This window comes from Notolepis coatsorum, assembly GCF_963971535.1.
Source record: "Notolepis coatsorum genome assembly, chromosome: 5".
NCBI classification, from domain to species: domain Eukaryota; kingdom Metazoa; phylum Chordata; class Actinopteri; order Aulopiformes; family Paralepididae; genus Notolepis; species Notolepis coatsorum.
Window position 1 is genome coordinate 136,554,455 of NC_140169.1, and position 144,179 is coordinate 136,698,633.

At 46.1% G+C, this 144,179-nt stretch overlaps 6 protein-coding genes across 6 annotated transcripts; 3 read left to right on the top strand and 3 right to left on the bottom strand.

Annotated features, from left to right (window-relative positions):
• Positions 1-21,145: 21,145 nt before the first annotated feature.
• On the bottom strand, positions 21,146-31,924 carry sod2 (superoxide dismutase 2, mitochondrial). Its single transcript, XM_084314450.1, has 5 exons — positions 31,865-31,924; positions 24,294-24,496; positions 22,966-23,082; positions 22,413-22,592; positions 21,146-21,565 (listed from the first exon to the last, which is right to left on the bottom strand). Exons 1-5 carry the CDS (start codon positions 31,897-31,899, stop codon positions 21,420-21,422), a joined length of 681 nt encoding a protein of 226 aa, XP_084170576.1. The 5' UTR covers positions 31,900-31,924; the 3' UTR covers positions 21,146-21,419.
• A 2,683-nt stretch (positions 31,925-34,607) lies between these two features.
• Positions 34,608-38,646, top strand: LOC311228036 (pre-mRNA-splicing regulator WTAP-like). Its single transcript, XM_084313932.1, has 6 exons — positions 34,608-34,786; positions 35,203-35,240; positions 35,361-35,416; positions 36,849-36,907; positions 37,061-37,188; positions 38,460-38,646. The coding sequence occupies exons 1-6, from the start codon at positions 34,735-34,737 to the stop codon at positions 38,640-38,642; spliced, it is 516 nt and encodes a 171-aa protein (XP_084170058.1). The 5' UTR covers positions 34,608-34,734; the 3' UTR covers positions 38,643-38,646.
• A 661-nt stretch (positions 38,647-39,307) lies between these two features.
• LOC311228035 (pre-mRNA-splicing regulator WTAP-like) lies at positions 39,308-43,136 on the top strand. The gene is made up of 3 exons (XM_084313931.1): positions 39,308-39,448; positions 41,265-41,419; positions 41,973-43,136. The coding sequence occupies exons 2-3, from the start codon at positions 41,284-41,286 to the stop codon at positions 42,638-42,640; spliced, it is 804 nt and encodes a 267-aa protein (XP_084170057.1). The 5' UTR covers positions 39,308-39,448; positions 41,265-41,283; the 3' UTR covers positions 42,641-43,136.
• A 356-nt stretch (positions 43,137-43,492) lies between these two features.
• Positions 43,493-51,888, top strand: acat2 (acetyl-CoA acetyltransferase 2). Its single transcript, XM_084315395.1, has 9 exons — positions 43,493-43,633; positions 44,382-44,516; positions 44,995-45,176; positions 46,343-46,460; positions 48,488-48,631; positions 49,141-49,263; positions 49,913-50,067; positions 50,206-50,316; positions 50,929-51,888. The coding sequence occupies exons 1-9, from the start codon at positions 43,585-43,587 to the stop codon at positions 51,097-51,099; spliced, it is 1,188 nt and encodes a 395-aa protein (XP_084171521.1). The 5' UTR covers positions 43,493-43,584; the 3' UTR covers positions 51,100-51,888.
• A 64-nt stretch (positions 51,889-51,952) lies between these two features.
• Positions 51,953-67,648, bottom strand: tcp1 (t-complex 1). Its single transcript, XM_084315394.1, has 12 exons — positions 67,511-67,648; positions 66,909-66,994; positions 66,638-66,766; positions 65,996-66,093; positions 65,166-65,276; positions 64,047-64,228; positions 61,867-61,993; positions 59,894-60,069; positions 59,502-59,625; positions 55,685-55,877; positions 55,004-55,167; positions 51,953-52,381 (listed from the first exon to the last, which is right to left on the bottom strand). The coding sequence occupies exons 1-12, from the start codon at positions 67,581-67,583 to the stop codon at positions 52,168-52,170; spliced, it is 1,677 nt and encodes a 558-aa protein (XP_084171520.1). The 5' UTR covers positions 67,584-67,648; the 3' UTR covers positions 51,953-52,167.
• A 4,786-nt stretch (positions 67,649-72,434) lies between these two features.
• Positions 72,435-74,206, bottom strand: LOC311228373 (piggyBac transposable element-derived protein 4-like; the record flags this gene model as incomplete). Its single annotated transcript, XM_084314281.1, has 4 exons — positions 72,435-73,013; positions 73,192-73,795; positions 73,892-74,067; positions 74,159-74,206. 4 exons carry the CDS (start codon positions 74,204-74,206, stop codon positions 72,435-72,437), a joined length of 1,407 nt encoding a protein of 468 aa, XP_084170407.1.
• Positions 74,207-144,179: the final 69,973 nt, after the last annotated feature.

The window sequence follows — 144,179 nt, forward strand, 5'->3', positions numbered from 1 at the left end:
GCTTTGCACCATATGCGCCGTCCTGGGGAACCCTTATAGTATCCTGTCTCCAAGACTGTCCTCGGCTTCTCCAGGTTCTCTGGGCTCTCTCGTCCTCTCGTTCCCCTCTCTGACATCCCGGGGGTCCAGCCAAGCTGGATCTGCTGACTCTCACCGGGAGGACCGGAGAAAGCGGCCAAGATCCCACCGGGAAAACATACACATCCTCTTGATTAAATCCAAGGGGATTGTTTCTCAAAGAATCCCCGACGATCCATTGGGCTCAATTGCCAACATGAATAATAGGTTGCAGAGTTCGGCTCCAGAAAGGATGTCCAAAATGAGAGCGATTGATGGAGAGAGGGAGAGAGAGAGAGAGAAGAGAGAGAGAGAGAGAGAGAGAGAGAGAGAGAGAGAGAGAGAGAGAGAGAGAGAGAGAGAGAGAGAGAGAGAGAGAGAGAGAGAGAGATAGAGAGAGAGAGAGAGAGAGAGAGAGGGAGAGAGAGAGAGAGAGGGAGAGAGAGAGAGAGAGAGAGGGAGAGAGAGAGAGAGAGAGAGGGGGGGGAGAGGGAGAGACAGATAGATAGGGGGTGAAGAAAGAGGGAGAGACAGATAGATAGGGGTGAAGAAAGAGGGAGAGACTCAGATAGATAGGGGTGGGGAAAGAGAGAGAGAGGAAGAGAGAGAGTGAGAGAGGGGAGAGATTGGGAGAGGGAGAGAGACTCAGATATATAGGGGTGAAGAAAAGAGAGAGAGAGGGGGGAGAGAGGAGAGAGACTACAGAGTTGCTCCACGGCAGGTGATGTAAGAGGCAGAGTCACACGAGAGAGAGAGAGAGAGAGAGAGAGAGAGAGAGAGAGAGAGAGAGAGAGAGAGAGAGAGAGGAGAAAGAGAGGGAGGGAGAGGAGAGAGAGCAAAGACACACAGACACGTGCTTGTCAGTTTATACAGTACATGATCAAGTACAAACAATTACACACGCATACATAATACACACACATACACACACGCACACCACACACGCACGCACACACACACACGCACACACACGTGTTTTTATGGATTACAGGATCTGGGGTCAGTGATCCGTATCCTCATTAGAACAACTCGGCACGGGCGTATTTCTCATCTCTTTTAGGGCCGACGTGGGAGAAGGGGACATTCGGACACGTCATTCTGACAATTTTATTGGGAGAGCACGTGATGTGAGCGCGGACGTGTCGGGCTTGGAGACGTCTCAACGTAAACCCAGCGACCCTGGGAGCCTCGGCAGCCATTCATCACACTTCTGCTGTCGGAGCGATGACCTCTCGGATTCATTCTGCCGCTGAGCTCGTGTGACTCTGCCTCTTACATCACCTGCCGTGGAGCAACTCTGTAGTCTCTCTCCCTCTCTCCCCCCTCTCTCTCTCTTTCTTCACCCCTATATATCTGAGTCTCTCTCTCCCTCTCTCTCCCTCTCTCTCTTCCTCTCTCTCTCTCTCTTTCCCCACCCCTATCTATCTGAGTCTCCCTCTCCCCCCCCCCCTCTCTCTCTCTCTCTCTCTTTCTTCACCCCTACTGTATCTATCTGAGTCTCTCTCTCCCTCTCTCTCTTCCTCTCTTTATTCACCCCTATCTATATGAGTCTCTCCCTCTCTCTCTCTCTCTCTCTCTCTCTCTCTCTCTCTCTCTCTCTCTCTCTTCCTCTCTCTCTCTCTCTCTTTCCCCACCCCTATCTATCTGTGAGTCTCTCTCTCTCGGTTTCTTCACCCCTATCTATCTGTGAGTCTCTCTCTCTCCCTCTCTCTCTTTCTTCGCCCCTACTGTATCTATCCGAGTCTCTCTCTCCTTCTCTTCCCCCCCTCTCTCTCTCTTTCTTCACCCCTATCTATCTGAGTCTCTTTCTCCCTCTCTTTCTTCACCCCTATCTATCTGAGTCTCTCCCTCTCCCCATCTATCTCTCTCTCTCTCCCTCTCTCTCTTTCTCCCTCTCTTTCTTCACCCCTATCTATCTGAGTCTCTCCCTCTCCCCCCCCCTCTCTCTCTTTCTCCTCTCTTTCTTCACCCCTATCTATCCGAGTATCTCTCTCTTTACCCCTATCTATCTGAGTCTCTCTCTCTCTCTCTCTCTCTCTCTCTCTCTCATCTCCTACATTCTTTTAAATAAACACACATGCTTGCACAAACAGACAAATGCCAGCCAGTGATGATATCAGGTTATGATTGATGGTGTAGCGGTGACCGACCATGTTAATCATGAAAATAATTATTATGGGGCGTGGACTATCCGCTCTACTTAAAAAAGAATCATAATAAAAAGAAAAGAAGAAAGTCAAACGCAAGCAGGTTTTTTCAGGTGCAAATATTGCTCAAGACATGGGACGTTGAAAGAGGAAAACACATGATTACATAACAGCATAATTCTCCCCAGGTCCTCTGATCTCTTGGATTCCTGCCCAACCATAATAAATGAAAACCACCCTGCATGGTCTAGTGACAGGAGAATTCATCTGGCCGGTCCTCCAAGGCCCACTTGAAATGTCCGGTCCCTAGCCGTCAGTTCCCAGCAGAGAACCACACCCACTCCCAATCCCACCTTGCCAGGAACAATGGAGGACCAGAGCCAGACAATAATATTACCAGAGCCAGTCTGGTCTTACCTTCCCTGTACCTGGTGGTACACTCCCACCGGTTTCCCACTCCTGAGGGGATGATGGCAGTCCTGAGGGGATGATGGCACTCATGATGAGGGGATGATGGTTTAAATATGTAGAGGGCAAGGAGCACAATAGGGTGAAACGGGGGCAGTTCTGAGGGCCTCGTGGCAGTTCTGGAGGGGCTGATGGCAGTTCTGGAGGGGCTGATGGCAGTTTTGAGCGGCTGATGGCAGCCACTGACCCTTTGCTGCCAGAGGTTTACCCTTCCTGCTGACATGTTGTTCACAATTCTGTCGCTTCGGTCAATCCTCCTTCCAATTTGCCAGCAATCCCAGCAATTGGAACGAGATGCAAACAGTACTCCCCTCACTACTTTTAAAGACTCCATCGCAGAGTTGTTTACTCACACCTGCAATTGTCACCCAGCCTTTTAACTGTCATTTGACTGTTCTGCTTCATGTATTCCATACCTTGTAATTTTATTTGGTTGTTTGTTTGATGTGTGTTTTAATTATTTCCCTTACCTCTGTGATGTACAGTATGTATCATGTGTCTCTTTTCAATTTTATTTCATTTAGGGTTTTTTTTTGGTCCCCTTTCCCTGTTACACTTGGAGAGGACCTTTTGTCCTCTCGCCAGGCCGTCATTGTAAAAAAGGAATTTGTTCTTATTTGACCTGCCTGGATAAAGGTTAAATAAAATGAATAAATGTATCAAATTAAACATCTTATAACCAACAACGACAATACCGTGAGCACTCAGGTATCGGTCACTCTGTGTTACTCTGGTAACAACCTCCACCTCAATGCGTCTAAAACACATGATAACTCATTATAGATTTCAGGCACAACACTGACTCATTCAGATTTCTTCACACCCTCATGAGTAACACACTCACATGGAACATCAATACAGACCACATTACCATAAAAGGCCAGCAGGGACTGTTTTTCCTAAAACAGCTCAAACTATTCGGAGTAAAAACAAATAATCTCAGACCGCTCTCACCCTGCTCACCACCTCTTCCAGCACCGGCTTCCACCCACTTCAATAAGGACTCTGATCAGAATTCCCACTAACCCTGACAGATGTGGCTGCACTTACAAACTCTTGTGACAATCTTGTAAATATTGTCAGTGAATTTTGTCTTGTGGCAATCTGTGAATATTGTCTGTTGTGCTAGTCACTGTGTCTAAGGTGATTGACACGGTTGAATTGAGCTCACGCGCACCATGCTATACCAAAAGCAAATTCCACCAACCTCGGTCATGTGGTCGTTAATAAATGATTGATTGATTCATATGAATAACGTTGGAATTGTATTTTCTGGGAGCTACAGTGTGTGGCAACTATCAATCTTCCACCTCTGGCACTTCTTGCTGTGTAGAATGATTGATCATTCTGTGAGCTGCAGACTTGACCTCAATGTACGCATGCCCTCTTCTGCTGACGCAGGGCCATTTCTTGCTATACGTGAACCATACAGAAGTCACAAGGAAGGCACACTCTCATTGTTTTTTTGCATCTCGTGTACACCTATACATAGCTAATGTTAAGACAATGCACTTACATTTACATTTTGTCATTTAGCTGACGCTTTTATCCAAAGCGACTTACAAGTTCTGTACAACAGGTCAGCAGGAAGCGTACAACTCTTTCAGCTGAGTAACAATGTTCATCAAACAGTGTTGAAACGTTGGTGCTACAGTGTTGAGTGCATAGTAGTAAAGACATTAGTATACTAGGTAGTAGTATAGGCAAGGAAGATTGTTTAGTGGAAAAGTGCATGTTAGTATTATTTTTTTCTTTCTCTCCTTCATTTCAGATATTGATTGAAGAAGTGTGTTTTTAGTCGGCGGCGAAAGATTGGTCGGGTTTTGGCTGTCCTAACTGTGGTGGGAAGTTCATTCCACCATTGTGGAGCGAGGACCGAGAATAGCCGGCTTCTCTTTGATGACCCTCCCGGAGCTCGGATAGTAGCGGGTCTGAGGCGGCCAGAAGATGCAGAGCGTAGGGGTCAGGATGTGTAGTTAGAGACAATTGACCGGAGGTAGGCGGGAGCCTTTCCCTTCACTGCGCGATATGCCAGGACTTATTGTTGACTAGAAAAGATCCAAGAACTGGTTTTCTTAATGATTACAAAAATCATTAAGATAGGGAACTGGTGGTGTGTGGGAAAAAAATCAACTTGTAAGTAATCATCAGACTATCATGCAATGACGTACCGACATTGTTGACAGATGAAAGTTTCTTGAGATAGGGAGGCCTCTGAACAAGATTTTGCATAGGGCCCCAAAAGATCTCAAAACGGCCCTGTGTTGAGGGTGAACACACGTTTGCCAACTGGCAAGGCGAACTTGAATCAACTGAACTGACTGATGAAATGTTAGAAACCAAGGAAATTAGGGCGGTTAGGTGGCCGAGCGGAGATTGCGTTCGTCACCAACCCCGGAGCTGTGAGCTGGATTCGCCTGTTCGAATCCAGCTCACAGCTCCGGGGTTGTCACCAGCTTGGCTGGCCGTTCACACTAATACAATTGGCTGTATTAGAGGGTGGGAGAAGCTGGCGGAGTGGGTCCGGGTCGTTGTAAACAGCGACTCCTACAGTTCGGTCGGGGCGCCTGCTAAGCGCGGATAGGACTTGAGGGGGATAGTGTGATCCTCCCACACGCTACGCCCTCTCGATGAGAATCCGCGCTGCCAGGTGAAAAGAAGCGGTGATTGGCTGGACGTGTGTCGGAGGAAGCACGTGGTAGCCTCCACTCTCCCAGATGATCTGACTGTGGGGGGTAAGTGCGCAGCGACCAGGAAGGGACTGGGAATTGGCATACGACTAACATTGGGATGGGAGAAAAATCGGAGGAAAATGGAGGGGGAAAAAGATAAAAAAAAAAAAAAAAAAAAAAGGGAAATTATACATATAACTTAGTAGGTTAAAGTTCAGTATCCTCATATCCACTCCAATGTCAACTGAGAAAAACATTCAAAGAATGCAGCACTTTGCACAATTTGAATGACTGAAACATGAGATTATTTTTGAGAGTTGGTATGTTTTTCCTTTCTTTCAGTCTCCCCATATTCACATTCAGAGAGGCAGAAGCAGGAAAAGGTTTGAAACTGACCAAACCAGACCAATCCGGTCCTGGGCGACAGTGGCAGGAGGTAGAGCAGTCGTCTGGTAATCTGGAGGTTCACAGTTTGGGGGACAGTGGCAGGAGGTAGAGCAGTCGTCTGGTGATCTGGAGGTTCGCGGTTTGATTCCCGCTCCTCCCGGGCAGCGAAGGTGTCCTTGAGCAAGACACTTAACCCCTAATTGCTCCCAATGAGCAGGTTGCCACCTTGCACGGTCGCCTCTGCCATCGGTGTGTGAATGGGTAAAATGTGCGAAAGAAATTGTAAAGCACTTTGGATAAAAGCTGCTATATAAATGCACCATTTCTTATTAACTCAGAGAGTACCTACAAACACAAAATGGAACTCAACACACACACACACACACACAGGTCTTTTTCAACCCGAATCCTCCTCCTTCTGAACCAAACCCAAAAACGTAAAGCCGTCCTGAGCCAGTAGAGTAGACCTGCATGGGACAGCTCTTCGTTGATGAGGCGCCCCGAGTCTGGCCAATGCCTCGTCAACTCATTTGGCCCCGGGAGTCACTTGTCTCACTGGCTGAGGTTGCTGAGACGAGTGTCTCTCCGCTGGCTCTCCGCTGGCTCTCCCACAGACAGGAACAGCGTTATACAGAGGAAACATGAACGAGTGCCGGGTCCGAGCCATGATTTAGACACGCAGAAGAATTATGCCTTGACAACGTGTGCGTCCGCTGAAAGGTTCTCGTTTCCTTGCCTTTTCTCGTTGTTTTTTTTATCGTTTTTATAATAAAGAAATATATATACATAAACACAATAGTGGGTGGTTATTCAAAGAACATTGCAGGAATTCTGACATTTCAATGACACGTCATTAGATTAATGAAATGTTGCCGTATTTTCTAAAAGCTTTCCTCTCTAGTTGACAATGTATCTAACTTTCTCCAGGTGTTATACGTTCCCTAGCTCCCTTAGCCACATTTCAAATGTAGGAACCTTTTCAGGTTCCCAGGATTGCAGCGCATAACTTTCTGGCTAACAGCGTTGAAAGGGATTTATTCTGAGCCTCGGGAGATGTCCTGAGCCTCACAGACCTGCTTTTTCAATCCAATACTGGGTTACTCCTTTTCCTTCCCTTTCATAATGTTTTACACCTGAATTTGTTTGAAATTTTCCAAGTCAGATGTGTCATTGTTACTTTTGCGGTATCCTTTTGTTGGTTTTGGTTTCCTTTCCCAAGCCAAATCAAACAAATTTCATAAAGAAAGCCATACGCTACCATGTGGGTCAGGGCCTTTCTCTGAATGTTCAGAATCCCCATTTGTCTTCCATGTTGGAAGAGAAAACAATTGCTATGTGTTGATATATGATATATAATGTATTACTGGAGCTTGTAAACAAGTCAGAGTGGGACAGTAATATTGTGCTTTTCGAATGTTTTATCTCTTTCTACCACTTCACAGACATTGGGCATTTTATGTTGGTTAGGCAGCCATGTTGGAAGAAAGAGAACTACACAAACATTCTATGCAAGAATCCGAATAATGTGAACAGACACAGAACAGTCTTCAATGGCCTTCAATCCAATTAATTAATAATAAAAACACAAGATACTTGTGCCCTAAGTGCTCAATGAAGAAACCCAATCCCATTGGCAAAAGAAAGTCCGACATGCCTATAAATACTTACCAGGGTTAACAATTGGGCACCTCCATTCACCAGTGTTTCGTCAAGTTAGGCCTGCAACACCTCGGGAAGATTTGACAGTTAGTTCCAGCATCCCAGAACCACCCTCCTCCATGCTAGCTCTCATTGTCCATGATACACACAAGCAGAACTTCCTTGTGTTATCCTAAGTCGAAAATAGAACAATTCCTGATAACAATATCACACATGAAACAGAAACAACAGAGAAGAAAAGGAATTATCTTATCCTGTGTTTTCTTTGGCCCCCAGCTGACATTATTTCTCCTCAACCAAATCCACTGACTTCCTTTCAATGCTTCTTCCGACATCTCATTTACCGCCATTCGCAAACTCCACGTACGAATCCCAATAATGATGGTCGATCGCGCTATAAATCCTCTGCATCCTACTTCTTCCAGACAAGCCATAGCTTTCCATCCTCGCTGTTCAGTTTCTGCTGCCAAATGTGCATATCTAAGCTTTTTCCTCTTCATAAGCCTCCTCCACTGGATCCTCCAGGGAACTGTCAATTCTATAGAATAAACTATCCACTGACACGCAGAGCATAACATAGGTCAGGTCTCTTGTTAGTGCTAACCATCTCTCGTGGTCGTTTCCCTCCCAAATCTACCTGCACCTCCCAATCATTAGCTCCCTTTAGGTGGCCTGACTCATGCCTGCCTAAAAACCTACCTCCCCTACATTTCTCTCCCTCACGGACAAATGTAATGCCTGCACTCTCTACCTGATTACATCCTGAATTCACCTGTACTCTTCTGCTTTCAATACCTGCCGCTAAGCTTTCAAAACCGGCTTATGTCGCCATGTACACCGACCTTAAAATAAAAAGAATTATATTAAAATGTCCATATTATAAGAATGTATACATTTCTGTGGATTCATACTGGTATAAGTGGAAATACAGTATATCTATGTATATTGGCTGTCTCATTTCCTTCCAAAAAGGCTGGCAAAATAAAAAATACAGTCAGTGTTTCCTTCAGATTTCATGGATTTGCCGAAAGCAGTATCCTGGGTTTTGGATAGGCATTTTACAGCTTGGAATCATCCATGCAGGCTCTCTGGGGAACATCGTCAATGGTACCGCAAGAAGCTCTGATGCTGTGATGGGTCTTTCCTGTTTACTAACTGGCAGCTGACTTGTATCAAATGTGAAATTTCCCACATAATCACATCACATACCGTGAGCTACATGTGATCACATGTAATAATATCTGAGGGTTTCATAATATGTGAGTAAATGTGAAATCATGTAAATCAGTGTTCCAGAAACACACTTGAAGCATGTAACCTAACATGACTTTTCACTTATGTGAAACATGTATTTTATGTGACTTTTTTGGGTCACGCCAACAATGGACCACTTATTTCCTATGAGGTGTGAGTGAGTGAGTGAGTGAGTGAGTGAGTGAGTGAGTGAGTGAGTGAGTGAGTGAGTGAGTGAGTGAGTGAGTGAGTGAGTGAGTGAGTGTGCGTGTGGGTGTGTGTGCGTGCGTGCGTGCAGTCTCAAGCTCTCCAAAAGCAACAGAATTGAACATTTGCCGTCATTGAAAGTCAACTTTAATAATGAACGTTAGGAACATGTGTTACAGCAGCAACAACACACAGGCTATCTCTCCCTCTAGGTTTGCTTTGGATGTGATACTCTATCATCTGCAATAACGTGTTTTATATAATGACTGTGATGAAGACTCCTGCTTACAGAAATGGAAATGGAATGACTGACGATATTAGACGTGTGTGTGTGTGTGTGTGTGTGTGTGTGTGTGTGTGTGTGTGTGTGTGTGTGTGTGTGTGTGTGTGTGTGTGTGTGTGTGTGTGTGTGTGTGTGTGTGTGTGTGTGTGTGTGTGTGTGTGTGTGTGTGTGTGTGTGTGTGTGTGTGTGTGTGTGTGTGTGTGTGTGTGTGTGTGTGTGTGAGAGAGAGAGAGGAAGAGAGAGAGAGAAAGAATGAGAGTAAGAGTGTGTGTGTGCGTGTGCGTGTGGGAAAACAGAGAGACAGACAGATACAGACAGATGGAGAGAGACAGACAGACGAGCCAGACAGGAAGGGACAGTGGAGTGCCCAATCTCGCCAAAACATTCTCTCTCCTGTGCCTCCCCAACTCTATCCCTCTCAGCCTTCCTACTGTCTCAATAAAGAACCTTCTCTCCCATGTCTCTACTCTGTCTCCCTCTCAGCCTTCCTACTGTCTCAATAAAGAACCTTATCTCCCATGTCTCTACTCTGTCTCCCTCTCAGCCTTCCTACTGTCTCAATAAAGAACCCTCTCTCCTGTGTCTCCTCTACTATGTCTCCCTCTCAGCCTTCCTACTGTCTCAATAAAGAACCTTTTCTCCTGTGTCTCTACTCTGTCTCCCTCGCAGCCTTCCTACTGTCTCAATAAAGAACCTTCTCTCCTGTGTCTCCTCTACTCTGTCTCCCTCGCAGCCTTTCTACTGTCTCAATAAAGAACCTTCTCTCCTGTGTCTCTACTCTGTCTCCCTCACAGCCTTCCTGTCTCAATAGAGAAAGAAATACAAAGGGGACCTCCACTTTCCCCCTTTATAACGAAATTTTATTGTTTTTACAACATTAATTATAATATTATTATTTTGTGGTAGAGGCCTGAGCTTGAGAAAATAATGACAAATTAATATTAAGTAAATAAGAATAAATAAATAATGGTGGGGGGCATTGTAATGATTCCATTAGAATCATAAACACACACGTTAATCATAGAAAGATACATTTTACGCACACTGTTCCCAACATATTATTGTTTACGTGCAAATCACTCAGAGTGCTTTTTCAGTCCATTGTGCCGCTTCCTCTTTGACTTAAAGTCACTGCATGGGCAAGTGAGTTATCAGTGCCGGCCATACTGCTCTCATTTCCTTTTATTATGGCTTTCCAAAATCAAGTCTTTCCATGGGAAGAGTTCTCTATGCCACGGGAAGCACTCTGAAGAGTTCTCTATGTCATGGGAAGCATTCTGAAGAGTTCTCTATGTCATGGGAAGCATTCTGAAGAGTTCTCTATGTCATGGGAAGCCGCTATAGACGCTCACAAAGGGCTGTGACTTTGTGCGTTCCGCCCACCACGTTGGCCCGAATACGGACCGTTGCATGTTTTAAGAGGTTCTAAAGTATTCTACGTGATGTTTGTGTATTCCAGTGCTTGGGAGCATTCAATCCTCAATCCATTGACCGCTAAAGGTCATCTTAAAGTGGTAAGTGGTCCAGTTATGCTGCTCCGATTACATCCTCTTGAAGTTGATGGGCTTCAAATATAAAAGTACATAATCTTCATAAATTTTTGCCCCAATTCCTATGCAAAATATTATTCTTTAAGTTTAAAGTAACAAGTAACTGATGGGTTCAGATAAATGTAGGAGTAAAAAGTACAATATTTCCCTAAAATGAAAATACTCACGTAAAGTACAAGTAGCTAAAAATTTTACTTGAGTAAAAATACTTTCCACTACTGCTTTACAGATATTACATTTCAAAATTGTACTCAACTCCAACATGACCAGAACAGATTTTCTTTAGAACAGCCCCAAAAACAATGCATGTTCGTGTCAGTTGACAGTTTACATTTAGTAGACAGAGGAAATCAGCTGGGGTCAATTTTGTTTAAAGTTTGAGGTGTTCTGTGTAGTCTGGATATTGCATTTCCTTAAATCTATTACAAAGAAAAATGGAGGGGGAGGCTTGGATACAGTCTTGCCAGATATCCTTTTCATAAACAGTTTGAAGATCCTTTTCATAAACAGTTTGAAGATCCTTTTCCCATCGTTCCTCCACTATATTTAGTTCTCTATAGCTCAGAGAGTTGTGGTAAAACAAATATGAAATAAAAACCACTTGCTTCTCGTGTAGTGAATAATACGATTCCTGGATTGGCCCAAGAAGGATCTTGTCCTGAGGGCGACTTGGTATCTGTGCTGATGAAGAGGGGAGCCTGAACTGAAGACTTGTCCTGAGGGCGACTTGGTATCTGTGCTGATGAAGAGGTGAGCCTGAACTGAAGACTTGTCCTGAGGGCGACTTGGTATCTGTGCTGATGAAGAGGTGAGCCTGAACTGAAGACTTGTCCTGAGGCGACTTAGGAGGACTGTAAAAGGGCGTAACTCAACAACTCTTTCTGTCCAGAGGTTAAAGAAACTGTGTACTGAGCGAGTCCAGTTTCCCCTCTTTTTTTTACGAGTTGCGGTAGAAGGAAATAATTTTTGCCTCACTTTACAGAGGAAAAGTATAGGCCACATTTAGACACGCACCATCATTTTCTCTGGGGAGGGGGGGGGGGGACTTCTGTTAGCTGTTTTTCAAAGGCTGGCAGGAGAAAGAAAACTTCTCACGGTTAAAGTTGTTCAAGCTAGTGCTCACGTTGAAAAGAAATATGGAAATGATAAACGAGCTTTGATACTGTATACAGGTCCAAGACAGAAGACAGAAGGCCACAACACATTGAAGTTGGTGGTGCACGTCCAAGTAACACTTTAAAGGATCACGCGAACATTATGAAGACAGATACCAGTTACCTCTCTGTGGGTTCAGTAGACAGCTATCTGGCTCCATGTTAGCCTAGCTTAGCACAATGAATGGAAGTGGACAGTACCGGTAGCCTAGCTTAAACCCCCGGGAGAGGCGTTAGTTGGCTAACGCCTGGACTAACAGGTAGGCCTACTGTCCGCTGCCCTTCATTGTGCTAAGCTAGGCTAACGTGGAGCCGGATAGCTTTCTACTGAATGCACAGAGAGGAAACTGGCATCATCTTCTTGTCTGACTTGATTGTAAGATTGAGGGGATTGTGTGGCTAAGTAAAAGAGTTCTCAAAGAGTTCGGATACAGTATCCATGCTAAGGCACACTCATGTAATCACAATGTCCTGTGTTTGAAAAAGGCCTGGGACCTTTGTTGCCCGACATCCTCCTTCCGTCTTCCGTGGTCCGCATTATGCCACTAGGCCCTATAGTGACTAGGGGGACCTGTGAGTGACAAAGAAGTGCTATGGGCCCCCTGACACTCAGAGGACCAACATAACTGGGGGATCTGGGGATTGATCGATTGAAAACTTTATTAACAGATTGCAGAATGGGTACAAATACAATACAGTATAGCTCAATACAACAACTGCTAAGAGGATGAAGACCAGAAAAAAACGTTCGTCTTGTTTACATAAGGGTCCTCCATTTTCAATTCATCCCCAGAGAAGGTTTATAATATATATATATATATATATATATATATATATATATATATATATATATATATATATATATATATATATATATATATATATATATATATATATATAGATATTTTTTTTTATTTTAAATACTAATTTCTAGTTCCTAATTCCTAAATGGTGCATTTAGATAGCTCTTTTATCCAAAGCGCTTTACAATCTGTTCCTCACATTTGACCCATTCACTCACACATTCACACGCCGATGGCAGAGGCAACCATGCGAGGTGCCAACCTGCTCACCGGGAGGAGACGACTGCTCTACCTCCAGAGTCACTGTGGAGTCTGTGGCCACTGTACTAACAACAGTATATTTGGCCCTTTCAATTAAATACTTGCAAGGGCGCATATTCCAATTTAAATTTGTGAAATTATGCAATTCATATACAGAGGAATACTGTGACTCTCTGGGCCTTTGGTGGTCTGGGGGCCCCAGATGGTCCAGGGCCCAGGGTAATTTGCCCGGTAGGTAATCCAGGCATGGTGGTCACCATCCTCCAGAAGAAAGGAGAAATCTCCAGAGTCTGACTTTCCTAGTGGCCAGCTGGTTGGTCCCGAGTGTTGACAAGGGGAGGGACATCTGAAGTCTGACTTTCCTAGTGGCCAGCTGGTTGGTCCTGAGTGTTGACAAGGGGAGGGACATCTGAAGTCTGACTTTCCTAGTGGCCAGCTGGCGTGATTACGAAACAAAGCCGCATTTCTCGGAGACGCTCTCTGATTGGCCGACGCCTGTTTCTACACTGGTTAAGCTTAGGCACTCTTCGAAGTTTGTTAAGGTTAGAGTTTGTCTTAGAGGGTGACGGCAAGTTCTTTCGACGGTTAAGCTTAGTCACTCTTTCAAAGTTGGTTAAGGTTAGAGTTTGTCTTAGAGCATGGCGATAGAACGCCAGGTAGTTTGCAGGCTGTTTGGCGTGGAAATGGGCAAAGACACAGCTCGTCACGGATTGGGCAAACACGTCAGTGGCCAATCAGAGAGCGTCTCCGAGAAATGCGGCTTGGTTTCGTAAGCACGCGGCCAGCTGGTTGGTGCTGAGTGTTGACAAAATGGGCCGGTTGGCTGACAGGAGATGCCATGAAACAGCTGGGAGCGATTTAGATCAACACCGTAAACTTGTCCTTGATACATTTTTGTAGGGATATTTTTCACTCTTGAACACATACACACGATTAAACACTGCATGTGTACACACACGTAGACACGTACGCACACACACAGGCTCAAAACCATGATTGTGTTTGGTAACGTTTTATGATCAAAGTAGGGCATCCTGTATCTCTGACTTTGGTTGAGCCAAGTGCACCACGACTGAATGATGAAGGATTTGAACGCAGAGGTTTGTCAGAAAAACAAGTCGGAAAACAAAGTTGCTGAAGCAGAAAATGGGGCAACGTAGTCCCTATAAAATGTATTTAAAATGACTGTAATTTGAGTTTCAAATTACAAGTGGCAAAATAATAGTGTCTATGAGAACGAGTGGATATTGTCTGAGTGAAGGGACAAAGCTAGATCTCAACAATTCTCAAATGATGAGTTAAAAAAACTAAGATGAATGAAAAATATTTAATGTTTTATTATAGTTTCCTTTTGTCCAAACATATACAGATGCATATGTACAATGAGGTACAAAGGAAGCCAATTAGTGCAGTAGGACAAATTAAATCATGATAATTGGTTGCTATATGATCACACGCCACATTATAAACCCCTTTGATTTTTGTCATCCATTATACAAAGGACATTTTCCAAAGAGTCTTGGAAAGAAAAAGGAGGGCATTCAGCTCTGGTCAATGATCATCTATAGCAGAAACCCTTGGCAAACACTGCCACCTCTTGGTTCTAAGCTAGAAACGTTTCCCAGTTAGTTGTAACCTCTGACTGTATAGTGTTCACTAAAACCTTCAAAAACTGAAATAAACCTACCACTACTGCCATAATATATTTAGTTCCATGACCTCTTCTCAGATGTCTATGAACAATAGTATAAGTTATGATTAAAAGTTAATAGCATCGGTTACTAGAAGCAGGATTGCTATAGTTCTACATATTGATGTTCGACTAGCCCAGTGATTGATTGCAGAATGGAAAACATTAACACTACAGATTGCAGAATGGGTACAATACAGTACAGCTCAATAACTGCTAAGAGGATGCAGACTAGAAAAATACTTTAGTCTCGTTTACATCAGGGTCCTCCATTTTAAATGCATCAAGACATTTATGACACAAACACACAGGCCTACTGTGTAAGAAAAAGAAAAAAATATATCATACAAATATATGCTGACCGCATGCTCACCTCCACCCGTCGCTCTGATCACATCACCCCCGTCCTCGACACGACCTCCATTGGCTTCCGATCAAATACAGGATACAATTTAACACACTTAAAAATCACATTTAAAGCCCTCAACCTTGCCCCTCCGTACCTGTCCGATCTCCTCCAGTCACACGCCCACCCGTCGCCTTAGGTCTGCTGATGCCAACCTCCTAACACCTCCCACGACCAAGCTCCGGACCTGGGGCGACAGGGCCTTTGCTGCTGCCGTCCTGGAATGCCCTCCCCAGCCATATCAGTGATGCATACACAGACATCTTTTAAACCAGCCCTCAAAACCCACCTTTTCAATCTTGCTTTTGACATCTAATTCTGTCAGTTTTATTTTATTTTGTCATGCATTATTTTTGTTCCATTTTGCTATAGTTTCTCTTCTACCCATGTAAAGAGTCTTTGAGCACCTGGAAAAGCACTATAAAATAGATATTATTTTATAGTGCTTTTCCAAAAAAATAGATATTATATCACCCTATATATTTTAAATATAATTTAACTTACATTGTTCTTTTCCAATGTTCTTCACATTAAGGTGTCAATATTACTATATATTTTTTAAATATATTGTAACTTACATTATTCTTTTCCAATGTTCTTCACATTAAGTGTCAATACTGATCTACAATCTTTTCCTTTTTTTTTTTCCCCACACGTTGGTGGAGGGTTCAAAGGAATATGTCGATAAAGGTTTATTCTCTTTTTATTTTATTTTTTATTTTTATCTTTAGGTTATTTATCACAATACTTCATTACAGTAAGGGAAGGTGCAAGACCAAAAGCGACATTCTATTGCAATAGAATGGAAATGTTAGATCCTATGGCAAATAGCATAGGAAAATTAGGATTACAATGCTCAGGTTGGGCAATCCGGTGGACCATGGGAGAAAGTCAATCGCGGAGGATGTGTTCTTGGAACACAGGCATGTTCGACTTTCTGGGAGAGGGGAAAATAGGGGATTTTTATTTGTATATATATATGTTTTTAAGCTCAGCTCTCAACGGGACCTCATTAATTGGATGTGCATCTATTGTAGCTTCATACTCCAGAAACATTACCAAAAACTACACGAAAACATGCATAGACTATGGCTAGTTTGAATATAATGGTATGGAACACCGGTGGGATAAACAAACAACACAAGCGCAAAAGCGTGCTTACACTGATGAAAAAAGAACATGTGGACGTGGCACTATTAAGCGAAACGCACATTTTAGAGGGAGACATAAATACGTTAGCGGATAACATATACCATAATATTGGTCACTCTTCTTTTGCTACGAGAACTAGAGGGGTAGCCATAGTCGTCAGACGCAAATTAAATATCGAATTGAAAGGGGTATGGTCGGATGCTGAAGGGCGCATAACTATAGCTAGGATTATACACAATAACAGGAAAATTGCATTGGCAGCGGTATATGCCCCGAATTTGTACGAAGTGGGTTTCTTCACTTCACTAACAGGAGAAATGTTAAACCATCCCGAGTACTCATACATAATAGGTGCGGATTTTAATGCCATTTGGAACCCAAGGATGGACAAAACTTACCTTTCCTTCTCCAGCGAACAAAAGAATTCATCTAAAGCATTAAAAGATTGGTCGAAATCAACAGGAGTAACTGATTTATGGCGTTCACTTAACCCCATGACCCGCAAGTACTCCTGTCGTTCGGCGAGACACAACACACTATCCAGAATTGATTACGTCTTTGCATCCCCGAGAATATTTGATAAATACGAAGTGGAAATGACACCCAATGCGCTATCAGATCATTGCTACTTAATCCTGAAAGCAACATTTGGTACATTATCTACCCGGGCCCCAATATGGCGTTTTAATTCGATGCTGCTTAACAACAAGGAATTCATTACACAAATTAAAGAAGCTCTCACAGTATTCCTACAAGTTAATGCTAACTCGGTGCAAGATCCCAGAATATTATGGATGTCGGTAAAGAGTATGATCAAGGATTTCTCGGATAGATTTACCTCCATATTGCGCAAAAATCAAAACACAAAACTGTCTGAAATGGAAACGCTTTACTCAACGCTTTTTAATTCTTTAAAATACAACAACTCTACTAGACTAGATAACCAAGTTAACATTCTAAAGACCGAGATCAAAGCAATGTACAGACAAAAATCGGAATTGCAAATACGCAGCACTAGACAACAGCAGTACTTCCAAGGTTCTAAACCTAGTCACCTATTAGCCATGCGACTAAGAATTAATGCAAAATTTGCAGATATAACTGCCATTAGGAAACAACAAGCTCTTTGATTGATTGATTGAAAAGTTTATTAACAGATTGCAGAATGGGTACAGTACAGTACATCTCAATACATACAATTGTTAAGGGGATGCAGACCAGAGAAAGACTTTCGTCTTGTTTCCACCAGGGTCCCCCATTTTCAATTCATCATAACATATATGACATACATGACATACAGATAGACAGTACTGCTACATCTATACATTTATGACATATCAGATTTGCAAATACAGTACTGTTTGTGATACAAAAGTGTCCAGAAAAGGAGTGTATATACATTTGGCGTAGAAACTGTACATTGGAGGAGGTTGGTGGGGTGGGGTTGGGTGAGGGCTGTACATTGGAGGTGGGGGGGGGGGGGGGGGGGGGGGGTTGGGTAGGGGACACACACACATTTTACACTGTACATTGGAATGTTGACAAAGCCTTACTTGGTCATTTAAGTAACAGTAACAGAACCCAAAATAATAAACGATACATTCAAAGAATTCTACTCCGATTTATATAACTCAGAAACGACCTTTGATCAAGACAAATTAGACACATATCTTAATCAAATTACTCTCCCTAAACTTACGGATGAAGACGCTAAACAGTTAGAAGTACCGATCACATTAGAAGAACTCAAGAAGGCCATATCCGGAATGAAAAACGGCAAAGCTCCAGGAATTGACGGTATCCCATCAGAAATGTACATTTCTTGCTGGGACATATTTGGACCCTTATTACTAAATATGATCTTATACTCAGTCAAAGAGGGAAGCTTCATCGAACACCAAAATACCGCACTCATTTCAGTTCTTCACAAAAAAGACAAAGACCCCACTGAATGCGGTAGTTACCGTCCTTTAAGCCTCCTCGGGACCGATGTCAAACTGTACTCTAAGATATTAGCCATCAGATTGCAAAAGCATATGACGTCTTTAGTTCATACGGACCAAACAGGCTTCATAAAAGGTCGCCTGATCAATGATAACATAAGGCGAATACTGCACGTACTAGATACAGACAAAGAGGACATCACACCTAAGGCGATACTATCCCTGGATGCTATGAAAGCATTTGACAGGTTGGAATGGTCGTTTCTATGGGCAGTATTGGAAAGGATGGGGTTAGGAAAAGGTTTCATTGATATGATTAAAGTACTATACAAAGACCCATCGGCCATGATTACAACAGGCACAATCATCTCCAAAATCTTTCCGGTATCACGCTCTGCCAGACAGGGTTGCCCTCTTAGTCCCGGACTATTCAATTTATCATTAGAGCCTTTAGCACAATATATAAGACAATCCCAATCCATAGAACCAATCGTAATCAAGGGCACACAACAAAAAATTAGTTTATATGCGGACGACGTAATATTGTTCATGCAAAACCCCAACACCACATTGCCTCATCTGCTCAAGTTGATTGAGAACTTTGGTGATTTATCGGGATTTAAGATAAATTGGCCGAAGTCGGCTTTCCTTCCACTTAACACCCCTGCAAAAAAAGATATAACCCTCCCAGGTGCGATACCGATGGTAAAACATTTCAGATGCTTGGGAGTGGAAATATTCCCCACCATAAGACAAACGGTGAAGCACAATTACACAAAAATACAGAACAAAATCAAGGACGACCTGGACAGGTGGGCAAAACTTAAAAACTCAGTACAGGCAAGGGTATCAATAGTTAAGATGGATGTATTACCAAGAATCAATTTCTTCAGCTCAATGCTTCCGTTACCTCCTCCAGAGGGCTACTGGAAAAGATTACAAACCTCCACATACAAATTTATTTGGAATAACAAACCACCTCGCATAAAAAGATCCACCGCACAGAGAACTAAAGCAGACGGTGGCATGGCAGTCCCAGATTTTTTACAATATTTTAATGCCTTCACATTAAGACCATTGAAGAAGATATGGTTTGACCCCGAGGCTTTGGTATCTTGGAGAGAATTAGAAGAAAACATAGTAGCCCCACAGAGATTGAAAGACATAGCATACACTAAACTTTCAATCAAGCATTGTGAGCGAGAATTTGGCCCAATAATAACCCATGCAATCAGGACATGGCGGGAAACTCAAAGGAAATTTCCTAACAATCAAGTATGGCATAATCACACTCCCATATTCAATAACAATGCTCTCTTAATGGGAAAACGACCTATAAGATTCCCTGTATGGGAAGAAAGAGGCATACACTCATTAGGGGATATTTTTAATAACAAAGGCCTCTGTAGTTATGTCGAAATATGCATAAAGTTTAACCTCACCGAGTCCACATGGCTCTTTTACATACAGTTACGACTTTGTATGAGATCTCACGGTGTTCCATTACACATACCAATTGAACACCACAGATACCACAAATTTTTCTATGACAGAGATACATTGGGAGGTTTTGTATCAGGTTTTTATTATCAATTACTAACGTCCTCGTACGAAACCCTTCAACTAGACAATGTCTGGAGGAGGGATATACCAGACCTGGAAAATGACTTTGATTGGCAAGGAGCCTGGGCAAATGTCCGACTTACATCAAGGAACCCGGATCATCAACAAATCAATCTGAACTATATTCACAGGACATACTTGACTCCTATAAGGCTGTGCAAAATGGGGCTTATACAAGACTCCAAATGCTCTCAATGTACAAATGGGGACGAAGGAACTTTTATGCACATGTATTGGGACTGCCCACCAGTTAAGGCATTCTGGGAAGATGTGTCCCAACAATTATCAATACTCGTATTTTGGAATATACCTGTACACCCCGCGGTATTGCTATTGAATGATGTTTTTGAGTTTGCAGTGAACCCACAACTAAAAAGATTGGTTTTATCGGGTATCACAGTAGCTAAAAAACTGATTGCATCACGTTGGTTTCAACCGGAAAAAATGTGCCGGAAAGTGTGGTTTCTTACATATCTTGATGTGATATATCAAGAAATAACAGCAAGAATTCTAGGTCTCAATGAATCCAAAATGTTAATGTGGTTAGAAGTGGTGGAGAGAATAAAAGCTAGCCTATAATGGTGATGTCTGGTTAGGAGTGAGGGATAATGGAGGTACTATCCAAGAGGGGGTCCGGGAGGGGGGGATTTGAGCTGGAGCATATGTGTGTAGGGTTTTAGAAAATAGGTATTCGGGGTATATTATATACTAACATTTATATAATTGTAACTTCGCTAGATATACACGGTATACGGTTAAAATGTTATTATTGACTATTTTTGTTTTATCCTGTTTCTGTACTTGCATATATTTTAACCACCTTTACTGAAAGTTTCATTATACATTGTGTGTTGAGTACTGACTTTTAATAAGTTTTGTTTTGCAATAATAAAAAAAAAAAAAATAGATATTATATACATGCGAAGGGGAAGAAACTGCACATTGGTGATAATCATACCGTTTGGATTAAGTAACCAAAAGTTGTTTTTCCAAATACTGAGGTCAATTAAGGGGAATTCCAGCTAAATAAACTTTGAGGTTGGCCCATAGAAGTTCAGCCGTTTCAGGCAATGCAATTTGATTTTATCACAATGCATTCTATATACACTTGAGCTCATAACTAGAAAAGAATGACAAATGTTGACCGCAAAAACGGCCCAACTCGCTGCCACTGTGGCTAGACACATATTATGAAAATGTCTCCTCTAGCAGAACTCTAATGTCTACTTTAGCAGAAAACGTTTGTGAACTGGCCTATTGTTTGAAGACACCATAACTTTCAATGCTTTGCACCGTTCCCTTTGCTGAAATACAACCATCAGCGCTAAATGTCGAGGACCGCTCTATGGCGTTCCTCCCATTTACCAACAGGGAATGTACACATAAAGCCGGTTAACATGCACATTCACCATAACATACATCTCAAAACAACAAGCATGAACCACATATATATATTTCAAATATTATATTTTATTATTTATAATACATAACATACATTTCCATCACCGAAATCTGATCTCGGTGTGTGGAATATTGACAAACAAGACGGCTCGGCAGACGTATTCTGGACATGTGAAACCAGCTCTATGTACAGCAGTAATTTTCATTAGGGTGTCGAGTGTCAACACAGCCAGTCTCGCTGCGAGGGAAGACGGACATCTTTGTGCGCTTTGAAGCAGTTAAGGTCAGGGGTCAAGTGGGAGACGTTGAGGGTGACAGTCTCTTTACTTCTTGGCACTCTGGAGGCGCTCGCTCACATTCTCCCAGTTGACCACGTTCCAGATAGCTTTAACGTAGTCGGGACGAACATTCTTGTACTGCAGATAGTAGGCATGCTCCCATACATCAATACCCAGGAGAGGGATGAGACCTGAGGAGAGGACGGAAGAACACTTCTTTAAACTCAAAGCTTTTCATATCAAGGATGTCCAAATGGATCCATTTTAGGCCACAGATCCCCAATTTACATTTAGATTAAGCTTTTATCCAGAGACTTACATATTTTGAACAAAAAGTCAGCAAGTGAGACGAGGTACCTCTAGCAGCTAAGAGTCAGCGGCATTGTTAGTCAAAATAATAGTAACAAGCTTGAGAGTTAGACTCAGAGTGCCTAGCATAGACATAATATAGCAGGATAAGTAGTATTATAAGTATAGTAGCAGGATACATAGTAATAAAAAAAGTAAGGTTAAGTTATTTTTTTTGGTGACCCAACATAAGAAACTAAATACATCCCAGAGAACCCCTTCTTTATTTTGTCAAGATTTCCATAACTATCTATATTGCAGTTAAGGAAACAGTGGAGAGATTGAAATCAGAACTCATTATTTCATTGGGCTAGTCAGAGTAGTGGATGAAATAAGTGACAAAAAACGTTTGTTTTGCTGGCGACCTCCTAGAAACCCAACAACTAACCCTTGGATTAATGTCGATACCCTCATGTTCAGTACTTAAGAGACGCCGTGAATTGTGCGCCGTCATTTATGTTTAATGTAGACCTTTTTTATTTGTACGTCAGCTCTTCGACTGCCAGAGTGGAGTGGACTCAACCTCTGGCTCTTTGGTGACTGGGACACAGGGGACACGAGACTCTACCACGAGATTTAGTGACTCTACTACAACAGTGCTATCGTCATATGCGGCCAAACTGTTACAACCGGTATCCACACACCATCCTTGTGGTCCTCGTCGGGGACACAGGAGATAAAGTAACTGACCTGTGCTCCCCTGCAGGGGGTCCTGGTTTGGGCAGGCAGCGATGCGCAGTCTGCCGCTCTCCCTGTCTAAGCCCAGCCAGCCCCAGCCCGAGCCCTGCACCGCCACCGTGGCTGCGGACATCTTCTCCTTCATCGTCTGGAAGGAGCCAAAGTCCCGCTTAATGGCCTCCAGCAGGTCCCCTGCAGAGTGAGACAGATAAATTAGTAACTGGGGAAAAGCAAGAGTAGCATCAACAGCTCTATGATTGCAATGGATCACTTGAATGGACCATTTTGATTAATGGATCGCCATCAATGTGGACAAACTCAAAATTCTAATTGAAATTGCATTAGTCTATTTTTATAGAAGTAATTGCTGTGAGCTAGTACCTTGGTGTACAATTTGTCATATTGAATTACTGCAGACTGAAATCAGTCCCATCACATTTATATACCCCATTTTTTAAGGGAAGTCTTGATATTCCTCTCTTCATGAGTACATTTCTCATTGTAAACTATTAACTTCAGATAGAACCCCCACACCAACAAAATGTCTGCTGCATTTTGGACTCACCCTGTGGCTCTCCTCCACCGTTTGGCGAGAGGTTTGACCAGAAGATGCTGTGGTTGATGTGGCCTCCTCCGTTGAACCTAAGAGCAGGCTGAAGGGCAACCTGTGCCGTCACATCACCTGCGATAACAAAGATGAATCACATTAGCTGTAATAATCAAAACACAGTACATACAGGTGAATCACATTAGCTGTAAGACAAAACAGGCTTAATATTGAAAAGAAACGTTAGCTTTATAGAGGCTACGAGTGGGACAATCACATAAAAAAAACAAGCTCCACAACAGAAGACAAGGACTGACTTGGTAAACTGTTGAACTTTTGACTACGAACCCTGCACACCATTCATGATCTTCAATCATATTTTTATATGCACATTATATCTATTGATAATTGTTTATTTATACCAGGGTAGACTTAAGACTTAGGAGTATTGTATATTTGTACACTGTAGACTTGTATTACACACATCTGAAATGAAGAAAATAAACATGTATACATTAGGGCTGCAACTAATGACTATTTTGGTAGTCGACTAATCTGTAGATTATTTTTTTGCACTACCTATCTTTGTGAAAGTGGCTTCTCAGCTCTGGTCCAGCTGAAGACAGAGCAGAGGAACAGATTGGACATCGAGCATGACCTCAGAGTTGCTTTGTCTACCATCACCCCAGACTTTGAGACTCTTGTCAGGACCAAACATCCCCAGTTATCCCATTAGTTCCCCCAAACTTACTGTCGGTCTGTTATGTTAAGCTAAGAAGTCTTCAGCTGGACCAGAGCTGAGAAGCCACTTTCACAAAGATAGGTAGTGCAAAAAAAAAAAAATTTAAACGACTAATCGACGCAACAATTCCTCGTCAACGATCTTTTTATAATCGACGTCGATTATGTCGACTAATCGTTGCAGCCCTAGTATACATACAAACCTTCGTCATACCATCATGCACTTTATTACCAAGTAATCTTTTTATTTTATAAAAATATGTACAAGACTATATTACTACCCACTATGCTAAACTGTCTATACTACTACTCAAGTACACTCGAGTGTAGCACTCAAAACATTGTTACTTAGCTGCCAGAGTTGTACCCTTCCTGCTGACCTGTTGTACAGAACTTGTACTTGCTTTGGATTAAAAGTCAGCTAAATTATATATAAATAACTGAGGTTGACATAAGATAAGAGATGTCTCAGCCGGTGCGGAGACTTTTTTTTTTTTATTCCATTTTGTACCTCTGGCCCTCCTGTTGCTGCCATGAAACCAGGATTTCATCCCCACAGGGATGAATAAAGATCCATCTTCTAATAACATCATATTTGGTTGTACCTTTGGCCAAGGCTTCCTGGTACTTCTCCTCTGTGACGTTGAGGTTGTTTACATAAGTGGCGTGGTGCTTGCTGTGGTGGAGCTGCATGATCTCTGCACAGATGTGGGGCTCCAGAGCGCCATAGTCGTAGGGCAGGTCAGGGAGCGTGTGCTTCTGCCTCGACGCAAGAGCACCCAGGGCTGGACTCAGGGTAGCCGCACACCTACAACAGACAAGTAAATAAAACTTTAGATTAATTTTTTAACCATATGTACCATGGAATGCTTACTCCCTGCTGACCTACAGCATAAAAGAAATAGAAAATGTTAGGCTACAACTTTCTTATTATATGAGAGATGGAGAAAAGTCCATTTGAACTGTACAGTCATACATAGCAAGAACAGGATGATACAGTTTGCAGATGATGCCCTGAACATTATTATAGTTTAGTATTTTCCATGCTTCTTTTCTGTTCTTGAAAAAAAAAGACTATTCAAAGATCTATGCCCAGCCCTACAAAATGAAGAGGTATTAAAGTCTTAAAAATCAAAGTAAAGAAACTAGCCTAACCCCCAATCGAAGCACAACATATTGATGTCTTTGTATACAGTCGTCCCTGCAATTTACCATTATGGGCAAATAAAGCTTCATTAAAGTTTGGATTTTGTGTGTCCTGTATGTATACAACATGCATGTCCTTTGCCAGTCACGTGCCTGTTTAAGTGCTGAACAGCACTATGTGTGGTTGTTTTTAGAGACGTTTTAAACTTGCGCTAAAGTTTTTGGCTTGTGCTACAGAACTATCAACCTCTGTAGCACCAGTGCTATGTGCAAAGTGATTTACAGCCTACAGTTCTTCTGTGCATACAGGGGTGAAGTTGCATTTTCATTTGATTTCACACTACTTTGTCAAGGCACCAAACTTTCTAAACAAAATCACACATGTCAGATTTGTATTGGACAATCCAATACATGCCAACATTACGCTGTGAAAAAGGAGCTTTCATTTTGGTAGTTTGTCCTCATTACACTCTCGAATCCAGCTGCTTCGCAAAGTAAGAGATGATTTGGACAAGAAATGATTCTCGACCTTGACTTGTTGCACAAATGTTATGAAATAATCTAAGTTTTCCAATTCACCCGTCAGTGATGAATTATGCACCACTGTCTAGGCTACAGTCACCTGAATCGTGCATGCAAGGTATTAGTTTATTATCACAACATTTGGCTTTTTTTTTTTTTATTTACCAGCTACAAAGATATTAATGTTATGATGAAGTCAACATTTGACATACGAGAAATTGCCCAAATAAAGCTTCATTAAAGTTTGGATTGTGTGTCCTGTATACAACATTCATGTCCTTTGCCAGTCACGTGCCTGTTTAAGTGCTGAACATATATCAAATGCATGATTATTTTTTTAGTCCTTTCCTGCCTTTTGTTTGCTTTCATACCTCAAACGAAGTGCACCAGGGTTCACTTGCAAGTGAACCGAAACACACATATGCAGGCGGATCAGAGTCCACTTGTTCGGTCCGCACCAGAATCCGAATGAGCCTTCACACCAGCCAAAACCAACAGGACTATCAGAGGAAACAAACCAGGGTTCGACAGCAGCCTGGTATAATGTGCCCCTCCTGTCCAGATGTTCCAAGACAAGAGTGCATCATCAGTGCTATCCTATGGCACCGTTCAGACTTGTTCTCCCTGTAATGCGGACTGGAGCAGGTCCAAGGGGTCAGGGATGATGGCTGCGTTTTTATGCGCATCATAACCTTTTCCAGGCACTTCATGGGTATGGGGTGTTAAAAGCCACAGGACGAAGGTCATGGAGGCTTGTTACCCGAGTCACTCTAGGTAACGACATAATGCTGGTCTCCCCCACAGGGATGACAAACTGCTGCATTGATGCGTTAAAAATGTCCATGAACACAAAAGGCAGCTGGTTGGCGGAGGTCTTTAAAACACAGGCTGGAGCCATAGAACTCCTTGGGTGGGACTGTCTGGGCCAACAGACTTCCATGGTTTGACCCTTGTGACCAGGTGCAGTATGTATGTAGTCCTCTAGGTGGCTGAACCTCAGATTCAGTCAGCTGCAGTATGTAGTCCTCTGGGTGGCTGGGGCAGCATGCATGTAGTCCTCTGGGTGGCTGGGGGCCTTGACGGCTGGCACCATGTTCTTCTCCCTCTCAAAACATGTTCAGCTGATCTGGGAGCGAGGGGTCGGCGACCTCACTGAGCTCAACGCATCACTGGTACATCACTCCCTGCAATTGAGTATTCATCACAAACCGGTCTGACAGGCACGCAGCGTCGCAGCATTATCAAGGACACCTCTCATCCCAATCACGGACTGTTTGCCCTCATCGCCTCTGGGAGGCGCTATACGAATCTCTGCTCCAAGTAAAGCAGGCTCAGGAACTGCTTCTTCGTCTCAGCAGTCATGTCTCTGAACCCTGTACGAGGATGACAGCCCCACCCCATATAAACTCTGAACATTGCCTACACAGTGACTAAGCTATAGTAGAGCCTATTTACGCTCCGTTACCCATAGGGCTGTATTAAATACTTCGAAGCTTCGTTGGATGGGCATGGGATTCGAATATGAGAATAAAATTCGATTATGTAAAATATTATATATGATTTTATTTTTTTTGCTAAATCAACTCTGCCTCTTTGTTAACTACAACAAGCAATGCCGTTTGTTATTTGAGGTCGGACTCGGCACTGACAGATTGTATTCATTGTGCCGCTTTTATAAAGCCTCAAATGACGGCTTATAATATTTCATGGAAGCAAAGTGTTTAGTTTGTCTAAGATTTAAACTTTACAGCACTGACAAAGTTGAACAAAGTGCTGTACAAGTCCCACAACATAAAAAAAAGAATTACAAATGTATTTCGAAGCTTCGAATTAAAATCGAACGGCCCCGAAGCTTCGAATTAAAAAGAAATCAAAGGTCAGCCCTAGTTACCCATATGATATACCAACTTTGAACTCTTGCCTTTATTCAATTTATACCCACCTCATCTACCACCTTACACTGTAATCATAATTACCTACCTCAAAACTATAATCTACCCAATATAACATGTAAAATAATGCTATATATATATTCATCTCTATACATCTGCAAATAACCCTTTTTGCATGCCTGCAGATATCTAAACATATCCCTTAGGCTTAGCTACCTTAGTCTTTATACCTGCATCACTGTACATAATATACATGCATCCGATTGCCGTATCCAGTTTAATCACCTGTACATAGGGATGTGCATAATAGTTATTTTGATAGTCGGCTATGTGCCGTCATTGACCAGAGGCAGATAGCAGTGCTTTTTTAATTAACGTGGTTCCAAGTGGTCTGCCGTGCGCAACGGCCCATTTCACATTCTAATTATCCCTCTCAAGTTGTCAACACAATACAAATCTATCCAACGTTACCAGACGACATCCGCACACGGCTATACACAGCGATCATCCATGAGTTAATTAACACCGCTGCTCATCATCACACAACAATGCTTGCTAATGCATAATGTTAGCCAACTACCAAAATACAGCGGACTGTAATTTACTCAGTAGAAAGAAACACTTGTAAAACTAACTGAAACTATGCGTCCACTCCACAGTACAGACTCTAGAGCCATATGGAATCCGCGATCACGGAATCGAGCAATAAAAATGGAATCCACTATAAATTTTTTTTTTTTTTTTTTATGTTGTGGGACTTGTACAGCACTTTGTTTAACTTTGTCAGTGCTGTAAAGTTTAAACCTTTTAAAATCTTAGACAAACAACATTCATGAAATATTGTAAGCCGTCATTTGAGGCTTTATAAAAGCAGCACAATGAACACAAATCTGTCAGTGCCGAGTCCGACCTCATCTTAAATAACAAACAGCATTGCTTGTTGTAGTTAACAAAGAGGCAGAGTTGATTTTGCAAAAATATATATAATTTTTTTTTTTTTTTAAATAATCAAATTTTATTTTCAGATTCGAATCCCATGCCCATCGTACGAAGCTTCAAAGTATTTATGACTGCCCTATTAAATGGACTGTTATATCTTATTAAATTGTGGACATGTATTCATTCCCACTTATTAGACACTATTTCTGATGGTAAAATGAGCGTACAAAGCAAAATACAGAATTCTGAAATATTAAAACGGAAAAAACAGAATTTGGAAAAAAATAATGGAATTTGGAAAAAAATAAAACGGATTTCATATGGCTCTAACAGACTCCAGGCGGAGATTGAATTACGATGCAGCTCGCTTCCAAAACAAACGCCATGTGCAGCGCAATGACTGAACATGTTGCATCTAGTTCAGACATGACGATAGCCCCTTTTGTGACTGATGCATGCCAACAAGGTTTGGCCGTGAAAACAGTCACTTGCTCCTCAATAGGATACCAAGCAGTGTTGCCCATGAAGGACTGGTTCTGGGCCGAACCGTTCATTATACAAGTATCACAGAGAAATGTCAAAGGTACTCACAGTTGCACGAGGGTTTCGGACAAGAATACGGGATGGTTTGAAAGCTTGGCGTTGCTAATAAACATTTTAAATATTTTTTATAAACTGGTCAACACTGCATTATTTCCGGTGTTTGTTGGGTGCATGATGCGCATGCGCTGTGATCACAGCGCAGGCGCACCAGGCAGCCAAATACGGAAATAAGGCAGTTTTGAGCAGTGTTGACTTTCAAACCATCCCGTATTTTTGTCCGAAACCCTTGTGCAACTGCGAGTACCTTTAAAATTTCTCTGTGATACTTGTATAATGAACGGTTCGGCACAGAACCAGTCCTTCATGGGCAACACTGCTTGGTATCCTATTGAGGAGCAAGTGACTGTTTCACGGCCAAACCTTGTTGGTGTGCATGTGCATCAGTCACGAAAGGGGCTAACATGACAATGGAGCCAAGTAACACTTTTTTTTTTTTTTTTGATCCACTTTTTTCTCCATTTTCTATATTTTCTCCCATCCCAATTTCGTATCATCCAATTCAACCCTCCCCTGTCACGAACGCTGTTTCTTGCCTCCCACAAGCCGGCTGCAGTGAGGACTAAGTCATACATAGCACAAGTCCCCTCCGGTACTTGAGGTAACAGCAGTCGCATCTTTTCACCTGCGCAGCTCGACCTCTCAGTGTCGAGGAGTAACGCGTGGGAGGCTCACGCTGCCCCCGACACTTCCTGATTCTACTGCGCAGGCGCACCAACCGACTTGTAGGAGTCGCTTGTTCACAACGTTCGATCCCCACCCTTCAGTTTTTCCCTCCCCGTAATACGGCCAATGTGTATTACTGCGGACGACCAGCCAAACTGAAAAACAATGTGGAGAGCTGGATTCGAACACGCGAATCCTAGCGTCTCCACACTGGTGGCGAGTGCCTTAGACCACTACGCCACCTAGCCGCCCGGAGCCAAGTAACACTTATATGCCCACAATGATGGAAATTGCCCAAACTTCACCACACAGCACAAACACCCATTAGCTGTGGGGCTTACATTGATAATGCTTGTCGTAATTAATCCGAATTGATCAACACCACTCAGATAAATGGCAGTAAAAAGCGTGCATACCATTTTGTTAATTAGTCCACAACAGCCCACAAAACAGCCAGTCTATGTTGGGGCTATAACAGCGTTTCCCAAACTCTTTGACATGGAGGGACAAATATGTGACAGGACATTGATGATTTAATAAATGTAACGAGTAAAGAACAGTGTCTTTGTTCTAATGTGTTTAAGAGGAGACTAATAGCAGACCATAAAGCTGACTTATAAATGGAAACATGGACCATGCTATTGCCAGACATGGCAAAAACATTGCTCTAAAATGATATTAAGACTGAGGGTTCTTCTTAATCCAAGGGAAGGAAATCTAGTCAACAAATTGCTACACATAATTTGAACTCTTAATAGAACCACATGGTCTGTCACTTTGTCATTGAGCAAAAATGCATCATCTTCTGCCTACAGATAACAAGAATGTAGTAGAGTATTATTTACATCCCTGCTATGCAGTTTAATTTATTGGTATTGTTCCTGTGTATATGATAACTTTTGATCCATCATGCAAATTAATAAAGGAAATGCTTGATATAAAAAGGTCAAAATGGGCATTTTCAAGTAATTGCATACAAGTCCATAGACATGACTAGAGATTATTCACAAAGCTGTCCCTACTTTGATTAGACTACTTGGAAATAACCAGTGCGAATCTGAAGCCATGAGCTAAACATGTTGTACACATGTTTTACTTACATTTAATAATCTTTGAGCATCTGGAAAAACACTATATAAAATAGATGTATTAATTATTAATGAAATTCATAAATTAAAACAATTCAGCCTTCTTGTGGGCAGAAAACTAATACTGTAAACTATAGATTAGTCGGTGACAAACAACCAGTGCACCTGCAAAGGGGTCAGACCCTTCATCTCGTCCTATGGTCACAGGTTCAAATCTCTCGGTTACAATATAAACTCAATGATTGAAAACTTTAACAGAAATGGTACAATACAGTACAGCTCAATAAATTAAAATGATAGCAACCAGAAATGGTACAATACAGTACAGCTCAATAAATTAAAATTATAGCAACAAAGTTAAAATTATAGCAACAAAGTTAAAGGGGAACTATCTTATAAATGGCCTTTGAGTGTTTAGCATTGTTTCCTAGCTATGTGAACTTATATTAATATGATCTATGTCTCAAAATTCTCATATTGGTGCATTCTTCCAATTCTCCTCACAATATTCACCCTCACTGAACTGAGTCATCTGAAAATGTGCCTATCTGTGATGTCAGAAAGACACCGCTGCATGTTAATGTTGAGATACAAGATGAGCTGCACACAGTGGCACCTGCACTCTTGCCACATCAGCTCAAAACGGCTCGAGATCTTGAGGTAGAAAAATGCTGTTTGAGGACTTGATTAGAAATACAAAACAATTAATTAAAAAAATATATATATTACAGGTGTTCCATACTCACAGGAATTGTGTAAAAGTGCCCAAATAGTGAAAGAAATAGTAAAATAGTTCCCCTTTAAGGAATTACTGTGACCATAATGCCACTAATGTGCCTAACCGTTAACGTAACTATAGCTAGCAGTTGGGTTATTGAGACTTGACCAGCATACATACAGTTATCTAGCACAACTGACATGAAATGACTGGCCTTGACTTATTTTACTGTTCAAATAAAAAAATTGCATGTAATGTCAAATTTATAGACTATAGTAATTAGTAAGGGTTAATCTTTGATACTGCAACACAGATCATGAAAGCAGTCAAAACTACTGTTACGTGACGTCACCAGAGTCATTCAATTCCTAGCTGACGTTAGATATGTCTTGGATGGAAGTAGCTAGAAAAAGGCACCAGCTAGCCGTGCTAGGCTAAATAAATAGCATCTCAGCTAGCCAGTGCCACACAGCTAGGTTAGCTGTAAATAAACGTTTTTTTCCAAGTAGTCGACAGCAGTAGTTTATGAAACCGCGGTGTTGTTGTCGTTTTCTATAATTAAGCACCTCCTGTGGAATAAGGAAATTACTTGCCACCAGTTTTACCTGCGTATTTGACCAACTTTGACGAGCATGTTCATGGTTGCAACAGCCAGGGAAACTGCACACACTGAACCTGCCCTTGAACCGGTCTATTTCAACTTGACAGGGGGACGCGGAACGTACCATTATCACCACGCACGCGGGGGTGCTCTTCAGATTGTGGTTGAAATTAAAATTAGAGAATTTGACTTAAAATGCCACAAGGCACACGCTACTCTTTTTTATTATACACAAATACCATCGTTGATGATTTGTTAGAGCAATTATCTTGAGATATGTTGACATTTCACCAATATGTTTATATCATGTATTGTATTTCCCCCCCTTTCTGTATTAGTGTTACAACGTCCACTTACCCCCTTCAATTTGGTTCGTCATGGTTCATCATTGCCTCACAAAAGTATATTACTATTAAATACGTATAGATTATACAACACATTTTTTTTAAGTAGCTATTACATGTATTGTATGTACATTATCGACTATCTATTATAACTGGCCTTATTCCCATAATTACCATACATTGTGGACTGTGGTTATGTTAGTTTCAGTTTGGTATCATATGCTGTTATTACTTTTTCTGCCTACCAATAAGTTAAGTAACAATAAGAATCATGTGAGCTTTTGCCCAAGGAACTTATAAATATAGGAAGGGTCATTGCGTTTGATTGATTGATTGAACATTGTATTAACAGATTGCAGAATGGGTACAATACAGTACAGCTCAATACACACAATTGTTAAGGGGATGCAAACCAGAGAAAGACTTTCGTCTTGTTTACATCAGGGTCCCCCATTTTCAATTCATCATAACATATATGACATACATGACATACAGATAGACAGTACTGCTACATCTATACATTTATGACATACCAGATTTACAAATACAGTACTGTTTGTGATACAAAAAGCATCTAAAAAAGAGAGTATACATTTGATGTAGAAACTGTACATTGGAGGTTGGGTAGGTGGGGTGGGTGGGGGGGGTAACTGTACATTGGAGGTCGTTGGGTGGGTGGGGTGGGGGGGTGGTTGGCTAGGCGGGGTGGGGGAAACTGTACATTGGAATATCGACGAAACCTTACTTGGTCCCAAGAAGAGGGTCTTGTGTATTATTGGGTTATGAGTACATTTACTGTACATTGGAGGGGGTTGGGTTAGGACATTTACAGGGGCCAGTTTCGAATTGCGGTCTCCCGTAGGTGCTCTTTGAGAGTGGTTTTGAAAGTGGATAGTGATTCACATTCCTTTACAGCTTTGGGTAGGCCATTCCACATGATGTGGCATAATTGCGAAACTTGTTTAGTCCCTTGTTTGAGCCGAAATCTGGGTTTAACATGATTTGTGGAGCTCCCTCTGGTGTTGTGGTCGTGGTATTCACTGACCTTTGGGAAGTATTTTGACATGTATGGGTACCTTAGTCGTGTAGTGTATCTTGTAGACCAGGCCCATTGCAAGTTGCTGTACTCTGTCGTCTACTCTAAGCCATCCTAGGTAGTCAAAGTGGGCAGGGTGAGGTGGGTTCTAGGAGTAAGGTCAAGTAGTAGTCTGACCAGTTTGTTTTGTGATGTTTGTAATCTTGTTTTTAGCGCCTTTGAGGTGCTTTGGCACCATGAGGTGCAAGCATAGTACCCTTGAATGAGTGCTCCTGCCAGAGTCTTCAGGGTATTGTTTACCAGAGGAGATCCGGTACAAGAATCTAGTTAGTTGGTTGACTTTTTTGATTACATTGGATGCCATTTTGTCACAGGAAAGATTTGCCTCTAGGATGGAACCATGTAATTTCATCTTTCCTTGTGACAATATTGTCACCCACTCACTGTGTCACTGTGTAGCGCGTGAACGAACATTGGTGCCAAGTGTGGAAACTTTCAGTTTGGCCAACATTGAGTTGAATGGGATCAGCCATCTCATTGTTAATGACCTGTCGTCATGTAAACAGGTTATTACCTCGGGCTCGGATGTCAGAATAATCGACAGTTTCAAGAATCAAGAATCAAGAGGTTTATTTGTCACATACATACCAGGGCATACAGTGAAATGTGGGTGGTCATGCCCGCATTGATTGTGCAAAATACAATAATAAAATAGGCATAGACAAAAATAAACATAGAAAAAATTAAATAGGTAAGACACAAGATATGCATGATAAAAAATAAAATACATGCTGAGTTCCTGAGAAACTGGTTCCTATATACACTACTATACTATATACAATTTACATTTCTTGCATTGTTGGCTGGCTATCGTTTGATATGTCGGATAATGTAATTTTTCATCAAACAGCTTGTACATTTTGTAATTTAATACAGGCTTCAACAAGAACTGGAACCATTCTGGTTTCCTTCTATTATAGTTCCTTGCTCCTGCCGCCCCGCCCATTCGGAGAGGAGCTCGTGCTCTGCAGCAGTGGGTAGTGCAGCAGCACGCGCGCGGCCACGGCGCACAGTGTCGCTGCCATCTCTTCTTCCTGCGCCGACGACGATGATGATGATGATGATGATGATGGCGACGACTGTACTGAAACAAGACAACAAAATATAGCTATAGCTGGCAGAACCGTTAGATTGGTGGTGTAATTTTGCAATTTTGTGTGCGATACTTAGGTCGGCGACGCGGAGAGGTTCCCAAAATCGAGGAGGAAAATCGGGTTCGGTGAGTGTTCTGAAATGCGCAAAGCGCGACTCGCCCGCTAGTTCCAGGAAAAGGAACGCGAAGGGAGGGAGTCTTTTCCTTCGCCGCCATTTTGTGATAACAAGGAGCTGAACACAGAGCCAAGAATTATCGCACGCTGCCGGGTTGAGGATTATTTAAGAGCACACGTCTTAAAATCAACAACATAACTCCATTCGCCTAACACGTTGCTAATAATGAGCCTAAATGGTAAAAGAACCCGAGAGTTGGCCGGTGGTCAGGCGGCGGGTGAGTTTCCTCTTCTTCCCCTCGACATCATGCTCCCTCCCGCCGCGGTTCAAGTCAACAGTTAACGATAAGCGGTTAGCCAACTTGAAGACTTCATTATTTACTGCGTTATACGTTGTTGTTCTGCCGTGTAACTTGGCCAACGTAAGCTATTATTGAACTATCTGGCAGCCCAAATACTTGGAACTATGTTGTAACGTTAGTTAGCAGTCTGGCATGGCGATATATATTGTTGTGTCCGTTTCAGAGTTTGATTCTTCTGGCGTATTAACGTTACCTGGCGTTGACGTTTTTTTTACACTGGGGCTCAGACGATGCTGGTGTGTTAGTTAGCAGCAGCGTGGGTTATTATACGGTTAGCTAACGACCAAATGGGATTGCCTGTTTGTTGATGTTTTTCTTTATTTTCATTTCAGACACCAAAATGACTAACGAGGAGCCTCTTCCAAAGAAGGTGAGCAGCCAGCAGATTTAGGCCTTAGTGTCAAGCGTCCTATATTATCCCAAACCGATTAGATTGACCAACCAAGCCTATTTACTTGACTATACGATTTTCTCTCTTTCATATCTATAGGTTCGCCTCAGTGAATCCGATATGAAGACCCTGACTAGAGAGGAGTTGTGTGTCAGGTAGGTACATCCATTCTTTAAAGGGGAATGCCGCCCACAATTCACATGTGTTCTTCCTGTGCCTCAGGGCAGGTGAGTCAGTGTTTGTGAACATGCACCACCCTCTCCTAAAGCTAGACATCTGAGCGAGAAACAACAGCCAATCTGATGTAACTGGGATGTAAAATCAGGAGGATGAAAACGAGCAGGAAATTAGGGGAATGTTTAGATTAGCTGTTTGCTACTACTACTTATGTCAATAAAGAGAGAATAACACTCCTCTCCATGGGCAGTTCAAACATCAGCATTATGACAGCAAACGGAGACAGACAGACGGGGTGAACAGAAGCAGTAATATGGGGCATTTTTCAGTTGGTTTATAAGCTTATGCCAAGAGGGGATAATTGCATTATATTTTAACTCATTACAATAGAATGTGTTGTCGGTCTCTCTCTCTCCATAACATCTTCAGAGTGTGGACAAGCTGTCTTGCTCTCTTGCTTTCTCTTTAATGCATACTCTCTCGCCCAGATCTAGATGCACACTTGCAAGTGGAAAACTAGGAGGGATTTTTCTAAAAGCTCACAAGTAATCATTTCAATATTTATTTGAGTTCACAACACAGCATTATGATGGCAAACAGAGACAGACAAGGGGATGGAAAGGAGCAGGGACATTTTTAATAGGTTTTATGTTATTAGATGATAATTGCAGTATCTATTTAATTCCATCACAAACAGAATGGGTAACAAATCCTCTTATTTCATCCATCTGTAATGTAGGCTGTCTTTGAGGGTGTGGACTTGGAGCAAGCTGTAGGATTAGGGGGTAATGTAGTCTAGCTCTCTCTAATTTATACTCTCACTCAGATGTGCAATTAGAACAAGCTGTAAACTAGGAGGGAATACTAGTTATTGGTTGCAATTGAAATGGGAAGCTTTGCATCCAATCAATCATAAATAATGACTGACGGGTAACGATGTGTCGCTGCAGTTGTTGTGGTCCTGACCGGTCTTCAAATAGCATTCATCTTTGGCTTGAGTAAAATGCAGTGAAGTCTGAGGCAGAGACCTTCAAAATGTGGTCTGGAGACCAAGGCCAGTCTCTGGTACTACAACATTGTATTCTAGCATTGCTGGAAGGTCTGAACCAGACCTCATTTGCACATTTTATGGTCTCATTGAGTGAAAACCCTGTTTATTTTCAATGAAGCAGCCCCGGATTTTACATCCCAGCGACATCACCGTTTGGAGGGTTCTTTCTGATAGCTTTAGGAGAGAGTGTTGAGTGTTCACAAATAACTGACTGGGCTGTCCTGGAGCATAGGAAGAACATAATGTGAACTCTTAAAATGGGTGGTATTCCCCTTTAAATGTATACCAGCCATGTAATGGTATGTTCCGTCTCTCGTTAGCTTGAGTAATGGTGTTTTGTTATGATCCTCTCCTCCTAGGTGGAAACAACATGAAGCTTACGTCCAGGTCCTTGAAGCAAAATATGCTGATCTCAATTGTAAGTGTAATTTTTACTGCATGTCTTGCATATATTACCAACAGAACATTTATCTTAGCATTCATAGAGATATTACATAGTCCTGCCATTTTTCGATTGTTTTCTTTTTCTTCTGAATATTTAATGTTTCTCCCTCTCTCTCCGCTGTCTTAGCGAATGACGTGACAGGGCTGAAGGAGTCTGAGGAGAAGCTGAAGCTCCAGCAGCAGGAGTCTGCGCGCAGGGAGAACATCTTGGTGATGCGGCTCGCCACCAAGGAGCAGGAAATGCAAGAGTGCACGGTACGTGACCTTTGACCTACCGCGATAAGAGGGGGCACTTGGGTTGTGAAACGGCCATGAAAATGGAACGCCTGATGCTCTCATTTGTCTTTCTGCACCTGCTGACGGAACATTACAATCAACAACAATGTCTACAGTCATGCAGTCTTTACCTTTCCGTTATTTCCAATATAATTCCGATATTGTTTCTCTAATTAACTGGTCGTGAGGATACATTGTGACTTTGGTTTTATCTTAAGAGTTGTTACAAGAACGTGAGGTGAAGCTTATGGGGCAGGGATTTCTCTGTTATCAGACTGACAGCACAGTAGATCACAGTGGCTTACTGCCAGCAAATGCCATTCCTTCTGTCGGGCAACCAAGGTCAATCCAGCAGACCCTGCACACTGTTTGGAGGGGGAGGGGGGGGGGCTTAAATGTATAGGCAGAGCAAGAGCTTAGTCACAGAGTGTGAATTTTGAAGTCAAATCTCTAGGAACAGTTTGCTTCAAAGTAATGTTTCACAGTGGTATATGGTAAATGTAGCTAAAATACAAGGAGAAAACAAAGACTGTATTCAGCATTGAAGCCATGGCTTGAGACATCCGAGCTGCATCCATTGAGTTCAGATATACATTTAGTCAAATCGTCTTTATGGAAATTGGTCATCATGGGTATGAGGTTTCAAATGGTGAGTTTGTTTGTTTTTGACCCGTGTGTACTAGTCTGTGTATAGGTGTCTCTTGATAACATTAGTTTCACCTGAGGGATATATATATATATATATTAGAGCTGGGCCGTTAACGGCGTTAACGTGCTGCGTTAACGCTATACCTCTTATATTATGCATCTGCAGAACATCTTTAATAAGAGTTAAATAATGACATTCTTAACCATTATCAATCACCATAATGTGGCCGTAATGATCAGACCCTAGAGTTTTCTACACAGCAGGTAATTGGGGCTTGAATTTTTACTGCAGTTGCTGGAGAAAGTTGCTGACATGGTTGTTGTGGAATGGATAAAAGTCATGCACACACCTGAGTAATGATAACTGCTATATAATCATAACTGTGGCCTGGGAGAATAATCATAGCCGTGGCCTAGGAGAAGACTTATTCTGATTGGCTGGAGGGCATCCAGTTTGGCTTAGATAGTTCTTCGGCCTCTGCACGGTCAATTGAAATCATTTAACATACTCTTCACTGGGCATTATCTCCTAAGAGTTATTCCATCCAGAGAGGGCTCCATTCTTTTAGCCTCCACTGACACCCATCTCTTTCATCCCACAGACCCAGATCCAGTACCTCAAGCAAGTCCAGCAGCCCAGTGCAGCCCAACTGCGTTCCTCCATGGTGGACCCGGCTATCAACTTGTTTTTCCTCAAAATGAAGGCTGAACTGGAACAGACTAAAGACAAACTGGAGCAGGCCCAAAATGAACTGAGTGCCTGGAAATTTACACCTGATAGGTAAAGACAATCAAAATAACTACCCCCCCCCAAAAAGTCAAGACTTCCTCACACCCCCCACCCCCACTCTCACTGCAGGCATGCAGGACAATGGTGGGGGGAAGGCTGAGCAATGCTGGTACTCATCACGCGACTCAGACTTTACAGAAAGCCAAACACTGCAAAACAAACTGCCATGTTTTTTGTACTCTTGCACTGTCCCATCTACATATCACATAATCTAAACGTGAAAAAGACAGTATTCTCAGGTGACACTTGTGTTTCAGTCCCCCCCTTGTACCTCCCCCCCCACCGGCCACGGTCCTGAAGGAGTCGGGACTGTTCCTGAAGAGGTGGTCACTTCCCACACGGATATGCCCCGCCCCCTCAGCCCAAACCAGACAGTTGCCGTATTAAATAGGGGGGTTATGGTGGAGATTCAGTCAGTCTTGGGCAAACTGCCGGAGCAGGGAGCATCCCTAGCCTAAATCACCAATTGAACATTTAAAGACTATCCCCATACTGGTGTTTTTTTAAAAGGCAGTAACTGTGGAATACGCCACGCCCATGCCTGCTAGCGTGCCTGAGACTCTTAAAATGACTTTCTGGACAGATCTAGAGTACATTGCCATAACGTGGGGAAGGTTCTAGGATAAGATGTAAGACTCTCGGGGGGGAGGAGCCCGTAGAAAAGACATAAGACTGTTGGGGAGGAGCCAGTAGTGTTTTAAGACTGGGGGCGGAGCCAGATCCTCGGTCCAGAAGGGACTCGCGTTCAGGCGCACGCGAGGGTCCCTTCGCCCACATCGCTGAGCATGAGTCCACATACGGGTAGAGTGTATTTACATGTTTTCATTTTGTGACGTGTTAATTTGATTGCCGTTTTGTTTTTCTCCTGTTTCTCTTGAAGTCTCGTTGCACTCACTGCAGTGTGTGTGTGTGTGTGTGGGGGGAACATGGGGGCTTGATTGGCCCGAAGGTCATTTCATGCCCAACTAAAGCACATAAATGATTCTGTTTGCTTCTCCAAATTGTTTCGGTGGAACACACTGCCGCAGGTGCATCGAGCATCCTCACATTGTGAATGCAAATGTCTTTTTTAACAAGTAATGTTACAAGTTTAGGAGAATGTGTTTTATACTGTGTGGTATTTTCTATGTATTTATGTGATTGACGTCACACTTCCCTTCTCCTCAGCTGGTGACCTTTGCTAAACATTTTGGCTGCGTTTTACGCTGCCAGATCACTTCCACTTTATTTTGTATTGTTTTAAACGTTATTTCTTTACCTATGAGGCACAGAGCTGATCTTTTCATTTCTGGATTAACGAGGAAAGACTGCACGGTTTTGATTTATAAGATCAGATTTGTGTCACATTGGTGAACATTTAACCTCTTATTTCAAAGGCAGATACATTTTCTTCCTAGTGATTTAAAATAATAGTCAGTGTTCTTTAATTGTAAATGACCTGCAATACATCATTATTTGCTAAATAGATTTTCAGCTGAAAAAGAGATAATTACATGATTAGAGTTAACAAATTCATCCAATAGGTCTGAAGCAACCCCTTAAGGTTAAGGTCTGCTTCTCATTTAGACTATTCATTTGTTGTTTTCTAAAGAAATTCTAATTTCCTTTGGCTAGAAACGATGCTCGTCATTGGATTTACAGACTAATGAGATTGCAGTGTGACAGTTTTGAAATAATGACAACAAGCTTGTTTTCATGGCTTGGTCTACAAATGTAGTGGTGGTTCCTAGTATCAAGGTTCACTTGATGATCTAAAACAAATGGACTGTAGGATTGAGGCAATAATCCCCAACTTTGATACGAGACTGGAGAGGGTACGTTTTAAACTCAAGACATTGACCGTCAAAACACTTTCTAATGTGTTTTAAAAAACCAAGTGCAGAATATATTTTTCAGACACTCACTGTTGACGTTCTAATTCTTGGTTTCCTCTTTTAGTCAGTAATCCTATTATTTTGGTGCTGCTAATAACTAGGGTGTTATTATGCTTTATTTAGAAAATGCAGTATTCCTGGCTAGTGTGCTTGAAATTGCGATATTTGTGGTTGCTTTGCTTAAAAACTGTAAAATGCTGTTTTTAGAAGAGTCTCCGTTGCCTTGTTTTACAAGGTGCTGCATTAAGCTGCAATGTCATGCTGGGTGCTTGAAATCTACAGAAATGCATCGTCACTCGCTTAGAATTTCAAACTTTTTAAAGAGGTTAGTTAAGATTGGGAAGTTTGTTATATTCTTACCAATTGGCTATACTCCTATGACTTGAAAAGTTAATATTTTAACTTGTTTTATTTTCTTTCGTGAAAAGGAAGCATAGATGAACGGTCTCTAATGGAATGGGTACAAAAAGGTACAAAATGCAGATTTTCAATATGGGTGTTGCTGGAATGTAATTGTGTTGTGAATTTTCTATCAATTCGTCTGCATTATCCAAGTAAGGAATTTCTTTGACCTCAAGTCGATATTTCATCTATATAAATGGCCAGGTTGAAACGGTTCTGTTGATGTTTTGCAAAATAGGCCTGGCTTTTGTGTTTTCAAATAGTTTTCCCCGTCTTGCCTCTCTCCCGGTTGTCTTCGTGTCCTGCTTCACTGTGTGATGTGAGATTTGTCTCCCTTGCAGCCAAACAGGGAAGAAGCTAATGGCCAAGTGTCGGATGTTGATCCAGGAGAACCAGGAACTGGGCCGCCAGCTGTCCCAGGGACGCATCGCCCAGCTGGAGGCAGAGCTGGCCCTGCAGAAGAAGTACAGCGAGGAGCTAAAGAGCAGCCAGGATGGTGAGCGACGAGCTGCAGCTCTTAAGTCAACTTAATAGTCATAGGATTTTGTTAGAGGTACCTCTTTAAATCGTGCTTACTGGGAATGTGCTTATAATTTTTCAACACTTATTAACTAAGACCATACCGACCTGTTAATCAGTCGAGATGGGGCAGCTCTAATCCACCTCATTTACATTTAGTTGACGCTTTTATCCAAAGCGACTTACAAGTTCTGTACAACCGGTCAGCAGGAAGGGTACAACTCTGGCAGCTAAGTAACATTGTTTGTCAAACAGTGTTGAACTTGGGTGCTACAGTCTTGAGTGCATAGTAGTAAAGACATTAGCAGAGTAGGTAGTATAGGCAAGGAAGATTATTTACTAGCAAAGTGCATGATAGTAAAAGACGGTACAAAGCTTAGTGTGTGTGTGTGTGTATATATATATATAACCTTTTTATTTCAGATATTTCACCTCGATTGTTTAAAAAGTGACTGGTTGTAATGAGATGTTTTGCTTTTCTAGTTCACCTTAATTGAGTTTTCTTCTTGTACGTGTGATTCCCCTCCCAGAGTTGAACGACTTCATCATCCAGCTGGACGAGGAGGTGGAGGGCATGCAGAGCACCATCCTAGTCCTGCAGCAGCAGCTGAAGGAGACCCGCCAGCAGCTCTCTCAGAACCCGTGCCCCAGCAGCAGGACTTCCCCCTCCGCCACCGGCTCCTCCGCGGAGCCCGCCGTCCAGTCCGAGCAGCAGCCGCCCGCCACAGCGTCCTCCGACCCGACAGGCAAAGACTGCGGGAGGGTCTCCAACGGACCGAGCAACGGGAGCTCGTCCCAGAGGAGCGAGACCGCCACGCCCAGCCTGTACCGAGAGGTCAGCAGCACCGAGGAGGACTTCCCCCCGTCACCGATGGTCTGCTGCAGCCCCGGCGAGGGCGAAACCAAACTGTCGCGCCGCTCCGAGGAGGGGGGGGTCGGGGGTCAGACTGGCGCCGGGAGCGCGGGAGGGACGGGGGGGTTCGGCAACCAGCTGAGCGCAGGGTACGAGAGCGTGGACTCCCCGACGGGGAGCGAGACGTCCCTGACTCAGCACTCGAACGACACAGACTCCAACGCCGACCCCCACGACAACGACAAGACCGCTGCCCCAGTGACTAAGGGCACCAGGACTGCAGGGTCACGACACGCTCACAATGGCCTGGACTCGAGCAGCACGAGCGATAGTATGGTTTTGTAAGATACTTAAAAACACATGTACTTTTTCTTTTTTATACACGACACAAATAAAACCCCACAAATGCATAGTCTGTAACAGTACTGCTGTCCATGGAATAATTTTGTTTTCTCTCCTTTGCCCATCGTGATGCCTCTGCCACAAGTTGTGTGTCGCTCAACGGGGATATTACGTGAATGGGTTATTGTGTGTAGATTTGAATTGAGTTGATGTATGATTCAAGTGTAGGTATATTCTTTCTGCTCTTGATTATTTGACATCTGGCATACATTCATGTTTTGAGCTCTTTAGCCACTTCTGGATCCACAGCCGTTTTAGTTTTGAGTTCTTTTGACACTGAACTCATCGGGCATCTGGTGTCGTAACTCCTCGTCAGTAGCTTTGCAACGTTCAAGGATGTCGTTTTTCTTTATTTTCTTTTTTTTTGTCTTTGGCCTGTTTTTTTTTTTTTTTACTTTAAAATGTTCCATCCTTGACAGAAAATAAAAATTCTGTTTGACTTGTGTGTAGTTTCTACTCCGTGTACCTTGTTCGTATTATTCTGACTTGAGTCCTTTTCATGTACTGACCAAATATAAATAAAGACTTTTAATATTATGGCGAGGAACTTTGTTGTCTAAATACAGGCTCAGGAAGTAAGCAGACTTAATTTGGCTTCCACAATGAAAGCACATGGGCTCCGATTATGTAAGCCTAAAATTATATAAAAGACCCTTCAAATAAATCCAGTGCCTCTGGTGATGGAAGCTTTTGTTTTTGACGTCCTCCCACCCATGAGATGGCGCTATAGCGCCTTTCCCCCAATAACAAAGTCTCGGATCCCTCTTGGTGCAACGAGCCAGAGATGCAAGGAGCTGGGTTGAACTGTCCTGTCTGTAGCAGAACAGTAGCGTCCCGTCCAACAACAGGCACGACAACTGTACAGCCGTTTCCAGCGAGTTGCCAAGATGAACACGGAACATGTTGTCATTGTATCTGCAGCAAGGACCCCGATCGGTACAGTATGCGCTGTTTGCTAGCTTGTACATCGATTTAAACGTCCAACATAGTTGAATTCCTGTGTGGTGTGACTCCTCTTCCTTGTATTCTAATTACCTGTCTTTGCTGGTAATGTCAATATGAAAGTGACGAATATTGTATTGTTTACAACGTGCACATTATGTACTGTTTTGTCAAATCGTATGAGAAATTCGTTTTCTCACGAGTCACGTACCATCGGCACATTCTCGTTTAATTAAATAAAGTGGACACTCATTCATACATTGTTAAACGGGGGCGTGATCCAGTGTTAAGCGGGGCGTGATTGGCTGCCTTACCTTCTGCCCAGTTTGCGAGGCAGCGATTGGCCTACTTGTCATAGTGCCACGGCCAGGACCTCCTTGCGATTGGCTGTTGAATAAAGCTCGAGGGGAGGGTGTGCTGGTACCATACCACCTTTTGATATGATTTATGGATAATTTGACTGGACTACACACTGCATCTTGTTTTCTGTGTGAAGTAACACAATGATAACTGGCCAACAGAATGTTCATGAACTGATTAAGACATGCATGCCTTTCCCCCCACAATCAATTTGATCAATCAATCATTGCCAGTATAATGACAAGCAGTGCATTCCATCATCAATACTTGGATCAGCCGTTTCAACAAGGAGACATTGATTGAGGCAAATGCTATCGAATGATGATTTAAGAATACGAGACTGTCTGATCATTGTTAATAGTTATTACTGATTTATACACAGGGGCTTTTAATGGCACGTTGTCCACGGTGCCGGTCAGTGACCTGGGTTCAGTGGTGATCAAGGACGTCCTGAAGCGGGCTGGGGTGAAGCCAGACGAGGTGTCTGAGGTTATCATGGGTCATGTTCTAACAGCAGGTAACGCTTAGCAAATAATCTAACGTTAGATACAATTGTGCAATTTGGTCTGGTGACTGTCTGTCTGTCTGTCGTATGCTAATCTAGTCACTATCGCACTCAACCACATAGGAACTAGAAAATACTGACTCACTCACTTTCTCAAATCTCCACTCTCAGGGCCACTCTTTGTTACTGTGGCTCTATGTTCCCGTGTATTCATATTGTTCCCAGTCTTTCCCTGTGGTTCTATGTTTCTTTGTTTTTTCTTTTCTGCCTACTGTCAGCGACTTCAGGTTATATATTTTATACCCAGTTTTAATCACATGTACATTGTATATTACTATCGCACTTTACTGTACATTTGCATTCTGGTTGGATGCCAAACTTGTTTTCGTTGTACTGTACTGTATAATGACAATAGATTCTAATCTAATCTATAATGACCCAGAACTACCCCTCATCGCCCTTTTCTTCTCTATCCCCTCCCGTGCCCCAGGACACGGGCAGAACCCGGCCCGTCAGGCCAGTGTCGGGGCGGGTATCCCCTACCCGGTCCCCGCCTGGAGCTGTCAGATGGTGTGTGGCTCTGGGCTGAAGGCCGTGTGTCTGGGAGCTCAGTCCATCCAGACCGGGGAGTCCGCTGTGGTGGTGGCAGGGGGGATGGAGAGCATGAGCAGGGTGAGTACCGAGAGACGGATGGGGGTGGTGTGGTGGTGCTGGGTGACATGAGCAAAATATCACATCACAAAATATATATAAGGGCTTGAACGGCCCTTCTAAGGTTCTCTCCTCCACATTGCCTGTGGTGCTTTTTTCCTATTGCTAGGTTTTTAGTGAGTTTTTCCTTACCTTCGCTGGGGCATGTCTGGGAGTGTTGCATTTATTTATTTTACATTTATTTTGGATTTCATGGTGGGTTTTTTGTTCTTGATTTATTGTGATGTTTCTCCTTGACTTGTTTAAAGAAGACTTGTCCGGCCCATGGGGACATTAACTTGTGATTTCGGGCTTTACAAATACATTTGATTTGATTTGGGGTGGTGAAGGGGGGGTGGGGTTGAAGGTTAGACAGGTTTAGACAGAACTTGGATATTGGGGGACAATAGGCTGTCTGTCAGGGAGGGGGTAATTACAATTTGGGGTGGCGGGGGAAATCCAGTTATACCACAGTAGTTTCATAGTATTGTATTTATAGGCATGTTAGACTTTCTTTTGGCAATGGGAGTGGGTTTCTTTATTCAGCACTTATCCTTATCATTAGGGCACAAGTATCTTGTTTTATTCTAAATATATATATATATATATTTGTTATATCAAACAGTGAAAGACACCATCGAATATAATTGTATTGTGTGAAAAACAATATATATATATATAATTATATTCGGTGGTGTCTTTCACTGTTGGAGGATCAGTTGGAGGTTGAGTGCCTTGCTCAAGAGGCACCTCATTGTTTTTTTCTTTTTTTGCAGTCTGGGGACCAAACCTTAGGCCACTGTTGAAACGTCCCAACAAAATCCTCTAAACCAAACTTTTTTATACCACAACGCCATTTTATTTAGGACTTTTTTTGGCGACCCCACACTTAATGTATCACGTAATTTTAATGTGGAATTAAGGAATATCAAAATAAAAGCACACGTTGAACTTGATCATGTATATTTATTAGAACATTTAATTACATTTAATGTTATCAATACACATTTATAAAACAAGGCATATTTAGCCAAAATGTTGCCAGATCATTAAAAATAAATATATATATATATATATTTTGTACATGCCAATGTCGCGACCCGTAGTTTGAGAACCGCTGCTCTAAACTGCTGCCCCCCCCCCCCCAGGCTCCCCACACAGTGCAGATGAGGCCTGGGGTGAAGATGGGAGACGCCACCCTGCAGGACTCCATTGTGGCCGACGGCCTGACGGACGCGTTCCACGGCTACCACATGGGCATCACAGGTCAGGACCACTCTATTGGCTCATCCATCTCAAACCCGCCCCCTTACCTCCATCTTCCAATCAATCACACAACCGCTGCTTTTGTTTGTCCGAAGGAAGCAACGGTTGTGTGATTGAACGGTTGGAGGATCAAGAAAGGAGGGTGGGGTTTGAGATCAATTAAGGCATTTTTATTTTGAAGATGGACTAACTTAAAGGACAACTCCAACATTTTGGGAAATTAGCTTATTTAACATCTTCCCTGGAGTTAGACAAGAAGATGCATACCTTTTTTGTCTCTGTGCGTGCATTTAGCTTTGGGAACAGTCGCTCCGTTAGCGTAGCTTAGCTTCATCACTGGAAGTGGGGGAGATCCGGAGCTTCATCACTGGAAGTGGGGGAGATCCGGAGCCTGACGTTCCCTTACACTGTATACAGTCACGAAATACACTCCAAATACAACTCAAAAACGTTCATGTAAACATGTTGTGACCTGTGTATTCACCACGTGGAGAAATAAAAAATAATTGAATTAGACAATTACGTTTTATAAGCAAATATACTTGGAACTATTTTTTGCCTAACCACTCCTCTCTGAGCGCAGTCAGTGATTTCAACGTGTCGTCGTGATTGTTGACATTGTCATTCATTCAAAGGATCCGAACCGATTGAAGTTTATGGATACCATGACTTAAAATCCTCTTACCTTGACGATTAAAAGCCTCCCCAATTTAGAAAACAGTAATCCAATGGCTGGTATTGATAATATACTACTAACTACTGGACGCTCTGAGCTAACCAGAGCTAATACAGAACAGGATGGTAAAGCATATATAATGACTTCCTTTCTGGGGTTTTCAAAATAAAAGTGCGACGTTTGTAGCAGCGGAAAACATTTATTTTGTACATTATCGAACGTTAACACGAACCTAAACTAATGTTACAACTAACCTAAAGTTAGTTTAGGTTCGTGTTAAACGTTCGATAATGTACAAAATAAACGTTTTCCGCTGCTATAAACGTCGCTTTTATTTTGAAAACCCCAGAAAGGAAGTCATTATATATGCTTTACCATCCTGTTCTGTGTTAGCTCCGGTTAGCTCAGAGCGTCCAGTAGTTAGTAGCATATTATCAATACCAGCCATTGGATTAGTTTTCTAAATTGGGGAGGCTTTTAATCGTCAAGGTAAGAGGATTTTAAGCCATAAACTTCAATCGGTTCGGATCCTTTGAATGAATGAGAATGTCAACAATCACGACGACACGTTGAAATCACTGACTGCGCTCAGAGAGGAGTGGTTAGGCAAAAAATAGTTCAGAGTATATTTGCTTATAAAACGTAATTGTCTAATTCAATTATTTTTTATTTCTCCACGTGGTGAATACACAGGTCACAACATGTTTACATGAACGTTTGAGTTGTATTTGGAGTGTATTTCATGACTGTATACAGTGTAAGGGAACGTCAGGCTTCGGATCTCCCCCACTTCCAGTGATGAAGCTCCGGATCTCCCCCACTTCCAGTGATGAAGCTAAGCTACGCTAACGGAGCGACTGTTCCCAAAGCTAAATGCACGCACAGAGACAAAAAAGGTATGTATCTTCTTGTCTAACTCCAGGGAAGATGTTAAATAAGCTAATTTCCCAAAATGTTGGAGTTTTCCTTTAAGGTTTAAACATTTTTTAAGACTGTATAAACTCAACCATGTAGAATTACATGAAATAAACTATTGGTTGCATCTACGTTCCATTGGGCCGTAAATGAGGACCATGTAGACCTTAACCACAAAATTCTGTGCTTATTGCATGTAAGTATGAGTGATTGAGTCTACAATCCTCAATCCGAATTTAATTCATCCTTATTGACATAACTCAATACACAAGCAAGACACCGATTGTCTGAATATGTATTCGATATCTCTAGTATATCAGCATAGCCACCAAGGCTTTTTGATAGTGTTCATTACATTTAAGTTTATTTTTATCGTTTATTTAATAAACATTTAAGTTTATTATATTCATAGAGTTTGATTATCATCTCACGACAGCGGAGAACGTGGCCAAGCAGTGGGGCGTGAGTCGAGAGGCACAGGACCAGTTTGCCGTCCGGTCCCAGAACAGGACGGAAGCAGCCCAGAAAGCGGGACATTTCGACCAGGAGATCGTACCGGTCTCCGTGCCGTCCAGAAAAGGCAAGCGGTTCTTACTCCCTTCAGTGCAGGTCGTTGCAAAGACACAACGTAGCAGTCGACCCTGCCACTCGCCAGGGCTCTCCGACACAGGCAGGAATGATGTAAAATACCTTTAGGCATTGTCCAACTAACACCTCTCCCGAAGGCTAATCGGCCATGTCCGCTTCCATTCATTGTGCTAAGCTAGGCTAACATGCAGCCAGATTCTTTCTACTGAACACACAGAGAGGAAACTGGTATCCATCTTTTTGCCTCTCTCTGGAGAAGACTGTAAGCTAATTTCCCAAAATGTTGGCGTGTGCCTTTTAAACTTGGAACAGACTAACTGTATCCTGCCACAAGATTCAGGAGGCAAATGCAGGCATGTCCTCTGCTGGCTAATCCCCAGTCTTAAAGGAACATGCACCCCCCCAAACGAACTGTCCTACTATACAACAGTAACACGTCACACATCTTTGTTCGCTATGAATAGTTGCAAACCGCTTACGTTCTCTCTCTCTCCTCCCCAGGTCCAGTGGAGGTGAAGATGGACGAGTTTCCTCGCCATGGCAGCAACGCAGACACCATGTCAAAACTCAGACCCTGCTTCGTCAAGGACGCCAGCGGCACGGTCACCGCCGGCAACGCCTCAGGTATGGGAGCCACCGCCGCTTGTCATCATCCATGACGCAGGTCTCCTTCATCAAATTCACTCATCTAATGGCTGCTTGCCAACGGACCACTCTGCTCTGTCTTTTATATAGCTAGTGTCAGTCTGGTATCCTGCAACATGTAATGTTATTAAAAGGTCCTTTTCGGGCGGCCAGGTAGCGCAGCGGACTAAGCGTCTGTCTACCACCACAGACAGTGGGATAGAATCCAGCTGTGGTGCCTCCGGCTTGGTCGACCATCCATACTGACACAATTGGCAGTGTCAGCGGGTGGGAAAGCCGGCGAGGGTGGGTCCTGGTCGTTGTAAAACAGCGACTCCTACAGATCGGTCGGGGCGCCTGCACAGCGAGGTCGGGTCCTGGGAGAGGTAGTGTGCTCCTTCCACACGTTACACAGAGTCCGCGCTGCCAGGTGAAAAGAAGTGTGGATTGGCTACACGTGTCGGAGGAAGCATGTGATAGTCTCCGCCCTCCCAGACCGACGGTAGGGGGCAGAGCACACAACAACCAGGTAGGGGATTGGGAATTGGCATAACGACTGGGGGATTGGGGAAAGATGGAAAAAGAAAGTGGGGAAAAGAGAAAGTAAATTTTTTTTTTTTTTTAATGTCCTTTTATCCTATTACCTTAGGTATAAATGATGGTGCAGCAGCAACTGTCCTGATGAGCCAATCAGAAGCTCAGAGGCGGGGCCTGAAGCCCATGGCCAGGATCACCTCCTGGGCTCAAGCTGGCCTTGACCCGTCAGTCATGGGGACTGGACCTATACCGGCCATCAGGAAGGCGGTGAGGAACCAATAAGAAATGGCTAAATGTTTTAGAACAGTGAAGGCTACTGGGGTCTTCACTACTCTTTTCATGTTTAATTATCTTGCCCCACCAGTTTGAAAAGAAGCTGGTATCGTTCTCATCTTGTTGTACCAGGTTGAGAAAGCTGGTTGGCAGCTGGAGCAGGTCGACCTGTTTGAGATCAATGAAGCTTTCGCTGCCCAATCCATTGCCGTGGTCAACGAGCTTGGTCTAAACCCAGATAAGGTACGTCCCCCCACAATAAGAAACTCTAGGCGTACCTTTACAATTAAACCAAGATCCCCACCATGAGAACCACACAGACCATCCCTACTCTACTGACCCAAGATCAGATCCCAACTGAACACCCCCCCCCCCCTCTCATCTCCCTCCAAACTCAGCCCTCCCGTCTCAAACACTGATCTAGGTTATATTAGTCAATCGAGTACCTCAGACAAAGAACCATATAACTTGCTTTTTAAGGGGAACAATGTTTTTGTTTTATCAAACTTCAAAGACGGCAATTAAGTGTGTTCATTCATAAGACAGAGGTGGAGTACTTTCTTGTGATAATAGGCTATATCACATTCACACTCCCATGGGGTTTGGATTGACTTTACAACTGCAAATGCATGGGCTTTCCCCAAAAGAAACTCAACTTTATAGTTGTATGGTTCAATTGACCAATCTCAAGCTCTGCTCTATTTTCCTGATCCTCCAATCACAACTGTTCTTTCCTCTGACAGTTTGTGGAAAGCAACAGTTGTGATTGGATGATCAATAAAGGAGGGCAGGGTTTGAGATAGGTTGTACAGTAACCCCACCACCTTCTTCTGACCCCCCTCCCCCTCTCCCCAGGTGAATGTGAGTGGAGGAGCCATCTCTCTGGGCCATCCCATAGGCATGTCTGGCTGCAGAATACTGGTGACCTTGTTGCACGCGCTCCAGAGGACAGGAGGCCACAAGGGAGTGGCTTCCCTCTGCATCGGAGGGGGGATGGGCATCGCCATGTGTGTGGAGAGGGTGTGAGGCGACGCTGTACGCACTGCAGTAAAGATCACAGCGTCGAGTAATAATTTGTAACAGAAGGGATACTGGATTTTTATCGTTTACAGAAGTGAGGGACATTGCATGAAATGCTTTTAACGGTTGACCGTGACTCTCTCCCGGTAATTTTACTTGAAGCTAATTGAGTGTACGATGTTGTGATTACTGGGTTTTATCTGGGTTTACCGATGTTTCTCCTGTCGAACCTGCATTTATGCACCGGTGTGAAGCCAACATAAATGACACCTTCCAATCACAGCTCCTTGCTGCATAGAATAGTCGTCATGGAGTATGAATGAGTTTAGCCCTCTGGTCATGTAGCCGGTATGACCGGTATGAAGTTAGCCGGTTATGATGGTACCATGTCGTGGAGGGAAACCAGCCTTTACGGACCGCCCTGCTGCTCTTCAATGCCACGCCAAGGAAAGCTACATGCAGCTTAATAAAAAAAACTCAAACCAGCCGGGGACCAATAATGTCTGACAAATGGTGCCAAATATATGTTGCTGCCGCCGATTGAATCTTGATGACTAATCCTGCAACACTCTTGCCATTAAGCAACGCTACCCATGGAGCTTCCTACTCGCAGAATTGATTGAGATACATGAGGCTAAGTAAGCTAGCCCACTGTGTGTACCAGTGCTTCTTGTAGATAGTCATAGGTATAAGTGTTGGTGGCTACCTGTCCTCTCGCGCTGAAGGGAAAAACATGTTTACTGATATCTAGTAACAACTTGTCAATAAAGAATTTTAAGTGAATATACAGTGTCACACTTTCTTGAAACTTGGATTAACGGAAACTTGAGTTTAAATAATTAACGAGACACCAGGTCAGTTGAATTAAACAAATCAATGGCCATCTACAACCATTGGGGGTTTATTGGCGAGAAAACAAAAATATCAGTTACAGTAACGGGCTGTCGCGTGGGTGGGTTGGGGTGGAGTAAAAACAAAACGGGTAAGTGCACTGATCAAACTAACAGCCAGGAACAGCTCTTCCTGTATAAATACACAGAAATGAAGCATAGCCACAGGACCACAGCGAGGACTTTAACCGTCCAGGGATCCTGAGTTCATGGCGTCCTGGTACGAGGGACCGCCGTCCTTCTGGTCCGGGAACAGCTTGATGAGGTCATCGATACGGAGGATGGTGATGGCCGCCTCGGTGGCAAACTTGAGGCTCTTGGTCTTCACCATGGTGGGCTCGTAGACGCCGGCCTGGCGGTTGTCTCTGGGCTTCCCGTTCACCAGATCCAAACCAATCCTGCAGAACAAGAGGGAGAGAGAGTAGCTCAGAACTCGCGTGTAGCGGGGCTGGCACACTGGACGTAGAGCGCTGCGAGTGGCAGCTCATTTACTTTTGGCGCCTTTGTTAACAGATTACTGTTCACACCAGCCTTGGTAACAGATTACTGTTCACACCAGCCTTGGTAACCGATTACTGTTCACACCAGCCTTGGTAACCGATTACTGTTTACACCAGCCTTGGTAACAGATTACTGTTTACACCAGCCTTGGATTGGATAGTCTTTATTATCGCCAAGGGGCAATTTGGTTTGCAACAGTAATAGTACACAGCACAACCAGTACACATGGCACATATACATTAAAACACAATAGATCTGAGGTGTAAAATAAGAACACAGAGTACATATTCGATAGTGTCTACAGTAGCAGCTAAGCCTAAATCTTATTCAAAAATCCAACAGCTGACTGAACAAATTATCTCATATCTATTTGATTTGGTCCTCCTATGGGAAGTATACCTCCGTCCTGAAGGCAAGATTAGGAACTCTACATAGAGAGGGTGCTGAGGGCCTCTGCCTTCCGAGTGGCTCCCACTTGATAAACATGACTAAGATCATTCAAGTTAATGCTGATGGGTCTTCTGGCACACTAACGATACTTCCCAGCCTGTTTTTATTAGCCACGCTGAGGTTGCCAAACCAAGAAATCATTGCAAAAGTTAAAATAGACTCAATAAAAGAAGAGTAGAACCTTTTCATCAGTGACCTATCAACATGGAAGCCCGTCAACTTTCTTAGAAAAAAACATCCGTTTTGCCTTTTTACAGGCCAAATCAGTGTCGGCATCAAAAGTCATTTTGTCATCTAATGGTGCCCAGCTCACAGGTGCGACTCTAAATTCAGCCAGTTCATCACTAAAATCATGGGAATCAAATCACAAATAAAACTTGTTTAACTCTTCTGCTAGGACAGTCAGACTTGTGAGGGTTAGACAGACGTTTTATTCTTAATTCCCACCATAGATTTTATTCCTGTCCAAGCGGAACGAGAATTGCCATTCTTAAGTTCCTCCTCTACCTTATCTTTATACTGTATTTTGACCCGTTTTATTTTCTTCTTTACCAGCTTTTGAGCATCTTTGTTGATGAATATCACCCTGGTAGAAAGCTAGCTTTTTCTGGTTTAAAGTATTTTTAAGAGAATTACTAACCCAGGGCTTGTTTGGATATAATGTGATTATCTTCCTACTGGGATAACCATCTGCTCACAGAAGGTAATGTAACTTGACACAGTGTCACTCAGTTCATTTAAATCCTTACTGTCAAAAAAGCCATTGAGTTCACGCATAACGGCCTCTGTCCATACAGCAACCTCCTTGCACTCAACTTTCCCCCTCAAGGGGTGGTTTATACACTGGGGCCAGGAAGATGCAGCTGTGATCAGACATGCCTAGTGGTGCCATTGCATATGATTTATAGGCACCCTTTATGGTGCCATAGCACAAGTCCAGTACTTTACCATGCCTCGTTGGACAGTTTACATACTGATAAGTGACCAAAAGGCTTCTCAAGACTACACGTGTTAAAATCACCAAGTATAAAACGTGGAGCATCTGGGGAAATACCTTGCAACCGATACACAAGTTTTACAATAGTAAATGTTGCCTCACTTTAAACAGAGTGAAAAAAAACTTGCGTTTAGTTGAACAACTTCATAGTTTACCAGGGAATTCTTGTTTTTTTTCAGCATGGAATGTTCTATTTAGGCGTTTCAAACCTCAATGTGAAATTTGGTGCAAATACACACTTTCCTCATTTTCCACAGCCATTTATTTGGATATTGTTCTGGGTGTTTTTTTTAGCAGACCATGTGAAAATATACATTTTGGTGTTGCCTTCATATTTGGACCAATATCTCCCTGCAATTTACCTCCACCCACCCACACAATCATATAGCTCTACTTTTCTGTTGTGCCTCTGCATCTTGTCCAAATAGCTACATACATGAATCATCAACAGGTGATTTGCATGCAAGATGCACAATAAATTATATAATTGGCAGACCACTTCAAACCATAGCTTTAAACTAATAAAATTCACTATGATTGTCATCATCACTGTTCCGAGCATTCTGGCTCAGAGTCCTTTTAATTTATATTATCTAGATCACCCTCAAGTTCTAATGCTTAGTTTATACCTCTCGTCTTTTCCCCATTTTATTATAAAACCAGGCAGCTCCCCTCACTCTCTTTGACATGAATTAGGCTAACAATCCCGATTTAACCCATTTTATTCAAAAGGAATATATTGATTTACAGTGTTGAGTGGAGAGATTACTATACATTAGCTATAGTATATAGCTCAGCAGCTGTAACAGAATACATGTATTATTTACGCTTTAACAGTGGCAAATATTGTAATTAAATTATTTTTATAAAGAAGTTTCCATGTTCTGTCATCTAATAATATATTACATTACTTTTCCTGATATTTTAGGTTTTTGCCGTGGTATCGTTTTAAAATCGGTATCAAAGTCAACATTTTGGTATCATGACAACACTACTAACAACCACTGGAAATTACTACAGATCCCTGAGGCCAATACAACATCATGAGGACTAAGTGTAATACGGGGCTCACCATTTCAGGTGCTTCCTCTCTGGGTTGACCTGGGCCTCGTTGTGGAAGGCGCGGAGCTTGGCCACCAGGTCAGTGGAGTCCTGGGCAGCGTTCACAGCCAGGGTCTTAGGGATGACCAGCAGGGAGCGCGCAAACTCAGCGATGGCCAGCTGCTCCCTGGAACCCTAGATACACAACAATGGACTATTTAAACACACCATGGTGTGAAAAAGTACCTCATGTGCCTGGATGGAAAGCCATGTACCAATAATATGCCAGATTTACCAAAACTGCATTTCCATTTGTTTTTATATCTATATAAAAGTAATTAACATTTTCTCAAATGGTTCGAATTTTTGGTTGGATTAAATCTCCATCCAATAAAATATGAGTCAATTTCAAAATAATCTCCGCCCACCCCCCCCTACAACCATGAGACTCTTCATTCACTAAGAATTAGTTCCTCAGTGGACGAACCTTCTTTTTATGTTTTCAAAAGGAACAATGTTATCTAACTTTATTATCTAAAGATGGCAAGTTAGGGTGTTGTGTTCATTCCTATTTAAAGACAGTAGAGGTCGAGTACTTTCTTGTGGTGCATTCACATTCATACTCAAAGTGATTGGATCGACTTTACAACTGCAAATACATGGGCAGTCCAGACATGGTTCCTCAGTGACAACAGGGTTCCCTCAGCCTCACCATGCTTGTGGCGTAGTTCTCCAGGTAGATGGACAGAGCCGCCTCCACAGCGCCCCCTCCTGGCACCACAGACTTGGACTCCAGGACCCTCTTCACTACACAGAGGGCGTCGTGCATGGAACGCTCCATTTCGTCACACATGAAGTCATTGGCCCCGCGCAGGATGATGGAGGCTGATGTCCGTGCTTTGGTGCTGAGGGAGAAAACAGAACAATGTTCAGCAATGTGCTAAAAAAACAGTCTGACAAAAAGGCAACTATAGATTAAAGGAACACGCCAACATTTTGGGAAATTAGCTTACAGTCTTCTCCAGAGACAAGAAGATGGATACCAGTTTCCTCTCTGTGCGTTCAGTAGAAAGCTATCTGGCTGCACGTTAGCCTAGCTTAGCACAATGAATGGAAGCGGACATGGCGGTTAGCCTTCGGGAGAGGTGTTAAGTTGGACAATGGCTAACTGGCCATGTTCGCTTCCATTCATTGTGCTAAGCTAGGCTAACATGCAGCCAGATATCTTCTCGTCCCTCTGGAGAAGACAAGCTAATTTCCCAAAATGTTGGCGTGTTCCTATAAGTCTGACGTGACGTATATTCAAGTCCGGGGCCAAATGCTCCGCTTCAGACAGCGGGAGATACTAGGAGCACATACCCCAAACAGTTTCTTTATGACTCGGGTCTATTAACACTTTGAGTGCCAGCGACGAGATTTCTCGTTAGTTCATGCCGACTGTTGAGTGCCAGCAACGAGATATCTCGCTTTTTTTAAATTGGCGATTTGAATTCATATTTCATCAATCTAGTCTCACATTAGTGCTGCAAACTCACTGAGCTCCATTGGGAAAATACCGCCCCCTATCGTCTCTCCCTGTGGTACTGCACCCCTTTGGAATGGATTGAAGGAAACACATGGGGGGGGGGGATCCTGCTTCTCATTTTACTTCTCGGGCAAGCCACCCGAGAGGATCGGATTCATTGCCGAGCCCCAGAACAGCGTGGAATACATATTTCCAGTACCCAGCGTTGGATCAATAAACGCGATCAATATTTGGAATGGCGATCAGGAATTGGAATAATCTTTTTGGAGAACATCTGATCTGAGGTAAGGAATCTATTTTACCAGTCTTAGGATAATCAGAGCTTTTTTCACAGATATCAATGTGTGCCCTATGTGTGTGTGTGTGTGTGCGTGTGCTGATCAGGAAATGAGAAAATCGATTTTTCAGCTCGCTTCTATAGCGTGCATAAGTACACATATACTATCGATAATCTAGTGTTTATTTGAAAACGATTCATAAATAGGCCGAAAAATGACAACATTTGTGTATTCGAGAATATTCCAGTAAAGGGCGATCACAGAATCTTTATATTTTCCTGAAACTGAAAAAAACGAGCGTTTTTCAAAATGGTATCAAACGGAAATGAACAGATTAAAAAAACAATCAGTTTCGACAATGTTGACTACAAACAAGTCATTGATAAGCGACGGCCAGATTAGACACAGCCATAATTTAAGATGTAGTTTATGCGATCACAAATATGAGAGCGCTATCATTGAAGTGGGTGGTGGCAGTCAAGGGGGTAAATAGGAAAACACGGCTGGCATTCAACCTGTTAAAACAACAAGGGACAACAGCACTGAGGCATGTTGAAAAGACCAGAGCCTCAGCCAACACAGGAAGGTTGGCCCCGGAAACAATTTAATCAAAAGGTTCATCCGTCATGACTTAACCCCATAGGTGGGTTTCTGGTACCCTTCAGACTCCCATGTGCACGTGCATCAAGGAGGCAAAAAGGAACGTAAACCTGTCAGAACAACGGGGCAGACTAAGGTATATTTACATTTGCCATGACAGTGATCTAAACAATTAATCCATGTCAAAGATAGATATGTAAAAAGGTGAAAGACTCACTCACAGCAATACTGATTTGGCAAAATTACATCCAGCTGTTTTCGTTTGAAACAACCTTTAGTCAGGAGAGTCCCATGAGTTCTACATAGAGCCCTGTTGTACTTTTTTAGCACAGCAGATCACAGCCAGGGGGCAACCAAGTCACATGATTCAGCGGGTAGTGCCGATTGGCTCAAACACGAAATGTGTCCATCCCTCTTTCCTGACAAATTGATTCTACCCGTCTGCAATATAAGTGTCCAGAAATAGCTTTACCGTTTGCATTCCCACCTTCAGAATGTTGGAAATGATTAAGGCTGAGACGATATGCCATTAGGAAGAATCAAGTTTCAAGTTTCTTTAATAGTTGTCATACAGAAGTACAGAATACTTTTATACAAAATGCTTCTTACTGTTACGCTCCAGAGACTGTGCAAGACAAGATAAGTATGAAATAAAATAACATAGTATAGCATGTAAATTAGAAGTAAAAAAAAATGAGGTCAGTGTTCAGTATAGACATAAATTATGTACTATGTTCGATGCAGAATAGACGTAACTGAGTTACCATATAATATACAATACTGTGCAGTGTACTAATATACAATACTATATAGTGCAAGGCAGAAATGGGATGAGGTGCAATTTAGGTACAATTTACAGTAGGTGTACGAGTTGTAGTGCAAATCCTTTATCAATAAATATAAAGTGTGTTTGTGTGATCTAAAGTGTGGAGAGTGGGTGCTGCAGTGTGTTGTTTGTTTAAGTGAGTGTGTGCGTGTGGGTGTGTGTGCATTTGATGGTTGTTGCATAGTGTTTATTGTTCGTTTAGCAGCCTGATGGCCTGGGGATAGAAGCTTCTTCTGAGTCTTTCTGTGCTCGCCTTAAGACTCCGGTATCGCTTGCCTGACCGCAGCAGTTCAAAGAGGCAGTTGTTCGGGTGGCTCGAGTCCTTAATAATTCTCTTAGCCTTCCCCTTGCACCGCTTGTTGTAAATGTTCTGGAGGGTGGGAAGCCCCCCTCCAATTGTGCGTTCGGCTGAACGTGTCACTCTTTGTAGTCTGCTACGGTCTTGTGCAGTGCTATTCCCAAACCAGGAGGTGATGTTGCCAGTCAGGATGCTCTCTATTGTACATCGATAAATCGGAACAAAATTATGGATAAATATCGATTTTATTTTATTATTTATTTATTTTAAAATACCCTTTTCTTGTAGGCGGTCAGGTGGCGTAGCGGAGATTGCGTTCGTCACCAACCCCGGAGATGCTGGATTCGCCTGTTCGAATCCAGCTCACAGCTCCGGGGTTGTCACCAGCTTGGCTGGCCGTTCACACTAATACAATTGGCAGTATTAGAGGGTGGGAGAAGCTGGCGGGGTGGGTCCAGGTCGTTGTAAACAGCGACTCCTACAGTTCGGTCGGGGCGCCTTATAAGCGCGGATAGGATCTAAGTGGGATAGTGTGATCCTTCCACACACTACGCCCTCTCAGTGAGAGTCCGCGCTGCCAGGTGAAAAGAAGCGGTTGATTGGCTAGACGTGTCGGAGGAAGCACATGATAGCCTCCACTCTCCCAGACCGACTGTGGGGGGTAAGTGCGCAGTGACCAGGAAGGGGATTGGGAATTGGCATAACGACTAACATTGGGATGGGAGAAAATCGGAGGAAAAAGGAGGGAAAAAAAAAGTCTTAAAAAATATATATATATATTATTTAACGTTAGTTCGTGTGTGTGCACAGAGTTTTTGCAATGCTGTAGTTGGCCCACGACACACACAAACTAACGTTAAATGTTTTTTTCTTTTATTTGTTTTAAACACATGCAAAAAAATCGATAAGTGACGCCACTTATCGATTTCACGCAGTTATCGATAAGTGGTCTCAGCCGTAGAAATAACTGCACAGTGTTGGCTTTCATAGTTCAGTTCTTACTTCTTGATCATGATGAGCTCATCGTCACAGATGCGGTCCTGCACCACCTCCTCCGCCTGCCCCAGCATGGTCACCTCGAAGGTCTCCTCTCCCTCCAGGTTGGTCAGAGAAGGACACATGGTGGCTGAGTGAGGACAGACAAATACAACCAAGTTATTGAATATGCGGACACAAAACACATCTCCAAGTAGGGAACTGTTAAAAATGTAGACTAATAGAACGCACTCCGAATGGAGGCACAGACTATTGGGAATAACAAATTGGGAATGATAAAAAAAAATAAAAAGCCCCAGTCAGTCCTCTCCACTTGCTAGTAACAAGTATTAAAACGCACCACGCCATCAAGATGGAAGCCGATTAAGATTAACAGAAAAACTAAGATTGTGTCGTACCTCCTGTTGCCTTGGCGATGCGTTTGAGGTCCCTCTTGTGAACCCTCCTGACGGCCATGGCTCCCACATCCACAAAGTACTTGAGACACATGTCATCGATGCCACCGGTGGTGAAGATCACGTTGGCTCCTGCCGCCAGGATCTTCTGGATCCTCTCCTTGGTGATGTCACACTCCCTGGAAAATGCAAAAACCAAGACAGTTGGTTTAGCAGGTGGACAAGACCGATGCAGGCGAGGCTAGGTTCCCTAGATGAAACATTTCCCTTCTCAACCAACCCATTGATAACAACCCATATAATAGCCATGTTTATGTATTTTTTTGGCTCGTGTTCTTGTATATAGTGTAATAGTTAGTTAGTTTGTTACGTTCGTTAGTTTAGTTCGTTCGTACGTTAGCTAACGTTAGCTAAGTTAAAGTTAGCTAAGTTAGCAGCAGGGATGGACGCCGTTGTGCAAATGCAGCTACAGGCAATCGATGAGCTGCCGATTTGAAATCGGCAGGAGAGAGCTCGTCAAAGCCGTATATAATATAATATCCCTGTTTTCAAGAAACTAAACATTCTGACTGTGTCTGAGGTTAATTCTTTACAGATATGTATATTTGTGTACAAATGCATTCATGATCACAATCTACCAAATGGTTTTAATAGTTTTTTTTTCTTTTAATTCAGATGTTCATTATGTTACACGTCAGTCCAGGGACCTGCATTATACCTTATTGTGGTACTTCACTTAGGCAGTTCTCAGTGAGGTATAGAGGGTCCAATCTTTGGAATGCAGCTGATCCTATGCTGAGGAAATCTCCATCTCTGCTTATTTTTAAAGCAAACTACAAAAAAACTCATATCCAAAAGTAGTATAGATAAATAGGTCATACATGTAGGTATGCATTTGGTTATGTGGGTGGGTATGTTTGTAGGCAGGTGGGTGGGTTGTTATATATTATTATGTACGCAGTATATGCATGTATGTACTGTGTGTATGTATGTTTGTATTAACACAGATCTTTTGAATGTATTCTGGTATTTTATAATATGCATATTTTTGTATGTTTGATTTTATAAAACAGGGGAAGTTCTTGATAAGCCTCTAGGCTTCTAACTTCTCCTTCACAATCGTTATAACATATTATGTATTGTTTTTTTTACTTCTGTTTAACTGTGTTAATAAAACAAACAAAGCTATTTAGTTAGCTTGCTAGCTATCGTTGGTAATCAAAAGTTGTCTGTATTTAACGTTACCTCAGGATACCACTGCCATTGAATAGCTAATGTTGATAGCATTGAATAGCATCAACGCTAGCTGGCTGGCTACAAAGAATTATCACAAGCTGGCATCGTAAAATCTCAACACCAGCCATGGGAATACTGTTTACTAAATTATGGAGGCTTTTTAATCGTCAAGGTAAGAGAGGATTTGTCATGATCAACTGAAGGCGTATGCTATGAAACAGTATGTGCTTGGCTGCTTAGCTAACGTTAGCTAGTTAGGTTTTCAGAAAAAGGCCTGCTATGTGACGCTAATCTCTAGCTAGTATCGTGTATTTCATCACAGTAGCCTCCCGGTGTTTAATAAACACTTCTAGCGAGGACAGCATGATGTAGAAGGTCGGCTTCCCATTGCAGCTCCACTTTTCTTGTTAAATTAAATGTGCTTGGCAGATAGATTTCCCCCCATCTACCCAGAGTCAAAAAGTTAATTTCGGGGCCTGATTACATATATATTGTTGGTGCTCCCAGCTTTTTGAAGTCGGGAGCACCAGTGCTACCAAGTAAAAAAGTTTATTTCGAGCCCCAATTATGCAGTATGTAAACAAACGGTCGGGTCATATAGGCGACTGTGCTGAAAAGAATGATACCAAACATACCATGGTATAAAAAAAAGTTGCTGAACTTGTCTACACTCATCTTACACGAGATGGTGAAAGGGTAGGTGTGAGAGTGAGCGAGCAAGCGAGAGAGAGAGTACACACCTCTGTCTGATCTGGTCAAGCTTTTCTGGGTCGTTGATGAGGACTTGGACTCCCATCTTCATCTTGGTCTTCTGCAGGCTGAAGTCCAGGCAGGCTATCTTAGCATTGAGCACACGCTTCACCATGCCTAGTCATCCAACATAGACGTGGGAGAGTTCAAACAAGTGACAACACACAACATACACCCATCACATGTGGAACATCAACGTTAACAACATGCTTTTATTCCAGGAGGACGATATGCCACCGTTTATAGTAGAAACACACGACTGTTAATAATAATATTTATTTTATATAGCGCCTTACCTTACATAAAGTATCTCAAAGCGCTTTACATACATTACATTATGGTATATGGACAAACAGTACATGGACTTTCACAATGACACCATGGTGGGGATACTAGAGAAAGGGAGACCGCTTAACACTTCATTGCCAGCCATGCGGTGCGCCTTACCCCCCTTGAATGCCACCACCCACTTCAATGATAGAGCTCTCATATTTGCAAACGCATAAACTATGTCTTAAATTATGGCTATGCGTCTAATCTGGCAATCGCTTATCAATGACTTGTTTTGCAGTCAACATTGTCGAAACGGATTTTTTTTTTTTTTTTTTTAATAATCTGTTCATTTCCGTTTTATACCATTTTGAAAAACGCTATTTTTTTAAGTTTCAGGAAAATATAAAGATTCTGTAATAATCTCCCTTTACTGGAATACACAAAAAGCGTAATTTCTCTGCCTATTTATGAATAGTTTTCAAATAAACGCTAGATTATCGATAGTATATGTGTACGTATGCACGCTATAGAAGCGAGCTGAAAAATCGATTCTCTCATTTCCTGATAAGCACACACACAGGGCACACGTTGATATCTGTGAAAAAAGGTCTGATTATCCTAAGACTGGTAAAATAGATTCCTTACCTCAGATCAGATGTTCTCCAAAAAGATTATTCCAATTCCTGATCACCATTCCAAATATCGATCGCGTTTATTGATCCAACGCTGGGTACTGGAAATATGTATTCCACGCTGTTCTGATGGTCCACAATGAATCCGATCCCCTCAGGTGACTTGCCCGAAAAGTAAAATGAGGAAGCAGGATTTTTTTTTTACCATGCGTTTCATTCAATCCATTCCAAAGGGGTGCAGTACCACAGGGAGAGACGATAGGGGGCGGTATTTTCCCAATGGAGCTAAGAGAGTTTGCAGCACTAACGTGAGTGAGACTAGATTGATGAAATATGAATTCAAATCGCTAATAAAAAAAAACGAGCTCTCTCGTCGTTGGCATTGAAAGTGTTAAGAGACAAAACCGACAGTTTATTAAATAAATAATAATACTAAAATATAGGTGTGTACAGAAGTGAAAATGTAAGTGATGCAGGGGTTGGAGGGTCAGGAGTGAGGGTATGCAAGGTTGAACAGGTGGGTTTTGAGGTGGGACAGGGACTTAAATGTTTCTACGGATGGGGCTTCTTTGATGTGTGATGGGAGTTGATTCCAGAGTCGGGGAGCAGAGGAGGAGAATGATTTGTTTTCTGTGGACTTAAGGCGGTAGTGTGGTGTGCTCAGAAGGGCTCAGTTGGATGACCGGAGTGATCGGGAGAGTGTAGTGTTGAAGGAGGTTGTGTGCTAGGGAGTGGAGGGCTTTGTAAGTGAGGAGACGGATCTTAAAGTCAATCCTATAGTTAACAGGGAGCCAGGGAGGTAAGGAGAGGACAGGTGTGATGTGGGAGAATTTGGGGCAGCGGGTGATGATGCGGGCTGAGGTGTTCTGGACTAGTTGAAGTTTATGGAGGGATTTAGATGTTGAGCCAATGAGTAATGCATTACAGTAGTCTAGACGGGAGAAGATGAGGGCATGGACCAGCTTTTCAGTGTCGGAGGGGGACAGTAGTGGTCTAATGCGGGTCAGTTTACCGTCAGGTCAGTTACCATCTGCCATGCGTATCACTGCACACTCTCATCAGAATAGACATGGCAGCAAATGTAAAATCTCCCACCCAAGTTTATTCATGCATCGATTCCCACTGCACGTGACATTTTGAGCCTAAGGGTCAAGAGCAGGTCTGCTCTCAAATGGCATACACGTTATCAATCAATAAATAATACATTGGGAGAATAATGTGTAGCATGCAGACCTCACTTCCTATGTGTTCCATAACAAACATACCTTGTGAACCGACCGTGCAGTTGATTGCGTAGCCGTTGACCAGGAAGCTCTCCTTCTGGCTGCGGCCGTGGGCCTTGAGGATGTTGACGGCGTTGATGGGGTATCTCGCGACGCCCCTGGGATCCACAAATTTGACGGCCAACGTGGCATCCACCGCCATGTTGGCAAAGAACTCTGAATCACTGAGGGCTCAGCGGTTAAGGTATGTACGTCTCCTGTGTGGTGCAACCGATCATAAAAAGGGATTGTTGCGATTGTAGAGTCCTTCCTCAGCTCAATCCATGCCGTTCCTCATACTAGCTTGGGATGGTTAGCCATAATGCAAAGTCAATGGGGTCAAACTCCTGTCTGCACAAGCTGACTGAGGCTCATTGAAATTGACTCCAGAGCACACGAGGTAGATTCCAGTGAGCCTCAGTCAGCTTGTACAGGCAGGAGCGTGACCTCATTGACTTTGTATTGTTTGCGGCCAACTAATCTGGAGATAGTACGAGGAGGAACAGCATGGATTGTGCCGAGAAGGGACTCTACCGATCAACATCATTGTCAAGTAAGAAAATCCCAAAAGGTAAGGCTAAACAGAACTGACGCAAATCATCAAATGTTCATGATTTTCTAGACAATAGTTCAATTGTGCCATCATTCCATATAGAAGTGGCGGGAATAGTGCCGCTCAACCCCTTCAGATGATGGACAGTCTTTCTATCCCGTTAGCATAGCCACTCATCCGTAGTGAAGGCAGATGAGTGGTACTAAAAACAGGAAATCAAATCACACCGAACAAAACACAGCCACAGAAGCTACCAAATGTATAATGTCTGCGGAGACGTGACATGTACAATTGATACCCCCCCCACCCTCAGGTTTAAATGGTAAATTGTTTATATAGCGCTTTATCCAAAGCGCTTTACAATTTGTTCCATTCACTCACATTCACACACCGACGGCGGAGGCAACCATGCAAGGTGCCAACCTGCTAATTGGGAGCAATTAGGGGTTTAAGTGTCTTGCTCAAGGACACATCAAACCGGGAACCTCCGGATTGTCAGACGACTGCTCTACCTCCTGAGCCACTGTCGCCCCCCACCACCACCAAGTCATCATGAGCAGGAAGGATACACTCCAATGATTTTAGAAGACATGGAGGTCTTGGCTGCGTTGATCAGACACTCCCTGCCCAGGTCATCGGTCGGGATGGTGAGGTTCTCATTAATATAGCGCACTGCCTCCCTGGAAGAAGATTAAGTTTCACAATCTCAGTAAAAAACAAAACATGCATGTTGTCTCTAGTAGTGTAAACCAGGGATGGGCAAAACTCACTAAATTACTATTTGATAACTAATCAGAAATCAACCTCCCACCACCATGTTAACATATGATTTTGTTTTTTACTTAATAGCGAACATGAGATAATCAATCAAGCAAGCTGGCTGCTGCCGTCATTGCTAACAGCTAATGCTAGCGGACGAGGTGAGCACTTTTTCCTGGAACAAAAGCATTAATTACGAAAGCTTACATCACAGATGCTTGAAATGTGTGAACTCAGTGAAACAAAATGGCAAACATACAAAACGTTGCTACAATGTAACATATCTCTTTCTTTTCTGTTCTCCCAGCTGTTAACAGACCGTTATGCTACCTGGCTAGCTACCTTTACCCAGCATGCCGTTCAGCTGTGATGGCTAATAGGGTCCCCTCTCAATACACTACAGTACTACACAGTGTAGGTGCCAGTAAAAACGAGAATGATTTTTCTTTTTACAAAATGATATTCGCATAAACTATTTGAGTTGATTTTTTATAATTTACAGAATATTCTAAAATCAATGCCCATCCCTAGTGTAAACACACAACACAACGCTTTGAGATGAATACATGACCAGAGTACGGAGGGTTGAAGCTGGAGAGAAGGAAGGAACAAGATGTTCTACTGAAGGTATACTTCTTACTTGCAGGCCAGACGGTATCCAGCAATGACTGATGTGGGGTGAATTCTCTGCTTCACCAGTTCATCTGCACTCTTCAGCAACTCTGCTGCAATGATCACCTAAAACATGGCAAGAGGTTTTATATATAAAAAAAAATACAAATAATAAAAGGCCAAACAGAACTGATGCAAAACATCAAATGTTCATGATTTTCTAGACAATACAGTTAAATTGTGCCATCATTCCATATAGAAGTGGCGGGAATAGTGCCGCTCAACCCCTTCAGACGATGGACAGTCTTTCTATCCCGTTAGCATAGCCACTCATCCGTAGTGAAGGCAGATGAGTGGTACTAAAAACAGGAAATCAAATCACCCAAACATAGCCTTATTTTCTTTTACAATTATTGTCCGGCTGCAACAGACTATTATTTTCATTATCAATGAATCTGTTGTTTTTTTCTCTCGATTGATAGATCGATTAGTTGTTTGGTCCTCCATGTCAGAAAATGTTGATAAATGTTTCCCAAAGCCCAAGATGATGTTCTCAAATGTCTTGTTTTGTCCACAACCCAAAGATATTCAGCCACTGGGAACGGTCTGCATGCAACGGTCCTATGTTTGGGGTTGACCCTGGCAGCTGCCTGCCGTCACTACTACTCACCACTGAGGTGGTCCCATCTCCAACCTCCTTGTCCTGCAGCTCGGCCAGTTCACACAGCACCTTGGCTGCTGGGTGCTCCACCTCCAGCAGCTTCAGGATGGTGGCCCCATCGTTGGTGATAGTCACATCCTGCAAATACAAGCATACGACATTGATTTTTTTTTAGTAACTTAATATGACCAACAGGCAGTTCATCCGCCAAGTCAAGCAAATGAGGGATTATGATTATAGGCAAGTTTATAACGTATTAAAAACAAAAAGTGACACTCACCCCAATGTCGTCCACCAACATCTTGTCAAGACCGACGGGCCCCAGGGAGCTCTTGACAATGTTGGCGATGGCTGATGCGGCCATGACTGCAAACACAAAAAGCAAGAACAAAGCCAACGAAGCGAGTTTCCAGTTAAGAGACAAAAATGCTCGAGGAGGAACAAACACTCGAGCCAAATATTACATCTTCAGACATGTAGATCATAATATGACGCCGTGGTGGTTATGTCCAGTCGGTCCCGTTATAAGTGGCCCACAACAAGGCAGCCACACCTTCGGGACCATGACAGCGTTCTTTCTATCCCGTTAGCATAGCCGTTCACCCGGGGTGGTGGGGGGTGTACGGTACTATAACAGGAACAACAGCGGGTATGCATCATTGCATTAGACTGCAAACCTGGAGAGACGAGGCTAATCCAGGCTCTCGGCAGATTCCTCTTCTACAGGAGGAGGCGGAAGCCTAGCATAATGCGCCACACGTGCTAGCTAAAAGTTAGCTTAGCTCCCGGTTTACCGAATGTCTGTCTGTCAACAGAGACTCGCTCGGATATAAACTCGACTGCGAATGAAACGCCGAGTTAAAACACCACACAACTACTCACCATTTTGAGTACGAACGGATTCGCCCGTTGTTCTCTGACCGAGCACGTTCAGGGGCCCTTCTAACATAGACATTTTGTTTGGACCGGCGACACAACCACACAGCCTAGAAGAGAGAACACGGCGAGATGCGCTCTGGGTAAAATCAGCGGGTTTTGTCTTCGGCGCATGCGCAGAGACTTCTGGGAACGGGCGCCCAGCGCGAGCCAGAATGTTCGAGAAAGAAAATATAAATATATTATCTGCAGTTTCAAAACGACACGGGGTAGTTTCAACCCTACAAAAATGCACTTTTTTAATACACGTTTTTTTTTACGTTTAGCTTATGTGTGCTTTTCAATCAGCTGGCGTGTCTAACGTAGCTAAAAATCTATATTATTTAAGAAGTTATTATTTATTAAACTACATTTCCCAGCAGGTAACATTCCCAGGAAGAGTTCCTTCTTCTTTGGCGCTAGTTCTCCCTTGTGCGAAGGACGCCCCCTGCTGTCTGGTTTTGGAAAGATCATAGTTGCAACCTACAGTATCATGCGATCTGAAACTCAAAACTGGTCATTGTGATGTCAGCTGACTTCAAATTGGTGGAGACTAGGCTTTACAGAAGAGGACGACAACTGATATGTCAGTAGCATGATATGGGAATACCAGGAGCCTGCTCTTTGTTAAAGTTACTGTCTATATATGTTTGTTACATGCACTCAGTCTCACGTAACTCAGTAGCCATTTATACACTTGATGATTATAATAGTTGTGTGTGTATATATTTCTGTAGATACTACTGTAGCCTATGTCCCACAGCTGTAAAAGAATGTGAATCACTAGCCACTTTCAAAACCACTCTCAAAGAGCACCTACGGGAGACTGTAATTCGAAACTGGCCCCTGTAAATGTCCTAACCCAACCCCCTCCAATGTACAGTAAATGTCCTAACCCAGTAATACACGAGACCCTCTTCTTGGGACCAAGTAATATATAAGGTTTCGTCGATAATTCAATATACAGTTACCCACCCACTCTTTTTTAGACTCTTTTTGTATCACAAACAGTACTGTATTTGTAAATCTGGTATGTCATAAATGTATAGATGTAGCACACTGTATGTCATGTATGTCATATGTTATGATGAATTGAAAATAGGGGACCCTGATGTAAACAAGACGAAAGTCTTGTGTGTATTGAGCCGTACTGTATTGTACCCATTCTGCAATCTGTTCATTAATAAAATTTTCAATCAATTCAATAAATCAATCAACATTTATATTCACCACTAGATGCCATCATATACATTGATAGACACATATACATCACAATAGCACTCTGAGACTTGGTTTCCAGATATAGAGTGCATTAAATCGAATCGAATGTATTATTATTAATAGACTTTGGTGACGTCACTTTTTTTAAAGACAAAAGCCCGACTGGTCCCTCCCACTCTCGCCGGGTGTGGTGGCGCGCGCCTATAATCCAAGCTGCTGGGAGGCAGGCTGGCGGATCGCTTGAGCTCAGGGGTTCTGAGCTGCAGTGGACTATGACGATCGGGTGTCCGCGCTAAATTCGGTATCGATATGGTGCTCCTGGGGGAGCCCGGGACCACCAGGTCGCCCAAACAAAAAAAATTACCTGCGCCTTGGAAGGAGGGGTGCACCGGCCCAGGCCGGAAACGGACCAGGCCAAAGCCCCCGTGCCGCTTAGTAGTCGGACGAGCCTGTGAATAGACACTGTAGCGCAGCCTGAGTAAAACAGCGGGACTCAGTCTTTTCATGATTATTATTTTTTTTGCCTACTTTTTTTTTATTTTATCAAACTTTTACGCCACACAGTTTCTACGTTCACACTGCATGCTTTGCTCAGTCTGACCCGCTCAGGTGGTTTCAATCACTCTCTTGATAAGATATGATGATATGAGTGACGTGAATAAATAGTGCCTTGGTCCATCCTAACTTAAATCTCCAAAAGACAAAATGGCATGTACATGACTGCCTCCTACTGGATATCTGGGGTAAATACAACCCCTTTTCTGAGCACTTTCCAAAGACGTCCAAAGTAGGCACTGTTCCACCAACAGATTACAGTCACTGAACGGTGCAAAACTGATACACAAATGCAAATGGTTGAATGAAAACGACCCACTTAACAGTTATTAAACTGTGTTTTTCTTTAAATGATTGCTGTTTAACAGTACTGTATATTTGCATATCTTGTCTGTCACAAATGGAATGAATGAATGAATGAAAACTTTATTTAACCCTTCTGGGTCCTGGGATATTTCAATGTTTTGGCTAATTTTGATTTAAATTGTATAATTTCCATTTTAAAATGTTTTAAAATGTTTTACCATGGTATGTTTTGTATCTTTTTTTCAGCACAGCCTCACATATATGACCTGACAGTTAGTTTTCATATTGTATAATACTGTATATACTGTATACTGCATAATGTACAACACAAAACACAAAATCGGATTTAGAAAATGTGTTCTTTTTAGTATGAACCAATGCAAACATATCAAATCAAGGATATAAAACAGTGGATATGCACCCTCAGGTAGTATATTTACATAAACAAGAGAGAACAGATCAGAATTCAATTTACAAAGCATTATTTTCTCCATACACAGGTAATAAACACAGACGAAATTTTGATTCTCAACTGGAAATTATCACCAGTATGCTTTTTCTTTTACAAAGTCAGTAAAAGTAATTTTTTTCCAAAAAAAAGTAAAAAAAAAAGTTTTACAGTAGAAAAGTAAAAAATAATTAAATAATTAAATTGTGGGATATTCAATATACATATATACAGTACACATATGACTAGAGTGCAGTCATATAGAGTGCAGGATGCCTAAGGCGTATCAAAAAAAAAATATTGCACCTGTCAAAACGGTAACGCACAATTGTGGGATATTCAATATACATATACAGTACACATATGACTGAGGCGTGGAGGAGAGACTGTGTTCCAGCAGGAGGAGAGGCTGGGTTCCAGCAGGAGAAAGAAGCAGACGTATCTTTTGAACAGCAGCAGCACAATCGTTTTTGGAGTTCTTTGGAGCTGTTTTTTTACGTTAGAATATGAGGCGAGGTGAGCCCCGTGTGATGTGTGTGTCCCAGCTGCACAGACACAGTATGTTTGGAGAAGACGAAGAATTATTATACAGGATGATAGGAGTGGAGTCGGAGTCGGACATAGAATCGGAGGACGAAATTGAGGATGAGGACCCATCCGTTGTCCTCGACAACGAGAGTGATGATTTGCCTGGGACATCGACCAGCACAAGGACAATGGGGGACAAAGGCGTGGAGGAGAGGCTGTGTTCCAGCAGGAGGAGAGACTGTGTTCCAGCAGGAGGAGAGACTGTGTTCCAGCAGGAGGAGAGGCTGAATATGAGGCGAGGTGAGCCCCGTGTGATGTGTGTGTCCCAGCTGCACAGACACAGTATGTTTGGAGAAGACGAAGAATTATTATACAGGATGATAGGAGTGGAGTCGGAGTCGGACATAGAATCGGAGGACGAAATTGAGGATGAGGACCCATCCGTTGTCCTCGACAACGAGAGTGATGATTTGCCTGGGACATCGACCAGCACAAGGACAATGGGGGACAAAGGCGTGGAGGAGAGGCTGTGTTCCAGCAGGAGGAGAGACTGTGTTCCAGCAGGAGGAGAGACTGTGTTCCAGCAGGAGGAGAGGCTGAATATGAGGCGAGGTGAGCCCCGTGTGATGTGTGTGTCCCAGCTGCACAGACACAGTATGTTTGGAGAAGACGAAGAATTATTATACAGGATGATAGGAGTGGAGTCGGAGTCGGACATAGAATCGGAGGACGAAATTGAGGATGAGGACCCATCCGTTGTCCTCGACAACGAGAGCGATGATTTGCCTGGGACATCGACCAGCACAAGGACAATGGGGGACAAAGGCGTGGAGGAGAGGCTGTGTTCCAGCAGGAGGAGAGACTGTGTTCCAGCAGGAGGAGAGACTGTGTTCCAGCAGGAGGAGAGACTGTGTTCCAGCAGGAGGAGAGGCTGAATATGAGGCGAGGTGAGCCCCGTGTGATGTGTGTGTCCCAGCTGCACAGACACAGTATGTTTGGAGAAGACGAAGAATTATTATACAGGATGATAGGAGTGGAGTCGGAGTCGGACATAGAATCGGAGGACGAAATTGAGGATGAGGACCCATCCGTTGTCCTCGACAACGAGAGTGATGATTTGCCTGGGACATCGACCAGCACAAGGACAATGGGGGACAAAGGCGTGGAGGAGAGGCTGTGTTCCAGCAGGAGGAGAGACTGTGTTCCAGCAGGAGGAGAGACTGTGTTCCAGCAGGAGGAGAGACTGTGTTCCAGCAGGAGGAGAGACTGTGTTCCAGCAGGAGGAGAGACTGTGTTCCAGCAGGAGGAGAGACTGTGTTCCAGCAGGAGGAGAGACTGTGTTCCAGCAGGAGGAGAGGCTGTGTTCCAGCAGGAGGAGAGACTGTGTTCCAGCAGGAGGAGAGACTGTGTTCCAGCAGGAGGAGAGCCTGTGTTCCAGCAGGAGGAGAGACTGTGTTCCAGCAGGAGGAGAGGCTGTGTTCCAGCAGGAGGAGAGCCTGTGTTCCAGCAGGAGGAGAGACTGTGTTCCAGCAGGAGGAGAGGCTGTGTTCCAGCAGGAGGAGAGACTGTGTTCCAGCAGGAGGAGAGGCTGTGTTCCAGCAGGAGGAGAGGCTGTGTTCCAGCAGGAGGAGAGGCAGGAGGAGAGGCTGTGTTCCAGCAGGAGGAGAGGCTGTGTTCCAGCAGGAGGAGAGGCAGGAGGAGAGGCTGTGTTCCAGCAGGAGGAGAGGCAGGAGGAGAGGCTGTGTTCCAGCAGGAGGAGAGGCAGGAGGAGAGGCTGTGTTCCAGCAGGAGGAGAGGCTGTGTTCCAGCAGGAGGAGAGGCTGTGTTCCATGATCAATTGTGCCACTCTGTAAAACAGTTGCGGTCTAAAATTAGACAGAGGGCGACATCGCATCTCTGGCATTTCCACGCGGTCAGATTCCTTCTCCCCTCCTTGGTGCACCGGACACAGGTCTTACGGCCAGCGGTGGCTTTCTGGCTCTTGTCCGCGCCCGCTGCGGGAGGGGCGATGGGAACAGGGAGATGGCTTGCGGTCCTGTCAAGAGGAGCTCCTGTGCTGTCCAGTCCACACAGCTCCCCCATCATCACTGAAATGAACTCCTTGTGGGAGAGATGCGCTTCCTGCTTCGCCTCACATATCTCGCAGTGCAGAATGTAGGCGTTGGTGGTAGCAATGTCGAGACAGTGGAAGAAGATGGTGCGATACCACCGGCCAGTTCTCCGGTGGGTCGAGTAATACTGGATCAGCTGGTCGGATAGGTCGACTCCGCCCATGTGTTTGTTATACTCGATCACAGGGGTGGGGCACGGAAACCAGACAACCGACCAGGTCCCATCGGCCGCCTTGACCCTCCTCTTGACCTTCTGACCAGGAGGTGTGATTGCTGGGTGGATGGTGGAGCACACAGACACCTAGATAGAATAGAATAGAAATGAATCATTAGAAATTTGACACTACAAATTGCTCACAGTAGACATTTAGACAGAACAAAGTCACGAATAAGAATAACAAATACATACATACATACATACATACATACATACATACATACATACATACATACATACATACATACACACACATACATACCAACTTTGTGTCCATCCACTTCACGAAGACCAGGGACCCCTCTCTGATCCAGCGGATGAGACCTCTCTCACACTTCATCCTGAGGGCATTAGGTCTCCCCTTGGGAACGTCTTTCCTGATCTCCCTGTAGGTTCCACAGGCTCCCAGCTTCATGGCCAGCAAGTCCTTGAACAGCTTGGGACTGGTGTAGTAGTTATCAACATAAATGTGATATCCAGTCCCAAGCCATCCTGTATCAAGGAGGTCCACAACAGCATCATATGTGATGCCGTGTTCACTTGTATGAACGTGTGCCTTCCCTAGGTAAACATTGAAGCCGATGGTGTAGCCGTTATCCGAGTCAGCGAGCACAAACAGTTTGACCCCCCATTTGGTCGGCTTGTCCTTCATGTACTGCGTCATGCCGGTGTGTGCCCTCGTGGCCACCATCCTCTCATCCACTGCCAGTTGCCGCTTAGGGTGGTAGTGCACCTTGCAGGCCTCACCAATGTCGAGGATGAGCGGCTTGATGCGGAACAGTTTGTCGTGTTCCGGTGTTCCCTTCCTGGCGTCGTTCCTGGCATCCTCCTCGGGATCGCTCAGGTGGAGGTTCCACAAGATTGACCTGAAGTCAAAGTCATATTATAAGTCATATAACGACACTATAAACATAAGTAACATATGGGACACGATGTACACTATACAGGAATATATATTATACCTGAATCTGTCCCGGAACATGACCATTCTTGGTAGGGGCACAGAGAGAAGGTGTTTGACCCTCCAGAAGTCCTGGAGCGCAGACAGTGGGACGAGCCCCATGTACAGCAGCAGGCCGATGAACTTGTACAATTCATCGGCCTGGACATCCTCCCACTTGGTCTTTTGCCCCCGTGCCTGTATATTGTATTGTAACTCAGTTAGTCACATTTTACAGGAAAAAGCATTTCATATAAAACTACAGCTAATAAAGAAACTTGAAACTTGCCTGGTTCTTTGCCGCGTTCTTGTTAGTGTTGATACACAGGGTCTTCATGGTATCCATGGAAAAATACAGCATGAAGAGCTCCTTGGGTGTATACGTGGCATGGGGGTCTAGCTGCGGTCCTGGGGGTCTGCGCGGCATGAACCGGAGGGGCTGAGGGGCTGGATCAGGATCATTGTCCGTCTTCCAGGGCGTCTGATCTCCTGCCTGGACTGGACGTCTTGGCCTGGCCCGGGTTGTCCTGGGTCGGCGTGGAGCAGGCTGCTCATCATGTCTGCACATAAATGGCACACACATTGTACATATAAAACACTGCTCATACAACACACACACACTGTATATACACTCAATATTCCATTCTGTATATATTGCGTACAACGTCTGCAAACCTAGTAATAATAAAAAAGCAATACACATCCATAATAAGTCTCTCACCTGTCTGGGTCATTTCTTGACCTGGACCGGGCTTGGGCACGCCCTGCCCCCCTAGATGTCCCAGGCAAATCATTGCTGTGTAGACAATGACATGTAAAAATACATTATTTTCAACTTTTATGAACAGAGTAATAACTAAAACAAAAGCAGTAATAATAATAATAATAATAATAATAATAATAATAATAATAATAATAATAATAATAATAATAATAATAATAATAATAATAAGTCTCTCACCTGTCTTGTGCCCTCCTTCCATGTCTCACAGAACTGGTTGAAGGCAGAGTTTCTGCTCCTTCTGCTCCTTCCTCCTCCTCACTGTAGAAAACAATAAAAAGCACATTATTTTCAACATTCAACAAGGAATCTCTTGATGCACACTTACCATGTACACTTATCATGTACATTTATAATGTACACTTGTCATTTACATTCATCATGTACACTTGTCATGTACATGTACATTCATCATGTACACTTAGCATTTACACTTAGCATGTACACTTGTCATGTACATTCATCATGTACACTTAGCATGTACACTTATCATGTGCATTCATCATGTACACTTGTCATGTACATGTACATTCATCATGTACACTTAGCATTTACACTTAGCATGTACACTTGTCATGTACATTCATCATGTACACTTAGCATGTACACTTATCATGTGCATTCATCATGTACACTTGTCATGTACATGTACATTCATCATGTACACTTGTAATGTACATTCATCATGTACACTTAGCATTTACACTTAGCATGTACACTTGTCATGTACATTCATCATGTACACTTAGCATGTACACTTATCATGTGCATTCATCATGTGCACTTATCATGTGAAAGCCTTTCTTTGCCTTTCCCAACAAGTTTGACAAAAACAAAAGCAATCAAAGTCCAAAATAAGTGTCTTTACCTTTCATTGTCGTCATGATCAGTGGACCTTTCGTCACCATCACCAACAAACGATGGATCATCAACGTCATCATGATCAGAACCATCTGAAGATACTTCTTCATCTGTATCATCACCAAATAGATCTCTCATGTCTTGATCTCCAGCGTAGAGGGACCTCCACATGGGCACATTGCTAGCACGCTGACTTCGACGCATGTTAGCTCAAACTACTACTACTACTAAAGTCTACTAATACTACTACTACTACTACTACTACTACTGCTACTACAACTACTACTACTTCTACTACTACTACTACTATTACTGCTACTACTACAACTACTACTACTGCTATACAAGTCGAACTACTAACTATAAACTATAACTACTAAAAAAAACGGTGTTGTCCCACAGAAATTATCTTTTGGACAGATTTTACGCGCACATGGAGACTTCTTATACTCTTGCTTTCTGGCAGTAAACGTCCGCCTCCTTCGTCACTTCCTCCCAAACATTTCCGTTTCATTCTATCTAAGAAAATGACCAAGATATTGATAAAAATGTAACGCATGTAAAATTATATCTGGCACATTTTACGCATGCGTAAAAGTTTATTTAGCATCGAATTGAAATGATCCTGGTTCATTCATTTATTGGTTTATCAAGACAAAATAAAAAGTAGCGTGTAGTTTCAAGGACACGTCATAATGCCACGCCGAAAAAAACCCGGAAATGGACAAAGTTTTCGATACAGAGAGGCACAAACTGATGACGTCACTTCATCACGTCGCCGTGAGCCGCGACCGGGAACCGTTAACAGATTGCAGAATGGGTACAATACAGTACGGCTCAATACACACAATTGTTAAGGGGATGCAGACCTGAGAAAGACGTTTGTCTTGTTTCCATCAGGGTCCCCCATTTTCATTTCATATTGACATTTAAGACATACTAAACATACATGACATTTATGGCATAGGGACATATAGGTATTTAGTATACTGATACATTTGTGACATATACAGTATTCAAATATACAGTACTGTTATTCATAGATCCTGACAGAGTATATACATATGATGGGGAGGGGACTGTACATTAGGAGGGGGTGGGTGGGTGGGAGAGAAATATACATATACGGTGGGGAGAGAATATATACATGCGGTGGGGAGGAGACTGCCTATTAGGAGGGGGTGGGGGGTTTGGACATTTACGGTGGCCAGTTTCGAATTGCAGCCTCCCGTATGCGCTCTTTAAGAGCGGTTTTGAATGTGGGTAGGGATTCACATTCCTTTACAGATTTGGGTAGGGCGTTCCACATTGATGTGGCATAATTGCGAAACGTGTTTAGTCCCTTGTTTGAGCCGAATCTGGGTTTAACATGATTTGTGGAGCTCCCTCTGGTGTTGTGATCGTGGTATTCACTGACCTTTGGGAAGTATTTTGATGCAATCTGAAAACTCTGTTGTGATGTCAGCTGACTTGGTGGAGACTAGGCTTTACAGAAGAGGACAACTGATAATAATAATAATGCAGGACCTGCTCAGAGGTCTTTAATTGGCATTGGCTATTATCCACAACACACACACACGCATGCATTGTCTGTAGGATGCGATTCGTCTCTGCGATTAACCCATCCCGTCGTCCTTCCCCCCCAAGGGCAGCCGGGAGCAGACAGGAGTCAACGTGAGCCACGCCAGGGGACCAATCCAAGTGCTCCTGTCCGTCTTCGTCAAGGACGCCACAGCGTTAGCGATCTGTTGTTGTGCATGTTTTTCCATTGGGTTTATCTTATCGGGGGGGGAAACCCTTGCGAGCACGGGGAGAACATGCAAACTCCACACAGAAAGGCCTGGGAGATACCCCACCTGGGTACCTGGCATCATGGAAACCTGGTCCCCAAGCGGGAATCGAACCCTGGACCTTCTTGCTGTGAGGCGACAGTGTTAACCACTACACCACCGTGCCGCTTATGTCAGTAGCATGATATGGGAATACCAGGAGGCAGAGCCTGCTTTTTTTTTTTTTTTATCCACTTTTTCTCCCATTTTCTATATTTTCTCCCATCACAATTTCGTATCATCCAATTCAACCCTCCCCTGTCACGAACGCTGTTTCTTGCCTCCCACAAGCCGGCTGCAATGTGGACTAAGTCATACATAGCACAAGTCCCCTCCGATACTCGAGGTATAACAGCAGTCGCATCTTTTCACCTGCGCAGCTCGACCTCTCAGTGGCGAGGAGTAACGCGTGGGAGGCTCACGCTGCCCCCGACACTTCCTGATTCTACTGCGCAGACGCACCAACCGACCTGTAGGAGTCGCTGTCCACAACGCCCGATCCCCACCCTTCAGTTTCCCTCCCCGTAATACGGCCAATGTGTATTAGTATGAACGACCAGCTAAACTGAAAGCAAATGTGGAGCGCTGGGCTCGAACTGACGAGCCCAGAGCCTGCTCTTTGTTAAAGTTACTGTCTATATATGTTTGTTACATGCGCTCTCACGTAACCCCCCCCCCCCCCCCCACCCACTCTTTTTTAGACTCTTTTTGTATCACAAACAGTACTGTATCTGTAAATCTGGTATGTCATAAATGTATAGATGTAGCAGTACTGTCTATCTGTATGTCATGTATGTCATATATTATGATGAATTGAAAATAGGGGACCCTGATGTAAACAAGACGAAAGTCTTGTGTGTATTGAGCCGTACTGTATTGTACCCATTCTGCAATCTGTTAATTAATACAATTTTCAATCAATTCAATCAATCAAAATGTATATTCACCATGCCATCATATACATTGATAGACATTATACATACATCACAATAGCACTCTGAGACTTGGTTTCCAGATATCGAGTGCATTATAAATCGAATGTATTATTATTATTATTATTATTATTATTATTATTATTATTATTATTATTATTATTATTATTATTATTATTATTATTATTATTATTATTATTATTATTATTATTATTATTATTAATAGACTTTGGTGACGTCACTTTTTTAAAAGACAAAAGCCCGACTGGTCCCTCCAACTCTCGCCGGGTGTGGTGGCGCGCGCCTATAATCCAAGCTGCTGGGAGGCTGAGGCTGGCGGATCGCTTGAGCTCAGGGGTTCTGAGCTGCAGTGGACTATGACGATCGGGTGTCCGCGCTAAATTCGGTATCGATATGGTGCTCCTGGGGGAGCCCGGGACCACCAGGTCGCCTAAACGGGGGGAAAAAACTCAGTGCACGACCCCCCCCCCCCCGTGCCGCTCAGTAGTTGGACGAGCCTGTGAATAGACACTGTAGCTCAGCCTGAGTAATACAGCGGGACTCAGTCTTTTCATGATTTAAAAAGAAAAATTGTTTAATCTTTTTTGTTTTTTTATCAAACTTTTACGCCACACAGTTCCTACGTTCACACTGCATGCTTTGCTCAGTCTGACCCGCTCAGGTGGCTTCAATCACTCTCTTGGTAAGATATGATATGAGTGACGTGAATAAATAGTGCCTTGGTCCATCCTAACTTATTACAACAAAACAAGACAAAATGGCATGTACATGACTGCCTCCTACTGGATATCTGGGGTAAATACAACCCCTTTTCTGAGCAAGACGTCCAAAGTAGGCACTGTTTCACCAACAGATTACTGACATTGTCACTGAACGGTGCAAAACTGATACACAAATGCAAATGGTTGAATGAAAACGACCCACTTATTGCTGTTACAGTACTGTATATTTGCATATCTTGTCTGTCACAAATGGAACAGTACTGTATGTCATAATTAGATTAGATGATTAGATTTGTATATCTGTATGTCATGAATGTCATTATGAATTGAAAATGGGGGACCCTGATGTAAACCAGATGAAAGTCTTTCTCTGGTCTGCATCCCCTTAACAATTGTGTGTATTGAGCTGTACTGTATTTGTACCCATTCTGCAATCTGTTAATACAATGTTCAATCAATCAATGTCATTCTTATTCACCTTTTGCCACACCGGGAAGGCTGGCCTATAACAGTTATTGAGAGTAAATTAGTTTAAATATGGTCACAAGTGATGTCATCGAGGACATTGCATCCTTGTGTTGTGTTTACATTTACATTTAGCTGACGCTTTTATCCAAAGCGACTTAGAAGTTCTGTACGACAAGTCATCAGGAAGGGCACAAATCAGGAAGGGCACAAATCTATCAAATCTATTTGTTTTTCATCACGCTATGTTTTGTTTGCAGTGTGTCATGGTGTTTTTTATTGTTGTTTTTTGTCAAGTGCCCCGTGTTTGTCGACATGGTTAAAAATACTTCACTTAGTTGTCAGGATATCACTGGTCATTATTACTATTCTGCATGTCCATGTCTGCTCAGAATAATAATAAACTGTGCCTCGCCACATGGAATGTAAATGGTCTGGGTAATGTCATCAAGAGGAACAAGGTACTTTATAAATTGAAATCCTCCAGGTATGATATAATGTTTTTGCAGGAATGCCATTTGTCATTGGAAGAATCAAAGCGTCAGGGTCACGTGGGTCACGTGTTCTGCAGTGCCGGTACCAGTCAAAGTAGGGGAGTCATTATACTAGTGAACAAACAGCTGCAATTTAAATGTCTGAGAGAGCTCAAAGATGAAGAAGGGAGGATTGTTATTATTTTGGCTGAGATTCAGGGGAAAGTATTTATTCTAGCCAATACATATGCTCCTAATGGGGATGTCCCAAGGTTTTTTACTGACCTGGAATGTAAATTAAATGACATGGGTGACTATCCAATCATATGAGCTGGGGACATGAATATTGCTATGGATGCTGTTCTGGATAGGAGTACACCAACCACTGCTAGACCCCCCCAGATCAATTTCCACAGTGGGAGGAATGTGTTCTGCCCTGGGGCTTGTGGATGCTTGGCTTATGCTAAATCCTAAGGGGAGGGACTATACATTTTTTTCTTCGGTTCACGGTGTATTCTCAAACTTGATTATTTTTTTTATCTCTAAAGACCTGCTCCCATCTACATTGGCCTGTTCAATTGGCAACATTATAGTGTCAGATCATGCAAGGGTGACCCTTGAGCTGCTCCCCATTGACCGTGCAAAGAGGTCCTCTAGATAGATGGAGATTTAACTCGTCTCTGATCGATATGTATATAGAGACAAATGTTCCTTCCGCGCCATCCGCAGGGGTTGCTTGGGAAGCTCTGAAGGCTTTTGTGAGGGGTCACGTAATTCAATATGCATCATATAAGAAAAAGCAGAACGCCAAAAAAATTGGTGATTTAGAAAAAAGGCTGGGAGGGACAGCTTAAACAAAAAATATCACCAAATAACCTAAGGCTTGTAACTCAATTAAAGTATGAGTAATTGTATCCTTTCGCAGAAGGTCGAGTTTGGATTGTTTAGGGCCAGGCAGAATTACTTTGAATCGGGGGACAAAGCCGGGAAGTTGCTGGCCAGGTATATTAAACACAAGGAGTCATCATCCACTATTTCGGCTATCCAGGTACAGGGGGGAGCCCTCGTGACTAAGGCTAGTGATATTAACATTGACCTCATTCTGACCTCCGACAAGTCCAAGATCTCAAATAAAGGGGTTATAGCATGTGGGTTAAGTGATCATTATATGATATTCTGTACCCGAAAAAAACTAAAACAAAAGGCTGGCTGCCACAAAACAGTCACATCTAGAGACCTCAAAACCTACTCTAGCGAGGCCTTCAACCTTGAACTGGAGAGTCTGGACTGGTCAGATGAACTCAATGGTACACTGGTTGACGAAACATGGCTTGGTTTCAAAACCAAATTCTCAGCAATACTAAACGACATGGCCCCCCTAAGAACCACCAGGGTAAAAAATCGCGCTGAGCCGTGGATGCACTCCGAAATACTGGCCGCTATGAAAACCAGAGACAAAAAATGCTCTGAGTTTCGTAAAAGTCAGTCAAAGCTTACTAAAAGCACGAGCAGTGAACTCCAAGCCCACGTGACTGAACTCAAACTAGAAAGAAACAGACTAAGAAACGACGTAAACTCCATGATCAAAACTGCAAAAAAGAATTTCATCAATGACAAAACTGAGGAAAACAAAAACAAACCACGTGAACTTTGGAAATTACTCAATAATCAACTAGGATGCAGTAAAAAACTTAAAACCAGATTCTCAAACATAAACATAAAAACTGACAACACGCTCATCACAGACAAGCTGGATGTAGCCAATTACTTAAACATTTTCTTCACAAACATAGCCACAACACTGGTAAACAAACTACCCTCCCACTCAGGGCTTTATGGGGTAGAACACATAGTAGCTTTCTACAAAAACCTAGGGGTCCGCAAGGACGACTTCAAGCTGGAAACGGTAACAACAGATGAGGTACTCAATAAACTGAGCGCCCTCCAACCTAACAAGGCCACTGGCCATGACAACATCCCCTCCAAATTCCTCAGAGACTCAGCAGCCGCCATCACACCAATCATCACACACATAATAAACCTCTCCATAAAACAGGGACACGTCCCCAAGGACTTCAAAATTGCGAGGGTGACCCCTCTGCACAAAAAGGGCAGCAAATTAGACCCAGGCAACTACCGCCCTGTTTCTATTCTCACCTCCATCTCGAAAGTCATGGAAAAAATAGTCTACGAACAGGTCGAAAAGTACCTAGCGGAAAAAAATCTAATCTACGAATTCCAATCTGGCTTCAGAACATCCCACTCCACTGACACATGCCTTCTCTATTTGAATGACCACATCAAACAAGAGGTGGACGCAGGCAAATACTGCGGCATGGTCATGCTGGACCTACAAAAGGCCTTTGACACGGTCAATCACTCCATTCTGATTGACAAGCTAAAAGCAATTGGTTTTGATAGTCTATCAGTGAGCTGGATGCAATCCTACCTTGAGGGGAGGGAACAGATGGTGGAGGTAAACGGTACCCTATCCCCCCCCCTCACAGTGAGCTGTGGTGTTCCACAAGGAAGCATACTAGGACCGCTACTGTTCCTAATTTATGCAAATGACATGTCGTCAGCTTGTGACTGCAACTTGTTCCTGTTTGCGGACGACTCAGCCCTGCTGGTCTCTGACAAGAACAAGTTACAGGTTGAAAAAACCCTCAGCTCGGAACTAGGCAGAATCTGCATATGGCTCGCTGATAACAAACTATCATTACACATGGGCAAAACAGAGTCCATTCTCTTCGGTTCAAATAACAAACTCAGCAAGACCGACGGCTTCTCAGTTACAGTGGGTGACAATATTGTCACAAGGAAAGATGAAATTACCTACCTGGGGTCCATCCTAGAGGCTAATCTCTCCTGTGACAAAATGGCATCCAATGTAATAAAAAAAGTCAACCAACGAACTCGATTCTTGTACCGGATCTCCTCTCTGGTAAACAAGAACACCCTGAAAACTCTGGCAGGAGCACTCATTCAGGGGTACTACGACTATGCTTGCACCTCATGGTACCAAAGCACCTCAAAGGCGCTAAAAACAAAATTACAAACATCTCAAAACAAACTGGTCAGACTACTGCTTGACCTTACTCCTAGAACCCACCTCACCCCTGCCCACTTCGACAACCTAGGATGGCTTAGAGTAGACGACAGAGTACAACAACTTGCAATGGGCCTGGTCTACAAGATACACTACACGACCAAGGTACCCATGTACATGTCAAAATACTTCCCAAAGGTCAGTGAATACCACGATCACAACACCAGAGGGAGCTCCACAAATCATGTCAAACCCAGATTCGGCTCAAATAAGGGACTAAACACGTTTCGCAATTATGCCACATCAATGTGGAACGCCCTACCCAAAGCTGTAAAGGAATGTGGATCACTACCCACTTTCAAAACCTCTCTCAAGGGACACCTACGGGAGACTGCAATCCAACACTGGCCCCTGTAAATATCCTAACCCAATCATTCCAACCCCCTCCAATGTACAGTCATTTACCTAGTATGGTTTTGTCAATAGTTCAATGTACAATTGTGTTTGTTTGTACAGTGTCTCCTCCCCCCCCCCCTCAATGTACAGTGTTACTTGTTTATACAGTATGCCCCCCGCCCCCCCCCCCCCCCCAACCACCTCCAATGTAAATTACCCAGTATGGTTGTCAATATCCCAATGTACCCAACCCCCCCCACCCAACCTCCAATGTACAGTTTCTACGTCAAATGTATATACTCCCTTTTCTTGACTCCTTCTGTATCACAAACAGTACTGTATTTGCAAATCTGGTATGTCATAAATGTATAGATGTAGCAGTACTGACTATCTGTATGTCATGTATGTCATATATGTCTATATGAATTGAAAATGGGGGACCCTGATGGAAACAAGACAAACGTCTTTCTCAGGTCTGCATCCCCTTAACAATTGTATGTATTGAGCCGTACTGTATTGTACCCATTCTGCAATCTGTTAAATAAAGTTTTCATTCATTCATTCATTCAACAATGCTTTTAAAGAATTCTACATGGGTCTTTACACTTCCTCTTCCAAGGCGACACAGCAGGAAATTCCTTTATTTTTTAGCGGGCTGGCTCTCCCTACATTAGACGCGGGTCAACGTGAGTATCTAGATGCCCCAATAACAGAGGATGAAATAGCAGAGGTTATTAGGAAATCGCCGTCCGGTAAAGCGGACAGCAAGATCATAGTTGCAACCTATAATATCATGCGATCTGAAAACTCTGTTGTGATGTCAGCTGACTTCAAGTTGGTGGAGACTAGGCTTTACAGAAGAGGACAACTGATATGTCAGTAGCATGATATGGGAATACCAGGAGCCTGCTCTTTGTTAAAGTTACTGTCTATATGTTTGTTATATGCGCTCTCACGTAACTCAGTAGCCATTTATACACTTGATGATTATAATAGTTGTGTGTATATATTTCTGTAGATACTACTGTAGCCTATGTCCCACAGCTGTAAAGGAATGTGAATCACTAGCCACTTTCAAAACCACTCTCAAAGAGCAAATTAGACCCAGGCAACTACCGCCCTGTTTCTATCCTTACATCCATCTCGAAAGTCATGGAAAAAATAGTATACGAACAGGTCGAAAAGTACCTTGCGGAAAAAAATCGAATCTACAAATTCCAATCTGGTTTCAGAACATCCCACTCCACTGACACATGCCTTCTCTATGTAGCAGGGTGGATTATCCCTGCTTCGTGGGAACGGTTGCTGGCAGTCAGGAGGTAGCTGGACACAGTAGAACTCTGTCTGACTGCACCCTCGTCTTTGGGCCTGGGGCGTCGACTGGAGGCTGGTAGTGTGAGTGGATGGGGCCCGGGATTTACCAACCTGGTCTGGTACTCTGGTCTTCCTTCCCTGCCGCAGGGCGGTCAGCAGTACTCCCCAACACGCTCCCACTCCTCCCAGTTGCTCCTTAGACCCTCCCACACCTCGTGACTGAATTGTAATCAAATACTCTGAGTTCCCCCCGCAAGCAGTACCCTCCCTCAATGACCCTAGAAACCTTACAATGAAGAGGGAAAGGTGGAATAGGAAAGGGTTAATTATATTAACATTACCCACACCAAAAGAGTTAATGCTGGGCACAGGAATGGACACGCACACCAAACCCCATTTAAGTCTTTATATTAATTGTACTGTTCAGTTACAATTATTTAATACTAGTGGCCAATTGGGCTGAAGTACTACTATAGCTCCTGTGTGTAACTCAATACCTCATAACCACGTATATTATACACCCACCTCTGGGTTAATATCAGGGATAATATACTTCACTGTGTTTGAGTCATCACCCACGTCTGGGCCTTCACCCTGTATAATACCTCAAAAGGCTTTAATTATACGGCAAGAATAATACCTCAAAAGGCTTTAATTATAATGCACCAGGCCTGTAACTTCCCCACAGGGAAAAGGTAAATTGGATGGGAAAATATTATTAAACACACATGTTATCACGCTCAAAGAAAAGGAAAGAAAACAAAAGTGTGGGCCCACTAATACCTTGCAAAAGTCCTATTCTAATGCCGGCATATATTGTCTGGGGTTCCCCTTATGAACTGTAGTTAGCAACGTTAACTTCGCCCGCGGGCTGCACCACACTGTGTACGGTGTAAAGCTCCGGAGCATAGACGCTTGTTTATACTCATCTAAAATGGCCGCCTCGCCGTGCCACTGTTGTCTGGGAGGCAAGATGGCGTCGAGCACTCTCGGCGAGGACACCAGCAGGCGGAGCTGTAGCAGAGAGGCAGTGCTGGCTGAGCTTGTGCTGGGCGATGACGACCTCTGCTGGTGGGAAAGAACTCCCGTGTCTTGCAGGCAGCCAGGAGCACGCCTGCTGGAGCACGCCGGTGAATACAGCTGCTGACGCCCGGGGCAGACTGCTTGTGGGTCCCGCACGTATCTGGCACGCACTCTATACTGGCACAGTAACTGCTATAACCAGAACTACTGTGAACTCAGATATATCATTAGCCGCACGCTATCTATACCGCTCACTGTAACTACTATAACTCGAGTACTCCTGTGTTCTGTACCGTTTGCTCACGCACTATCACTGGTACTTCTAGGATATCATATCAACTAGCAAGTACTTCCTATCACCCGTCACTGTTCCACAGGGCTCTCCAGCTTCACTTCTTCAACGGGGCTATTCCAAAGCACACGCCCGTTGGGGCTGCGACCGTTCACGGTCAAGTCCAAAGCCGAAGAGGCTCTCTTTCCGTTTCTCGGTTCCATATATCTCCTTCCATCTCCCTCCGACACTCTCTGCCTGCTACTGCCCCCTGCCGGTCCCGCCTGCCAGTCACACAGGGAAGGATGGTGAATATAATCCAATAGTTATAATCCATATTCCAGCAAGAGAGAAGGAGGCGCTTGTGTCATTGTTCGTGCGAATCTCAATGAAACTAATTAAAATGTCTTGGTGTACAAAAGGGATATAAAACACCAGTCAGCAGTTCTGAATAATATACCATATTTTCCAGACTGCTACATCTATTTGAACGACCACATCAAACAAGAGGTGGACGCAGGCAAATACTGCGGCATGGTCATGCTGGACCTACAAAAGGCCTTCGACACTGTCAATCACACCATTCTGATTGACAAGCTAAAAGCAATTGGTTTTGATAGTCTATCAGTGAGCTGGATACAATCCTACCTGGAGGGGAGAGAACAGATGGAGGATGTAAACGGTACCCTATCCCCCCCCCCTCACAGTGAGCTGTGGCGTTCCACAAGGAAGTATACTAGGACCGCTACTATTCCTAATTTATGCAAATGACATGTCGTCAGCTTGTGACTGCAACTTGTTCCTGTTTGCGGACGACTCAGCCCTGCTGGTTTCTGACAAGAACAAGTTACAGGTTGAAAAAGCCCTCAGCTCGGAACTAGGCAAAATCTGCATATGGCTCGCCGACAACAAACTATCATTACACACGATCTGCCCCCTCTGTTCTGAAGGTCCAGATTAACACTGAAAGTCTGCGTTTATTATTTTGTATAACTTGTATATTGTTTATATATATAAGATATATATCTTTACGCCATCCGTTTGCATAATAGTATTCTTGTAGAGCCATTATTGGCGCAGTATAGTGACTTGTGTAAGCGAAGTAACGTGGAGAAACGTATAGTTAAACCCAGCGGCGTTTGGATCTAACTACTCATTGAAGACCATCTGCGGGCTAGCTTCCAGTACAAACGAAGCTAGCTAGCTACCAGCTATGCCAACGGGCTTTTGGATTAATAGCTATTAACCCTGCCATCGGGCGCTAGGATTACAAGGACCGGTTCCGTACGAGACCGCTTTTCTTCCAGCGACGACAGGATTATCCGACCAGTCTCCAATTCTTCCGGAGCTTGGAGCTCCCGAGGGAAACCATTGTCTCCAGCTACCCTTGCTTTTCCCCGTATCGCCTCGTCTCTTCTCACTCCCTGCAGAGCTCCGGTCGAGTATTCGTAACCTAGGAACTATTCATTACCGCTGACTTTGATACTCTGACATTCTATTATTAAAAGAGAAACGTGATAATTCAGATGTATGTTGCTATGACGATTCAAATGCTTATAAACCAGGTATCCTTGTCCCTGTGCCGTCAATTGAGTGTCCGCCATTTTGTCTAACTATACTGTCTGGCTATTAATATTCTTTAGTAGTGGTTTAATCTAAACAATCTTTAATACAGTCCGGGTTGTGTAGCCCCTCAGCTAACGTTAGTAGCTTAAGTATGCCCAACCTTATCGACCTGTCAACCCCACCGGTAGAGACCCAAGCTAGTTTAAGTGAAACTGACTTAGCACACGGGGGAGGACAAGCGGGACATGACTTGACTATGCCCATAGAACACCCTGCCCCCGAGATGGACCTCGGAGCGCAAGAAGGTAAAGACCGCGCCCCCGAGATGGACCTCGGAGCGCGTAAGGAGACCAGGTCACCGCCAAGCCCTGCCAACTCCAAATCACCATCATCAGCGTCATCCCCAAGCCATGCCGACCAGAGGCTAGCGCAAGTCCTGATCGCCACGCTAACCGCTTCAGCGGAAAGAGACCGCCTCCAGGGTGAGCGTGACCGCCTCCAGGCGCAACGAGAGAGTGAGCGCGAACATCTCAGACTGGAAGAGAGTCGCCTCCAAGCTGACGCCGCGATACATCTCAGACTGGAAGAGAGGCGCCTCCAGGCTCAAGAAACCATGGAGCGAGACCGCGCCAATGCGCAGCGCGAGATGCAGCGCGACGCAGCCAATGCGCAGCGCGAGGCGGAGCGAGACCGCCTACAAGCACAAATGATGGAGCAAGCGCTCCAGAGGGTGACACCCCACTCTTCCACCCGGAGCTCCCGGAGATCATCACGACACGGGTCGAGGGCACCTTCCCCCCCCCGACAAACCTACACGGGACCCAGCCTACGGGAAGAACCTGCTTACGTTGCAGAGCAGCTAACCGAGCGACTACAAAGCCTAACGGAGGACGAGGGAGGACAGAAAGCCCACCCGCACGAACCCATCTCAGACCAAGAGGAACAGTGCAGCCCCGGTCTCAGTCCTGACACGCTGCGTTATGAACCCCCAACACGTCCCAGTGGGGAGTTCGAACACCCGACGGCACCAAGCAATAGTGCCTGGAAACCCAGCCCCTGGTTCCCGCCCAGCACGAACCAACGACCCAACGTACAGGGAGACTCGCCACGGATGCCTCTCCCCCCACGTGCGTCAGTGTCACAGCCATCCATGGCGCACTACATTGGGACACCCACATTCCCAGACTTCACAAGAGAAGACCGAGCGCAGTATACCGAGCTGCGTATGTGCCTAGAGACAATTATGTCCGGAGTACAGGACGAGTCATACAAGTATGCCATTCTCCTTAAGCACCTCAAGGTAACTAGAGCGCACAACATAGCGCTGGCATACTCCAATTCACAAACTCCCTATTCTGATGCCCTGGTTGCCCTCGACGCACGTTACGGACGTACATGGGACTATGTCATTCAGGAGATACGTGAGATTGAACGTCTCCCCCCGGCTAGAGACAACCGAGCACTGGACGACCTATCCGTCAAAGTACAATCCCTGGTAGGGATGCTCGGGTCCCAACGAGAGAAGGGGATGTACGAGTTGTACGCCAACTCCAACGTGGAGCGCATATTGGAGAAGCTCCCCCCATTCCGCCAAGAACGTTTTCGGCGGCAACGAAACTACCGTGACCTGAATGGCCCAGAACAGTCACTGCTGGATCTCGCTGACTTCCTAGCCAGGGAGGTTAGCAGCCTAAGAATTGACACCTTCGCATGGGGTGGCTCGAACATTAAAGAGGGACCGAGAAGGTTTAAAGACCAAAGCAGGCCCATCACCGTGATGCACCAGGCCGAGTCGGTGTCACGGCAGACGAGTCACAACCCCCACGCCAAGGATAAATGGAAGATTGCCTGTCAATACTGCAACAGTGAACACTGGCTGTCACAGTGCGACGCATTCAAGAAACTGACCACCACCGAAGTAAGTCAGTGGATTAAAGATAACCGCCGCTGCTTCCGCTGCGCGCGCGGCCACATGGCAGCAGAATGCCGCCTTAAGAAGAAGTGTGGCAAGTGTGATGGCGCCCACCTCGAAGCACTGCACGAGACCAACAAGCGCCCACCAGAAGACCAAAGTAGGCCCATCACAGTGATGTACCAGGCCGAGTCGGTGTCACAACAGAAGATTATTTACCCCCCTTTACAGAAGATCCATTGCCCCCCCCCCTGGTGTACTTACTGCCGCAGCGGACACTGGCAGTCACGGTGCGACGCATACAAGAAACTGACCCCCGCCGAAATGGATCAGTGGGGTAAGGCTATACGCAGGCAGGACACCGCTTACTGCGAAACACTGCGCGAGGCCCTCAAGCAAAGATTAGCTCTACAAAGCAACTCGGGAACAGAAGTGCTCCACATCGACCCCGCGAATAGTGGGAGCTCCAGAGTGCTCCTCAAGGTAGTACGAGTACTCCTCAGCTACGGGGACAAGGTACTCGACACCTACGCCGTCCTCGACGACGGGTCGGAGAAGACACTCCTCCTTGCCTCCGCCGCGACCCAGTTGGACCTGCGGGGCCCAGAGGAGACGATGACCCTCCGTACCATTAGTCGAGACTTAAAGACAATCAAAGGTGAAAACGTCTCGTTCACCATTGCAGCGATCGACCACCCTGAGAAGCGGTACAGCATCAGCAAGGCAATCATGAGCTACGACATAGGTTTGTCACGCTACGATTACCCCATCCCACAGCTGATGGAGAAGTACGACCACCTACGCCAACTGCCCATACCGCTCATCAGCGGAGCTACACCGACCCTACTCATTGGCTCCGACCACGCGGACCTCATTGTCCCAATCAAGGCGGCCCACATCGGACCCAAAGGATGCCCAGCCGCGGTTAAGACCCGACTGGGGTGGACGCTCCAGGGCCCCCTCTACGGACCTGCCAGCCAACCAACGTCCACACGCTGCCTTTACACCAAGGTGAGCGACACAGACAACACTCTCTTACAGCATGTTGAGAGGCTATGGACACAAGACGCGCTGCCATTCAAGACCGAACGCAAGATGGTTCGGTCCAAAGAGGACAAGTATGCCATCGCTCTACTAGATCAGAAGACTACGAGAGTCGAGGTCGACGGAGTGTTCAGATACGCAACCCCACTCTTGAGGCGGGCGAAGATGCCGGTGAGAGAACTGTGGGCCAAGGAGCAGGGCTGGGAAGACCCCATACCCGAGCACCTAGCTACCACATGGAGAGAGTGGGAGGATGAACTTGTCTCACTCCGCGAGGTGGCCATCTCGCAGAGTCACTTCCCCCCTACCGTGCGACTGGAGAAGTGTCAGACAGACCTGCACGTCTTCAGCGACGCCTCAGAAGTGGCGTACGGAACAGTGGCCTACCTGAGGGCTCAAGAAGAGGGAGTTCTGAACTCCAAGCCCCTCAGCTACGCTCCAAGCGACGTAGCTGACATCGAACCCATCACCCCAAACCGCCTCTTGATGGAGCGGCCGAACCCTGCCCTTTCTCAGACGGTGTGCGGACAGGACGGGACGAACGGACGGAGGATGTGGAGGCACAGCCAAGTACTGGCCGACCAGTCTTGGGCCCGCTTCCTCCTACGCTACCTACCCTCCCTTCCAGCCCGTCAGAAGTGGGTTAAAGACAGGGACAACCTGACCGTGGGTACCGTCGTGATGATAATAGACCAGTCACTACCCCGAGCTACGTGGCCAGCCGGCCGTGTGAGCAGAGTGATTACTGGTTCAGATGGGAAGGTCAGAGCAGCAGAAGTCATCGTCCAAGGGCGGACCTACACCAGACCAGTAGCCAAGTTGATAGAGCTGCCTGCGTTCCCTGACCCCCCTGACGACGACGATAACCCACTGACTTTATAGATTATTTCCAACTCCCCATAGCACATTATGGAGAAGTTGACTTGACCCTTAATATTAATCTGTGCCCCCATTTATTTACTAATTAGGTGCGGACTAATTAGGGGGCGGCTGTTCTGAAGGTCCAGATTAACACTGAAAGTCTGCGTTTATTATTTTGTATAACTTGTATATTGTTTATATATATAAGATATATATCTTTACGCCATCCGTTTGTATAATAGTATTCTTCGCTCGCCTCATTGGGTCCCGCCCTTGACATTGGAGGCGCCACCAGACGAGCCCCCCAGACATGGTTCTAGACATGTTCAGACAAGTTCAGACTTGCCCATAGCAGGCGCATTGATTCCGGACAGGTAAATCGGCTGCGCCCTAGAAATCCGTCTGAGTATATATTATATGGTGGATGGTGCAAGCAGCCGCAGTGGAAGTAACGAGTCGGCAGTATCAGAACAGGAGAAGCAGCAGAGCTAGAGCGTGATACGTCCGGTACAGTTGTACACAGACCTACCAGCAGTGTATCGTTACAGATAGCTAGTAGCTACTTAGATACGACTATAATATTGTAGAGACATTATTGGCGCAGTATAGTGACTTGTGTAAGCGAAGTAACGTGGAGAAACGTATAGTTAAACCCAGCGGCATTTGGATCTAACTACTCATTGAAGACCATCTGCGGGCTAGCTTCCAGTACAAACGAAGCTAGCTAGCTACCAGCTATGCCAACGGGCTTTTGGATTAATAGCTATTAACCCTGCCATCGGGTGCTAGGATTACAAGGACCAGTTCCGTACGAGACCCCTTTTCTTCCAGCGACGACAGGATTATCCGACCAGTCTCCAATTCCTCCGGAGCTTGGAGCTCCCGAGGGAAACCATTGTCTCCAGCTACCCTTGCTTTTCCCCGTATCGCCTCGTCTCACTCCCTGCAGAGCTCCGGTCGAGTATTCGTAACCTAGGAACTATTCATTACCGCTGACTTTGATACTCTGACATTCTATTATTAAAAGAGAAACGTGATAATTCAGATGTATGTTGCTATGACGATTAAAATGCTTAGAAAACCAGGTATCCTTGTCCCCGTGCCGTCAATTGAGTGTCCGCCATTTTGTCTAACTATACTGTCTGGCTATTAATATTCTTTAGTAGTGGTTTAATTTAAACAATCTTTAATACAGTCCGGGTTGTGTAGCCCCTCAGCTACACCCTCGCTGGAGACATTTAAGGCCCGTCTAAAACCCCACTTCTATTCCCTGGCCTTCAATAAACCCTGATTCTCCCACACCCTAACTCACACACTCCCATGTAATTTTATCCTGCCCCCTCCCTCTTGTATCTCTTCTTATGCTCCTCTGTGTTATGGTTTGTAACCGACCCCAATCGCACAACACAAGACAGGTATGATGGTTTGCCAAGAAACAGATATTTATTGAGAGACAGGGAAAAAGGGCACTGTCCCTTTAAGGGAGAACACAAATACAGGAATATAACAAGAGGGGAAAAACTAGGTGCCTTTAAGAGGCGGGCAGGAAAAGGGAACACTAAGGGAAGGTTAATGAACGCTAGGGGAAACATTAAAGGAACGCTAGGGGAAGGTTAAAGGAACACTAGGGGAAGGTTAAAGGAACAGAGGAACTAGAGACTAGGAGAAGTCGGGACAAGGAGAGCTAGGGAACAGGAGAACTGGGGACTAGGAGAACTAGGGACAAGGAACTAGGTGGAACTAGAAGGGGAGAACTTGGGACCAGGAACTAGGTGGAACTAGAAAGGGGAGAACTAGGGACAGAGGGGACTGAGGCCTGCGGAGGCGGGCTGGGGAACAGGGAGGAACTGGGGACAGAGACCCGCGGAGGCGGGCTGGGGACAGGGAGGAACTGGGGACTGGTGGGAAAACATCTGGGCCGCTCTGCAGAACAGAGGAGAGGGTTAATATTCAAAAGGGAACAAACAGAGCAGATGCAGAACAGTCCAAATAAACAAAGAAAACAAAGTAATAATATCTTCGTGTGACAAACACACAGGGGGAGATGTAATGTCCAAAAATACTATCTAAGTGAGAACAAAAACAGAGTGGGAGATGAAATGTCCAAACTACTAACTAAGTGAGAACTAACGGAGGCAATACGCTGGGTGAGTGACATCACAATCAAAACTCACCCAGGCGTATGCGTAATGGTACAGGAACAGCAGCGGGAACGGGGGCAAGAGGCATTACGCTGGGTGAGTGACATCACAATCAAAACTCACCCAGGCGTATGCGTAATGGTACAGGAAACAGCAGCGGGAACGGGGGCAAGAGGCATTACGCTGGGTGAGTGACATCACAATCAAAACTCACCCAGGCGTATGCGTAATGGTACAGGAAACAGCAGCGGGAACGGGGGCAAGAGGCATTACGCTGGGTGAGTGACATCACAATCAAAACTCACCCAGGCGTATGCGTAATGGTACAGGGACAGCAGCGGGAACGGGGGCAAGAGGCATTACGCTGGGTGAGTGACATCACAATCAAAACTCACCCAGGCGTATGCGTAATGGTACAGGGACAGCAGCGGGGCGAGGGCATCGCCACCGGGTGGCTGGCTGTCCGAGCCGAGGAACAGAGTGCTGGAACAGTGGCGGTGGCGAGGGTGTCGTCCACCGGGTAGCCGACTGTCGGAGCCGAGGAACAGAGTGCTGGAACAGTGGCGGTGGCGAGGGTGTCGTCCACCGGGTAGCCGCTGTCGGAGCCGAGGAACAGAGTGCTGGAACAGTGGCGGTGGCGAGGGTGTCGTCCACCGGGTAGCCGCTGTCGGAGCCGAGGAACAGAGTGCTGGAACAGCGGCGGTGGCGAGGGTGTCGTCCACCGGGTAGCCGCTGTCGGAGCCGAGGAACAGAGTGGCGCGCCACACCTTGGTGTGCGCGTCGGAACCGAGAGACGCATCGGGGTGCGTCTGCGAGGAGGAGTGTGCCAAGCACGAGGATCCTTGGAAAATGCGCGTTGGAGACTGGAGAGCGTGCCAAGCCCTTGAAGATGCGCGTTGCGCGCTGGTGACTGGAGAGCGTGCCAAGCCCTTGCAGATGCGCGTTGCGCGCTGGTGACTGGAGAGCGTGCCAAGCCCGAAGGTCTAGGAGATGCGCGTCTGCGCGCTGGTCGGGAGAGCGTGCCAAGCTCGAAGGTCTAGGAGATGCGCGTCTGCGCGCTGGTCGGGAGAGCGTGCCAAGCTCGAAGGTCTAGGAGATGCGCGTCTGCGCGCTGGTCGGGAGAGCGTGCCAAGCTCGAAGGTCTAGGAGATGCGCGTCTGCGCGCTGGTCGGGAGAGCGTGCCAAGCTCGAAGGTCTGAAGTGGAACACTGGAATACCTCCCGTAGAGGATTAGAGAGCGCAGTACAGTGTCTCCCTCCAGGCAAACGGCGACAGGTGGCGAAGGCTTGAGCGCATCTGGCGCGCTGGTCTGGAGTGGAACACTGGAATACCTCCCGTAGAGGATTAGAGAGCGCAGTACAATGTCTCCCTCCAGGCAAACGGCGACGGGTGGCCAAAGCTTGCACCTCGTCTCACGCCGGGCGCTGGTCTGGATGTGCGTCAGGACGACAGCTGCGCGGGGGGTCTGAAGAGGATGACTGGGATGCCTCCCGTGGAAGTCTAGGGAGCGCAGACCAGTCCCACTCTCAGGCAACGGCGACAGCAGGCGAAGGCTGGAGCATACATCTCTACGCCGGAGAATCAATACAGCATAGGCAGAACAGAGGACCTCCCGAAAGAGTCTAGATGTTTGAGAATATGATACGGCATGTTTACAACACGACCCCACGCCGAAAAGAGGGGAAGAGCCCTGGTATTTAAAGCCCACAGGGGAACTAATTAGCCTGCCACCACAGGTGCGAGAGGTAATTGATAATAGTCCAGGTGTGGCCACTGAGAGTAAACGAGAGTAAAGAACGAGAGGGTGGGGGCTAGAGAGAGTGAGTAGGGAATTCCTAACAGTAGGCTTAAAGAAGACAGAGAAAGTAGGTGAGCAGCGGACAAAACCTCACAGTACCCCCCCCTCAACGGGAGCCACCTGGCGACCCAAAACAAATACAGACAGAGTGGCAGGGGGCAAAACAAGACAAAAACAAAAGGTACTGGCCAAGCCAGCAGGGGAAGCCACCACAAGAGTGGGGCTAGCAAAAGAAACAGGGTCGCCGAGGGGTAACTGGAGGAACTGGCCTAGAGGAAACCGGGCCTAGAGGAACCGGGTCAGGAGGAACTGGGTCCAGAGAACTAGTCTAGAGGAACTGGTCTAGAGAACTGGCCTAGAGAACTGGCCAAGAGAACTGGCCTAGAGAACCGGTCTAGAGAACTGGTTTAGAGAACTGGCCTAGAGAACTGGTCTAGAGAACTGGTCTAGAGAACTGGTCTAGAGGAACTGAGGGGCAAGCAGGGTAGCTAAGGGGTAACCATGGTAGCACCGGGAAAGGGCTAGCAGAGGGAAAGTTAGCTGCCAGGGCACTGATAGCTACAGGGCCTATGCTAGCTGTACTGCTACATCAACATAGAGGCTGTGCAAGCTGCCGAGCTAGGCTAGCAGAGGGAAAGGGTAGCTGCCAGGGCACTGATAGCTACAGGGCCTATGCTAGCTGTACTGCTACATCAACATAGAGGCTGCGCTAGCTGCCGAGCTAGGCTAGCAGGGGGAAAGGGTAGCTGCCAAGGCACTGATAGCTACAGGGCCTATGCCAGCTGTACTGCTACATTAACATAGAGGCTGCGCTAGCTGCCGGAGCTAGGCTGGCAGACAGGGCTGGACCAGCATGAGAGAACAAGCTAGCTGGAAGGACAGTCCTAGCTGTGTGAGATAAACTGACCTTGCTAGCTGAAAGGGCAGTCCTAGCAGTGGGAATACTGACGTTGCCAGCTGAAAGGGCAGTCCTAGCAGTGGGATAAACTGACCTTGCTAGCTGAAAAGGCAGTCCTAGCAGTGGGAGCAAACTGACCATGCTAGCTGAAGGGGCAGTCCTAGCAGTGGGAGAGAAACTGACCTTGCTAGCTGAAAGGGCAGTCCTAGCAGTGGGAGATAAACTGACCTTGCTAGCTGAAAGGGCAGTCCTAGCAGTGGGGATAAACTGACCATGCTAGCTGAAAGGGCAGTCCTAGCAGTGGGGATAAAACTGACCTTGCTAGCTGAAAGGGCAGTCCTAGCAGTGGGGAAACTACACAAAAAAGTGGAGGCCATGCAGAGGGACCGGGTTAGCTGCTTGGGCCTGGCTAGCTACAGGGGCCATGCTGGTAGTAGAGGCCTAACAAGCTGCAGGGGGGTCAAACAGGGCTAACAGGGAAGCCAACAGGGCTAACAGGGGAGCTAACAGGCTAACAGGGGAGCTAAACTGGGCTAACAGGGAAGCCAACAGGGCTAACAGGGGAGCTAACAGGGGAGCTAGAGGGGAACTAGAGGGAACAAGAGAAGAAAAAAAAGGCAAACTCAACATACACCGTCTGTGCTGGCTGGGGTCGTCGATTTGGTGGGGTCGTACTGTTATGGTTTGTAACCGACCCCAATCGCACAACACAAGACAGGTATGATGGTTTGCCAAGAAACACATATTTATTGAGAGACAGGGAAAAAGGGCACTGTCCCTTTAAGGGAGAACACAAATACAGGAATATAACAAGAGGGGAAAAACTAGGTGCCTTTAAGAGGCGGGCAGGAAAAGGGAACACTAAGGGAAGGTTAATGAACGCTAGGGGAAACATTAAAGGAACGCTAGGGGAAGGTTAAAGGAACACTAGGGGAAGGTTAAAGGAACAGAGGAACTAGAGACTAGGAGAAGTCGGGACAAGGAGAGCTAGGGAACAGGAGAACTGGGGACTAGGAGAACTAGGGACAAGGAACTAGGTGGAACTAGAAGGGGAGAACTTGGGACCAGGAACTAGGTGGAACTAGAAAGGGGAGAACTAGGGACAGAGGGGACTGAGGCCTGCGGAGGCGGGCTGGGGAACAGGGAGGAACTGGGGACAGAGACCCGCGGAGGCGGGCTGGGGACAGGGAGGAACTGGGGACTGGTGGGAAAACATCTGGGCCGCTCTGCAGAACAGAGGAGAGGGTTAATATTCAAAAGGGAACAAACAGAGCAGATGCAGAACAGTCCAAATAAACAAAGAAAACAAAGTAATAATATCTTCGTGTGACAAACACACAGGGGGAGATGTAATGTCCAAAAATACTATCTAAGTGAGAACAAAAACAGAGTGGGAGATGAAATGTCCAAACTACTAACTAAGTGAGAACTAACGGAGGCAATACGCTGGGTGAGTGACATCACAATCAAAACTCACCCAGGCGTATGCGTAATGGTACAGGAACAGCAGCGGGAACGGGGGCAAGAGGCATTACGCTGGGTGAGTGACATCACAATCAAAACTCACCCAGGCGTATGCGTAATGGTACAGGAAACAGCAGCGGGAACGGGGGCAAGAGGCATTACGCTGGGTGAGTGACATCACAATCAAAACTCACCCAGGCGTATGCGTAATGGTACAGGAAACAGCAGCGGGAACGGGGCAAGAGGCATTATGCTGGGTGAGTGACATCACAATCAAAACTCACCCAGGCGTATGCGTAATGGTACAGGGACAGCAGCGGGAACGGGGGCAAGAGGCATTACGCTGGGTGAGTGACATCACAATCAAAACTCACCCAGGCGTATGCGTAATGGTACAGGGACAGCAGCGGGGCGAGGGCATCGCCACCGGGTGGCTGGCTGTCCGAGCCGAGGAACAGAGTGCTGGAACAGTGGCGGTGGCGAGGGTGTCGTCCACCGGGTAGCCGACTGTCGGAGCCGAGGAACAGAGTGCTGGAACAGTGGCGGTGGCGAGGGTGTCGTCCACCGGGTAGCCGCTGTCGGAGCCGAGGAACAGAGTGCTGGAACAGTGGCGGTGGCGAGGGTGTCGTCCACCGGGTAGCCGCTGTCGGAGCCGAGGAACAGAGTGCTGGAACAGCGGCGGTGGCGAGGGTGTCGTCCACCGGGTAGCCGCTGTCGGAGCCGAGGAACAGAGTGGCGCGCCACACCTTGGTGTGCGCGTCGGAACCGAGAGACGCATCGGGGTGCGTCTGCGAGGAGGAGTGTGCCAAGCACGAGGATCCTTGGAAAATGCGCGTTGGAGACTGGAGAGCGTGCCAAGCCCTTGAAGATGCGCGTTGCGCGCTGGTGACTGGAGAGCGTGCCAAGCCCTTGCAGATGCGCGTTGCGCGCTGGTGACTGGAGAGCGTGCCAAGCCCGAAGGTCTAGGAGATGCGCGTCTGCGCGCTGGTCGGGAGAGCGTGCCAAGCTCGAAGGTCTAGGAGATGCGCGTCTGCGCGCTGGTCGGGAGAGCGTGCCAAGCTCGAAGGTCTAGGAGATGCGCGTCTGCGCGCTGGTCGGGAGAGCGTGCCAAGCTCGAAGGTCTAGGAGATGCGCGTCTGCGCGCTGGTCGGGAGAGCGTGCCAAGCTCGAAGGTCTGAAGTGGAACACTGGAATACCTCCCGTAGAGGATTAGAGAGCGCAGTACAGTGTCTCCCTCCAGGCAAACGGCGACAGGTGGCGAAGGCTTGAGCGCATCTGGCGCGCTGGTCTGGAGTGGAACACTGGAATACCTCCCGTAGAGGATTAGAGAGCGCAGTACAATGTCTCCCTCCAGGCAAACGGCGACGGGTGGCCAAAGCTTGCACCTCGTCTCACGCCGGGCGCTGGTCTGGATGTGCGTCAGGACGACAGCTGCGCGGGGGGTCTGAAGAGGATGACTGGGATGCCTCCCGTGGAAGTCTAGGGAGCGCAGACCAGTCCCACTCTCAGGCAACGGCGACAGCAGGCGAAGGCTGGAGCATACATCTCTACACCGGAGAATCAATACAGCATAGGCAGAACAGAGGACCTCCCGAAAGAGTCTAGATGTTTGAGAATATGATACGGCATGTTTACAACACGACCCCACGCCGAAAAGAGGGGAAGAGCCCTGGTATTTAAAGCCCACAGGGGAACTAATTAGCCTGCCACCACAGGTGCGAGAGGTAATTGATAATAGTCCAGGTGTGGCCACTGAGAGTAAACGAGAGTAAAGAACGAGAGGGTGGGGGCTAGAGAGAGTGAGTAGGGAATTCCTAACAGTAGGCTTAAAGAAGACAGAGAAAGTAGGTGAGCAGCGGACAAAACCTCACACTCTGTCCCCTGTGTGCTACTGTACTTTGTGTTCCCCTATCCGTGTGTTGTCCTACTGTCCTATTCTCTGAATGTACTGTCTTGTCCTGCTGTGCCTTTTTGTATTTGTGTATTTTATATTAGGACATTGATTTTAAGCTTTGATTGTACAGCACTTTGGTTGGCTCTTGTGCTTTTAAATGTGCTATATAAATAAATTACTTGACTTGACTTGACTTGACACATGGGCAAAACAGAGTCCATTCTCTTCGGTTCAAATAACAAACTCAGCAAGACCGACGGCTTCTCAGTTACAGTGGGTGACAATATTGTCACAAGGAAAGATGAAATTACCTACCTGGGTTCCATCCTAGAGGCTAATCTTTCCTGTGACAAAATGGCATCCAATGTAATAAAAAAAGTCAACCAACAAACTCGATTCTTGTACCGGATCTCCTCTCTGGTAAACAAGAATACCCTGAAGACTCTGGCAGGAGCACTCATTCAAGGGTACTACGACTATGCTTGCACCTCATGGTACCAAAGCACCTCAAAGGCACTAAAAAACAAATTACAAACATCTCAAAACAAACTAGTCAGACTACTGCTTGACCTGACTCCTAGAACCCACCTCACCCCTGCCCACTTTGACAACCTAGGATGGCTTAGAGTAGACGACAGAGTACAGCAACTTGCAATGGGCCTGGTCTACAAGATACACTACACGACCAAGGTACCCGTCAAAATACTTCCCAAAGGTCAGTGAATACCACGATCACAACACCAGAGGGAGCTCCACAAATCATGTTAAACCCAGATTCGGCTCAAACAAGGGACTAAACACGTTTCGCAATTATGCCACATCAATGTGGAACGCCCTACCCAAAGCTGTAAAGGAATGTGAATCACTACCCACCTTCAAAAACACTCTCAAAAAACACCTACGGGAGACTGCAATTCGAAACTGGCCCCTACAAATGTCCTAACCCAGTTGTACAGTAAATGACCAAGTATGGCTTTGTCAGTATTCCAATGTACAGTGTAACCCAGTAATACACGAGACCCTCTTCTTGGGACCAAGTAATATATAAGGTTTCGTCGATAATTCAATATACAGTTACCCCACCCACTCTTTTTTAGACTCTTTTTGTAAATCTGGTATGTCATAAATGTATAGATGTAGCAGTACTGTCTATCTGTATGTCATATATGTTATGATGAATTGAAAATAGGGGACCCTGATGTAAACAAGACGAAAGTCTTGTGTGTATTGAGCCGTACTGTATTGTACCCATTCTGCAATCTGTTAATTAATACAATTTTCAATCAATTCAATCAATCAATCAAAATTTATATTCACCATAGATCATCAACATCCATATACATTGATAGACATATACATCACAATAGCACTCTGAGACTTGGTTTCCACATATAGAGTGCATTATAAATCGAATGTATTATTATTATTATTATTATTATTATTATTATTATTATTATTATTATTATTATTATTATTATTATTATTATTATTATTATTATTATTATTATTATTATTATTATTATTATTATTATTATTATTATTATTATTATTATTATTATTATTATTATTATTATTATTATTATTATTATTATTATTATTATACTTTGGTGACGTCACTTTTTTTTAAAGACAAAAGCCCGACTGGTCCCTCCAACTCTCGGCGGGTGTGGTGGCGCGCGCCTATAATCCAAGCTGCTGGGAGGCTGAGGCTGGCGGATCGTTTGAGCTCAGGGGTTCTGAGCTGCAGTGGACTATGATGATCGGGTGTCCGCGCTAAGTTCGGTATCGATATGGTGCTCCTGGGGCAGCCCGCGACCACCAGGTCGCCTAAACGGGGGGAAAAACGCAGTGCACCCCCGGTCCACCCCCCCGTGCCGCTCAGTAGTTGGACGAGCCTGTGAATAGACACTGTAGCTCAGCCTGAGTAATACAGCGGGACTCAGTCTTTTCATGATTAAAAAAAAAAGATTTGCTTAATCTTTTTTGTTTTTTCATCAAACATTTACGCCACACAGTTTCTACGTTCACACTGCATGCTTTGCTCAGTCTGACCCGCTCAGGTGGTTTCAATCACTCTCTTGATAAGATATGATCATATGAGTGACGTGAATAAATAGTGCCTTGGTCCATCCTAACTTATTACAACAAAACAAGACAAAATGGCATGTACATGACTGCCTCCTACTGGATATCTGGGGTAAATACAACCCCTTTTCTGAGCAAGACGTCCAAAGTAGGCACTGTTTCACCAACAGATGAGTATGACTGACATTGTCACTGAACGGTGCAAAAAAGATACACAAATGCAAATGGTTGAATGAAAACGACCCACTTAACAGTTATTAAACTGTGTTTTTCTTTAAATTATTGCTGTTTAACAGTACTGTATATTTGCATATCTTGTCTGTCACAGATGGAACCTGTATGTCATAATTAGATTAAATTTGTATATCTGTATGTCATGAATGTTATTATGAATTGAAAATGGGGGACCCTGATGTAAACCAGACGAAAGTCTTTCTCTGGTCTGCATCCCCTTAACAATTGTGTTTATTGAGCTGTACTGTATTGTACCCATTCTGCAATCTGTTAATACAATGTTCAATGTCATTCTTATTCACTTTTTGCCAGACCTGGAAGGCTGTCCTATAACAGTTAAAGGGGAACTTCACCAAAAATAATGCTTATTTATTTTGCACATGCTCTCACACATCCAAAAACGTTTAACAGGTTTGCACACATTCATTTAGTTTTACATTTATTGAGAGTAAATTAGTTTAAATATGGTCACAAGTGATGTCATCGAGGACATTGCATCCTTGTGTTGTGTTTACATTTACATTTAGCTGACGCTTTTATCCAAAGCGACTTAGAAGTTCTGTACGACAAGTCATCAGGAAGGGCACAAATCAGGAAGGGCACAAATCTATCAAATCTATTTGTTTTTCATCACACTATGTTTTGTTTGCAGCGTGTCATGGTGTTTTTTATTGTTGTTTTTTGTCAAGTGCCCCGTGTTTGTCGACATGGTTAAAAATACTTCACTTAGTTGTCAGGATATCACTGGTCATTATTACTATTCTGCATGTCCATGTCTGCTCAGAATAATAATAAACTGTGCCTCGCCACATGGAATGTAAATGGTCTGGGTAATGTCATCAAGAGGAACAAGGTACTTTATAAATTGAAATCCTCCAGGTATGATATAATGTTTTTGCAGGAATGCCATTTGTCATTGGAAGAATCAAAGCGTCAGGGTCACGTGGGTCACGTGTTCTGCAGTGCCGGTACCAGTCAAAGTAGGGGAGTCATTATACTAGTGAACAAACAGCTGCAATTTAAATGTCTGAGAGAGCTCAAAGATGAAGAAGGGAGGATTGTTATTATTTTGGCTGAGATTCAGGGGAAAGTATTTATTCTAGCCAATACATATGCTCCTAATGGGGATGTCCCAAGGTTTTTTACTGACCTGGAATGTAAATTAAATGACATGGGTGACTATCCAATCATATGGGCTGGGGACATGAATATTGCTATGGATGCTGTTCTGGATAGGAGTACACCAACCACTGCTAGACCCCCCCAGATCAATTTCCACAGTGGGAGGAATGTGTTCTGCCCTGGGGCTTGTGGATGCTTGGCTTATGCTAAATCCTAAGGGGAGGGACTATACATTTTTTTCTTCGGTTCACGGTGTATTCTCAAACTTGATTATTTTTTTTATCTCTAAAGACCTGCTCCCATCTACATTGGCCTGTTCAATTGGCAACATTATAGTGTCAGATCATGCAAGGGTGACCCTTGAGCTGCTCCCCATTGACCGTGCAAAGAGGTCCTCTAGATAGATGGAGATTTAACTCGTCTCTGATCGATATGTATATAGAGACAAATGTTCCTTCCGCGCCATCCGCAGGGGTTGCTTGGGAAGCTCTGAAGGCTTTTGTGAGGGGTCACGTAATTCAATATGCATCATATAAGAAAAAGCAGAACGCCAAAAAAATTGGTGATTTAGAAAAAAGGCTGGGAGGGACAGCTTAAACAAAAAATATCACCAAATAACCTAAGGCTTGTAACTCAATTAAAGTATGAGTAATTGTATCCTTTCGCAGAAGGTCGAGTTTGGATTGTTTAGGGCCAGGCAGAATTACTTTGAATCGGGGGACAAAGCCGGGAAGTTGCTGGCCAGGTATATTAAACACAAGGAGTCATCATCCACTATTTCGGCTATCCAGGTACAGGGGGGAGCCCTCGTGACTAAGGCTAGTGATATTAACAATGCTTTTAAAGAATTCTACATGGGTCTTTACACTTCCTCTTCCAAGGCGACACAGCAGGAAATTCCTTTATTTTTTAGCGGGCTGGCTCTCCCTACATTAGACGCGGGTCAACGTGAGTATCTAGATGCCCCAATAACAGAGGATGAAATAGCAGAGGTTATTAGGAAATCGCCGTCCGGTAAAGCGGACAGCAAGATCATAGTTGCAACCTATAATATCATGCGATCTGAAAACTCTGTTGTGATGTCAGCTGACTTCAAGTTGGTGGAGACTAGGCTTTACAGAAGAGGACAACTGATATGTCAGTAGCATGATATGGGAATACCAGGAGCCTGCTCTTTGTTAAAGTTACTGTCTATATGTTTGTTATATGCGCTCTCACGTAACTCAGTAGCCATTTATACACTTGATGATTATAATAGTTGTGTGTATATATTTCTGTAGATACTACTGTAGCCTATGTCCCACAGCTGTAAAGGAATGTGAATCACTAGCCACTTTCAAAACCACTCTCAAAGAGCAAATTAGACCCAGGCAACTACCGCCCTGTTTCTATCCTTACATCCATCTCGAAAGTCATGGAAAAAATAGTATACGAACAGGTCGAAAAGTACCTTGCGGAAAAAAATCGAATCTACAAATTCCAATCTGGTTTCAGAACATCCCACTCCACTGACACATGCCTTCTCTATGTAGCAGGGTGGATTATCCCTGCTTCGTGGGAACGGTTGCTGGCAGTCAGGAGGTAGCTGGACACAGTAGAACTCTGTCTGACTGCACCCTCGTCTTTGGGCCTGGGGCGTCGACTGGAGGCTGGTAGTGTGAGTGGATGGGGCCCGGGATTTACCAACCTGGTCTGGTACTCTGGTCTTCCTTCCCTGCCGCAGGGCGGTCAGCAGTACTCCCCAACACGCTCCCACTCCTCCCAGTTGCTCCTTAGACCCTCCCACACCTCGTGACTGAATTGTAATCAAATACTCTGAGTTCCCCCCGCAAGCAGTACCCTCCCTCAATGACCCTAGAAACCTTACAATGAAGAGGGAAAGGTGGAATAGGAAAGGGTTAATTATATTAACATTACCCACACCAAAAGAGTTAATGCTGGGCACAGGAATGGACACGCACACCAAACCCCATTTAAGTCTTTATATTAATTGTACTGTTCAGTTACAATTATTTAATACTAGTGGCCAATTGGGCTGAAGTACTACTATAGCTCCTGTGTGTAACTCAATACCTCATAACCACGTATATTATACACCCACCTCTGGGTTAATATCAGGGATAATATACTTCACTGTGTTTGAGTCATCACCCACGTCTGGGCCTTCACCCTGTATAATACCTCAAAAGGCTTTAATTATACGGCAAGAATAATACCTCAAAAGGCTTTAATTATAATGCACCAGGCCTGTAACTTCCCCACAGGGAAAAGGTAAATTGGATGGGAAAATATTATTAAACACACATGTTATCACGCTCAAAGAAAAGGAAAGAAAACAAAAGTGTGGGCCCACTAATACCTTGCAAAAGTCCTATTCTAATGCCGGCATATATTGTCTGGGGTTCCCCTTATGAACTGTAGTTAGCAACGTTAACTTCGCCCGCGGGCTGCACCACACTGTGTACGGTGTAAAGCTCCGGAGCATAGACGCTTGTTTATACTCATCTAAAATGGCCGCCTCGCCGTGCCACTGTTGTCTGGGAGGCAAGATGGCGTCGAGCACTCTCGGCGAGGACACCAGCAGGCGGAGCTGTAGCAGAGAGGCAGTGCTGGCTGAGCTTGTGCTGGGCGATGACGACCTCTGCTGGTGGGAAAGAACTCCCGTGTCTTGCAGGCAGGCAGGAGGCCTGTACGTTAATGCCAAGCAAGCAGTGCAAAAATGCTTCCGCATTCGTCACCGCACGCTAGTGCGGTAAAGCGCCCTTCTTTTCAGACAAATGCTACCGTGCGTGCACCGGCGGCGGCGTGCTCGCTCAGGTGCGTGCGTGCGCCGGCGTGCTCGCGCGAGGTGCCCGCACATGCGACACGAGCGGAGCTCAATATATATAAGTCACCGCCCCTTATTCAGTATCCAACAAATAGCTCAATTGGCTAGGACACATGGCTGTGGATCCTATGGCTTGTTTGCTGGCGAGTTCGAATCCCATCGAAAATATTTTTTAACGTGATTTTTTTTTAACGTGTATTCTTTCGCCGATTAAGGTTAGGCATTGTTTCGGAGTTGGTTAAGGTTAGAACGGTTAAGTTTAGGCGCTGTTAAGGAGCTGGTTAAGGTTAGAGTTTGTCAAAGAGAATGGCAATATAATTTCTATGGTTAAGGTTAAGGTTAGGCATTGTTTCGGAGTTGGTTAAGGTTAGAACGGTTAAGTTTAGGCGCTGTTAAGGAGCTGGTTAAGGTTAGAGTTTGTCAAAGAGAATGGCAATAGACAGCCTATTTCCGCGAAAATGAAAGGCGCATTACTGCATGCCACTACGGTAAATTTTTGCACTGCTTGCTTGGCATAAAGCTACACGCAGCCAGGAGCACGCCTGCTGGAGCACGCCGGTGAATACAGCTGCTGACGCCCGGGGCAGACTGCTTGTGGGTCCCGCACGTATCTGGCACGCACTCTATACTGGCACAGTAACTGCTATAACCAGAACTACTGTGAACTCAGATATATCATTAGCCGCACGCTATCTATACCGCTCACTGTAACTACTATAACTCGAGTACTCCTGTGTTCTGTACCGTTTGCTCACGCACTATCACTGGTACTTCTAGGATATCATATCAACTAGCAAGTACTTCCTATCACCCGTCACTGTTCCACAGGGCTCTCCAGCTTCACTTCTTCAACGGGGCTATTCCAAAGCACACGCCCGTTGGGGCTGCGACCGTTCACGGTCAAGTCCAAAGCCGAAGAGGCTCTCTTTCCGTTTCTCGGTTCCATATATCTCCTTCCATCTCCCTCCGACACTCTCTGCCTGCTACTGCCCCCTGCCGGTCCCGCCTGCCAGTCACACAGGGAAGGATGGTGAATATAATCCAATAGTTATAATCCATATTCCAGCAAGAGAGAAGGAGGCGCTTGTGTCATTGTTCGTGCGAATCTCAATGAAACTAATTAAAATGTCTTGGTGTACAAAAGGGATATAAAACACCAGTCAGCAGTTCTGAATAATATACCATATTTTCCAGACTGCTACATCTATTTGAACGACCACATCAAACAAGAGGTGGACGCAGGCAAATACTGCGGCATGGTCATGCTGGACCTACAAAAGGCCTTCGACACTGTCAATCACACCATTCTGATTGACAAGCTAAAAGCAATTGGTTTTGATAGTCTATCAGTGAGCTGGATACAATCCTACCTGGAGGGGAGAGAACAGATGGAGGATGTAAACGGTACCCTATCCCCCCCCCCCTCACAGTGAGCTGTGGCGTTCCACAAGGAAGTATACTAGGACCGCTACTATTCCTAATTTATGCAAATGACATGTCGTCAGCTTGTGACTGCAACTTGTTCCTGTTTGCGGACGACTCAGCCCTGCTGGTTTCTGACAAGAACAAGTTACAGGTTGAAAAAGCCCTCAGCTCGGAACTAGGCAAAATCTGCATATGGCTCGCCGACAACAAACTATCATTACACACGATCTGCCCCCTCTGTTCTGAAGGTCCAGATTAACACTGAAAGTCTGCGTTTATTATTTTGTATAACTTGTATATTGTTTATATATATAAGATATATATCTTTACGCCATCCGTTTGCATAATAGTATTCTTGTAGAGCCATTATTGGCGCAGTATAGTGACTTGTGTAAGCGAAGTAACGTGGAGAAACGTATAGTTAAACCCAGCGGCGTTTGGATCTAACTACTCATTGAAGACCATCTGCGGGCTAGCTTCCAGTACAAACGAAGCTAGCTAGCTACCAGCTATGCCAACGGGCTTTTGGATTAATAGCTATTAACCCTGCCATCGGGCGCTAGGATTACAAGGACCGGTTCCGTACGAGACCGCTTTTCTTCCAGCGACGACAGGATTATCCGACCAGTCTCCAATTCTTCCGGAGCTTGGAGCTCCCGAGGGAAACCATTGTCTCCAGCTACCCTTGCTTTTCCCCGTATCGCCTCGTCTCTTCTCACTCCCTGCAGAGCTCCGGTCGAGTATTCGTAACCTAGGAACTATTCATTACCGCTGACTTTGATACTCTGACATTCTATTATTAAAAGAGAAACGTGATAATTCAGATGTATGTTGCTATGACGATTCAAATGCTTATAAACCAGGTATCCTTGTCCCTGTGCCGTCAATTGAGTGTCCGCCATTTTGTCTAACTATACTGTCTGGCTATTAATATTCTTTAGTAGTGGTTTAATCTAAACAATCTTTAATACAGTCCGGGTTGTGTAGCCCCTCAGCTACAATTGGTCCTTCGAGCCGGAGGGTATCAGTAATAATAATCATATTAGTAATAATATGGCCAGCGGCGGACACTCTCCAATTGGCTCTCCCCCATTAGAGCGCCCTAGGCGCCAGCGTCAGCCCCCTCCCCACTTGGAGAACTACGCTGTAGATCTACCTCCTAGCTTATCTACGAGGACGTTAAGCAAGGATAACGTTAGTAGCTTAAGTATGCCCAACCTTATCGACCTGTCAACCCCACCGGTAGAGACCCAAGCTAGTTTAAGTGAAACTGACTTAGCACACGGGGGAGGACAAGCGGGACATGACTTGACTATGCCCATAGAACACCCTGCCCCCGAGATGGACCTCGGAGCGCAAGAAGGTAAAGACCGCGCCCCCGAGATGGACCTCGGAGCGCGTAAGGAGACCAGGTCACCGCCAAGCCCTGCCAACTCCAAATCACCATCATCAGCGTCATCCCCAAGCCATGCCGACCAGAGGCTAGCGCAAGTCCTGATCGCCACGCTAACCGCTTCAGCGGAAAGAGACCGCCTCCAGGGTGAGCGTGACCGCCTCCAGGCGCAACGAGAGAGTGAGCGCGAACATCTCAGACTGGAAGAGAGTCGCCTCCAAGCTGACGCCGCGATACATCTCAGACTGGAAGAGAGGCGCCTCCAGGCTCAAGAAACCATGGAGCGAGACCGCGCCAATGCGCAGCGCGAGATGCAGCGCGACGCAGCCAATGCGCAGCGCGAGGCGGAGCGAGACCGCCTACAAGCACAAATGATGGAGCAAGCGCTCCAGAGGGTGACACCCCACTCTTCCACCCGGAGCTCCCGGAGATCATCACGACACGGGTCGAGGGCACCTTCCCCCCCCCGACAAACCTACACGGGACCCAGCCTACGGGAAGAACCTGCTTACGTTGCAGAGCAGCTAACCGAGCGACTACAAAGCCTAACGGAGGACGAGGGAGGACAGAAAGCCCACCCGCACGAACCCATCTCAGACCAAGAGGAACAGTGCAGCCCCGGTCTCAGTCCTGACACGCTGCGTTATGAACCCCCAACACGTCCCAGTGGGGAGTTCGAACACCCGACGGCACCAAGCAATAGTGCCTGGAAACCCAGCCCCTGGTTCCCGCCCAGCACGAACCAACGACCCAACGTACAGGGAGACTCGCCACGGATGCCTCTCCCCCCACGTGCGTCAGTGTCACAGCCATCCATGGCGCACTACATTGGGACACCCACATTCCCAGACTTCACAAGAGAAGACCGAGCGCAGTATACCGAGCTGCGTATGTGCCTAGAGACAATTATGTCCGGAGTACAGGACGAGTCATACAAGTATGCCATTCTCCTTAAGCACCTCAAGGTAACTAGAGCGCACAACATAGCGCTGGCATACTCCAATTCACAAACTCCCTATTCTGATGCCCTGGTTGCCCTCGACGCACGTTACGGACGTACATGGGACTATGTCATTCAGGAGATACGTGAGATTGAACGTCTCCCCCCGGCTAGAGACAACCGAGCACTGGACGACCTATCCGTCAAAGTACAATCCCTGGTAGGGATGCTCGGGTCCCAACGAGAGAAGGGGATGTACGAGTTGTACGCCAACTCCAACGTGGAGCGCATATTGGAGAAGCTCCCCCCATTCCGCCAAGAACGTTTTCGGCGGCAACGAAACTACCGTGACCTGAATGGCCCAGAACAGTCACTGCTGGATCTCGCTGACTTCCTAGCCAGGGAGGTTAGCAGCCTAAGAATTGACACCTTCGCATGGGGTGGCTCGAACATTAAAGAGGGACCGAGAAGGTTTAAAGACCAAAGCAGGCCCATCACCGTGATGCACCAGGCCGAGTCGGTGTCACGGCAGACGAGTCACAACCCCCACGCCAAGGATAAATGGAAGATTGCCTGTCAATACTGCAACAGTGAACACTGGCTGTCACAGTGCGACGCATTCAAGAAACTGACCACCACCGAAGTAAGTCAGTGGATTAAAGATAACCGCCGCTGCTTCCGCTGCGCGCGCGGCCACATGGCAGCAGAATGCCGCCTTAAGAAGAAGTGTGGCAAGTGTGATGGCGCCCACCTCGAAGCACTGCACGAGACCAACAAGCGCCCACCAGAAGACCAAAGTAGGCCCATCACAGTGATGTACCAGGCCGAGTCGGTGTCACAACAGAAGATTATTTACCCCCCTTTACAGAAGATCCATTGCCCCCCCCCCTGGTGTACTTACTGCCGCAGCGGACACTGGCAGTCACGGTGCGACGCATACAAGAAACTGACCCCCGCCGAAATGGATCAGTGGGGTAAGGCTATACGCAGGCAGGACACCGCTTACTGCGAAACACTGCGCGAGGCCCTCAAGCAAAGATTAGCTCTACAAAGCAACTCGGGAACAGAAGTGCTCCACATCGACCCCGCGAATAGTGGGAGCTCCAGAGTGCTCCTCAAGGTAGTACGAGTACTCCTCAGCTACGGGGACAAGGTACTCGACACCTACGCCGTCCTCGACGACGGGTCGGAGAAGACACTCCTCCTTGCCTCCGCCGCGACCCAGTTGGACCTGCGGGGCCCAGAGGAGACGATGACCCTCCGTACCATTAGTCGAGACTTAAAGACAATCAAAGGTGAAAACGTCTCGTTCACCATTGCAGCGATCGACCACCCTGAGAAGCGGTACAGCATCAGCAAGGCAATCATGAGCTACGACATAGGTTTGTCACGCTACGATTACCCCATCCCACAGCTGATGGAGAAGTACGACCACCTACGCCAACTGCCCATACCGCTCATCAGCGGAGCTACACCGACCCTACTCATTGGCTCCGACCACGCGGACCTCATTGTCCCAATCAAGGCGGCCCACATCGGACCCAAAGGATGCCCAGCCGCGGTTAAGACCCGACTGGGGTGGACGCTCCAGGGCCCCCTCTACGGACCTGCCAGCCAACCAACGTCCACACGCTGCCTTTACACCAAGGTGAGCGACACAGACAACACTCTCTTACAGCATGTTGAGAGGCTATGGACACAAGACGCGCTGCCATTCAAGACCGAACGCAAGATGGTTCGGTCCAAAGAGGACAAGTATGCCATCGCTCTACTAGATCAGAAGACTACGAGAGTCGAGGTCGACGGAGTGTTCAGATACGCAACCCCACTCTTGAGGCGGGCGAAGATGCCGGTGAGAGAACTGTGGGCCAAGGAGCAGGGCTGGGAAGACCCCATACCCGAGCACCTAGCTACCACATGGAGAGAGTGGGAGGATGAACTTGTCTCACTCCGCGAGGTGGCCATCTCGCGGAGTCACTTCCCCCCTACCGTGCGACTGGAGAAGTGTCAGACAGACCTGCACGTCTTCAGCGACGCCTCAGAAGTGGCGTACGGAACAGTGGCCTACCTGAGGGCTCAAGAAGAGGGAGTTCTGAACTCCAAGCCCCTCAGCTACGCTCCAAGCGACGTAGCTGACATCGAACCCATCACCCCAAACCGCCTCTTGATGGAGCGGCCGAACCCTGCCCTTTCTCAGACGGTGTGCGGACAGGACGGGACGAACGGACGGAGGATGTGGAGGCACAGCCAAGTACTGGCCGACCAGTCTTGGGCCCGCTTCCTCCTACGCTACCTACCCTCCCTTCCAGCCCGTCAGAAGTGGGTTAAAGACAGGGACAACCTGACCGTGGGTACCGTCGTGATGATAATAGACCAGTCACTACCCCGAGCTACGTGGCCAGCCGGCCGTGTGAGCAGAGTGATTACTGGTTCAGATGGGAAGGTCAGAGCAGCAGAAGTCATCGTCCAAGGGCGGACCTACACCAGACCAGTAGCCAAGTTGATAGAGCTGCCTGCGTTCCCTGACCCCCCTGACGACGACGATAACCCACTGACTTTATAGATTATTTCCAACTCCCCATAGCACATTATGGAGAAGTTGACTTGACCCTTAATATTAATCTGTGCCCCCATTTATTTACTAATTAGGTGCGGACTAATTAGGGGGCGGCTGTTCTGAAGGTCCAGATTAACACTGAAAGTCTGCGTTTATTATTTTGTATAACTTGTATATTGTTTATATATATAAGATATATATCTTTACGCCATCCGTTTGTATAATAGTATTCTTCGCTCGCCTCATTGGGTCCCGCCCTTGACATTGGAGGCGCCACCAGACGAGCCCCCCAGACATGGTTCTAGACATGTTCAGACAAGTTCAGACTTGCCCATAGCAGGCGCATTGATTCCGGACAGGTAAATCGGCTGCGCCCTAGAAATCCGTCTGAGTATATATTATATGGTGGATGGTGCAAGCAGCCGCAGTGGAAGTAACGAGTCGGCAGTATCAGAACAGGAGAAGCAGCAGAGCTAGAGCGTGATACGTCCGGTACAGTTGTACACAGACCTACCAGCAGTGTATCGTTACAGATAGCTAGTAGCTACTTAGATACGACTATAATATTGTAGAGACATTATTGGCGCAGTATAGTGACTTGTGTAAGCGAAGTAACGTGGAGAAACGTATAGTTAAACCCAGCGGCATTTGGATCTAACTACTCATTGAAGACCATCTGCGGGCTAGCTTCCAGTACAAACGAAGCTAGCTAGCTACCAGCTATGCCAACGGGCTTTTGGATTAATAGCTATTAACCCTGCCATCGGGTGCTAGGATTACAAGGACCAGTTCCGTACGAGACCCCTTTTCTTCCAGCGACGACAGGATTATCCGACCAGTCTCCAATTCCTCCGGAGCTTGGAGCTCCCGAGGGAAACCATTGTCTCCAGCTACCCTTGCTTTTCCCCGTATCGCCTCGTCTCACTCCCTGCAGAGCTCCGGTCGAGTATTCGTAACCTAGGAACTATTCATTACCGCTGACTTTGATACTCTGACATTCTATTATTAAAAGAGAAACGTGATAATTCAGATGTATGTTGCTATGACGATTAAAATGCTTATAAACCAGGTATCCTTGTCCCCGTGCCGTCAATTGAGTGTCCGCCATTTTGTCTAACTATACTGTCTGGCTATTAATATTCTTTAGTAGTGGTTTAATTTAAACAATCTTTAATACAGTCCGGGTTGTGTAGCCCCTCAGCTACACCCTCGCTGGAGACATTTAAGGCCCGTCTAAAACCCCACTTCTATTCCCTGGCCTTCAATAAACCCTGATTCTCCCACACCCTAACTCACACACTCCCATGTAATTTTATCCTGCCCCCTCCCTCTTGTATCTCTTCTTATGCTCCTCTGTGTTATGGTTTGTAACCGACCCCAATCGCACAACACAAGACAGGTATGATGGTTTGCCAAGAAACAGATATTTATTGAGAGACAGGGAAAAAGGGCACTGTCCCTTTAAGGGAGAACACAAATACAGGAATATAACAAGAGGGGAAAAACTAGGTGCCTTTAAGAGGCGGGCAGGAAAAGGGAACACTAAGGGAAGGTTAATGAACGCTAGGGGAAACATTAAAGGAACGCTAGGGGAAGGTTAAAGGAACACTAGGGGAAGGTTAAAGGAACAGAGGAACTAGAGACTAGGAGAAGTCGGGACAAGGAGAGCTAGGGAACAGGAGAACTGGGGACTAGGAGAACTAGGGACAAGGAACTAGGTGGAACTAGAAGGGGAGAACTTGGGACCAGGAACTAGGTGGAACTAGAAAGGGGAGAACTAGGGACAGAGGGGACTGAGGCCTGCGGAGGCGGGCTGGGGAACAGGGAGGAACTGGGGACAGAGACCCGCGGAGGCGGGCTGGGGACAGGGAGGAACTGGGGACTGGTGGGAAAACATCTGGGCCGCTCTGCAGAACAGAGGAGAGGGTTAATATTCAAAAGGGAACAAACAGAGCAGATGCAGAACAGTCCAAATAAACAAAGAAAACAAAGTAATAATATCTTCGTGTGACAAACACACAGGGGGAGATGTAATGTCCAAAAATACTATCTAAGTGAGAACAAAAACAGAGTGGGAGATGAAATGTCCAAACTACTAACTAAGTGAGAACTAACGGAGGCAATACGCTGGGTGAGTGACATCACAATCAAAACTCACCCAGGCGTATGCGTAATGGTACAGGAACAGCAGCGGGAACGGGGGCAAGAGGCATTACGCTGGGTGAGTGACATCACAATCAAAACTCACCCAGGCGTATGCGTAATGGTACAGGAAACAGCAGCGGGAACGGGGGCAAGAGGCATTACGCTGGGTGAGTGACATCACAATCAAAACTCACCCAGGCGTATGCGTAATGGTACAGGAAACAGCAGCGGGAACGGGGGCAAGAGGCATTACGCTGGGTGAGTGACATCACAATCAAAACTCACCCAGGCGTATGCGTAATGGTACAGGGACAGCAGCGGGAACGGGGGCAAGAGGCATTACGCTGGGTGAGTGACATCACAATCAAAACTCACCCAGGCGTATGCGTAATGGTACAGGGACAGCAGCGGGGCGAGGGCATCGCCACCGGGTGGCTGGCTGTCCGAGCCGAGGAACAGAGTGCTGGAACAGTGGCGGTGGCGAGGGTGTCGTCCACCGGGTAGCCGACTGTCGGAGCCGAGGAACAGAGTGCTGGAACAGTGGCGGTGGCGAGGGTGTCGTCCACCGGGTAGCCGCTGTCGGAGCCGAGGAACAGAGTGCTGGAACAGTGGCGGTGGCGAGGGTGTCGTCCACCGGGTAGCCGCTGTCGGAGCCGAGGAACAGAGTGCTGGAACAGCGGCGGTGGCGAGGGTGTCGTCCACCGGGTAGCCGCTGTCGGAGCCGAGGAACAGAGTGGCGCGCCACACCTTGGTGTGCGCGTCGGAACCGAGAGACGCATCGGGGTGCGTCTGCGAGGAGGAGTGTGCCAAGCACGAGGATCCTTGGAAAATGCGCGTTGGAGACTGGAGAGCGTGCCAAGCCCTTGAAGATGCGCGTTGCGCGCTGGTGACTGGAGAGCGTGCCAAGCCCTTGCAGATGCGCGTTGCGCGCTGGTGACTGGAGAGCGTGCCAAGCCCGAAGGTCTAGGAGATGCGCGTCTGCGCGCTGGTCGGGAGAGCGTGCCAAGCTCGAAGGTCTAGGAGATGCGCGTCTGCGCGCTGGTCGGGAGAGCGTGCCAAGCTCGAAGGTCTAGGAGATGCGCGTCTGCGCGCTGGTCGGGAGAGCGTGCCAAGCTCGAAGGTCTAGGAGATGCGCGTCTGCGCGCTGGTCGGGAGAGCGTGCCAAGCTCGAAGGTCTGAAGTGGAACACTGGAATACCTCCCGTAGAGGATTAGAGAGCGCAGTACAGTGTCTCCCTCCAGGCAAACGGCGACAGGTGGCGAAGGCTTGAGCGCATCTGGCGCGCTGGTCTGGAGTGGAACACTGGAATACCTCCCGTAGAGGATTAGAGAGCGCAGTACAATGTCTCCCTCCAGGCAAACGGCGACGGGTGGCCAAAGCTTGCACCTCGTCTCACGCCGGGCGCTGGTCTGGATGTGCGTCAGGACGACAGCTGCGCGGGGGGTCTGAAGAGGATGACTGGGATGCCTCCCGTGGAAGTCTAGGGAGCGCAGACCAGTCCCACTCTCAGGCAACGGCGACAGCAGGCGAAGGCTGGAGCATACATCTCTACGCCGGAGAATCAATACAGCATAGGCAGAACAGAGGACCTCCCGAAAGAGTCTAGATGTTTGAGAATATGATACGGCATGTTTACAACACGACCCCACGCCGAAAAGAGGGGAAGAGCCCTGGTATTTAAAGCCCACAGGGGAACTAATTAGCCTGCCACCACAGGTGCGAGAGGTAATTGATAATAGTCCAGGTGTGGCCACTGAGAGTAAACGAGAGTAAAGAACGAGAGGGTGGGGGCTAGAGAGAGTGAGTAGGGAATTCCTAACAGTAGGCTTAAAGAAGACAGAGAAAGTAGGTGAGCAGCGGACAAAACCTCACAGTACCCCCCCCTCAACGGGAGCCACCTGGCGACCCAAAACAAATACAGACAGAGTGGCAGGGGGCAAAACAAGACAAAAACAAAAGGTACTGGCCAAGCCAGCAGGGGAAGCCACCACAAGAGTGGGGCTAGCAAAAGAAACAGGGTCGCCGAGGGGTAACTGGAGGAACTGGCCTAGAGGAAACCGGGCCTAGAGGAACCGGGTCAGGAGGAACTGGGTCCAGAGAACTAGTCTAGAGGAACTGGTCTAGAGAACTGGCCTAGAGAACTGGCCAAGAGAACTGGCCTAGAGAACCGGTCTAGAGAACTGGTTTAGAGAACTGGCCTAGAGAACTGGTCTAGAGAACTGGTCTAGAGAACTGGTCTAGAGGAACTGAGGGGCAAGCAGGGTAGCTAAGGGGTAACCATGGTAGCACCGGGAAAGGGCTAGCAGAGGGAAAGTTAGCTGCCAGGGCACTGATAGCTACAGGGCCTATGCTAGCTGTACTGCTACATCAACATAGAGGCTGTGCAAGCTGCCGAGCTAGGCTAGCAGAGGGAAAGGGTAGCTGCCAGGGCACTGATAGCTACAGGGCCTATGCTAGCTGTACTGCTACATCAACATAGAGGCTGCGCTAGCTGCCGAGCTAGGCTAGCAGGGGGAAAGGGTAGCTGCCAAGGCACTGATAGCTACAGGGCCTATGCCAGCTGTACTGCTACATTAACATAGAGGCTGCGCTAGCTGCCGGAGCTAGGCTGGCAGACAGGGCTGGACCAGCATGAGAGAACAAGCTAGCTGGAAGGACAGTCCTAGCTGTGTGAGATAAACTGACCTTGCTAGCTGAAAGGGCAGTCCTAGCAGTGGGAATACTGACCTTGCCAGCTGAAAGGGCAGTCCTAGCAGTGGGATAAACTGACCTTGCTAGCTGAAAAGGCAGTCCTAGCAGTGGGAGCAAACTGACCATGCTAGCTGAAGGGGCAGTCCTAGCAGTGGGAGAGAAACTGACCTTGCTAGCTGAAAGGGCAGTCCTAGCAGTGGGAGATAAACTGACCTTGCTAGCTGAAAGGGCAGTCCTAGCAGTGGGGATAAACTGACCATGCTAGCTGAAAGGGCAGTCCTAGCAGTGGGGATAAAACTGACCTTGCTAGCTGAAAGGGCAGTCCTAGCAGTGGGGAAACTACACAAAAAAGTGGAGGCCATGCAGAGGGACCGGGTTAGCTGCTTGGGCCTGGCTAGCTACAGGGGCCATGCTGGTAGTAGAGGCCTAACAAGCTGCAGGGGGGTCAAACAGGGCTAACAGGGAAGCCAACAGGGCTAACAGGGGAGCTAACAGGCTAACAGGGGAGCTAAACTGGGCTAACAGGGAAGCCAACAGGGCTAACAGGGGAGCTAACAGGGGAGCTAGAGGGGAACTAGAGGGAACAAGAGAAGAAAAAAAAGGCAAACTCAACATACACCGTCTGTGCTGGCTGGGGTCGTCGATTTGGTGGGGTCGTACTGTTATGGTTTGTAACCGACCCCAATCGCACAACACAAGACAGGTATGATGGTTTGCCAAGAAACAGATATTTATTGAGAGACAGGGAAAAAGGGCACTGTCCCTTTAAGGGAGAACACAAATACAGGAATATAACAAGAGGGGAAAAACTAGGTGCCTTTAAGAGGCGGGCAGGAAAAGGGAACACTAAGGGAAGGTTAATGAACGCTAGGGGAAACATTAAAGGAACGCTAGGGGAAGGTTAAAGGAACACTAGGGGAAGGTTAAAGGAACAGAGGAACTAGAGACTAGGAGAAGTCGGGACAAGGAGAGCTAGGGAACAGGAGAACTGGGGACTAGGAGAACTAGGGACAAGGAACTAGGTGGAACTAGAAGGGGAGAACTTGGGACCAGGAACTAGGTGGAACTAGAAAGGGGAGAACTAGGGACAGAGGGGACTGAGGCCTGCGGAGGCGGGCTGGGGAACAGGGAGGAACTGGGGACAGAGACCCGCGGAGGCGGGCTGGGGACAGGGAGGAACTGGGGACTGGTGGGAAAACATCTGGGCCGCTCTGCAGAACAGAGGAGAGGGTTAATATTCAAAAGGGAACAAACAGAGCAGATGCAGAACAGTCCAAATAAACAAAGAAAACAAAGTAATAATATCTTCGTGTGACAAACACACAGGGGGAGATGTAATGTCCAAAAATACTATCTAAGTGAGAACAAAAACAGAGTGGGAGATGAAATGTCCAAACTACTAACTAAGTGAGAACTAACGGAGGCAATACGCTGGGTGAGTGACATCACAATCAAAACTCACCCAGGCGTATGCGTAATGGTACAGGAACAGCAGCGGGAACGGGGGCAAGAGGCATTACGCTGGGTGAGTGACATCACAATCAAAACTCACCCAGGCGTATGCGTAATGGTACAGGAAACAGCAGCGGGAACGGGGGCAAGAGGCATTACGCTGGGTGAGTGACATCACAATCAAAACTCACCCAGGCGTATGCGTAATGGTACAGGAAACAGCAGCGGGAACGGGGGCAAGAGGCATTATGCTGGGTGAGTGACATCACAATCAAAACTCACCCAGGCGTATGCGTAATGGTACAGGGACAGCAGCGGGAACGGGGGCAAGAGGCATTACGCTGGGTGAGTGACATCACAATCAAAACTCACCCAGGCGTATGCGTAATGGTACAGGGACAGCAGCGGGGCGAGGGCATCGCCACCGGGTGGCTGGCTGTCCGAGCCGAGGAACAGAGTGCTGGAACAGTGGCGGTGGCGAGGGTGTCGTCCACCGGGTAGCCGACTGTCGGAGCCGAGGAACAGAGTGCTGGAACAGTGGCGGTGGCGAGGGTGTCGTCCACCGGGTAGCCGCTGTCGGAGCCGAGGAACAGAGTGCTGGAACAGTGGCGGTGGCGAGGGTGTCGTCCACCGGGTAGCCGCTGTCGGAGCCGAGGAACAGAGTGCTGGAACAGCGGCGGTGGCGAGGGTGTCGTCCACCGGGTAGCCGCTGTCGGAGCCGAGGAACAGAGTGGCGCGCCACACCTTGGTGTGCGCGTCGGAACCGAGAGACGCATCGGGGTGCGTCTGCGAGGAGGAGTGTGCCAAGCACGAGGATCCTTGGAAAATGCGCGTTGGAGACTGGAGAGCGTGCCAAGCCCTTGAAGATGCGCGTTGCGCGCTGGTGACTGGAGAGCGTGCCAAGCCCTTGCAGATGCGCGTTGCGCGCTGGTGACTGGAGAGCGTGCCAAGCCCGAAGGTCTAGGAGATGCGCGTCTGCGCGCTGGTCGGGAGAGCGTGCCAAGCTCGAAGGTCTAGGAGATGCGCGTCTGCGCGCTGGTCGGGAGAGCGTGCCAAGCTCGAAGGTCTAGGAGATGCGCGTCTGCGCGCTGGTCGGGAGAGCGTGCCAAGCTCGAAGGTCTAGGAGATGCGCGTCTGCGCGCTGGTCGGGAGAGCGTGCCAAGCTCGAAGGTCTGAAGTGGAACACTGGAATACCTCCCGTAGAGGATTAGAGAGCGCAGTACAGTGTCTCCCTCCAGGCAAACGGCGACAGGTGGCGAAGGCTTGAGCGCATCTGGCGCGCTGGTCTGGAGTGGAACACTGGAATACCTCCCGTAGAGGATTAGAGAGCGCAGTACAATGTCTCCCTCCAGGCAAACGGCGACGGGTGGCCAAAGCTTGCACCTCGTCTCACGCCGGGCGCTGGTCTGGATGTGCGTCAGGACGACAGCTGCGCGGGGGGTCTGAAGAGGATGACTGGGATGCCTCCCGTGGAAGTCTAGGGAGCGCAGACCAGTCCCACTCTCAGGCAACGGCGACAGCAGGCGAAGGCTGGAGCATACATCTCTACACCGGAGAATCAATACAGCATAGGCAGAACAGAGGACCTCCCGAAAGAGTCTAGATGTTTGAGAATATGATACGGCATGTTTACAACACGACCCCACGCCGAAAAGAGGGGAAGAGCCCTGGTATTTAAAGCCCACAGGGGAACTAATTAGCCTGCCACCACAGGTGCGAGAGGTAATTGATAATAGTCCAGGTGTGGCCACTGAGAGTAAACGAGAGTAAAGAACGAGAGGGTGGGGGCTAGAGAGAGTGAGTAGGGAATTCCTAACAGTAGGCTTAAAGAAGACAGAGAAAGTAGGTGAGCAGCGGACAAAACCTCACACTCTGTCCCCTGTGTGCTACTGTACTTTGTGTTCCCCTATCCGTGTGTTGTCCTACTGTCCTATTCTCTGAATGTACTGTCTTGTCCTGCTGTGCCTTTTTGTATTTGTGTATTTTATATTAGGACATTGATTTTAAGCTTTGATTGTACAGCACTTTGGTTGGCTCTTGTGCTTTTAAATGTGCTATATAAATAAATTACTTGACTTGACTTGACTTGACACATGGGCAAAACAGAGTCCATTCTCTTCGGTTCAAATAACAAACTCAGCAAGACCGACGGCTTCTCAGTTACAGTGGGTGACAATATTGTCACAAGGAAAGATGAAATTACCTACCTGGGTTCCATCCTAGAGGCTAATCTTTCCTGTGACAAAATGGCATCCAATGTAATAAAAAAAGTCAACCAACAAACTCGATTCTTGTACCGGATCTCCTCTCTGGTAAACAAGAATACCCTGAAGACTCTGGCAGGAGCACTCATTCAAGGGTACTACGACTATGCTTGCACCTCATGGTACCAAAGCACCTCAAAGGCACTAAAAAACAAATTACAAACATCTCAAAACAAACTAGTCAGACTACTGCTTGACCTGACTCCTAGAACCCACCTCACCCCTGCCCACTTTGACAACCTAGGATGGCTTAGAGTAGACGACAGAGTACAGCAACTTGCAATGGGCCTGGTCTACAAGATACACTACACGACCAAGGTACCCGTCAAAATACTTCCCAAAGGTCAGTGAATACCACGATCACAACACCAGAGGGAGCTCCACAAATCATGTTAAACCCAGATTCGGCTCAAACAAGGGACTAAACACGTTTCGCAATTATGCCACATCAATGTGGAACGCCCTACCCAAAGCTGTAAAGGAATGTGAATCACTACCCACCTTCAAAAACACTCTCAAAAAACACCTACGGGAGACTGCAATTCGAAACTGGCCCCTACAAATGTCCTAACCCAGTTGTACAGTAAATGACCAAGTATGGCTTTGTCAGTATTCCAATGTACAGTGTAACCCAGTAATACACGAGACCCTCTTCTTGGGACCAAGTAATATATAAGGTTTCGTCGATAATTCAATATACAGTTACCCCACCCACTCTTTTTTAGACTCTTTTTGTAAATCTGGTATGTCATAAATGTATAGATGTAGCAGTACTGTCTATCTGTATGTCATATATGTTATGATGAATTGAAAATAGGGGACCCTGATGTAAACAAGACGAAAGTCTTGTGTGTATTGAGCCGTACTGTATTGTACCCATTCTGCAATCTGTTAATTAATACAATTTTCAATCAATTCAATCAATCAATCAAAATTTATATTCACCATAGATCATCAACATCCATATACATTGATAGACATATACATCACAATAGCACTCTGAGACTTGGTTTCCACATATAGAGTGCATTATAAATCGAATGTATTATTATTATTATTATTTATTATTATTATTATTATTATTATTATTATTATTATTATTATTATTATTATTATTATTATTATTATTATTATTATTATTATTATTATTATTATTATTATTATTATTATTATTATTATTATTATTATTATTATTATTATTATTATTATTATTATACTTTGGTGACGTCACTTTTTTTTAAAGACAAAAGCCCGACTGGTCCCTCCAACTCTCGGCGGGTGTGGTGGCGCGCGCCTATAATCCAAGCTGCTGGGAGGCTGAGGCTGGCGGATCGTTTGAGCTCAGGGGTTCTGAGCTGCAGTGGACTATGATGATCGGGTGTCCGCGCTAAGTTCGGTATCGATATGGTGCTCCTGGGGCAGCCCGCGACCACCAGGTCGCCTAAACGGGGGGAAAAACGCAGTGCACCCCCGGTCCACCCCCCCGTGCCGCTCAGTAGTTGGACGAGCCTGTGAATAGACACTGTAGCTCAGCCTGAGTAATACAGCGGGACTCAGTCTTTTCATGATTAAAAAAAAAAGATTTGCTTAATCTTTTTTGTTTTTTCATCAAACATTTACGCCACACAGTTTCTACGTTCACACTGCATGCTTTGCTCAGTCTGACCCGCTCAGGTGGTTTCAATCACTCTCTTGATAAGATATGATCATATGAGTGACGTGAATAAATAGTGCCTTGGTCCATCCTAACTTATTACAACAAAACAAGACAAAATGGCATGTACATGACTGCCTCCTACTGGATATCTGGGGTAAATACAACCCCTTTTCTGAGCAAGACGTCCAAAGTAGGCACTGTTTCACCAACAGATGAGTATGACTGACATTGTCACTGAACGGTGCAAAAAAGATACACAAATGCAAATGGTTGAATGAAAACGACCCACTTAACAGTTATTAAACTGTGTTTTTCTTTAAATTATTGCTGTTTAACAGTACTGTATATTTGCATATCTTGTCTGTCACAGATGGAACCTGTATGTCATAATTAGATTAAATTTGTATATCTGTATGTCATGAATGTTATTATGAATTGAAAATGGGGGACCCTGATGTAAACCAGACGAAAGTCTTTCTCTGGTCTGCATCCCCTTAACAATTGTGTTTATTGAGCTGTACTGTATTGTACCCATTCTGCAATCTGTTAATACAATGTTCAATGTCATTCTTATTCACTTTTTGCCAGACCTGGAAGGCTGTCCTATAACAGTTAAAGGGGAACTTCACCAAAAATAATGCTTATTTATTTTGCACATGCTCTCACACATCCAAAAACGTTTAACAGGTTTGCACACATTCATTTAGTTTTACATTTATTGAGAGTAAATTAGTTTAAATATGGTCACAAGTGATGTCATCGAGGACATTGCATCCTTGTGTTGTGTTTACATTTACATTTAGCTGACGCTTTTATCCAAAGCGACTTAGAAGTTCTGTACGACAAGTCATCAGGAAGGGCACAAATCAGGAAGGGCACAAATCTATCAAATCTATTTGTTTTTCATCACACTATGTTTTGTTTGCAGCGTGTCATGGTGTTTTTTATTGTTGTTTTTTGTCAAGTGCCCCGTGTTTGTCGACATGGTTAAAAATACTTCACTTAGTTGTCAGGATATCACTGGTCATTATTACTATTCTGCATGTCCATGTCTGCTCAGAATAATAATAAACTGTGCCTCGCCACATGGAATGTAAATGGTCTGGGTAATGTCATCAAGAGGAACAAGGTACTTTATAAATTGAAATCCTCCAGGTATGATATAATGTTTTTGCAGGAATGCCATTTGTCATTGGAAGAATCAAAGCGTCAGGGTCACGTGGGTCACGTGTTCTGCAGTGCCGGTACCAGTCAAAGTAGGGGAGTCATTATACTAGTGAACAAACAGCTGCAATTTAAATGTCTGAGAGAGCTCAAAGATGAAGAAGGGAGGATTGTTATTATTTTGGCTGAGATTCAGGGGAAAGTATTTATTCTAGGCAATACATATGCTCCTAATGGGGATGTCCGAAGGTTTTTTACTGACCTGGAATGTAAATTAAATGACATGGGTGACTATCCAATCATATGGGCTGGGGACATGAATATTGCTATGGTTCTGGATAGGAGTACACTGCTAGACCCCCCCAGATCAATTTCCACAGTAGGATGAATGTGTTCTGCCCTGGGGCTTGTGGATGCTTGGCTTATGCTAAATCCTAAGGGGAGGGACTATACATTTTTTTCTTCGGTTCACGGTGTATTCTCAAAGCTTGATTATTTTTTTTATCTCTAAAGACCTGCTCCCATCTACATTGGCCTGTTCAATTGGCAACATTATAGTGTCAGATCATGCAAGGGTGACCCTTGAGCTGCTCCCCATTGACCGTGCAAAGAGGTCCTCTAGATAGATGGAGATTTAACTCGTCTCTGATTGATATGTATATAGAGACAAATGTTCCTTCCGCGCCATCCGCAGGGGTTGCTTGGGAAGCTCTGAAGGCTTTTGTGAGGGGTCACGTAATTCAATATGCATCATATAAGAAAAAGCAGAACGCCAAAAAAATTGGTGATTTAGAAAAAAGGCTGGGAGGGACAGCTTAAACAAAAAATATCACCAAATAACCTAAGGCTTGTAACTCAATTAAAGTATGAGTAATTGTATCCTTTCGCAGAAGGTCAAGTTTGGATTGTTTAGGGCCAGGCAGAATTACTTTGAATCGGGGGACAAAGCCGGGAAGTTGCTGGCCAGGTATATTAAACACAAGGAGTCATCATCCACTATTTCGGCTATCCAGGTACAGGGGGGAGCCCTCGTGACTAAGTGTAACTGAGGGGTACAATTCCCTGACTGTATTGTTAGATATGATATTTAATACCACTACCTCATGTACTTTAACTTCTGGCCACCCAGTACAAGATATAAGTATGATGAACACTTTCCCACCTGATGAAACGAACCAACACAAATGTACCAAATCGAAGGTTTAATACAGCAAAGGGTGTATACAACGATCACTTACATTTACATTTAGTCATTTAGCTGACGCTTTTATCCAAAGCGACTTACAAGTTCTGTACGACAAGCCATCAGGAAGGGCACAACTCTATCAGCTGAGCAACAATGTTCATCAAAGTGTTGAGTGCTACAGTGTAGGTTAGTTTATTAGGACAAGTGCATGACAGTACGGTTAGTTAGGGTTAGATTTTTTTTTTTTTTTTTTTTTTTTTTTTAATTCAGATAATGGTTGAAGAAGTGCGTCTTTAGTCGACGGCGAAAGATTGGACGTGATTCGGCTGTCCTAACTGGGGTGGGTAGTTCATTCCACCATTGTGGGGCAAGGACTGAGAATAGGTGACTTCTCTTTGATGACCCTCCCGGAGCTTGGATAGGAGTAGGTCTGAGGCGGCCAGAAGATGCAGAGCGTAGGGGTCTTGAGGGTGTGTAGTTAGAGACCATTGACCGGAGGTAGGCGGGAGCGGTTCCCTTTGCCGCACGGTATGCTAGGTCGAGGGCCTTGAAGCGGATTCGTGCAGCAATGGGGAGCCAGTGCAGGTCCCTAAGAAGTGGGGTGACATGGGCCGACTTCGGTAGGTTTGAGATCAGGCGGGCCGCTGCGTTCTGAATGAGTTGAAGAGGCTTAGTGGCAGTGGCCGGGAGGCCAGCGAGCAGTGCATTGCAGTAGTCGAGGCGGGAGATGACTGTTGATTGGACGAGGAGTTGGGTGGCTTCTTTTGTCAGGAAGGGGCGTATCCTTCTGACGTTGCTCAGGAGGAATCGGCAGGTTCTGGTCGTCGCTGCGATATGAGCAGAGAAGTTCAACTGGTCGTCGAGGACAACACCAAGGTTCTTGGCGGTCGGGGACGCAGTCACAGCTGCATTCTCGACTGTGATTGAAAGGTCGGTTAGGGGGGAGGATTTGGCCGGCAGGTGGAGCAATTCTGTTTTGCTTAGGTTCAGTTTGAGGTGGTTGGACGTCATCCAGGCTGAGATGTCGGACAGACAGGCCGAGATCCGCACAGAGACGTGGATATCTGAGGGAGGGAAGGAGAGGAAGAGTTGAGTATCGTCGGCATAACAATGGTAGGAGAAGCCATGAGACGTGATAATGTTACCCAGTGATTTAGTGTAGAGGGAGAAGAGAAGGGGTCCTAAAACCGAGCCCTGGGGGACACCCGTCCGCAGGGGGCGGGTGGCCGACAGGGTCCCTCTCCATGACACTTGGTAGGAGCGGTCATTGAGGTATGATGACAGCCATGTCAGCGCAGAGCCAGCCACTCCCATTCCTGCGAGGGCCGCAAGGAGGATCTGGTGGTTGACTGTGTCGAAGGCTGCAGATAGATCTAGGAGAATCAGGACAGAGGAGAGGCCTTTCGCTTTTGCTAAGTGAAGTGCCTCTGTGACCGCAATGAGGGCTGTCTCTGTGGAGTGACCAGTCCTGAAGCCTGACTGATTAGGGTCTAGGAGGTCATTCTGTAAGAGATAAGCAGTAAGTTGGTTGGATACAGCACGTTCAAGTGTTTTAGAAAGGAAGGAGAGAAGAGAGACAGGACGGTAGTTGCCTATGACGGTAGGGTTCAGGGTTGGTTTTTTTATGAGCGGCGTGACTCTGGCTTGTTTTAGGGAGGTGGGGACCACCCCCGAGTTGAGTGAGGAGTTGATGGTTGCAGTTAGGAATGGGAGGATGTCTGGTGCTATGGTCTGGAGGAGTGGGGAGGGTAGCCGGTCCAGCTGGCAAGTAGTCGGACGGTTTGACGTTACCAGTGTCAGGGTCTCTGCTTCTGTAATGGGAGAGAAAGATGACAGAGTGAAGGATGAGGTTCTCGATTCAGCATTTGGAATGGGTGGGGGTTGCGAGAAGGAGCTGCGGATGTTCTCCACTTTTTCCTCAAAGAAAATCGCAAAGTCTTCGGCAGAGAAAGATGAGGGAGGGGGGGGTGGGGGGGGAGTGAGGAGGGAGGACATGGTAGCATGTAGTTTGCGAAGATTCTTGGCAGAGGCCTCGATCCTATGGTGGAAGAAAGAAGCTTTGGCATTAGTGATGGTTTTGGAGAATGTTAACAAGAGGTTGTGATATGTGTCGATGTCAGCAGTGAGGCGTGACTTTCTATACTTCCTTTCAGCTGCTCTCAGGACCTGTCTTTGTTCTCTCACTGGATCTGTCAGCCATGGACTGGGTGGGGAACGGCGGGCAGGTTTCTCAACGAGGGGACAGAGCTTGTCGAAGGAGGTTGCAAGGGCTGAAAGGAGGGTGGAGGTTGCCATCTCTGTGGAGAGAGCAGAGAAGGTGTCACTCAAAGGTAGAGCGGATAGTATGTCAGAGGAGAGGGTGGAGGGGGATAGGGAGGGCAGGTTGCGTCTGAGTGAGACTGTTTGAGTTGGGGTGAAGACCTTTCGGTTAAGCATGAGAGTTAGTGAGAAGGATATGAAGGAATGGTCAGATACATGTAGGGGAGTTACCGTGGTGTTAATGATGCTGGAGTTACGGGAAAATATGAGATCCAAGGAGTTGCCTGCTTTGTGGGTGGGAGGCATGGCAGTGGGAGTCAGGTCAAACGATTGTAGGAGGGAGACTACTATGACTGACTGAGATGAGTCAGGCAGGTTGAAGTCGCCCAGTAGAAGGAGAGGGGTACCATCTTCCGGTAAGGAGCTAAGAAGCATGTCCAGCTCATCTGTGAAGTGATCGAGTGTACCTGGAGGGCGGTAGAGTGTAACAATGGTGAGATTGAAAGGATTAGAGACAGATACTGCATGATATTACATTTATGATTTGAAATATGGAATATGCACTTTTATGGCAAATGAGTATTCGTAGGTAAATCAACATTGAATGTCCAATCTCTGGTTGCGCAGGGAGTAAGTATACAACCTGGAATATTTAGGAAACGATAGCGATGGTACTTAAATGATTATAGCTGGATACACTAAGGGGGGGGGGGGGGGGGGGTCCCGCTGGTTGTAAGACAGTAGGAGGGGGGGGTTAGAGAAGCCGCTGGCGGTATCCCATCTGGCCGACGGTGTCTTGGGAGAATCCAAAGTCTTGGACACGGTGCCCACAGAACCTCGGGCCGCAGACGAATACAGCTGGACCCTCTGTGGAACGGTATCTGCCGGTCCACAACGGAGAGACGTGAGGCGACCTCACGTGTAGAGCGCCGTCTCACCTGGAGTCCTCTCCGGGGGGTAATTCCAACACGCAGCAGTGTTGGCCTTTATCCATGGAATAATCAAAGCACACAAAGCATAATCCAAGCCGTGGAAGGCTCGCCGTCGTCTGGGTAGAGTAATCCAATATACAGGTCCAGTCGCTCTTGGCCCGGAGCTCCTCGGATGCAATCACCACTAGGGGTCTGACCAGCCTGGTTAAGCGTCCAGATAACGTCAGGAACGATGGGGGTACTGATAACTGTAGAACTCTAACCGAACGATGCACCATACATAAATAGACTATTATTAGCTTAATAGAATACGTCCAACTCGACGGTATGGTGCCAAACTATGACCATTCAACTATTAATCTACACAATGTCTCAATGCCTATTCTGGGCCAAGTAGGCCTTACTACACTGCACGTGCGTCGTGGGGAGGCTTTTGCGTCTGTCACTCTGTTGGAGGGTAAAGAACTGGACTAAAAAGAAAGTTCTACTTTACGAGCGCCATATATATATGCGCTATGAACAAATAGTACCATTCGTATTTCGCCCGGCATATTACTGCGCGGAACCGGGGGTTGCCTCGACATGTTAGGCGGCACGATTGAACTTGGACCTAGGGGTATGGCAACCTGGCGCCAGGTTCTCGTCCAATGGTAGAATGAAACTATTATGGGCTGTTTAGTAGAAACGGGGATATTCAATGCATATTGTACAAGGAATATACAGGGGATATCAAACGATATACAAATACAATTAAATATATATATATAAATAAATATACATATTCGGTTTAATCTGATCCTTCACAACAGCCGCCCCCTAATTAGTCCCACCTAATTAGCTAAGCAGAGACAGATTAACCGCACTGTCTTCCACTCAAGGTCCGCTGGAAGGGTCAGTCAACTCACAAAGTCATGGGGTCATGGTCATCATCGATAGTGTCTGGGAGTCGGGGCAGTTCTATTAGCCTCGCCACGGGACGTGTGTAGGTGCGCCCTTGGACGAGTACTTCAGCTGCTCGGACCTTGCCATCGGCACCGGTGATCACTTTGCTTACGCGGCCAGCCGGCCACATAGCTCTGGGTAGTGACTGGTCAATTATCATGACGACTGTTCCTTCTGTCAAATTGTCTCTCTCTTTTACCCACTTCTGGCGGGTCTGTAGAGACGGTAGGTTGTGAAGTAGGAAGCTGCTCCCAAACTTGTCAGCTAGTACTTGGCTGTACCTCCACATTCTTCGGCCGTTCGCTTCTTCAGGCCTGTACATTGTCTGGGGTAGCGCGGGGTCCAGCCGCCCCATTAGGAGTGTGTTGGGGGTGACTGGGTCGACATCTGCTACATCACTGGAGACGTAACCGAGGGGCTTTGAGTTCAATACTCCCTCGATCTCCGTGAGGACTGTCATTAGGACTTCCTCTGCCACAGTCTGGGCTCCGAGTACGGCATACAGGGCTGTCTTTATAGAACGTACTTCTCGTTCCCAGGTTCCACCGAAGTGGGGTGCGTTCGGGGGATTAAACTGGAAGTCAATCTGGGCTGGAGCGAGGTGGGTCTTAAGTTCTGGGCCCATAGCTTGGAAGCTCTCTCTCAGCTCTCTTTCTCCGCCTTTGAAGTTGGTCCCGTGATCAGACAACAATGTAGACGGTTTTCCTTTCCGTGATGTGAATCTCCGGAAGGCCATAAGGAATGAGTCTGTGCTCATGGTCGGAAGGAGCTCGATATGTATCGCTCTGGTGGTCATGCATTTGAATACAATACCCCACCGCTTCTCGGTGCCTCTTCCTCTCTTTATATACAACGGGCCAAAGCAGTCCATGCCTGTGGAGTGGAATGGCTTGTCGCCGATTCGGAGGCGACAGGGGGGTAGGTCAGCCATCCGTGGTATGCTGGGCTGCGCGCGCCACTTACGGCAGTCTAGACAGGTTCGCTGGAAGCGCCGTACTGCTTCTCTCCCTTGCAATATCCAATAACGACGTCTGATCTCCGCGAAGACTCTCTCTGCTCCTGCGTGGTGTACATCCTCGTCGTATTTCTTTATGATCAGCTCTGTGACCTTGTGTCGGCTGTTCAAGACGATCGGGTGCTTAATGTCATCTGGTAGATCGGGGGCTCTCCGCAGGCGACCACCCACTCTGATGAGATTATGTGCGTCACTCTCTAGTGCCAGGTGAATCAGTCTGCTGTCTGATGGGACGGGGTTTCCTCCCTGTAGACAGTCTAGCTCATCGGGGAACGAGTCTCTCTGGGCTCGTTGTAGTAGAAGAAGTTCTGCTTCTTCGTAGTCAGCTGCTGACATGTCAGTGGTGGACTGAATCTCTGGGTGGTGCCGCAGGAATGTTCTTTGTTGCGCACTCTCTAGGGTAATGCAGTCATCTATGTTGGGGTCTGTGGAGGCGACAGTGCTCAGTCCACAGAACATAGGCTTCTTGTTCTCAGCCTCCTCGTTACTTGCTTCCCTCGGGGTGGGCGTAGGCCAATCTCCTTCCGGGAGCTGGAGGAATGCTGGTCCGTCACTGTAGATGTTGCGACGGGTTAGGTCATCCAGGGACATTCCCCGGGTGATGACGTCAGCTGGGTTGTGTTTGGTATCCACATACCTCCAGCTTGCTTCTTCTGTTAATTCTTGAATCTCGGTGACTCTGACTCCCACGAAGACTTTGTATCTGCATGAATCAGACTTAATCCATGTGAGTACTGTCGTGGAATCTGACCACAAGATTGTTCTATGCACCGGAATGGTGAGTTCACGTTGGATTAACGTGGCTAGATGCGCTCCTGCGAGGGCTGCGCAGAGCTCTAGACGTGGGATAGATTGTTGCTTACGTGGGGCTATTCTTGAGCGGGCCAGTATGAAAGCAGTGTGTATCTCTCCTCCCATCTCTTGGGCACGCAAATAGGCAACCGATCCGTAGGCTACTTCGGAGGCGTCGCTGAAGACGTGTAGCTCAATCTCGCATGTCTCTGGCCTCACTGTGGATGGGAAGTAGCTGCGGCGTATATTGACACCTGGGAGTGAGCGGAGTTCCGTCTCCCACTCTCTCCATGTTGAGGCAAGGTGTGCGGGTATTGGGTCGTCCCAGCCCTGGTCCTTGTCCCATAGTGCTTGTACAATCATCTTTGCCCTGGTGGTGTAAGGTAGAATACATCCCAACGGGTCATATTGTCTGGCGAGTGTTCTGTACACACTCCGTCTGGTGGTCGGTATCGCCGCCGACCTTCCTTGCTCTGGAGCCAAGGGTTTGTGTCTATAGTGGAGCGAGTCTGTTTTGAAGCGCCAGACTAATCCTAGTGTCATTTCTTGGGCTTCTCCTGGGATTGTCGCCATCCAGGTCTCGCTGCTGGCAGCCTTGTCTGCGGAGGAGAGGCTGCGCAATACGTGCGGGTCGCTGCTGGCCCACTGCCTGAGATCAAAGCCGCCTTTGATTAGGGAGGCGCGTAACTTGATTAGGAGAGCCTCGGCTTCTTCTTGAGTCGAGACGCTTTGTAGACAGTTGTCCACGTAGAAACTGTTCTTCACACTGTGTTGGACCTCTTCATCTGCTGCTGGGTCCTCTGTGACGTGTTTCTGTAGTGCAAATGTAGCACAGCACGGGCTGCATGTGGTTCCGAAGGGGAGTACTTCCCACTGGTAGATAGATGGGTTCTCATCTCCGATCTTCTCTCTCCATAGGAACCGTAGCAGAGGCTTGTCCTCCTCTACTAGTCTCACCTGCAAGAACATCCCTTTGATATCCCCGCTTATAGCCACCTTGTCCTGGCGGAAGCGCAGTAGCACGCCTAGTAGGGAGGGGCCGAGTGTGGGGCCGGGCAAGAGCTCTTTATTCAGATTTTGGGATCCGATCTGGTAGCTGCAGTTAAACACAATGCGATCCTTGCCGTTGTGATGGACCTTGTGATGCGGCACGTACCATGATTCGGTCGTCTGATCGGCCTCTTTAATGTCAATCTTTGTTACGTGTCCCGCTGTGATTAGCTTCTCAATCTCAGCTCGGTACACACTCTCTTGAACGGGGTCTTTGGCTAGGCGCCGCTCTGTGTTCAGTAGATAGCGCTCCGTGGCGTCTTTCTTTGCGTGAAAGGTGGGCATTCCCTCTCGCCTCAGGAGTGGAGTTGCGTATCTCATCACTCCACCGACTGTGACTCTCTTTGTCCCCTGCTCGAGTAGGTTGATGGCGTAAATGTCTTCTTTAGAGCGAATGTCTTTCTTTTCGTTCTTAAAGGGCATTGTCTCTAGGGTCCATAGCCTCTCGACATGCTGCAGGAGAGTGGTGTCTTCTTCTGTCGTTCTGGAGTGGAAGCAGCTAGTGGCTGCTGTTCGGTTGAGAGATTTAGCGAGGGGGCCTTGTAATGTCCATCCTAGGCGGGTCTCGACTGCTGCAGGACAGCCTCGGGGGCCTGTATGGACCCGGTCAATCGGGACTATGAGTTCTGCATGGTCGGAGCCTATCAACAGGGTCGGGGTAGCGCCGTCTATGAGCGGGATAGGTAATTGGCGCAGGTGCACATATTTATCCATCAACTTGGTGACAGGGTAGGTGTACTGCGATAGTCCTATTTCTTGGCTGGTGAAAGCATTTGTGATCTTGTACCGTCGCTCTGGCTGCCCGTTGGCTGCGATGGTGAAGGAGACATTCTCGCCCTTTATCGTCTTTAAATCTCTTCTTATTGTCCGAATCGTCATTTCGTTCTTGCTCCCCCGCAGTCCCAGCTGGGTCGCAGCGGAGGCGAGCAGAAAGGTCTTCTCTGACCCGTCATCAAGGACGGCGTAAGTGTCCATGACTTTATCTTGGTAGCTCAATGTCACACGGACTACCTTTAAGAGCACTTGAGCTCCGTTGCTGCTGGCGGGGTCAATGTACATGACACTTGCCTTGGTGCCGCTCCGTGGTGCAGGTATAGGCCGTCTTCCGTTACTATCGTGTAGTATATCTAGATGGGCTCCATCGCACCGGCTGCACCTTTTCTTTAGGCGGCATTCGGCTGCCATGTGGGGCCGCGCACATCGATAACAGCGCCGGTTGGACTTTATCCATTGGCTCACTTCTTCTGCATTCATCTTTGTGAATGAGTCACATTGTGACAGCCAGTGTTCTTTCTCACAGTAGGGACACGCTATCTTCCACTTCTCTTTTCTCGAGGGGGTGCTGTGACTCCTACTGCTCGGTACTGACTCTGATTGGTGCATGACAGTCACCGATCTTCTTCCATCATTTATTCTCCTGGGTCCCTCTCTGGAGCTTGGCGTGCTCCGCCCGAAGGTGTCCAGTCGTAAGCTGCTGACCTCTCTCGCCAGGAAGTCGGCCAGATCAAGGAGGGATGGCTCGGGGCCGTCGGGATCTCGGTAGTCCCTCTGCCGCCTAAAGCGCTCCTGTCTTGCGGGTGGCAGCTTCTCCAAAATCCTCTCAACGTTAGAGTTGGCGTATAGCTCATGCATGCCCTTCTCCCGTTGAGCTCCCAGCATCCCCACCAGGGACTGCACTTTGATTGACAGGTCGTCTAGTGAACGATTGTCTGTGGCTGGGGGTAGGCGGTCAATATGCCTTATCTCCTGGATTACGTAATCCCATATACGTCCATATCTCTGATCCAGCGCTGCAAGGGCCGCTGTGTATGGGGTCGAGGAGGTAGCATAGGCTAGCGCTATATTGTGCGCTCGCGGTACTTTCAGGTGCTTCAGTAGTATTGCATACTTGTGGCGTTCATCAGCGACATCCACCATCATTGTCTCTAAGCACATCCGGAGCTCCGTGTACTGTGCTCGACTCTCATAAGCGAAGTCTGGGAATGACGACGTGGCGTTGTATGACGCCGTGGATGGCTGATACATCGGCGAGCGTTGGGGGAGAGACCTCCTGGGCGAGTCCCCTCTTGCGCCTCGCTGTGGGCTGGTACTGGCAGGGTACCATGGCCCGCTGGTCCAGGTACTGTTCCTCGGGGCTGGTCGTGCGTCGTGCTCACCCGTGAATAGAGTCGGGGGTCTGTAGCGCAGCGCCGCGGGGGTATAGCCTGGACTGTATGGGACCTCCTGGTCCGGTGGAGTACTGTGCTGTCGTCGGGCTTGGTTCTCCTCTTCTCCCTCTTCTTCCTCTATCAAATCTTCCAGATCTTGTAATCGTTTATTTAGCTTCTCCGCAGTGTATGCCGCTCCTTCCTTGTAGCTGGGTCTCGCTTGGACCGGTATGGGAAGGGGGTCTGCGGGGGGTCTAGACTCGGTCTGTTGGTCAAGTTCAGGGTCGCTTGCTTGTTGCGGTGACGCTGCTCTTGACTGTTGTCTCGACGAGTTCCTTGAGCCCCTGGCGGAGGGAGAGGGAGTTGTCCTTTTGATCAGCTGCTCCATTAGCTGCGCTTGTTGCTTGTCGCGCTCGGCTTGTATCCTGTCGCGCTCTGCGTCTCTTTGGGCATCGGGAGCGGCGCGCTAGGCGTCGGCGGCGGCGCGCTCTGTTTCTCTTTGGGCACCGGCAGCGGCGCGCTGGGCGTCGGCGGCGGCGCGCTCTGTTTCTCTTTGGGCACCGGCAGCGGCGCGCTGGGCGTCGGCCCGGTCTCTTGCCATATTCTCTTCCATCTGGAAGCGTCTCATCTCCAGACGTGTGCGCTGTTCTTCGCTCCGTTGCTGCGCTTGGAGGTGTTCGCGCTCGCCAAGCATCTGTGCTTGGAGACGATCGCGCTCGGCAGAGGCTGTCAGGCTGACGAGGAACGCCTGTTGTAGTGTCCTCTCCGCTTCGCTGGGGGAAGGCGGTAGTGGAGGTGAGCCGCTCCTGCGTGAGCCGCTCCTGGGGGTACTCGTTGGGGAGTCCTGGAGCTCTAGTTCCTCGGCGCTCTCCTCCTCTTCTTCCGTGCAGAGTTCTCTCTCTGTAGGGTTGTCTTCCTCCCGGGGCTGTTCGGGGACTACTTCTTGAGTAGTGGCGGGGGGTAAAGGCATGTCAATTCCCTCCTGGTCCCCACCGTGGGCTTGGTCAGTTACATTAGGACCTACTAGGGCCTCTGTGGTCGGGGAAACCTGGTTGTTAAGGTCAGACATAATTTTACTTTCTACTTTTACCACGTTTACCGTTTGTCGAAGGCTAGGTAGTTGACTGACAGTGTAAGCCTCTAAGTACTGAGGTGTCTGTCGTCTGCGACGCGGGCGTTCTAGGTTAGGAGGATCGTTTCGTGGAGTGTTCATCATAGGCCATTTCGATATTAATAACACTATATTAATATTACACTAGTTACCCTCCGGCTCGAAGGACCAATTGTAACTGAGGGGTACAATTCCCTGACTGTATTGTTAGATATGATATTTAATACCACTACCTCATGTACTTTAACTTCTGGCCACCCAGTACAAGATATAAGTATGATGAACACTTTCCCACCTGATGAAACGAACCAACACAAATGTACCAAATCGAAGGTTTAATACAGCAAAGGGTGTATACAATGATCACTTAATTACATTTATGATTTGAAATATGGAATATGCACTTTTATGGCAAATGAGTATTCGTAGGTAAATCAACATTGAATGTCCAATCTCTGGTTGCGCAGGGAGTAAGTATACAACCTGGAATATTTAGGAAACGATAGCGATGGTACTTAAATGATTATAGCTGGATACACTAAGGGGGGGGGGGGTCCCGCTGGTTGTAAGACAGTAGGAGGGGGGGGGTTAGAGAAGCCGCTGGCGGTATCCCATCTGGCCGACGGTGTCTTGGGAGAATCCAAAGTCTTGGACACGGTGCCCACAGAACCTCGGGCCGCAGACGAATACAGCTGGACCCTCTGTGGAACGGTATCTGCCGGTCCACAACGGAGAGACGTGAGGCGACCTCACGTGTAGAGCGCCGTCTCACCTGGAGTCCTCTCCGGGGGGTAATTCCAACACGCAGCAGTGTTGGCCTTTATCCATGGAATAATCAAAGCACACAAAGCATAATCCAAGCCGTGGAAGGCTCGCCGTCGTCTGGGTAGAGTAATCCAATATACAGGTCCAGTCGCTCTTGGCCCGGAGCTCCTCGGATGCAATCACCACTAGGGGTCTGACCAGCCTGGTTAAGCGTCCAGATAACGTCAGGAACGATGGGGGTACTGATAACTGTAGAACTCTAACCGAACGATGCACCATACATAAATAGACTATTATTAGCTTAATAGAATACGTCCAACTCGACGGTATGGTGCCAAACTATGACCATTCAACTATTAATCTACACGATGTCTCAATGCCTATTCTGGGCCAAGTAGGCCTTACTACACCGCACGTGCGTCGTGGGGAGGCTTTTGCGTCTGTCACTCTGTTGGAGGGTAAAGAACTGGACTAAAAAAAGTTCTACTTTACGAGCGCCATATATATATGCGCTATGAACAAATAGTACCATTCGTATTTCGCCCGGCATATTACTGCGCGGAACCGGGGGTTGCCTCGACATGTTAGGCGGCACGATTGAACTTGGACCTAGGGGTATGGCAACCTGGCGCCAGGTTCTCGTCCAATGGTAGAATGAAACTATTATGGGCTGTTTAGTAGAAACGGGGATATTCAATGCATATTGTACAAGGAATATACAGGGGATATCAAACGATATACAAATACAATTAAATATATATATATAAATAAATATACATATTCGGTTTAATCTGATCCTTCACAACACTAAGGCTAGTGATATTAACAATGCTTTTAAAGAATTCTACATGGGTCTTTACACTTCCTCTTCCAAGGCGACACAGCAGGAAATTCCTTAATTTTATTAGCGGGCTGGATCTCCCTACATTAGACGCGGTAGGGGTCTTGAGGGTGTGTAATTAGAGACCATTGACCGGAGGTAGGCGGGAGCGGTTCCCTTTGCCTGCACTGACAATCGGGAGCCAGTGCAGGTCCCTAAGAAGTGGGGTGACATGGGCTGACTTCGCTAGGTTTGAGATCAGGCGGGCCGCTGCGTTCTAAATGAGTTGAAGAGGCTTGGTGGCAGTGGCTGGAAGGCCAGCAAGCAGTGCGTTGCAGTAGTCGAGGCGTGAGATGACTGTTGATTGGATGAGGAGTTGGGTGGCTTTTGTCAGGAAGGGGCGGATCCTTCTGACGTTGCTCAGGAGGAATCGGCAGGTTCTGGTTGTCACTGCGATGTGAGCGGAGAAGTTTAACTAGTCGTCGAGGACAACACCAAGGTTATTGGCGGTCGGGGACGCGGTCACAGCTGCATTCTCGACTGTGATGGAAAGATTGGTCAGGGGGGAGGACAAACTTGTCACATTTTTCACCTCTTATCAGTTTGCAGGTCTGGTTATATACTGTTACTGAAACTGAGTGAATATGGCACAGCCCCACCTAGAATATTTTTCACCAGCCATCACTGGTTTTAGGTGTGCTTTGCTCACCTTGATGGACACTTTGATGTAATAACAGCCACCCTCCAGTTGCTAACTTGCAACTGGAATATGTACACCCGGCAGTGGTGTTCAGACTCGCCACGGGTCAAAAACAAACAAATTCAATTGTCCACACAAGCACAATTTCAATCAATAAAATATATTTATTGAATAAGGCAAATATAGTCCGAAGGGCAATTAGAATAGTCGTAATAGAGTCCAAGGTCAAAAACACAAAACAAGCTCTCGTAGAAAAAAGGGATTGTTCAATACTCAGAGTTTGTCTTCCGGTCCAGGGTCAGTACACATGGGGGTTTCTCAGCCAGTCTAGGGTCCAGTACACAACGAACACCTTCTCGCCTTCACCTCTCCTCTCAACTACCTCTCACCTCACAAAACTCTGTATCAATATCTCGCTCTCTCTCTGTACTCCTGCTCCTTCCTCACCTCCACTCAACAATACTCTGTCTGTCCTAGTGTTTTTTTCTTTTTTCTTTTTTGATCTACTTTTTTCTCCCCATTTTTCTATTTTTCTCCCGTCCCCAATTTCGCATTGTCCAATTCTACCCTCCCCTGTCTCAAACGTTGTTAGGCCATGCCTCCCACAAGCCGGCTGCAATGTGGACGAAGCCTTGCATCACGTGTCCCCTCTGCCTGTATATTTTCCCTAACGGAGTTGCACTTCCGTGTTCGGTTTGCGCGATCTGATTGGCCACTGCAGTTTTTTTCAGCGCCAATCGCGTTACTCCTAACAAACTGGTTAAGCTTGGCGACTCTTTCGAAGTCGCTCTCTTTCGAAGTTGGTTAAGGTTAGGGTTAAGGTTAGGGTTAGGGTTAGTTGGTTAAGGTTAGGGTTAGTTGGTTAAGGTTAGGGTTAGTTGGTTAAGGTTAGGGTTAAGGTTAGGGTTAGTTGGTTAAGGTTAGGGTAACAGCCTGCTGGCGAGATTGTTAGGAGTAACGCGATTGGCGCTGAAAAAAACTTCAGTGGCCAATCAGATTGCGCAAACCGAACGCGGAAGTGCAACTCTGTTAGGGAAAATATACACTCGTCCCCTCCGGTACTCGAGGAGGCAGCCGTCGCATCTTTTCACCTGTACAGCGCGATCTCTCAGCGGCGAGGGTCTGCGTGGGAGGGACACGCCGCCCTCGTCGCTTCCTGATTCTACTGCGCAGGTGCACCAACCGACCTGTAGGAGTCGATGTCCACAACGTCCGATCCCCACCCACCAGCTTCCCACCCCCTAATACTGCCAATTGTATTAGTATGAACGACCAGCCAAGTTGGTAGCAACGCCGAGAGCTGGGCTCGAACCCAGCATATCCTGCGTTGGTGGCGAGCGCCTTGCCCACTGCGCCACCTAGCCGCCCTGTCCTAGTGTTTTATGTTATGTGTGTCTGGTGTGTGTGTGTGTGTGGGAATCGGGATGTGGGTGATCTCGTGGTACACAGGTGTGTTCTATCAGTCCTAATCAGCTGCCTAATTGCTTCTTCTCTGCCCGTGGCAGTAGTATCTCCCGTCCTTCACATAGCCATGGGACGGGGGATGATATCTGCCACAGTAGACATGTGCAGGTATATTAGTGTATAGTAATGCATGTATGTAAATGTACGTATACGTAAGTCACACTAATAAAACGAATTGTCTATTGGCTGAGCGCGTGGCATTCGTTTGACATCCCGTCCGGAATCACGCCAACCAGGAAATAACTAACACTAATAGTTGTTGTCGTCGTCGAAAAATGTATAATAATCACAAGATGCATTCAGTGCTGGATCGAATTAAATGGATTTATGGACACATTTATGGAAAGTTCAAGCCCGGACCACAAAGCTTCTGGAAGGGTTAGCACGACACGCGATGGCTCTTCCAATTCGTACGGCGATGTTCTACCGGCAGCAAAAAAAAGTTTGTCTCAGCCTCTGCGTTATGATAATATGAAAATGTAATAGTGCTGTCAGACCCGGATACCGGGATACGGATCGTCTTTTCCCTTTATTTTCTTCTCCGAGTGCTTCGTTTACACGTTAAAATCACAACGATTTTCTTCTGGGGGACAATGCCCACACACCCCTACAGGGGTTTGGTTTACAAACATGTCACCTTTTTCACCTCTTATCAGTTTGCAGGTCTGGTTATATACCGTTACTGAAACTGAGTGAATATGGCACAGCCCCACCTAGAATATTTTACACCAGCCGCCACTGGTTTGGTTTTAGGTGTGCTTTGCTCACCTTGATGGACACTTTGACGTAATACCAGCCATCCTCCAGTTGCTAACTTGCAACTGGAATATGTATACCCGTCGGTACCAGGGATCGAACCAGTGACCTTTTGGTTACTAGTCGTTTTCCTATAGGCCATCATGGTTGCCACACTACCTTATATTTCACACTTTCCCCACAAAGAAATACATTTCAATTTGTTTTACCATGTTGTAAGAATATGTTTTAAAATAGCAGACATTTTTAATGCTCCAGACATTTTGTGAGAGCAGCAGTCACACTTTTCCCCCCAACGATGGCTGATCTCAAAATATTGGAACCACACTCTTTGGGTTAACTTTGGTAAAAAAAACACAGGGATGGGATGAGATTGAGAAGACTGGATGATGGAACGAAGAGAAAGAACTGCGGTCATGTCGTGACACGCCTGTTTTGCTGTCCTTGTCCTGTCCCGAGTCCCACCCTGTGAGACGTGTGGGGAGTGGGGACATGCAGCTGTAAGCAGGACAAACACACACATATATATGGACACAAAACACAATTGGACACACACGTTCACACATGGACGTATGTGCGCTTGTGGGGAGTCAGTCAATTAGTTCATAATAATATTTTTCTGTTTTGCAGGCAGTATTAATGTTTTTAATTGACTACACTGATGTGAAAAGCCTACAGGTTGTTAATAACCAGGCGCATGGTGTAATGTAATCCTATGCAAGTGTCAAGTGTGCGCTTACTTACTTAGAGGTGTACTATGTGTGTTGTGAAGGGCCAGATTAAACCGAATATATATATTTATTTATATATATATATTTAATTGTATTTGTATATTCTCTAATATTCCCTGATATCCCTTGTATATTCCTTGTACAATATGCATTGAATATCCATTCTAGCCTATTGAACATCCCATAATAGTCTCCATTCTACTATTGGTCGAGACCTTGGTGCCAGGCTGCCATACCCCTCAGACCCAGTTCAAACGTACCGCTCGACATGTACGAACAAGTCCTAGTTCCGCGTAGGAATTTGGCTACCGCACCACTAATGGGACTATTTGTTCATAGTGCGTATATATACTGCGCTACTAAAGTAGGACTTTCTTTTCAGTCCAGTTTCTTACCCTCCAATAGAGTCACAGACGTAAAGCCTCCCCGCGACGCCACGTGTGGGAGTAAGGCCAAGTTCGCCTACCATCGGTATTGAGACATCGTGTATATTAATATTTGAATAGTCATATTTGGCACTATATCGTCGAGTTGGACGTAGTCTATTAAGCTAATAATAGTCTGTTAATATATAGTGCTTCGTGCGGTGAGAATACTACCGTAGTCAGTACCCCATCGTTTCGGGCAGAGAACTAGCTGCTTACCCAGGGTGGTTGACCCTATGTGAAGCTGCACCCGAGGAGCCCCAGAGCCGACGAGCGAGTGGACCTGTATACCGGATTATTCTACCGACGACAGCCCGCCTTCCCAGGCACGGATTATGCTTTGGATACTTTGATTATTCCATGGATAAAGACCCCCGACACTGCCGTGTGTTGGAACCCCCCCCCCTGGAGAGGACGCAAGGTGAGGAGACGCTCTGCAAGACGAGGTCGCTTCACGTCTCTCCCCCGTGGACCGGAGAGAGCCGGCCCACAAAGAGTCCACCTGCTTTCATCTGTGGTCCAAGGATCGCCGGCGCATTGAACGGCACTACAGTGGGTTCACCTGGGATACCCTTGGCCGGACGAGGCAGCCGGATTCTACCCTCCCCCCCCTCCTACTCCTGTCGGCTTACAAGCGACCGGATTAACCCCCTCTAGTGTATCTAGTATAATCATTAAAGTATCATTGCTGTTATTCCTTAACTATTCCAGGTCGTATATTTACCACCTGCGCCTTCAGAGATTGGACATTCTCTATTGATATACCGACGAATACTCCTTGCCATAAAAGTGCATACTATTTCAATTCATAAATGTAATTAAGTGATTAAGTGCTTATTCTACACACCATCGCTGTGTAGAAATAAAGACCTGTTTCTAATTCGTACATTTGTGTTGGATCCGTTTCATCTACGTGAGAGTGTTCATGATAATATATTTATGCCGTGTACTGGGTGGCCGAATATTAAGTACAAAGGTAGTGGTAGTAAGTATCATATCTAGTAATACAGTCAGGGAATTGTACCCCTCAGTTACAATTGGTCCTTCGAGCCGGATGGTAATTAGTGTAATATTAATATAGTGTTATTAATATTGAAATGGCCTATGATGAACACTCCACGAAACGATCCTCCTAACCAACGCCCGCAGCGCGAACGACGGCTCCCTCAGTACTTAGAGGCTTACGCTGTCAGTCAACAACCTAGTCTTCTACTAACAGTAAACGCGGTAAAACTAGAAAGTAAAAGTATGTCTAACCCCAACGCCCAGACTACCCCGACCATAGAGGCCCCTACGGGCTCTAATGTAACTGACCAAGTTCACGGTGGGGACCAGTGGGAACCAGACATGACTTCACACCCCGCCAGTACTGAAGAAGTAGTCCCCGATGAGTCCCGGGAGGAATACAACGCTACCGAGAGAGAACTCGGCACGGAAGAAGACGGGGAGAGCACCGTGGAGATAGAGCTCCAAGGCTCCGCAAGGAGTACCCCGAGGGAAGGCTCCCCTATACAACCGCCTTCTCCCAGCGAGGCAGAGAGGACCCTACAGCAGGCCTTCCTCATCAGCCTGAACGCCGCTGCTGAACGCGACCGACTGCAGATCCAGCAGCGAAGCGAACACGAGCAGATACGTCTAGAAATAAGACGCATTTAGATGGAAGAGAATGTGGCCCGAGAACGAGCCGGTGCTCAACGGGACGCAGCGCGCAACAGACAGCAGTCGCAACTAATAGAACAGCTGATCAGACGGACAACACCCTCTCCCTCCGCCAGAGGCTCCAGGAACTCGTCTAGACACACCTCCAGGGCGGCATCCCCTAGCCGAGTAAACAACCCTGAACTTGACCAACAGACGAGGTCTATACCCCCCACAGACCACCTCCCCCCACCGGTCCAAGCGAGACCTAGCAACCGGGAAGGAGCAGCATATCCTGTGGAGAGGCTAAACCAGAGACTACAAGCACTGGATGACCTAACTGAAGACGAAGAGGAAGAGGAGGAGAACCACGCCCGAAGACAGCACAGTACTCTACCGGACCAGGAGGTCCGGTACAGCCCAGGCTATACTCCCGCGGAGCTGCGCTACAGACCCCCGACTCTATACCCGGGTGAGCACGACGCACGACCCGCACCGAGGAACAGCACCTGGACAAGCGGGCCATGGTACACTGCCGGTACCAGCCCATACCAAGGAGCGGGAGGAGACTCGCCTAGGAGGCCTCTCCCCCAACGCTCGCCGATGTATCCACAGTCAGCGTCATACATTGGCACGCCTATGGTACCCGACTTCACCCAAGAGAACCGGGCCCAGTATACAGAACTCCGCATGTGTCTGGAGACCATGTTGGTGGATGTATTGGATGAACGCCACAAATACGCCATCCTACTGAAGCACTTAAAGGTACCCCGCGCACATAATATAGCGCTCGCCTACGCGACTTCCACCACCCCATACACAGCAGCGCTGGTAGCATTGGACCAGAGGTATGGGCGCATATGGGATTACGTGATCCAGGAGATCCGACACATCGACCGCTTACCCCCAGCAATAGACAATCGAGCACTGGACAACCTGTCCATCAGAGTGCAGTCCCTGGTAGGGATGTTGGGAGCGCAAAGAGAGAAGGGGAGGCATGAACTTTACGCCAACTCAAATGTGGAAAGGATCCTGGAGAAGCTGCCGCCCGCTCGTCAGGAGCGCTTTAGGCGGCAGAGGGACCACAGAGACCCGAATGGCCCCGAACCGAACCTCCTCGATCTAGCAGACTTCCTGGCGAGAGAAGTCAGCAGCCTACGGCTAGATACATTCGGACGGAGCACCCCTGGCTCCAGAGAAGGAACCAGACGACTAAATGATGGAAGAAGATCGGTGACTGTGATGCACCAATCGGAGTCAGTACCGAGCAGCAGGAGCCACAGTACCCCCTCCAGAACGGAGAAGTGGAAGATAGTGTGCCCCTACTGTGAGAAAGAACACTGGCTAGCGCAATGTGACTCCTTCCCCAAGCTGAACGCGGAGGAAGCAGGTCAATGGATAAAGTCCAACAAGCGCTGTTTTCGCTGTGCGCGCTCACACATGGCAGCCGAATGCCGCTTAAAGAAAAGGTGCACCAAGTGCGATGGAGCCCATCTGGACATACTTCACGACAGTAACAGACGGCGCCCTTCACCTGCACCATCCAGCCGCAAAGCGAGCGTCATGTACATCGATCCCGCCAGCAGCAGTGGAGCCCGAGTACTCCTAAAAGTAGTGCGTGTGACACTAAGCTACCAGAATAAAGTCCTGGACACTTACGCCGTCCTCGATGACGGGTCAGAGAAGACCCTGCTGCTCGCCTCCGCTGCGGCCCAGCTAGGGCTGCGGGGAAGCGAAACCCAAATGACAATTCGGACAATAAGACGAGATTTGAAGACGATAAAGGGCGAGAATGTCTCATTCTCTATCGCAGCAAGCGGCCAGCCTGAGCGACGGTACCAGATTGCAGACGCTTTCACCAGCCAAGAAATAGGACTGTCGCGGTACACATACCCCGTCGCCAAGC

Coding starts and splice junctions, on each gene's coding strand:
- LOC311228036 (XM_084313932.1), top strand. CDS start 34,735: ATGAGCCTAAATGGTAAAAGAACCCGAGAGTTGGCCGGTGGTCAGGCG. Junction 35,417..36,848: donor AGAGAGGAGTTGTGTGTCAG/GTAGGTACATCC, acceptor CTCTCCTCCTAG/GTGGAAACAACATGAAGCTT. Junction 36,908..37,060: donor AAAATATGCTGATCTCAATT/GTAAGTGTAATT, acceptor CCGCTGTCTTAG/CGAATGACGTGACAGGGCTG.
- sod2 (XM_084314450.1), bottom strand. CDS start 31,899: ATGAACATGCTCGTCAAAGTTGGTCAAATACGCAG. Junction 24,497..31,864: donor AAAGTTGGTCAAATACGCAG/GTAAAACTGGTG, acceptor TGTCTGTTGTAG/GTGTGCGGCTACCCTGAGTC. Junction 21,566..22,412: donor CCCCCTGCAGGGGAGCACAG/GTCAGTTACTTT, acceptor TCCTCTCCTCAG/GTCTCATCCCTCTCCTGGGT.
- tcp1 (XM_084315394.1), bottom strand. CDS start 67,583: ATGTCTATGTTAGAAGGGCCCCTGAACGTGCTCGGTCAGAGAACAACG. Junction 65,277..65,995: donor GGATACCGTCTGGCCTGCAA/GTAAGAAGTATA, acceptor ATCTTCTTCCAG/GGAGGCAGTGCGCTATATTA. Junction 59,626..59,893: donor CATCGCCAAGGCAACAGGAG/GTACGACACAAT, acceptor GTCCTCACTCAG/CCACCATGTGTCCTTCTCTG.
- acat2 (XM_084315395.1), top strand. CDS start 43,585: ATGAACACGGAACATGTTGTCATTGTATCTGCAGCAAGGACCCCGATC. Junction 46,461..48,487: donor CTACCACATGGGCATCACAG/GTCAGGACCACT, acceptor ATCTCACGACAG/CGGAGAACGTGGCCAAGCAG. Junction 49,264..49,912: donor CACCGCCGGCAACGCCTCAG/GTATGGGAGCCA, acceptor CTATTACCTTAG/GTATAAATGATGGTGCAGCA.
- LOC311228035 (XM_084313931.1), top strand. CDS start 41,284: ATGGCCAAGTGTCGGATGTTGATCCAGGAGAACCAGGAACTGGGCCGC. Junction 41,420..41,972: donor GCTAAAGAGCAGCCAGGATG/GTGAGCGACGAG, acceptor TTCCCCTCCCAG/AGTTGAACGACTTCATCATC.